The sequence below is a fragment of the Vanessa atalanta genome, chromosome 17, assembly GCF_905147765.1.
Source record: "Vanessa atalanta chromosome 17, ilVanAtal1.2, whole genome shotgun sequence".
NCBI classification, from domain to species: Eukaryota; Metazoa; Arthropoda; class Insecta; order Lepidoptera; family Nymphalidae; genus Vanessa; species Vanessa atalanta.
In genome coordinates this window covers 10,182,721-10,325,903 of record NC_061887.1, presented here as the reverse complement: position 1 = coordinate 10,325,903, position 143,183 = coordinate 10,182,721, and the positions used below count along the sequence as shown (strand labels likewise).

The window sequence follows — 143,183 nt, the reverse complement described above, 5'->3', positions numbered from 1 at the left end:
CAATTTGGGCCTTATATTAAGTAACTACAACTATACTAATTTTAGTATAAAAATACCAACGTACTAACTAATAACATATATGTGTTCCTATCATATATAATTATGTATTTAAATACAGATTAGAACAAAATACATTTGTTTTATTGGAACAAAGTTCTTTAAAGCGGCTTACAGAAGAGTGAAAAAAGTTGTTAGTGTTCTTCACACAGATTTTTAATAACATATTTATTTCGTGACATTTAATTATTAATTAATTTAATTGTGTATGTTATAAATAACATATATTATGTCTCTATCTATTGAAACGCGATGGGGTGTCATGAAACAACTATTTTTGTATTTGTAATTAATTTCAGTGATGTCGAACAAGAGCGTGACTTAACTTAAGTCAGTTTTGTTTCAGAAAGCAAAAACTGACGGTCTCGTGTCTAGCTTATGATGCTATAGATCCTGAGTAAACATAAGCAGTAAAGCAAGTAAAGCCGTTGGTCCTGCGTCTGAATTCCCTCCAGTCAAATCGGATTTGTCACATCGTGTTATGGGAGTAAGCTCTTGACTATTAATCATTATTAACCCCCAGTTTGAAATTATTAACTTTTTCGATTACAGTTATTAATTTTTGTCGTATTTATTTATTGAAAAATAATAATATTATGATTATTCGAATTCGATTCTCATAAATTTAACAGAGGAGAAACTACGCGAACATCTAGTGTAATAGAGTTATTATTTTGTTTTAAGAATATTTAAACACATTTTCAACATAATTATATATATACGGTAATTATGTTAAATTACGTTAAATATCCAACGCACTAATTTCAATGGATGTTTGACATAATTATTTGCAATCAAGAATTGTGTGATAAAAGTAGAGTCAAAATAATTTTTTTGTCAAGATCAAAATCTTTAAGTTTTTCTTAATAATTAATACGGGTTAAATTTACCAAAAGGCGATATATATTTTTTTATCTTAAAGTAAGAGTCCAAATGCCAATACTCTATGACTCTATCTTCAGAACTAACGAAAGTAACTTTTTTTGTTACCTCTGTGATAAAATATTAAAGAAATCCTATGATACTTACGAAATTATAAAAATACGATTTTATAATTACGGCTTTCTCAATAGAATGGCGTGGCTAAGTGTTAAGGAATCTGTCAAGCAATTCAACACTATATATTTAATTAGTTTACTTGATTGTAACTAGATGGCGCTGTACGTAGTTAAATCGCGCTAACGTTGTGTTTTTCTGAGAGAATAAGAACTTGCGCTACTCAAAATTAACAATGTCTATGTGGCTTGGTGACCACTTATCATCAGAAATTTTTGTGGCGCGTTATTTAAAATAAGCGCCGTATTAAGAGTATAATGTAGACAAATGCTTAAGGCATTACCTGAAATCTAATTTAATCTTATAATGCTAATAGCTAATCCCGATTGTCGTCCCAATGATTATAACTTATAAGACGATAACTGCACATAAAAAGTCGGTTATAGTCTCATTTTGAAGAGCTCCAGATGTAGATGACTAGATGTGCACAAAATTAAAATGGATTCTTGATAGCAATAATTGCTAAATTGTTACAATTTAACAAATAATTAATTTTAGAGAGCGGTACTACGGCTGTATAAGAAACAATTATGAAATTCGTAAACAAAATTAAAGTAAATAGTTTTCGACCAACTCCAATTCTAACTGAACCAATGTTTCATTTAAATAAGGTGTCATTATTTTGGCTTCAAATGTAGATAAGTGACTTGCAGTTTACAAAGAAAATAAATCAAAACAAAACCTGTCACAGGCTTATCATTTGAATAAAAGCGAAGATTCGCGGTAAACCCACTAGATAATAATAAGTATCCTGAACTACGATTAAGTAGTGAAAGTAGGAATCAACATAAATATTCATTATTGGATTAGATTAGATGAGAAAATAATTATCAAGGCTTGATCAAATCTTGTATATTGAATCATGATATAAATCAATGTGTATAATTTCTTTTATTACTTTTAGGGATTAATAGTGGCGCCTATAATTAAATTCTATTAAATCTTAAAAAGCGAATTAAAAGAAAGTATACAGAGAGTCCTACGATCTGATATTTAGATATCCAGGTATTTAAATAATATAAATAATTGTTAATTAATTTCACATGTCTACGATACAGTCGTAGTTTATGTTCTATTAAAAGATATTTTTGTTTATCTCATTGTTTAAAAAAGGTTTGGTTTAATAATTAATGTTAAATAAATCATAAAACCATCTGTTTCGTTCAAAACTTAATCTAATAAGTTTTCATAATTACTGTTTTATTCGTTTCGTTTTTAAACTGTTCTCAATTTTTTTTTTCTTCTAATTATATACTAAGCGAATTAATAAATAATAATAAAACTAAACTGTTATGTAACCGTACCGCCTAAAAATGTTTTTTAGTTCTTATTAGTAAGCGTTACTTTAAAATTTTAATACAAAATACTATTATCATAGGTGGCGGAAATTTGAGCATTTTCATAAGAACGATTGTGCCCAAATAAGTATGTAGATTCATACGGATAATTACTTTGAATGAAATAAGTTTAATTTAGATACAATTATCCTAGAAAGGCTTCGAGTTGAGTCAAACAGCTGATTAAATACAAGTGTAAAAATAAAATGTAATATTTTTTTATTCAAAATAAATTGAAAGATTACTTAGTATTCTTATGTTCCCGTTTGTTATGAGTGAGCCATTATAAAAGTCATCTAAGTTTCCAAGGTTGGTGGTGGTTTGGTTTTATGCCAATGGGCGGTGTGGAACACTTACCACCAGGTGGCCCATTCTTGATAAAATTCGAACCCAATCTTACGTCAGTGTTGATTTTTTAAATAACCCTGAAATGTTTTATTCTTTAGTTAAAAAAGTAAGCAATGTTAATTCTCTACCTTCAAACAAACACTTCCATAAGAACTTTTACTCCCTTTTCACCTTTCTGGGAACGGAATACCAGAAAAACCTTTTTCGTAATAGTTTTTAACATCTAATGAATGTAATTGAAAGAAGATTTCATATTTTCAGTTTTTTAGGTTCAGTCATTTAATAAAGGTAAGTTAGTTCTAATAAGTCAGTGGAGGCTCGTGCCATTTTAAATAAATAGTTTAATCATCGGTAACTAGATGGCGTTGTACGTAGTTAAATCGCGCTAACATTGTGCTTTCTTGGGAAAGTAACACCTTATACAACAATTTTTCATTGCCAGTGTCTATGTGGCTTGGTGACCACTTATCATCAGAACTTTTTGTGGCGCGTTAATTTATCAAGCGCCGTATCAAAAACACTAACCGTACTATTTGAAATTTGGTGTTACTTTGTGATAATTCGAATTCGGATTTCGGCTACTATAATTACATATACAATATGCATTTCTTACCGCCAAATGCATCGATACCTTGTAGCTGTGTTGCAGAACTATCGATAGTTTGTACATCCCGTTGCTTATATATTATGGAGCCGAGATGGCGTGTGGTTAGTTATCTTAACCAATGATTGCGGGTTCAAACCCAGGCAAGCACCACTGAATTTTCATGTGCTTAATTTGTGTTTATAGTTTATCTCGTGCTCAGCGGTGAGGAATCCTGCGTGTGTCTAATTTCAATGAAATTCTGCCACATTTGTATTCCACCAACCCGCATTGGAGCAGCGCGGTGGAATTTTACAGGCTGGTAAAGTAAATGCAAAAATAAAACTATTCGTGCAATCTTTAACCTGGGCCCAAAAAATTCGTTTAGATGTAACGACAGGCGCTTCTTTATGTAGTATGTGTATTTTTGATAATGTTATGTATGTACGCAAAAACATAAACGACTTTTCCAGAAATTGTGACGTAGAGACTTCAATTACCCGATTACACTGGGCCAGAAACTCTTTTGTGTGACAATGTAGACGTATTTAGAACAGCGTCCCAGAAAACGTTCAAAAATATTAAAGAGGGTTTATTTACTGAAGAATATTACAAAACTAATGACCTCTTAGTTTATTGCACATCTCGAAAATGAGATGATCGCATCTAGACTGTTTCAAATAGCGGAATTATATTATAATTGTATGAAAACTATAATTGTAAAACATGACATAAAAAATTAGAAATTCCGCTGAGATTCATTCGCCGATTCTTCTCAGGTCCGAGGTGTTTATGTCCGAACCGGTGGTATTTTTTAATAATAAATAAGCAAGTGTAACGCTTCAATATTGAATAAAGAATTTTTACTTTGTCTTTTTAGCATAATATCCAGTTTAATAGGTGAGTCAGCTAGTGTTACAAGGGACATGGCTGATAGGTTAATAGTAATATATATACATAAAATATATATTTCTTAATAAAAATAATTCCTCAAGTTTTAGGTCACATTCACTAATTTTATTATATATCACTTGATACGGCGCCTGTTACAAGTAACGCGCCACAAAAATTTCTGATGAAAAGTGGTCACCAAGCCACATAGACAAAGATACGTAGTCGTCGCAGCGTTTTACTATTTCAAGAGAGCACAACGTTAGCGCGATCTAACTACGTACAGCGCCATCTAGTGATGAGAAGTATTATCCTGTATAAAATTTACATATTTTCACTAATTCGTCAACACCAGCTGAATTTTAACATTGCAATTATTTCTTAATTGACATAGAAAATTCAATGGTTTTTATATATTCACAGTGAAAATGGAAAATTGTAATAGGGCTTCTGTAAAGTTAGAAAATGCACACATTATTCTTGATGCAAATAATGAAAATTTATTCAATTTTCTTATTTATATAAGAAGTCATCCCTTTCTAGGAAGATTTGTAAGGATGATAAAATTAAGAAAATGTATACCTTTGGCCAAGTAGCCTGAAACATAGGATAAATATTCTCTAAAACTAATAACTATATTTCTTTCTCACAGAATTCTAATTCCAAATTCGTTTAGATGTGAAACGGATTACGAAGCATTAAAGTTTACAAGAATAATAGTTTCCATGTTTATTCGATAGATGGCGTTATCTTGGTTTTCTGACTCGCGCTACAATTTCGTTAGCATTTTAATTGAGATTTTCACCATTGCGAGCTAGCGCTTATGTAGAGGTGTCCTATGAAAAGAATTAGTGAAATTTTAGTTTTAAACTTTAGTGTAACGCCTCACTCAACCTTCAAACACAGATTATTTAGTTTTATTACCTGAGAGGCTAAACAAAATTCGTTGGCAACAAACATAATATTGTATTGTTTGCTGATGATACCTCCTTAGTTTTTAAAATTAATAGAAAGCAGGTACACTATGACGATGTAATCAATGCTATCTCTGATATAGTACACTGGTTTAGCGTAAATAATCTTAGGCTGATTAATAAAAAAACAAAAATTGTAAAATTTAGTGCATTAAATGTGCAAAATATAAAAGCTGATGTACTTATCAATGGGGAATCGATGGATCCAGTTGAGTCAGCTGAATTTCTTGGCTATCAACAGTAATGATGCCAAGTTGCAATGGGTTCCCCATATTGTCGGATTGGCGAGTAGACTGAGTTCTGCGACATTTGCGGTCAAAAAAATTAGATTATTTACCAATGTATATACGGCTCGCTAAGTATATTTCATTTACTTCCACACTATAATGTCCTACGGTATTGTGCTTTGGGATAACGCAGCCGCTATTCACGCAATCTTTAACCCAGGAGCTAAAGAATCATTAAGGCATCAATTTAAAGAAATCAAGATATTAATTGTTGCTCCTCATTATATATTCTGTAATGCTATATATGTACGGAAAAACATTTATGATTTTATGAAAATATGTGATACTCATTGCATTGGTATAAGGAACAAACACAAACTTGTTACTCCTGTTACTCGACTGCATAGAGTCAGTACCTAACTCTTTTGGGAGGCAATGTATGGTTCTACAATAGGATCCCAGAAAGCGTTCAAAATGCGTCTGTTCTGTTGTCTAATGTAAAAAAAACTGTTAAGGAACGCTTTGAACAATTAGTGAGTTTATGATTGATAGCACACCTTGGGAATGAAACGATCGCCTCCTGGCAATTTCTATTCATATTCAATGTATGTAAATAATAAAATTGACAAAAAAAGACCCGCTGAGTTTCTTTCGCTGGTTCTTCTCAGGTCAGGGTATTTTTTTTTCCGAACGGTGGTAGTGTTTAATTTAACTATCACTAAGTGTAATGCTTCTATATTGAATAAAGGAATTTGAGATTGAGTTTGAGTGTTATAATAAGCAAATGTCGAAATCTTTATCCAAGTCACGTAGGAAAGATAATATTAAATTTAACAATGTTTTCATCAAACAAGAACGTCAATCGCTCTAGGATTTGTTTAATCATCATTTTTTATCACTTTTGTTCTGCCTTAATATACTATATTTACTTTAAATTCCTTACCACCACAATAAACGATACAATATAGCCTATTCCAATAGAAGTAGGAAAAAAGATAAAAATTTGCTAATAACTCAGCTATATTGTGAACTTCAAATAGTTTATTATATAATATATTGGAATAAAGTATATACACATGTATATACTTTATTGTACATACATATGTACATGTATATTGACGCTACGTCGGAACAATGTTACATTTCAAAACCTCATACAAATTTTATATTCCGTTTTGCTGACATCGAACTTATTTTATTATAATATTGTTTTATGATCATTGAAATTTTTATTAAAATATCTGAACTCTATTTGATTATAAGCTAGTTTTTATCAAATTTGATTAAATAACCAAAATTCGCGAACCAAATTGAATCTAAATAAACTACGGCGATGTATCTTGTAGTAATTATAATTAATTTGCCAAACATTTTGTTTGATGTAGACACTTTTTTTTAAGTTAATACACTCTAGTTTATTAGCCCATTTACCGTTCCTTCAGATCGCACAATTATTATTCTCTAAAACTCTATAACACACAACTTCGTACGGAAATCCTGCACAGTTACTGTGCACTGTCTGACTTAACAATGGGTGTATTATTCGAGTGGTTAAAAACTTGATTTGATAAGGTCCCATCGAAATGCCCGATAATGTTGCAGTTTTTAAAAGGTGTTTGATTTCGTAATCAATGTCGCTGTCATACTTCATAAAGTTTAAATAAAAGGTAACAAATGTATACTTATTCATAATCTTACATAATATTTTAATATGTACCATTCAACGTTTATTATAAATCGTTATAATTCCATTAGGTAATTTATTTTATATTTTTTTGTATAGTAAATATAGAAAAGCATCGTAAGGTAAAATATTTGAGTACCTATCACACTTGAAATTAATAATAGGAATAAATAGAAAACAAATGAATAAAGCCTTTTAATTGCAACCAAAATACCGGTAAAAAAACTTTAAATATAATATATAATGCCAGATGAAATAGATCGTCCCATTAAAATTTCTATAGTGACCAATAGGTAAGCTAAAATTTTAATCGCGATTCTGGACATAAGAACATGTACATCAAAAATAACGAAAATGATTTGATAGATTGATACAAAAAACATATTTTTACAACATTAAATCTTTTGTTTCTTTTTTCCACGGGTATATTTGAGCACATTCCACGTAAATGCTTCTCAGTTAAGACCAACAGATGCACCTTTATAATCTTTTCAGACTAAGAATCCTTATAAACATCAGTTTAAAATTTATTTTCAAATTATACTTCCCGAACATTCCTATTTGTTTCGCGCAGACATTTTAATTTCAGCGTAAAAAAAATTGGACCTATTAATTACTGTTTTATTGCGAGTTCCGCGACTGCGGGGGAATTAAATACGGTTCAGTAGCGAATAATTATTGTGTTTTTTTCTCTCTTAATTTGGCTTTGACCAGCACCGCTTTTTTCAGCGACGAAATATATACATTTATTTGTTATATATGTATGTTTAAGCTAATGACGTACTTGACGACGTTACGCCCTAGAAGGCAATTATTATATACAAGCCTGTGTACTGCTTCATGTAAGTATTAAAGACTAATATCTTCTCCGAAACGAGCCGTATCTTCTGAAATAAATGTTTATGTATAGTCTAGTAATTTATTTAGTTAGACATTGCATAAAACGTATTTTTATATTGTCGTATAGATTTCCTAGGTTTTTCTTCCTTATAAGAAACGAACCACCACTACGGGTATACTTAATTACTTTATTTTCTCAAGTCATGATTAATACGTTTAAGTACCAAAATCTCAAACTGCTTGGAACTTCTTTTTAACATACCTTTTCAAACAATGTTACAGAGTTTGTCTGGTCTGTCTCGTTGATATCTAGCTTTTAATGCTTCAACCTACATTCAACCTTGGAGTCGAGCCAGTAAAAAGTTATCAGTATTTATGTCGAGAATATCTCCGAAAGATGCCTGAGTTTCCACTCCTATGCTACGGAGATATATTAAACTTGTTGGTCCATCAACATCTGATCAACATTTAATTTTTTGAGGGAATAGAGAATGCACACTACGCACACACTTGTGCACAATAAATTGCTGTTCAGTTGACTAGTATCCCTAGAATGGTCGCCGTGGCAAAACAAAAGACCATCACTATGTTGTGACACTGAATGTAAACATACGTAAGTGAGTATGTTTTTCATAGACTCGGTAAGTGGACGGTGGCCACCTGATAGTAAAGGTGATCCACACCAGGGCCTAATCTGCCATATGGCTTTTTGGGCTTCATTCCGGGGCGCCGTGGATTCAAGGTCCCAGCTAAGTCAAGTCAAAGTCAAAAATAGACGATAATGCGAATGAATTCATAACTTTATTAAATTAATCGTAAAGCGTATGGTTTGCAGCCCTCCGAGTCCTGCAATTAATCAAACCCATTCAATTAATTTAATTCAAGTCTACGTTCAGGTATGTTTTAGGTGGGCCCCTAAGTAGTGTTAGCCTAGGGCCCCTAAACTTACGGTCCGGTGCTGATCCACACATAGAATATGTTGAAGTAAGAAACACTAACCATCGCTTACATCCTCGCGAAACAGACTGCTGCCAACCTTGAGAAGTAAGATGTTGTGTCCCTTGTGCCTGTAGTGGTTCATTCAACCTTCAACCCGAAACACTATAATACTTAGTATTGCTGCTTCATGATATGTTTAATTTTAAGGCCGAATGTATAATCTTTTTGTTTTAAGGCCGGTTAAAGATAAACATCGTTAGTCCCAATTAAACCCTGGCCCAAACCTTTCTAATAGCTTTAATGTATACAAACGTTTTTCAGTAAAATGAAAGTTATTTCTACTTATATATGGCATATAGCTTTTATCGTATTTTGTTTCGTAAATAAGTTTTGAATATTCTTATCGTAAATGGGCAAAACGTATCCAGGGCTATCGGTGACCAGAAAAGAACGGTATTAAGCAATACTTTTAGTCCAAATTAGTCAATTAAAATACATCCGAACTGCCAATTTCATTACACATATTTTACACACAAGTCGGAAAAAAATGCGTGCGTTTAGTACGCGAACTCACACAAATAATTATAGTATACATGCCACGCACACATAAGAAGGTAGAGAGCGGCATCAGAGAGAGGGCATGACGGCAAATGAGAACGTCATCAAGTCTTTTGCTGACACAGCAAAATTAGTCATCTCCCAAGGGGCGCCAATATACATTTTACATGAGAAACAAATTTACAATGCAACAGCGTCATCAGTTAAATGTTGTTTAATTTATTACTTACTTAAACTAATAGTAAATAATAAGTTCTTGTGTCTATAATACATCTATATTGAGTTAGAAGCGACGACCGCGACTAGTGACCAAAGTTACCTTGGTTGAAAAGGTGGTTGCTCCCTGTGGCGGCCGGACTCAAGTCGGTAATATATTCAAGAAAAACCGACCCTATTTGTAGTATGGATAACAACATGGCACAATAAATTTTAATCGTATTGTATAATAAATAATCAGTTTATGACGTTTCAAATGTGCACAAATTCTACCCGTGGAACGTATTACGTTAGCGAAATACGAAAATCATAATAAAAAATACCACATAACTCGTGCAGAGATGACTAGATGTGATGTATGTGTCGGATGAAAATGCAAAAACATGCCACGTCTGTATTGAACACCTCGCATTCGTTAAGCATGGCAGAAAAAGCGACAAACCTCCTCATCAAGATGAGCTCCTTAGGCCCTTAGACTACTTAGAAATTTACAGTCGGTTAATTATCATTTTAATGGCATAAATATTCACTCTTTTTTTTTTAAATTAAAATGTAACATTATTGTTTTATTATGTTTCTAATAATAATGATCCTACACATGACCAATTTTCGGTAAAAACGATACTAAGCGCAGACTTTGTTTATAATATTTTTTAAACAAAAATAAATGTCTGACAACCCTAGAAACCGTAGGCGAAGAGAAAATTGGTTTCTCAATATTTTCTCAAAGAGAATTTTTCACCTCAATATACAAGAGGTTTTTTGGGAAAATAGCTCATAAATATATAACGCTAGTTTTATTCTACGAGAATAAATGAAGACAAGATTTATTATGATACGAATTGTTATATTTCAACTACATTTTAATTTTATTTGAATCTATATCGATAGATTTTTATTGAATTATCGTTCTATCGAAACTCGCAATGTCATTATCAACAAACAATATAAATTAATATGTAATTACTCTGGATCGCTAAACTATTAGATACCATATAATATACCAACGATGACTGACTCCAACTCCATAAACAAATCAACATCTAAATCAAACTGCACTTCCTAAATTAATTAAATACATTTTATTTTTTTTAGATTAAAAAAAATATTGCAAACGTCAAATACGATTTAAAAAATAAAAATACCGATTAATCTAATTTTAGTTTCAAATTTCACTTAATTGATAAAAACAATAAAATAATTTAAATGAACAATTCTAACAAAAGAAAAGACGAAGAAAAATATATACATTTCAGTTTTTTTTACGTGTATAAAAACTAAAATAACAAGAGCTCTTGAATAACGAATATTATTTAGATTTCACGTATACTTCATTTTAATTATATAAAATAATGTCAAAAACGTTTTTAAGTTATTCTATAAACTAGAAATTCTATGTTCATCGTCATCCAAATTCCCAATACTAAATCCAATCGACACTTTTTCGGCGATATATTTTTACTCGTTCAGGCGATCCCATAAATATTCTATTTTCTCTTGTACGTCATATTTACTGAGTAAGCTTTATGGCATCAGTAGGTATATATTTATTTATTTCAATCTAAACACTGACGTTTATTCTCTAATAAAATATAAGCTTTAAATTGATTTTTTTGTCAATTCGTTTAAATTGCTCGTTCCACTAATACCTATATTATTGATAAATGATGACGTGTTGTCTAGTACTTACCAGCGACTTCTCCTATGTAACTTATATAAAATATTAATATGTTTTAAATGGTACTGTAAAGGTACGTTTATGATATACGTTGCCTTTGAATATAGCTTATATTTTTTCCTTTTTAAATATAACAAAATCCATTATTTAATTTAAGTAATGTAATTAATTTCTAACTAATTTAAAAGTAAATAAAAAAGTAATAACATTTTCTTTTAATTGTAATATTTTACATACTAAATTTAAATGAATCTTACAATACAATGTTGCTAGATTAGTAAATCTAATTCTTGACTTTACCATTTTCAGAATACTTATAGATGTCAAATGCAATCTTGCCAATAGGAATAGCGTAAGTTTTTTTTTCATGGCGGTGCCAAAGTCTTCCAATCACAGCATCAAAACTCAAAAACATCCTTAAATTTTTCACATATTGTGTCCATAATGAATAAATTATTTCCAAACTGTAGAAGGTTGGAGATAAGAATGCATGTTAAAACGTTACGCCATCGCAAACTTGAAAAAAGAAAAATATTAAATGATAAAGTTACCATTAAAAAAGTATATTAATCCTTCATTAAATAATAGTGCCAAGACTGAAAAAATACATTAACCTCGCCGCTATAAGGATTACAGATAATCTAGAGTTTCGATAATCGCCCCCCGAGGCCGAATGAGACTGACCGTGCCATAAATTATACAGGATGGCAATAATAGCCGTAATAAAAGCAATCTTAGCGCTTTCACCGCTAATTCACTATTTCAATAGCCCGTGAAATCTCCACCGTTTTGACTTACCTTCTTAATGTCCATATACAAATATTACTTAGTGAGTTAGAGGCGTAACGTCTTAGAGCTCATGTTTTGCAGTTTATTTCCTGTGTATTTGACTTGCAGTACCAATGTCTTTTGGCGGATATGACCATTCAAAATGGAACCCGTCGATCATCCTAGATATAAAAAATATCTGAAATGCTTTTATAATATCTCTTAAATATTAAATAAAAAATATCCCCTTAAATAAAATTAAATAGTAACAAACTAATAAAAGGCACTAAATTCATCGATAGAAGGAACGCGGCCGATGTTTAATTAACGACATGATTCCAACGGTTGGAATGTTTATTACAATGAACATGTTACGGACGCAGGGATCTATAAATTTTCTCTTACTTTCCCCGAAATTCCGGAATCCTTAAAGAGATTTTTCACATACCGAAATTGTTTCTATAGAAATGACATTTTCCTTTTCCACGTACCCTAAAAAGGTTGTAATATTTGGAAGACGAATAGAACACATACCTACTTATTTAAAATACATATATTATTTGAGGTACAGGATTAAGATAAACATTTATTTTATTAATATCATTTTTAACAAAAATAATTCTCCTCAAAACTTTCACTTACTTTAAAGTCGGCGATCGTATCTAAATAAATTGACTTTGTTTTGGCTAATACTGACTGTGAAAATAAGAAAGGCAATTAATTATCCTCGATGTAATTATCGAATAAAAAAATAATCATCAAAATCGGTTTAGATACATTACGTTCTTAAAAAATCGTATTCGTTTTAAAATAGGAATTAAGGGTTCCCTAATGTTTGACGAATGATCATTTCACAAAAAACGCTTTAGAACTAAGTATTCAGATGACAAATGTTCTCTCAATGATTTGTCTATAGATATTTTATGAAATGAAGCTCTGTTTGGTAATTATTTATCAAAGGCATTCGATTAACTTTATATAAACTAGTAGTTTATTTAATTTAAAATTAACATTATTGTTTTTTAAACCAAAAATTAAAGCTCATTAAATCATGTAATCAATCATTATAAAATATGTATATAATAGATTTTTCTCGCTTAAGAAGCGAATGTAATGTTTCTATGACGAATAAAAATTTCGACTTGGACTATAACATTGAGCTGAATCTTATATCTGAAGATATTTTAATCGTGTTTTAGTCGATTTTTTTATTATAGAAATAATTTTTAAATTTTACGTTTAAAAAAAAATATAATTTTAATTATTATTATTAATAAATAATAATTCAGGGGGAATGTAATAAACAATCGAGATTGATTGTAGCTTTTATTATAGCATCCCTACAAAACGTAATTGCACAAACTCTCTTACTAACGGGAACAGAGTGGAGCATGTCGACATGGTCGAGCCAATTTGCCATGAAACAGTTTGATTAACCATGCCATGTATACAATTATATCTGACACCGGCTGCTGTAGTTAATTTATGGGAAAACTTTGCTTAAACCGGTCCCAAAGTGTTACACGGTATGTCATACAAGTGTTAAATTAAAACCGGATATCATGTGGATACATTGTTTTTAATAAATATAAATGTACCATCACTATTGTTGGAATCTATACTGATAAATAAGATTTTTTTGTTATACCTAACTGAAAACTACTAATGAAATATATATTCAATTTATACCAGCGAAGGTATATGATATTATTATATGTTTATATCTACTCCAATGGAAAACAAATAAAGATAAACAAAACTTAGATTTAACATGCCACGCGATTTGCTAATAGACCAATGTATTGTGCACTACTAACAGTTCTGGACTAATATATCTTTATTTATATACATCACTATTCCACTAAACTAATTATTTTACTTCCAAAGTCCCGATAACAGATTCGCCGACGTTTAAAACGCCATTTTTGTGCAAATCCATAATTATATCGTGTCGAATTCGATGTCAAACGTTTATTTAGTTTTTGTCCTGTTGTGGTTGCAACAGATTATTGAGACTATTAACACGACAAACATGAATATCTAAATTCTTTGCTCAAGCTATGTTTATACATATGTATATTCATAGCAAGTACAATTTTAAACTATCCCATCCAAAAGGTTTTATTATCGAAGTAAAGTTCTGTAACTATAACCTACTATTAAGGTATCAATCATATTCCTATTTACTAATATACTACTACGATATTCGTTTCTATAATAAGATACAACATTTATTTTTAATTTGGCCTATTAAAATATTTAACGCACATGTCAAAAAAAAACATCGATAAAAAAGGCATATGACGCAATACAATTATATTAAAGAAAAATAAGCGTGGTCTTAGTGTTTAATGATTTCTAAGCAAGGTATAAAAAAATGTAATTATACTTTACTGACACACTCTGTCATTAAAATGGTTAAATAAATTGTAACTACTTGAATAAAAAATATTTTGTTTTGTTTATTCAGTTTCGAGAACTAAAGATAAACTTATAAACAGCCTTCCTATGGCTGAGTAATCGATTCCATAAAAATACTTTACATCTGCCTATAGCTAAAGTTATAACTTATGTTTGAAAAAAAAAAGTATATAACACGAAACATATGTAGAACATGATTTTTATAAATGATAGAAGAGCATGTATATAATGTTTTTTATAATATGCTTAGGTATTACATGAAAATTATAATTGAAATAAGTAACTACTGAGTTTGTTAAGTGTTCGTCTCCAGTAGAATCAACATTCCGAACCGTTGGAGCTTACTTTAATAAAGCATATTTTCATTTTGAGTTATAATATAAAATGTGTAATATTTTTTTACGTTTTTACGAGACAAATACTTATTTTTATGTTTGATTGTGCTTAACAAACTCAATTACTGCTATTTTATAACGCAAATAAAAGTACGACGACAAAAAACATTATTAAAATAATGAAGATCATTTAGAATTCTGTAGTAAAAGAAAATTCGGCTCCTATATCAAGCGCCCTAGGCCATTACCTAATTTGCCTGTACAGCCAACTTGACTTCAAACATCCAAACAACGAAAGTTATAATAAAAAAAAAGATTTCGTCATTGTTAACAGTGAAAACACGATAATATTAAAAAAATACAATTAATTCAAGAAATAGTACAAACTACATTCCGTTTAAAAAAAGTAAGTCCTCTCCTTTTAAGGTTACTTACTGTTCTAATGCGTGTTCTCGTATGACTGATTTTCATACTAGACATTATAATCACAAAAAGTCATTCTTGTCTGGATTTGAACCCGCAATCATTAGTTAAAATTAACGTATTCTAGCCACTACGCCATCTCATCGAATTCTAAATAAGTTTTACTCCAGTATTTGTGTAATATGTATTAACATTATTAATATTAACAATGTTATACACATATTATTAATGTATTAAAATTTGTTGTCAAATAAGTCTTAAAAATACTTACATAATATATAATAAGCTTTGTAATTGTGATGAAAAAAAGAGGTGAGTGAACTACGTACACATGTGAAAATTTCTATTTCTTCGGTATAATGAAAATTATATATTAATATTATTACTGCACATTAGAACTTATTAATAAAATAATAATTATTATTATGATAAATGAAAATAATTCTTCAGAAGTTAAATTTGTAATAAAACAAACATTTTAAAATAAGATAGTAAAAAAAAGTTGTCTGTTTTGACAAATTAACACATAATTGGTAGTTTAGCCAGCAACTTCAAATTGGAATTTTCACCCTGTGATGATTAGAGTTAATTTTTATATGGCATTATAAAAATTCACTATATACTAATAACTATATTTTTGTATTTGGTTAAATATATAACAACATTCAATTATATACCAATTTATTAGTGTACATAATGCAAGTTCAATACATATTATTTGTTTAGAGTGACAAAATAAAAGCAATATTGATATATAAGAAAACTTAATTTATTTACATCTTAACATATTACAGTTTCCTGCTGTAAAAATATAATTCATTGTGTCTATTTATGACGATGACCTGCAACAAAGAAAAAATATCAAATTAATATCTATTAATCAATGAACAGACGTTTTTTTTATTCCTTACTGAAAAAAAAATTATAAGCCTTATTCCACTAAGTTATACAAAATGGATAATTAATTGTACTGTAGTGTATCTGATAGAATTGCGATATTATTACAGTCAAGAGAAATAACATCACAGTTCCAACAGCTCTTTTCGGTGTGAATATCTATGGTCACATAAATAAATTAGTTCATTTGACTGTCTAACCTCTTATAAATTACGAATAGGCTCCTGCACCGTTTGTACTGAGACCATTACAAAATGATTCTTAATTATTTTGAAAGGAATTGCATTCACATTTTTGTTTATGAACTCCTACCAAATTCTGACAGACTTGTTCCTATATATATTATTTTAAGCCATTGGTCCTGAGCCTGAAACCTTTCCACTCATGTCTGTTTTGATGTTCCATCGAATTATGAGAATAAAGGAATAGGGTGAACTTGTGTTTGTTTGTGTATGTAGGTTGCACTAATGAACATTACATAGCTATTTAGAACTTAATTATGTTTACTAGTTCGTTTAAAAATCTTACCATTCATTTTGAGCTATTTGCACTGATATAGTGGTAGAGGATAACCAATAAAAAGATGGAAACTCCTAGAATGTTCGAGAAAACTGCCAACTGAATGTCTGTAATCATTGTGATCTATTTTTCTTCTAACAATTCTGCGTGGAGATCTTGAGGCGAAATAACCTGAAACAGTGACGGATTTGTTTTGAGATACGACCGGCAAGTATCAATAACTAATTTTCACAGTTTACAAGGAAATTGCTGAAACTCCAATATACAATTAAAATAACTACATACGTCAAGTATATAAATTTCATAAATGAATGCATCTAGCATTACGATATTACTTAATTAAATGAAATAACAGAGCCTTACCTCGAAATTTATCAACAATTACACGTCACACAATAAAATGACAGTTTGCTGTTTGGTGTCTCTCTGTACGCCTAGTCAACAGATTACAAAGCTGGCATAATATTGATAAAAAATATGGGGTATTCGAAAATTAAGCCTAGAATACTCACTATCAATAGATGTGAACACTTATGGAAACAATAATTAATTTTATTTATATGATAATATACTATTAAATTAATTATTTTGTGTAATTGTCAGGGAATAGGGAAAATACCAAAACGCCACTAGCCACTAAAATGTCAAATGTCGTTGTCAACAATTCAAAACGTCAAAATTTAACGTAAAAGTTTCATTTGCAATCATTTATTGTGATGAATTCGATGAAATTCTGGCGAAGTATACCGCATAAACAAACCGGTTAAGTAATATTAATATTGAAAAAATATTCCCATTGTATGTTTGTTATAAGTAAAATATAAATACAATGTATTTATCCTCTATTAGTTCACGATTATTACTTTATGATACGATCAGTTGGGATTTAAAAAAAACTTATGGATGTTATGATGGTGTTATGAGAGATATTTCATGGAGCGATGATAGTAAATACATATTACAGGTAACCGAGTGTTTTAACTTAAAGTAAATCATTGTCCTCACGAAATAAAATAATATTTATCTATAATTGTTTAAAGGTCGATTTGATTCTAAGGCGTGCCAAATTACGCATTGTTCAGAAGCGGCGATGCAGTACGTTTTTTTTATAGCCATGCAATGATTTGTTATCTAATTTTTCAATCCGAATTTCAGGTAAATTCAATTGGTCTTATAGAAATATTAAGTCCTGCAGATCATGATGTTAGAAGCTTACAGCACATTCCAATAAAAGACACTTGGTCCGCCAGCTTTCATAGGGATGGTCACCGTAATATAGCTGTGGGAACCAAAAGTGGAATTGTAAAAATTTGGGACACAAAAAATAAAACCATTACAAAAACATTCCCCACCCCATCACAGCCATCTTGTGTAAGCTTCTTAAGTTACAATGCCAAGAACACAAGCTTAGCAGCAACAATGTTGAATGGTGACACTGTCATATATGGCCTTGTATCAAATATTCCAGTATTAACGGTTAAGCTCACTTGTTCTAATAGTATTTCGGCAATGAAGTTTCATCATGAATCGAGATCTTTATTAGGTCTTGCAACAGATGAAGGCCATGTTGTTTTGAGAGATATAACAACAAATAAAGACAAAGCATTTTTTGAAAATATTCATGCTTCGCCTGTAAGTGATATTTCATTTTCACTCATCAATAAAGATGTAATGTTATCGAGTGGTTATGATAAAATTATTCAAGTATATGATATAAGATTACATAATGTAGTTTCCACAGTAAGAACATCATATACATTGTCATCTCTTGCTATAAATGCAGACAATCAAGTAGCTCTCGGTACTAAAAATGGTCATGTGCTTATTTATGACTTGCGGGATTTAACTAGCCCTTTCAAAGTCTTAAAAGGGCATGAAGATGAAATCAGCAAAGTGGCATTCCAACCAACTAGGAGGAAGACTATGTCGGCTGAACTGAGCCTTAGAGAAGAAGTTGAAATAAATTCTCCATTAAAAGTGCAGTCACCTGTTCGGACAAGAACTTCTGACATGTTTTTCGTCAATGACACTCCTCCAAGGCATAATCTAGATGTGTCTGCTTTAGGTCCAGAGAACAAAGCTGATTCATTTCTCGTTATGTTAGGTCTTGATAAATCAAATGTTGAGTTTGATGATGACCAAAACAAATCAAATGAGGAAAGAAAAAGCGACAAGCATGAATTAAGATATCGCCAATTAGATGCAGAGAAGAATATAAGCAAAGTATCAACACCTCTTAATAGCAGAACTGTTGAAAATTTTGGATTCCCCTCACCACTGTGTATACCGAATGGAGTTTCTGACGACAAGAAAGGATCAAATAGTAATTTATCGAATATAAAACTGAATAATAACAATGTACAAAGCACAACAAGTACCATAGATACAAAAGCTACAGATGAACTTAAGGATTTTATAAAAATGACACTTTCAGATGTCTCTGATGATAATAGAAACTACTTTCTCCATATTATGATGGCTTTAACTAAACAAAAATTGTATCTTGAAAAACAATTATCCTGTATGAATCAGCAAGTCCAAAACTTGGTTCAAAACCAAAATGCCCTTGTCGAAGCAAACAGAAAATTAGCACTACAGATAGATCAGCTAAAATTACAGAATAACTTTTAATGATATTAATGATTGAATCTCAAAATGCTTAGTGCTATGAATTATGCCGTAACTAATATTTAATTAAGCTTTAAAATGATATTGCCTAATATAATGAAATTTACTAGTAAATATTAATGCATATTTTATTGTGTATATTTTACTATCTCACAAGTTATCAAATTGTTAATTATAAAAATCTGTTAGGTATATGAATGTGTTATTGTGCCATGTTAACTATTAAAATATTTGTAGTTGAATTTCTGTTTAGACAATATGTCCATATTATGTAACCTAGTGTTGTGACTATTTGCAATTGTTTTAGTTAATTATTGTCAGAAATAAAACAATACATATAATAGTATTGGGTTTTTTTATTGATATGTAAAACATAAAAGATAGTAAACTAACAATTCAGTTTATAAAACCAAATAAATCTGGAGTATAGATATTTGTTAAAATAACAGTAATTAAAACAAAAAAAGAAAAAATCAATTTCTAAAGTGTTTGTTTTATTAAAGATAATTATTAGGATTTCGCGAAAAAAAAATTCCATGAAATTGTTTACAAAATACTATTCAACTTCCTCGTCGGCGAAGTTAGAAAAAGATTTAATAACAAATTTATTGACGGTGATATTAAAAGCCAAAATAACTAGTTCATTATTTAAAAAGCTAAATGGAGGATTAGTCTTATAGTCTTAGGGTAGGCCAAGATTGGCAATTAGTGATACACGTAGTCACCACTGAAAATAGACATTGGTACTGCAAGAAATATTAATCATTCATCATATGTACTAACGCGTCACCAACCATGGGTACTAAGATGTTATATCACTATTCACTAGAGCCTGTACAAACATTGGCTCATTCAGCCTTCTAATCGAAACAAAACAATACGAAGTATTGCTATTTAGCTGTAGAATATTTGGATCATACTATTTAAAAAATGGCCAAATCGATCCATTCATTCTTGGGTTTAGTATGTATTTTAGTTATATAAATGATTATAATTTCTGCTATAGAGGCGTAGGAAAGTATGAGCTCGTTCTGCAAGTGGTACGCAGAAAAACTATTTAGGTACGACTGGGCTAAACAATGCTGCAGATATTTATATCATAATTAGTGATAAAGATTTATGAAATATTGATTTAAGAATTATTTGAGAATAGAAGATACTCCTTGAAAGACATACCTTTAAAATAATGTATATGATATGCTATGCTATGTAATAATTATTTAATTTAAAAGTACGCTTGCAGTAGGTTTGCCATAGATTTTTTTTGTAACCTTATTTGATTATCCTATATGTTATGTGTTATAAAAAATATATAACTATTTACTAAAAGCCATAAATTATGTGAAGATTTGTTTTATTCTAAAAATGAATACTACCGACACAGTTTATTAAATATGAACGCACAATAGTCATTATTATTTTTAATACTATATACGTCAAAGTCAATGTCAATTCATCCGTTATCATTAATCAGCACTCGTTATTTTAAAGTCTCCTTTTTTGTTATTATAAAATGAGTGAATTAGCAACTACTAATTTATTTGAATCTCAAACTATTATTGCTGATCATAAAGATCTTATTCACGATGTGGCTTATGACTTCTATGGTGAGAGAATGGCCACTTGTTCGAGTGATCAGTACGTGAAGGTAGGTTATGTTGTTATTATCAAAAACACTTAACATAATGGTAATACTTATTGAATTAGTTTTTTTTTTAAATTGTGATCTTTAACGTTGTCTTCATAAATTATAGAATATTTACCAATCGTTAATGATAATTTAGTAAAAATCCAATATACTTATTTGACAATAAATAATTTGATATTATTATTTTTTCGAGATATCAGAGTTTGGTATGTTTAAAACCTTTGTATTCATTGTAGATATAAATACTTAGTTAAATATTATATTATCATTTCTTAGCAAATAAAAATAATGTTTTAAAATGGAGGCAAAGCTCAAACTCCTTTGAAATACATTTACAGGTGTGGGATACTGATGGCCAAGGAGGCTGGCGTCTAACAGCTAGTTGGAAAGCTCATCATGGTTCAGTGTGGAAAGTTACTTGGGCACATCCTGAATTTGGACAAGTACTGGCTACCTGCTCCTTTGACAGAACAGCTGCTATATGGGAAGAAGTTGGTGAGGTTTATTAATTTATTTATAAATGTCCACTATATTAAAGCATACTCTAACCACAGCAGTTTTTAACTTTATTGAATAGACTCATCCTTATTATATCCTTGGTTGAAATCTTGAATAAATAATCAAATAGTATGTTATTAAGTATATGTTATTTTAAGTATAGTGATATAAATAGTAAACAGACAATTGTTGAGTGTAAATTTAAATTTTTTTGTTCCATTAATAGAAAAAAAGAAATTTAAAAAAGGTGTTGCTATACTATTTAACACTATTTTTTTGTAAATACTTTGTTGAGTTATACAATTAATTTTACTTTTTTAGGTGACACTTCAGCATCAGGTTCAGAGAAAGGCCTACGGACATGGGTTAAACGATCCAACTTAGTAGATTCCAGAACTTCAGTCACTGATGTAAAATTTGGCCCAAAACATTTAGGCCTACTACTTGTAACTTGTTCTGCAGATGGTATTATAAGGTGATCAATCATGCTACAAAAACCTTTTGCTCATTTGTATATAAAAGACGTATTTTCAGTTTCTGTAACCTAAATCAAAGTCTGAATAACTAAATTTCCTTATCTGAATGGTGATTGGTTAATCATGACACTATCAGCAACCAATAAATGTGCGGTATTTAATAGTTCAAATTAGACTAACTAATCTGACTTTCCTCTAGTAACTGATATAAGCATATTGCAATTTTGGCTTGAAAAGATATTTAAAAGTTCACTGAGCAGGAATGAAAATGATCTTGAGCACTGAATTTTTTTGTTGTTTATAATTAGTATAATGGTTGGTGTTGATGGAACATTGTGAGGAATTGAATTAATGAAAATTTGATCTTTCCAATTAAACTAAAAGACTTTGTATTTCTATTTTTTATTAAATGAGTACATGTATATTTTATTATATATTGTATTTATTTTAGGATATATGAAGCACCAGATGTTATGAATTTAGCACAATGGACATTGCAACATGAAATACCAACAAAAGTCTCAATTAGTTGCCTTTCATGGAATCCATCATTATCTAGGTGAGTTCGGAATTGTGTTACAGCTAAAACTGTATTCCAGAGATGTAGGATTCATGCCAACTAAGTCAGCAATCAGAAATATATTTTTAAAACAATGATGATTTTTGATTAGTTATTCGAATGTTATAATTACTTCTGTATTAAGTTTCGAGTTTGTTCCAACAGAATTTATTTACATTAACATTTACATTAGTTTTTTTTTTTTTTAATTAATTTTAATGTCTAACAGAATAGCCCTGCAGATTTTAATATTAAATTAAATAGTGCATTTTTAGGCATTTTATTCAGTCCTTAAAAACAAAAGCCTACTTGTAAATATATATATATATTGAAACTTTCCTTTCACAGAAGTAATTCAAATCCTCCAATGCTGGCTGTTGGAAGTGACGAACCTAATAATGTTAATACAACAGGAACCCAAAGTGATAAGATTGCAAATAATGAGAAAGTATTTATATATGAGTGAGTATCATCTTTGAATTATAAAATATATTAAACAAAAAACTTGTAAAAGTAGGCAAGACGTGATGTATCAGTATCAGGTATATGTGAACAAACACATTATCACACCAATGTCTGTGGTTGGTAATTTGTCGTAAGCTTACAATCTGGTTAGATTTTTTGGGTAACTAATGGCCCTTACAATTATCCCATAACATATATTCTCTTAATGACTTTTCAATGTATGGTGCTAACAATCAGGTTCAAATATCCTTATAGGCCATTGAAATGTTATAATTTGAGGGTCAAACTGAATATTTCTTAAGCCGAAAATCCACCGCCGGCTAAACTAAGTTAGTTTAGCTTAGCTCGCATAGTTGAGCGAGTTTTTCATACATGTGCGTCCACCGCAAACTATGCCAGCTAAGCTACGTGAAATGCCCCAGCTAAGTGGAACTAACTTAGTTGTGCGGCTGATCCGTAACTGAGCTAAACTAAGCGCCTCTCACCCCCTTGCCTTACCCCTCTGACGCCTGTCGATTGTGTTGTTCGAACGTGTTTGTACAGTGAGCGTTCGTGCGCTGTTGGTAAAACACGTATATAACAGCATCATTAAACAAAGTGTTAAATTCGCTGCTTGTTTTCCAGGACTAAATTTGTTGACTTATCCAGTATGTATGTTTCCGTTTTTTCTTAATCAATCTTCTTCTTCTATGACGATAGTCCTCCTCTAAAGTCTCGTCATTGCTCGTGTCGTCTTTCATATCGCGTTCGGTTAACTCTACGTTCTAGCACAAACTGACCATCACTAACGTAGTTTTAGCTTTTTTTTTGGTGGACGGACAACGTAGTTCTAATTTAGCTTAACTTAGTTCACAGAGTTTAGTTTTCATTTAGTTTAGCCGGCGGCGGATGTTCGGCTATAGAGGACGTAATTTTATTTATGGAACAGGTATATGGTCAATACAAGCTTAACCCCAAGTTTATGGGGTTGCCGCCCTTTTATCGCGAAAAACGTGTTTTCACCACTTTTTTCATGGATGGATGGCGGCCGGGGGACAAGGGCTGCAATCCCACAAACTTGAGGTTAAGCTTGTATTGACTCTCCCATATGTTCCATAAAATTGCGTCCTTTAAAAAATATTCAGCCCGTGTGACATTTCAATGGGCTATTAGAAATGCTTAGGATATTTTTTTAATCTCATCATAACGACTGAACAACAGATCTAAATGAAATTTGTCATAGAGATAGATTATGGTCATAGGATACTCAACTTTTTCCCCGGAAAAATTAGTATTCCTAACACTTGCATCTCAAAAGCCGCGCGCGAAAACTAGTAGTTTCATCTACATCTCATATACAATTTCAGGTACAGCGAATCGTCCCGTCGATGGACGAGAACTGAATGTTTATCTTCTGTAGTTGAACCAGTTAACGATTTGGCCTTTGCGCCAAACTTGGGACGCTCCTTCCACCTATTAGCGGTTGCTACCAAAGACGTTAGAATCATCAAGATTGAACCACTATCGTAAGTCTTTAATAGTAAAGTCTGTTAAACTCGGGCAGAAGCCTCTTCAAAGTGAAATGTCCCAAATGTATTTTTAACTTTTCTTCTGCTAAGCCACGGGCAGCACGAGTACACATATGAGAAAGTATGTTGTTGGTTTAGTAAAGACTAGTAAACAAAAAACGTATTAACATATCATCCTATCCGATCAAAATATTGCAGGGAATCATCGAGCACAACCAACGGTGGTGGAGTGCGGTTCAAGACGGAAGTGATGGCCGCTTTCGAAGATCACAACTCGTGCGTGTGGCGCGTCTCCTGGAACGTGACGGGAACGCTACTGGCATCGTCCGGCGACGACTGCTGCGTCAGACTATGGAAAAGTAAATTCATCGACCTCGTCAATTATTTTGGATCCTCTATTTTAATATAATGTATACGAAAATCTCAAATATGTTTTTGTCGCCCTACAGTGCAATACATGAACCAGTGGAAAGGCGTGGCCGTGTTCAAGAGCGACGCGGCGAGCAGCGAGGCGGCGGCGCCGGCGCGCGCGCACACCACCTACACGCGCCTCGCCGCCATGGCCAACCCCGCGCACATGCCCTACCACTGACACCGGTCCGTACCGCACCGGTATCAGACCGGCGCGCGCACACCACCTACACGCGCCTCGCCGCCATGGCCAACCCCGCGCACATGCCCTACCACTGACACCGGTCCGTACCGCACCGGTATCAGACCGGCGCGCGCACACCACCTACACGCGCCTCGCCGCCATGGCCAACCCCGCGCACATGCCCTACCACTGACACCGGTCCGTACCGCACCGGTATCAGACCGGCGCGCGCACACCACCTACACGCGCCTCGCCGCCATGGCCAACCCCGCGCACATGCCCTACCACTGACACCGTTCCGTACCGCTCCGATATCAGACCGGCGCGCGCACACCACCTACACGCGCCTCGCCGCCATGGCCAAGCCCGCGCACATGCCCTACCACTGACACCGGTCCGTACCGCACCGGTATCAGACCGGCGCGCGCACACCACCTACACGGGCCAACCCCGCTAAAATTAAAAAGACTGTTTGCCCACAAATAAAATGCCGTTTTCGTAACTAATATTGCGGTCTATTTAGCAAAATAGCAGTGAAACAAAATTTATACTATAATTTTTAACACTAACACTTGTCAAAATATAATAAATTTATTCACTTAAAATTACAGTAAACGTGACATGAATGGAATTTTAATAGATTAAAAAAAATAAGTCGTTCGAAAAAATATATTATATAGATCGATAATTTAGTCATTTCATGAGCGCGGTCCGACGCAGCCGCTGCGAGTGAGACTCTTTGCTGAGAGGTCTAGTTGAGAACCATCCAACCTAAAAAAACGTTATTAAATATAAATAAACGATTTCATACCGTTACTAAAAAAATATATTTGTCTTGACTATAATATCAAATCCATGTCGTTAAAAAACAAACTATAACATTCAGATAATTTGAGAAGGGATTATTGTATTGGATTAATAAAAAAGCATTATTTTTCTTAGTCAAGATTAACGAGTTAAACCGGTTAATTCGTTCCAAGTTCGTTCCAAGTCTACTTAGTAGTCGTTTGGACTATCCATTGCTCATGAACTATCCCATAGTGACAAATAGTTTAAAGATATGCTGTTCAAATGTACTTAACTTGATTTGACTCGGGATAAACAAAAATACTAAAATTTTCAATTAATCTTTTTATGTATATCTATAGAACTCAAATTATTAATAACGTATTGTTCTCACCGGCATCGCTCGTTCACTTTTACAGTGACTGTTCGACGATGAATGTGGACTGATAATATTTCTGAAAATAAAAAGTACTTTTTAACTATGTCATATTTATCAAAAATATATTCGTAAGGTGATTCATTTTCCCCAAGTTTACATAAAATTAACTGACTTGACTACCTCTTTGATATAATCGGCGGAACCAGACGTTTTGGGTTAAAAAACGGTTTATCCATTGAAAAAAAATCATTCTGGATATGTCTGATTGGCAATTTAAAATAGAGAGCGCACTTGTATTTGTACGCACCTATATGCACTATAATATCCCCTGAGAAGTGTACCTTAGCTAATTTATATTAAATGAAACTTTCATAAAAAAGGAAGAGGAGAGATAAACGAGGGAGAGAGAGAGAGAGAGAGAGAGAACGAGAACGAGAACGAGAACTAGAGAGAGGGAGAGAAAATATAAAGAACTAGAGAGCGATATACATAAAAAATATATATAATATAAGATATGCATAAAAAAATAATCACCCTAATGAACCTCGCTTAATCGTTGTCGCGGTGCTTTGTAGAAGTATTCGAGTCGATGGACTTGTGACGTTATTTCGCCAACTGAAAACATAAAAATACCATCACACATTTTTTTAACTTTTCTCTCTCAAAATAATAATTACTAAGAAATAAAGCAAACTATTTTTATATGATGATATAGAGAGTAGATAATAATATTTGTAATTTTGCCCCGGACTTGTTGAACACAGATTTATTAATCCCATATATCCTCGTTATCTAAAGGCTCGTTAATGTCATTATTACGCTTACTTCCCAAATTTTGCGGATGCGCATTGTCGATGTAAGGGATGGTTCATATTTCTTACAGTACCAATTTCCTTAAGCGGTGATGATCACTTACAATCAGGTGGTCCTTTGCTAGCCTTCCAAGCATTAAAAAAAAATGATGAACAATTTACCTTTGTAATCCATCGCCAACTCGTTTATAAACCGAATCTCTTTTTACGTCCCCAGATCTATTCGGACAACTATTGAGTCTTAGAGGTTCATCCAAATCAGGTCTTCTAACACTTTGGTTTCTATTCTGCCAAGAAGTCTTTTTAGCGTCTGCCACGTCCAAGTTGGAATGTTCGTTGATACAGGGCAATCTTCTGTCCAATCCGTCTCCATTTTCATACACCTTGAAAACTGGCTTTTTCAATCCATACACGCCCAATGGTCTGGTTAATCTTGTACTTTTATTTGATTCTGTGACTACAGTAGTAGTCGGTATTTGATTGACTTTCTGAGAAGTGTTTGGAAGGACCGAGGAATTGAAATTGCTCACATTTAAAGTTCTGCTATTCACCATTTTGGGAATAGTCGGTTTTATCATTTCAGATTTTTGTATTCCAAATTGACTAACTCTTGCCGGTTTTGTAATAAGGTCAGGAATGGAAAGAGTCTTTTGACTGCTACTAGGTGTATCGAGTTCATATTTAGCGCGATATTCAGGCGGAGTTTGTGGTCTAGATTCTTGTGGGTTGGCAGACCAGAGTAAGTCCACTATGGATGTTGCATGGAGTTGATGAAGATGTGTTTTAATATTGTAAATGCCAGCTATTGCGCCGAATGGATCAGCTTTAATATGGGCCACCACGTCCATTAAAGTTTGTCCGGACAATTCTGATATCTGTCTATATATCTGAAATATAAAAAATAAATATCAATTAATGACTTTAAGTAACCTTTCGTGTTATTGTTATATACATATAAAAACTTCTATCTTAAACAGCAAATATTTATCCCAAAACATTGTCAATATCGGAAGTGAAGTTATAACGCATATATTATGACAAAAATGTGAACATCAAAATATTGCTTTAGTTTGTCTGACAAAATTTATTTCGAATAATCATACCTTCACAGACAACTTGTCTAAACATGTAAAGATAAGATTATTTGAGAAAAAAGAGGCAGTTAATGCAGTTCCACAAACTGGATACCTCTCTATTAGCTTTGGAATCGAGGGCTCCAAGCGGGTGAGTTTTCATTCTCATGCCTGACTTTTTGACCCAACGATGTCTCGCCGCTTCCTCTATCTTCATCCGGAGCTCCACTTTCGGTTCAAGGAGCTGCTGGATGAAGTTTTTACATTCTGAAAACATTTCAATTTATCAACAGCATATGTTAGACCAATTCAAATTAACCGAAAGTTTTTGTACTTATTCTTATTTTAATTTTGTCGATAACTTGGTAACGTGGTCCAAGCATGACAGCAAATGCAGACAGGGTAGAATTTAAATCGATCTAATATTAAATAGTATTTAATTATTTTAAAAAAAAAGCTATTATAAATATTATCCATTAAATTATTATTTAACGTTTTTATTAAAAATCCTTCTAAAATATATTTCATTGTATATTGTATGTGTACATATGTATGTCAGTCTACACAATCTTTTCATTACACTGCACTACATACGTGGTATTATTTCATATTCCTAAAATAAAATGTATTTGTTTCAGGCATCCCACGGGGGAACCGTCATCACGAAGAAAAAACGTGAGAATGTTTATCAGCATAGACTGAAATGGACTTAATAAGTACTGAAGTTCTTGTGTTAATATACATCATTTAAAATTGATTAATTTTGTTGTGTGTGTGAAAGAAATAATTATTACAATTTGATCCTGTACGGAAGATAAATCATATTAAATTTGAATGTGAACTCTTGTCCTATTGCAGTGATAAAAAATATTAATAAATAATGTGTATATATGTAGTGTATAATTAAAATAAATTTTTGATGGCATAGGCTTAATGTTTCATAAATAATAATAATAGTTGAATAAAGTACTCTATGTAACACGGAAATTTATTTAATGATATTATTAATAACATATCACCAAACTCAAAATACTCGATATAAAAAATTAAATGTAACTCAGCCAAGTGTATCATAATTGAAACTAAAAGACTACTAAACTACTTCCATTTCATAATTTTTAAACAGGACTGTAATTAAAAAAAAAATAGTCCAAGGAGATTGGGCAACAAAGCAGAAAAATAATTTACTAAATACTCTCCATATCACTAAATGCCGTAACACAAAATATACCTGAAATTAAAACGAAATATTAGTAAGTAGTAATCAGCACACGGCTGAAGGTAAAGAAAAATTGAATACAATGGCATCAATTGTTACAATTGGAATGAATAGGCAAAGAAGCACAAGAGAGTATTAGTTGACGATTCATGAACTATTTTGAAGCAAAAACTTGCTAATGGCAAACCAGCTGACTTTTATCGACATAATTACCTTGTTTGACTTTTGCTACGACCGTCACATACCGTGTGACCCACATCATCTGCTCTGCTCGTCCAAAAAATGGAGTTGGCTACACCAAGTGAAATAAAAAATTACGCCATCAAAATGGCAATATGAGGCGGAGACTGGAGCTGGACGAGTGATTTTGAATGTAAAATCCCTTAAGTAACGGTCAGCATTTTAACCGAAAATCAGATCGATAAAAGAGAGAGATGTGTTTACCCCGCATTTGGTCAGGTTGAATTAGCTGCAAACCTTCTGGTCAAAAGATGAGTTATGGACTACTATATTGAAACGCTATCCTAAGGAGACTTGTAAGGCCTAGTGAGGGTATAATTATGAGCAAGCCTTATTACTCCGAGGCATTTGCGGTCGGTATTAATAGGGGATTTCGTCTCCGTTGACAGGGATGTTGTGTGTTATTTGAATTACATATATCTATATCAAAGGTACTGAAGTTCTTATGCAATTTTAAGTTGCCATTTTACTATCAATATTGTTAACCTCACCCGTGGAGACGCAAACGAGCGCTGCTCGTTGTCGACGAGTAACGCCGCGTGCGATGGCGGCTCGTAATTGCGAACGCGAGCCGCTCCCTCCTCCCGTCGCCGACGAAAACGGTAACCCACCCGTCACCATGCCGTACACTATGACACCGCTGGGGAAATGATCACATTAATGGCACCGCATAGTATTGTGATCGTAATGACAAATACGTCCGATGTAATATAAATAAATTCATTTAAATGCCATATCGCAATGAAGCGCTCATTTATTAACAAGAGATTTTACCGAAAAAGATCCTCAACTCATAAGTATTATCAAATTCAACTTCGCCAAAAAGACGATTAAAATCGTGAATAAATCTTGTGATTACTTAAAAACAGGGCTCGATCATATTAGTGTGTTTAAAATACCACTGACATGCTCCACAGATCGACTTCCGGTCCGTAGCGACGTCCGTCCTCGAACAGCTCCGGCGCGGCGTACTCAAGCGAACCGCACGGAGTTGCGAGCGCGCCGCCCGCACGCCACAAATTAGACAGACCGAAATCTAGACATATCACTTACTAGTATTTGCTCTAAACACGACAGAAGGACACGTTACGCGAGATTTGATTAAATGACCCGCGACAATTTTTACTACATTCGAAAAGTACAACCAAAATAAAAGTACTCCAATACTGTTTGTCGATCAATTAATGTTGATTATCTCAGGATAGAGCTTTTTAGTAAAACCTAATTGATAGATTTACTACGGCGAATAGATATTTGAAAATCACGTTATACAAAGTATTTTATTTCTATTTTTTCGAGTTATTTTCACGATTCTTTTAGTTGCTTTTAAATATGGATGACAAATACGCTGAAGACGGTATATTTAATGAATAATCTATTTAAGGTCTTTTCAAACCTACCAACAATCTTGATGTACTGCTTTGTGCTATCCAACATGATGTTTTCCATCTTCAAATCCCTGTCAAATAATTGTATTCAAATTAAAACAAAAACAATTAGATTTAATTGATTCATGATTGACATGACATGAATTCATGATTTCATGAATTGATTTATGGTATTTTTGAATAAGGTTTTCCCAGAAAGAATCATTGCCTATTTAGTCCTAGTCATTTACCGATGTACAACTCCACGTGAGTGCATGTGCCGCACAGCGGACACTAACTGAGCCCCAAGCGAGCGCGCGCGAGGCTCGGGGAGCCCCCGAGCAGAGCCGCGCGCTTGCAGCACATGCGCGCATAGATCGCCGCCACACGCCGCTTCCATTACCACGTACAGGCGGGGACCGTGCTGGAAAATCGTTCTTTTATGCAAATATGCTACATAGAATAAATAAACATTATTTCAATAAATTTAGAATTAAATAGATACATTTTTCAATGTCAATTTAGGATTTTTGTAAATTGTTGATAATGTTAGTGAAAAGGTTCAGCCTTTCGAGACGAGATATAAGCATTATATATACTCTGATAGCTACTAAGATTTATTTTTTACGTGGGGATGCCGAAACATTTGTAAGTTTTTCTTTTCGGACTACCTTAGTTGACTCGCAGCATAAAATACCGTACGTAAATAGTAAAAGGTTTGTTAATAAATTTACCATCATTGTCTCGTACAATGCGGCAATACAAGGGTGTCGAAGCTTGGCCATCACTCTCGGTTCACGGTGCAAGTTCCGACGCGCGTACTCTTCCTTGATGCAAGTTAGATCGATGATTTTGATAGCTACCTGATTGCAATTTAAAAAATATAATAACAAAAATAGTTGCTGAAATGAGACGAAACATTTTTTTTCGACCGTATAGGACTCTACGTGGCAGTGCTTTGAGTCGTACAAAATACACTACGGTACGAAGCTATATTATTATTTTAATTCAGTATAGAAGTAATACACCAGCTTATTGGTCAAAAATCTGCCACCGACACCGTCACAAGACAGAGAGACCCCTTTTGAAGTTATTTTTCTTTAGGAGCATTTGAAAAAAATGATATAAGTAAATTTTGGTATTTTTTTTTTATTTGGCACAAGGTGATTTGAGAAATACATGATGAAGATGCCCGCTAATCCGCCAATTAAATGTCAAATCGTTGTCTAATGCTGATAGCATCGTGTTCATCTCTAATATTATATTTACCATACTATTTTTAATTACGCGAAAGAAGTAAAACTTCTCCCGCGCTTAAATAAGTATATGCACCTTTTTAGTATATGTACACCACCTGATGGTAAGTAGTCACAGCCAACTGTAGACACTAACACTATGAAACACCCCATACCCTTCCTTATGTCAGCGACGCACCAGCAACCTTGGGAACTAAGAGATTATCTCCCTTGTACCTGTAGCTGCACTGGCTGACACATCCTTCAAACCGGAACACAAAAACACTAAGAAAGTACTTATTGCTGTTTGGCGGTAGAATAGATAATGTTATGATAAAGTCTATTTCAAATTACTTTGTGACCATAGCTTATAAATTCATAATAACAAACTCAAACATTAAAATTCAAAAGAATAAAAATATTTGGACCTTCTTTCCAATGATCCTATGCGTTGCTTCTTCCACTCTTGCAAAATGCCCTTTTCCCAAGACCTTACCGGTCATCAGGTAATTTCCAACACTATAAACTTGGCCCCTGCTTCGAGTCATACTGGCCATCTTCATATTCAACTATACCTACCCCTAATTTCGAAGCATGTTTCACTTAAAAAAATCACTTTCCGTGATCATAAATATAATAAAATTACTACAAAATAGATACGTTACAAACGTCATGAGCTCTATCGTTTGTTTGGTCTTCAAAATTGGAACGATAAAGTGGCATTTGACATTTAGTATAACTATTTTTAACATCTGATAGTGACCAGTATGCAGGGTATGAATTTAGCGCCATGTCAAACCTAACTGCTATTAAGTTCTATACTTCTATTATTTGAGTGTCGCGATTTAAATAATTTTTAGTATGGCTTCGGCGGAATATAGTAGAACCACACAATTTAAACTCGTAGGTGTTACTCCGTGGCTGCCGATAAGGGAATGTTTGAGAGCATTCATCGATCAAGCGTAAAAATGCGTATGGTGGCGGAAATTAATCCACCGGCAAAAGGCTTTACATCAGGTAAATAACCAAATGTAAAAGTTTGCCTAAACCTTTTTTCATGCAAATCAAACTGTAAAAAAATTCCAAGTAGTGACCCTAGAGGAACTCCCATACCCACTTTTTTCTTTCTACGTTATCCATTTATTTAGATTTATAATTGGAGATCAAAGAACTATGAGATTTATATATTGAAATTACTATATTTCATTAGGTCAGGAAATTACGACCTAATATAGTTGAACACGAGCTATTAGACGAAATTAATATATAATGATATTAATAGATACGTTTAAGACTCAAACTCAAGTCAATTGATTACAATGTTGAAATTATTTAAGTTTGCACTACCATCTCATACATTATTTTCTTACTTTTATGAATTCCTAAAAACGTCTGACTATTACATTTTAAATAAAGTTGGTGTGATCTGTAATGATTTTTTATTTATTTATAATAATGACGCTTATAACAACAGAAGTTTACATTTTTGTCGCTAAATACCTGCAAATTAGTTACTGGTTTAAAAACTGTTATAATAATACGATGCAATTTTCGTTGAATGATAAATATAAGAGATTAACCATAAAGTGGGTAATAAGTAGTAAAAGTATAGTTGAATAGTCTATTTGCTATTGTTCCAGTATTTTATTTTGATTCAGTACCACTTTTAATTTTCTAAGTTTCCAAGTTTTAATATATCCTTTAAAAAACATAATATTTACCATATAGAAATGAATATAGGAAAAATAAGTTTTATTTTGATCGTCTATCAAGGCTGTAATTATAAATGTCTTAAATTTAATTATCGATATTCGATATTGAAAAGCAATTATGACGAACGTAAAACGTTTGTAAGTAAAGATTTGAAGTGAATAGTGATAAATTCTTTTCAACTACCACGTTAGATTAATTTTATTGACTACAAAAAAACTGATAACATTTGGAATCGTTATCAAGATATACATAAACATATTATGTCATCACATAACGTGATAGTATTATCGCAGGCCGTAACTCACAAGCATTGACACTTGTCAAGTTTGATGTACACTTAAAAACTTTAAAACTATTCATAAACATTCTTTTAACTTTAGGAAATCACTGCAATTTCTCAGAATGACATCTACAACTGATCTGAGACTCGACGAGGAAATAATTAACGTTAGTTTGGCTGAAGTAAGTTTTAAGTGTTTATATTCTACTTATATTTCAAAGAAATAACTTTATCAAAACTAATTGTCATTTAAATAAACTTAATAGGTACATATAAATTATTCAATAATTAAGAGAGTTCTCTTTTTAGGAGTACTTAAAGGAAAATTCGGTATTCCATTCAAAGGGTTATGGTGATAATGGAGATGTTGAATATGATATATGCAAAAACCAAATATATCTTTCTGATTATACAAGACAAATACCGACACTTAATACCCCATCAACTTCTTTGGATAAGAATTCAGTGAAATATTTGGACTTGGCAGAGAAGTTAACAAAAAATATAGATTTATTCTGTCAGCTTGAGTATCTTTTAAGAAAGAAACCCATTGCAGAAGTTAAAAATTTCGATATGAAATTGCTAGAACAGAATCTTATTTACCAAAGTTCATTTACAACAGCGGAGAAATCTTACAGTAAGTATAAAAAAAATAATTTTATGTTTTTAACAATTTGACTTGTTTATTTTTTATTGTTTTTACATGTCAGCTTGCAATATCCCACAAGCACACAACTGAAGTCTGAATTGACACACATGTGTCTTATTAATTTTCTTTAATTTTAGAGATGAGATAAAGTATTTTCCAAATTTTAGTCCGATATCTTAAGTTAGAATCTATGTATATCCGTGTCATATAGTTCTTCAAATGTAAAATTTTGTCAAAAATTATTTGAGTGTTTAATATTTATATAAATACAGACATTTTAACTCTATTGTTCTCTAAGTTGGTCAGAATGTTTTTAATAATTTTTCATAATGAAAAAGTACTTGTGACAGTATAAATGCATTTATTTGAATGAATAATTCAATATACAGTATATACCATAATGCAAAACTAGAACAGTTAGTGTACAAACACAATTCATTAAAATAATAGAGATGCTTTTGTTAATTATTAGAAAAGTAGTGTGAATGTATGCCATTTGTCTTTATTGTCTAATTAATATAAAAAATATATTTTATTCCATAGTCCATAACATATTAAATTTAGTTTCAGAAATAATAATGACTGCAGATGCGACCCTGGCTAGCCTTGGTTACATTGCTCAGTCATCAGCTCCAACAATTACTATATTGTCTACCAAGGAAATCGCTGTGATATGTTCACTGTTTGTCAAACTTTGTCATGAAGCTGGGTGATTATTTTTTCTTATAATTCATATCATGGCAACACTTAATCGTAAGTAATGTTGCATTATATCATATACACCATTTTACCCTTGTCTGAATTGGGTCACTCATCTAAAATGCCCTTGTGGTGTGTGCTGTCCCTACCGTGTGTAAAATTTAATAAAATAAAAGAATAATATATTTTTTATTTTCAGGCTTAATAATATTAATTTAATATTCATGTCTAATCCTGCACCTGACACACCTTTGCAATGTATAAATTTTTCAAATATGAAAGGTAGTTTATTATTTTTTTTTTATTTTAAAAGAAATAATTTAGGGTGAAATATTTTGTCTAATGCAGACTAAAATAATCAAAAGTCCATTAAAGTGATAACGAAAGTTTTTGTTAAGTTAATTTATGAATTGTTAACAAAAAATTGACATGACAAGTAATCATTTTTAGTTACTTTATTGCTTTGTTGATAATATTACCGAAATAAATCCTGTATTTTTTTTCAGAACTTCGTACGGGTTGTGTGGGCATTGTAACAGAAAAATCCGATATTGACTCAGCTGTAGACACCTTCCTCTATGCTACCAGTCAAGTTAGTTGCAATTTAAACATAAGTTAAGATAGGAATTTATTATAATTGTCACTGTAGAATACAAAAGCGATCCCGTGGCGCCCGCCGAAGATACAGAGAGGGTACCGTTGGTTTTTTAGTGGATGTTCTGGTGTACTGGGGTGCACGCGGCGTCCTGGGCCCGATGCCCAGGACGCCGAGTCACACATACCCCTCAACTTCCACGTGGGAAAAACGCGTAACGCATTTTTCCAGCGAGATAATAAAAACGAAAAGAATTAATGATAGCATTATATATATATATATAATGCTATATAATATATATATATATACAAAAAGGCTTAAATGGAGTAGAATTAGCACCAAACCTAGAGTAGTGGGACATATTAAACAGACTGTAATTGAATGTGTAATGGGTTTGTAGGTAAAATAAAGTTTAAAAGTAGCTCCTATGACAATAAAATAAAAAAGGTAACACCATGATTTAGTGTAAATGAAGTAATATATATTTAATTTTATGATGTATATAAATTTATATATTTGCACTTACTCACACATACATATATGCAGATTTACACGATGTTTGCCTTCACCGCATAGCTCAATGCGAATTATAAGCAACGAACAAAGCACTTGTTAATTCAGTCGTTCTGAAAAAAGCGTAAACACGCTTATAACATATACTATAACAAGTACAGGGGATAAACCATCAAAAATCTCATCTAATCAGCGAAATGACCGTAGTATATATATGTATATGTATGAGCCATTTCTTTCAATAACTGTGTCGATAATCTGCTTTTCCTCCATGAGACATAAGTTTTAATAAGAAATTTTACTTTGCAGTCTCCTTGGCATTTCAAAAAGATTTTCGTACAAGAATGTGCGCTGACTCGGTTTAAGAAAGCCCTCGAGTGGAAGACTAAAAAGCCATCCGGTGATGTTGAAGAAAAACTCGTCAAGGCTTGTACGTCGGTACACGTTTATGAGGACAAGCTGTACCTCTTCGAGTTTGCAGGCGACGTCAACAACGTCAGTCCTAACTCGATTATAATAGACGCCTACAGAACCAACAAGGAACTAATGTCAATAATGGCAGCGATTAAACCATTTTGTGTCTCACTTTGGTCGAGTCACGTCGCTGAATCCAACGAAATCGCCTTTGGCCTTGAAACGAATATCGTATGGATTAACGATTACGGTTGCTTCGAAGGACCGCCCATTACATCGCAGGCTTTCTATTCCCTCTTACATCGGCACATGGACAAATCAAGGATGTCTATAGTCCCGGACGTTTTGAAAGTCAGAGAAAAGTGGCTGAAATCACAAATGACGACGCGATTGCTAAAAATGTCCAAAGTTGCCGATAAATTTAAAACTAATTTGAAGGACGAAAAGTGTTTCAGAATAAACTCTAATAATAGCAATATTAGTGTTGGAAATAAACTTTGCATAGCGATACGAGAACCAGTGAATGTTATAGCCGTGAACATAACGACATGTCGAAATGTTTACGAGCTCATGGACTTTGTTGTAAACGGCGGCGCCGTGATGCTTATCCTAAAAACGAAAACGCCAGAAAGAAATGAAATTGTTAAACTTTGCCAGGCACTGAAAGATATCGAAGCACCTGTAGTTTTGGTCGATGACAAAGATTATAACCTGGACGAAATGTTTCAGGACCAACTCAGATATAACACAAAAGTCGTTTGGTCCAGTATTGGAACTATATTTGCGAATTAATTTTATAGTCCGGCAGCTTAGAAGGTGTCAGTTGATCATGATGACATTCTACAAAAATAAACAGTGTAAAATAACGATAGATTTAAAAAATAAAATCTTTAAATGTTGTTATATAAATTATAAATATGTATATTTTTTTATTTGTCATATCTTACAACTAAAAATTTCCATTTAACATTATATAATTTAAAATATACAAAATTATATATCAAATCAAATTGAGATTTTTTTTTAGAGAATTTACATAAAATGTTACACAATAAATGTTTTAATTTTAAATATGTTATTTTATTTTTAACGCTGAAAGTGCAGTAATAGTCCATGCCCTCAACTTGCCCTGTTAATAAATTTAACTCTTATGTCCAAAATCGCATGTATAAATTGAACTATATTTTTAATTCTGAATTGTCGAAATAAATAAAGCCGATACATACTATATAAAAAAATTATATTAGTAAAAATATATTAATATATAGAACGGTGACGGGCATGTATGAAGCAGGTAATTTTTACGATATTTTATATAATAAATAATGCTCTCAAAAAAAATATGTATTAACACTTTTCAATAATTAGAACAGATTTACTATAAATAAAATATATTTTTATTTGTTTTCTGTTCGTACTTACTTTGAAAAATTTTGTGTGTCTGATTTTTTATATAGATGGCGCTTAACAGTTTGTAAGTTCGCGTTGTATAATAAATAAATAATAAAAGAGAATCTACGTGCCTGACTAGTATAGGTATTGGGTATAGTATAGTTCCTGTGTGACGTTGTCGAGCTGTTTGTAATCATGTATTCTAATACAAACTCTGAAGCATGTCATTTTTTATTAATTATTTCTGTATTGAAACAGTAAATTCTAATAAGAAAGTTATAATTAAGTGATTATGGATGGAAAAAAAGTTAAAAATAAACAAAGATCTGTAGGTTGTTGTTTTATATTATGTTCTAATTCTTACAGTATAACTCATTCAAACATAAATTGTATTTGTTTCCATTGAAACAGCGTTCAAATCACATTTGATTTGAATATTATAGATGTATTTTTTTCTATTGTGGCATTCCACAATAGAAAAAAATACATATATAATATATTTAAATACGTCACCATCCTACAACCTGTCAAATCTATAGGGACGACATATTGTTACAGTTAGAGAATATAATCCCGATATACCGGGTTAAAAAATTTGCGGGATTTTGCGAGACTTCAGGCAGACAGGATAAATGATTACAGAGAAGCTTAGATTGTTCGTGTTGCCCCTTTGCAATTATCATAATATCATCTGAGGAATATTGATATGATTAGAAAATATAATTTATTCGGTTCAAAATAGCAGTCATTACAATTTTTTGTTCTAAATTTACGTCCGCGTAAATACCACTCTTTACTCATAGCCGTCCTCATAATTTATAAATTCCAGCTACCGCTAAAGCTGCTGGTAATAGAGAGGATAAGCAGACTCTAATTAAATGAGATTAAGTGTCAAAAACTAACAGTTCAAAAAGGGATAGTTTCATATTAAAAAAAGGAAAAAATATAAAATTTAAAGAGAGTAACTACGCACTCACATATCCTTTCCGGACAGATGCTTTCATGGTCTTAATTTATATATCTGAAAGGATTAATAAGTCACTTAAGATGTACCAGCTGGTTATAATGAAAACGTATTATTGATAAACGTTTAATATATATTGTACGAGATATTATAAACAATTACTCTCCCCGTGCAAAATAAAAAAAATAAAAATATTTATAAAGTACTTAAATAAAATAATAGCAGCATACTAATGTCGGCTAGTTTATCTTATTGCTATAGATTTAACTTTGTAAGACTAGAATCTAATGGTAGTTAATAATGTTTTGTTTTAATTATATGACACTGATTACAGTCAGTGTCACTGTGTGTGTTCTTATTTAATTTTTATACAGAAACTTATGATTTAACGGTAAAATACTATTGTATCCTATTTTTTTTTATTTTTTTTTTTCCTTTATATAAATAAATATCTACTATGTCTATAACTAAATATTTTTTTAATGAAAAGAAAAAACATATGTTTATTACATTTCAATTACGTACGCCATTTATTTGCGTATGATAATTATAATTCAAGATATTGTTTATACTGATTCAGCGCTACAAAGTCCAAGTTTAAAAAAAAGTGTTTAATATTAAAAAAAAAATTGCATAATCAGAATCAATGGAGTAAGCTAAACATGTTTCAAAACTGCTGACTTTTATTTACGTTTAGTAATGACAGTCTTACTAAAAGAAACAGTTTCAGTAACTTTATATAATATATCGCCAAGTGGAAGGAAATGCTAAACCGCTAAACTTTTGGGAAGTGTGGTTTAAAGTTTAGTTAGTAAACCACTGGCGATATATACAAATGTTTAGCTATATGTATGTTTGCAGGGCTTCTTCTACCGTTTACATCGGTAGTTAAACGTTATTACACCGCACCGATTTTTCAAATCGAACTGATAAAACCTAAGATTAGTGCTTTCAAATAAACAATCGTACTTCTTAGCTTTATAATATTAGTATAGATTGACAGGTATGGGATAGATTCGAGATCGGGATGGGTGGCGTTCTATGGCGGAGGCTTTCGCCCAGCAGTGGATGGCAATAGGCTGGAAAAAAAAATATATTATTGGTCCTTATCATTTAAAAAATGGAAATCATTTTATTGATCGTACTAATATTGAAAGTAGTTGCTAAAGATATACAGCGAACTAATCTCTACTAAATGGCTAAACCGATTGTTATGAAATCTGACATAAAAGTATCCCGGGACCTTGCATGCAGATTATGGTATTCGAGGGTTATTAAGACGCAGATTGAGTTTCAAGGAACAGTTATCTCAATTATAAGCTTAGTAGGAAAATAATATAATTGTTATTTGTAAGCTTATATAACAATTCACATTGTGGGCTTTAATAAATATATACAAGATTAATTAAAAATAGTTACTGAGCATTAATGAACGCTTGGAATGTTGGCAAGAATGTCGCAGCATTTTCATAGTGAATCGAAAATCTGATATATTTTAAGGCATCGAACAACGTGAAAATTGTATTTGTTATTTAATTGAAATAACTTAAAACATATATATGTATATAAGTACGCAATGTAGGTTCCCTGTGAATTTGTTATTATTTGCTTTTTATAAGTTAAGTAGCACTATACTAAGTGAATTTTGGCTTATTTTTACGATTCATGTAATTAAATGGAGACAACATTTAAGAACATTTTTATGACACATATATTATAAGTATATAAATGCTTATATACAATCCCAAGGGTATTAAACGTCAAATGATCTGCGGTCTCTCAATCCTGGCGATTCAAGAGATCAATTTACCCTCGAAACAGATAATAATGGTATTTTCCATGCATATAGGTATTGGGTGTTTTCCATTCATCATTGTTTTTAAGTTTCTTATACCGAAAATAATGAAAAACAAGAATGCGAGGTCGTTTATTCCGGTAATTTAGTCACAGATTTGTTAGATCTATCCTACATCTTATTTATGTTAGCTATAAAGTATTGAATCTGACATTTTATACAATTCCTAAAATAGATGGGAAATCTGTGATATATTTGTAGTATACATGTTTCTTAGAAACTTATACAACTCGTAATAAGTACAGCGAGGAGAGCGGGGAAATAAAAGAACGATCTTATAATCCATTATCATCCAAGATTTCAAAACTCGGTGGAATTCGAAGCTACGGTATGTGTTGCATCTTCAGCTTAAAAAGCAAGTTTTAAATAAGTTTCTTTAAAAACATCATAGGGGTAAGAACACGTGATCACATAGAGTTAAAGTCACTTTGGTTTAGTGTTTATATATTTCCTGATATCATCTCAAAATTGCATACCATTCCTAAGAAGGACATATATTTTTTTATCATGACATGTATTTGTATGCTTAAAGGCAAATGGATACCTCATGGTGACCACCATTGCCTATAAATATTGGCAGCGTTAGAAATATTAACCGTCCCACATCGTCAATGCCCCACTAACCTTGGGAACTAAGACGTTACGTTCCTCGTGCCGTTAGTTACACTGGCTCAGTCACCCTTCAAAAGAGAACACAACAATACTAATTAGTGTGGGCAGTACCTACCAAGATTAACTTGCATAAAGCTCTACCAAAAAGTAAATATTTAATATTTTACAGGAAATGTATAAAATAATCTTTGAAACATTATCTCAGAAAAGTCCTGACCTGGTTCCGAATTGCATCTATTTCCTAGGAATTGTGTACAATTCCTAGATTTCATACATTTCCGGTAACACATATACAAATTGATGTTGATAAATCTGTTTGAAATTAATAGACTTCGACACCGCGATATGACAGATCACTGTAATTATAAAACATACCGAACTTATAGAACTTTATTCGCTACACCTCACTTTTTAGAAACATTTATTTATTTACATAAGAATTATTAACAAGTCCTTAAATATATACAAATATGAATTAAAAATAGTTACTGAGCATTAATGAACGCTTGGAATGTTGGCAAGAATGTCGCAGCATTTTCATAGTGAACCGTAAATCCGATCCTTTGGGGAAAAAACCAACCAGCCCTCCTGATATTTGGATCGCTTTTTTACATCAAGTTGTATAATAATTAGATTCATCATCAGATCATCATAAAAAGAATGAACATAAATTTCCTCTTTCAAATATTAGTATGATTTTTTTGACATTGTGACGAACAGCCTCGGCACAAATTACTTACATATAATATCTACTAACATAGATCTATTCACTCACGAAGGTGCGCTCCGTGAAATTATTATATACGGCGTGCATTAGCATGAATGAGTTGAGTGACGCTCGTGCATACAAGTACAAAATGTCTCAGAGTGCATGAGAAATAAAAAAAAAATCAAATTCTTAATTGATTATATTTGTTAAGTTTACTTTATTAAAACGCCGGTTATTTAATGAGGACGTACCTTTGCTAGTGCCTAGATCATTTCAGTATCGTATATATTTTTATGACTTATTTATTAATTAAATAAGTTTATAGAAAAACTGAAATCATTCGATAAAAACATTATATGACTTTTTAGACAACACAAAGACATATAGATAGAAGATAATAAGAGATAATAAGATTATAATAATATGATAAAAAGAGCGTGGACTTCGTATTCGTTGATTTACATAATATAGGATTATCTATTATTTAGTAGACTATATCACTATTTCTTTAATTTGAATAAAATAATACCTAACTATCAAGTTTCTTGTCAGTGTTAATTGGTGGTAGAGCTTTGTGCCCATCACAGGTACCACACACTCATCAGATATTCTACCGCCAAGTAGCAATATTCAGTACTGTTGTATTGCAGTTTGAAGGTTGAGTGAGCCAGTATGACTACAGGCACAATGGACAAAACAAGATAATAATACTTGTAAGTAATATTAACCATTCCAGTGCTGTGTTCCAGTGCGCCATTGTCTACGGGCGGTGGTAAACACCTACCATCAAATGGCCCATTCGCCCGCCGCCTTAATCATAAATAAAGTTCTCGGAGAGATCCACATTCCGTAACGGTGGTAGCTCTCCATTAAATTTGATTTTGTAAGATGATTCAAGAGTAAAATCGTATTCTAATGATTTTGATTTAATTTTTTTTAATATTTATTAAATAAAAAAAAAATGTGAATGGTATTTCTCAATGGCATAATCATAATAGTAATCGATTTGCTAATATCACGCGGACAAAGCCGCAATCCTATTAACTTAAATAACACAAACAAATATTACTTCAAAGTCCGCAGCTGTTTGCGAAATATATTCCGGCTTTAAAACTAATAACTAAGAAGGTTAGAATGGTGTTTATGCGATATGCAAATATATAAAACCTCTTTATTTAAAGTTATCCTACATTATGCTTAACTAATTTCGTCATAAAAAAATGCTTCCAATAGAGTTAGGAAGTTGGTAGAGCTAGTCCGATGCGTCGAAAACCACGTAAAGTGATGGTCCAGCATCTATTTCTCTCCAGTTGTGTATAATGATTGCCGTCCCATCACGTCCCAACGGATTATAAGAGTGAGAGGTTAAAGTATGAATCGTCATTTCAAAATAAATTAAGCGCTAATACTATTAATACTATTGTGTATAGAAGACATAGCCATGGTCTAATTATCATTTTCAATATTGCTTTTACATTTGCTACCTAATGTTTAAAGCTTACCCGTGTTAATGTTAAAAGTGTTGTAAGTGTTAAGTGTTAAAAGACAAAGTAAAATTGTTATTAACTTTACGTTATTGGATAAATTTCCATCACACCTTCGGTAATGTTCCCGGCGACGTTCAGCACCTGGCTCATTGTTTTTAATCTGAATAAGTAATTGTCACTCAAAGGTCGTCTGCAGATTTGTTCATAGCAATATTGAAAATGATAATTTGACCATGGCTATGTCTTCTATACAAAATAGTATTAGAGACAGTTATGACAAAAAAAATAAAAAAAACAAAAGCAGACAAAAATTAAAGATTACTTTCATTATAATTTGAAAAATATAGTACATACATACATGTTTCGTACGTACTTATTACGTACAAAATATATATGTATATATATACTATTTTTTTTTTCACAAAATGCTTTGTATGACGTCTGGTTATTATGACGTGTTTGTCAATTCCCTTCGATGCCATTATAAACGGATTCCTCTGTATATAGATATATACTTGTTGATAGTTCTATGCATAATAAGTTTGCATGAAATTATCTTTTTAACACCGTCAAAAGTTGTTTAACAAAAACATAACAAACTAATAAATTCGATGGAAATATTTAAAGTTAATTATGTAGAACTGTAACGGTACTTAATATACATCCTTAACGTCGAGTACGTTCTTACTTAATACTTACTTAACACTTATTTAGAAGCATTATTTTATTATATTTTTAGAAAATCTGTGTTCATTTTAACTTAAACAATAACAGAAACTAAAAACTACCAAGGTTCAATCTATTATTTTGTAGCTAAATAAATCATGAATTGTATGAGTTATTTTCAAGGTTCATCCGATCTTGATACTTTTAACTCTGTCTGCATTCTGCAACGTTACACACGTCAGTCTTAATATTTGTTAGGAATATGTCTAACTAGTTAAAAAATCGTAATTGCCTATTTGATCATCTTAATGTCTTTGTTTAGTATAATATTTGACAGTGCTTTCAGAGGCAATATAGGAATAGTACCTGTGCCGGATAGTAACAGTTCATACGCCTACTATAAAGTCCTTTAAGAGATAAGCAAGACTAAAGAATATTAGTAATTATAATACAATATTAAACGTATCTTGATTTAATATATATCAACTTTCGAACTAATAAATAAGTCACATCGAAAAACAGGTGTTTAACATGATCAATTAGGTTCCAATTTGTAACATTTTTATTACTAAAATAGTTTCAATACAATATAACATACTTTAATATAAAATTATTATTAATATACATCAATCATTCATTGGGCTTTATTTAAATTCTAATGCCATAACTCTAATACCGCATTAGGTATCGCTACTGTATTATTTAAAAAAACGAATAAGCATACATCAAGGTTATACTCGCGAGATGAGCTCAGTTGTGTCACCATCGTTAACGTCAGTTGATCGTGTATCATGATCGCCAGCGGTTTTATATTCACAGTTCTAATAATATCATGCAACAGTCAATTAAATTCATTTACCTCCTTGTTTACAGACGTGTGGACAAAAAATCCTATTGTACAATTTACAGCTCGAGCATCCAGTGAAGTCATAACAAACACCGTAGATACTATTACAAAATTTCCTCTCGCAGTGGCCGGAGCGCTAACCCAAGGATACAACTTTCCCACCCTCATCAGCCCTACTAATATTATAGATTTAACAGATAAATTTGTCACTGAATTCAATTCTAATTTAAATAACGAAGATGCTAACTTAAATATCGGAGATCTCATAATTAAATATGGATTTACAGTGGAAAAACACAACGTTCAAACCGAAGATGGATACATTCTTAGCATGTATAGAATACCGAATAACGGATCAGTAATATTCTTGATGCATGGATTATTGGGCAGTGCTGATGATTACGTAATAGCGGGCCCGGAGAGCGGACTCGCTTACCTATTAGCGAATGAAGGCTACGACGTCTGGATGGGAAATGCCCGTGGAAATAAACATTCAAGACATCACGTCAAATTAAATCCATCAGAGTCAGTTTTTTGGGATTTTACCTGGCACGAAATCGGATTTTACGACTTACCAGCTATGATTGACTATGCTCTTGAAACGAGTAACACTGAAACACTGAAATATATTGGTCACTCTCAAGGGACCACAGCCTTCTTCGTAATGGCTTCTGAGAAAACTCACTACAACAATAAAATTAATTTAATGGTTGCATTGTCACCGGTAGCCTTTATGGCAAATGCAAAGTCGCCTGTAGTCCGCCTTTTAGCACCAGGAGGTCCACTTATTCACAGCGTGACCAAAACTTTAGGCATCTATGAATTTCTTCCAGACAATGCAATGATAAGAATTCTAAAACGCTTGATGTGCGGCAATGGAGCGATAGCAGAAATTTTGTGTAATAATATAATATTTTTAGCCGCTGGCTTTGATTTAGGCCAGCTTAATGTAACTAATCTTCCTGTGATGTTCGGTCACACGCCTTCTGGAGCGTCAGCAAAACAGATTGCGCATTACGGACAAAACGTTGTATCAAACGAATTCAGAAAATTCGATTATGGTTTATCGGAGAACTTGCTACGTTATGGTAAATCGCCCCCTCCAAGTTATACGTTAGAACAAATAAGTGCCCCCGTGTCATTATTTTACAGTGAAGCTGATTGGTTGGCACATCCCGATGACGTCGATAAGTTGTTCAACGAGTTAGGTAACGCTGTAGATATTTACAAAATACCTTACGACCAGTTTAATCATATAGATTTCTTGTTCGCGAAAGATTTTAAGAAATTAATTTATAAGAGATTACGAAAACTCCTGCTATTATTTTAATAACGATTATTTGTCACTCCACAATAAACAGATAATTTATCTTTAGAGTTATTTTTTTAATACCCTACTAAAATCTTGCTTATACGACATCACAACGAAAGTACATATGATTATGTACATAATATAAACACATATAATCTTCTATTATGTACTGCATACTGCCAACATTAAGTTAAATATATAAAAAAATGCGTTGGTCTCCATGCATTATTTAACAAATCAGATTGTGAAAATCAATTTGCAAGAGTATTTGACACAAAAAAAAGTATTGTGTCTTTGTATGTCTGGTTTACAATATAAAAAAATCAATTACAACCTTATTCTACCAACAAAAATAGTATATAGTAAACAATTATTTACTTTCATATGTATAACCATATATAGGGTATATCCTCTGTCAAAATCTAATCGTATATAAAGTTAATTTACATAAATATTATTAAAATTTTAGTAAAAATATATTGAAACCTCAATATCAATTCATAGCAGCAACTAATTGCTTTATGAACGATCGAGTATTGAAGTATTATTTCCTTTCCAATTATTGTTAGTTATCTTTGATATTGTTAACGTATACTTCGTTAACAATATCAAAGATAACATCCAAAAATATTCAATTAAAAAAATATATTTAAAAAACATTTTTGGAACCGGACGCTTTGTGTGATAAGTGATACTACAAAAGTAGCTATTTTTTACAAGTAATAAACCACAATTTAAAGAACGCTTTTAGACAAGTTCAAGTAACATAATATAGGTATTTTATTATGTAAGTATTATTCATTTTACCTATCATAATTATATTGATGAGAAATAAAATTAATCTAAGTTCTACTAAGTTGTTCTTAATTATTTATGTTTAATATGGTTTTTCGCTGCGCTTAAAGAAAATCAAATGTTATGATAACGAGATAATCTTATATATATATTTTAAAAATAAGAGCAATTGAAAAATCAAAGGATAGCAGATTTTTTTTTTCGTACCTTTACTATTTGAGAAAATAAATAGTTGAAATCTGCTTTTCTTAAAAAGATTTCTGTATTTTTAGATGTAATATGCTGCATGCATACACCTACATTATTTAAGCGGAAGTGTCTATGTTAAAGTCGCGTTTCACAATTACGCGTGTACGTAGGAAGGACATTAAAAACCTAATTAAATTTTCTTTTAATAAACGTAAACTAATAAAAATGAACGAAGAAGATTTTTTTGCTAGAATAGATATTAATTTATATGGTGGTAGGGCTTTGTTTAACAACAAACATACTTAGTATGGTCGTGTCACGGTTTGAAGGGTGTGAGCCAGTGTAACTATACAGGCACAACCGTACAAGGAACATGAAATCTTAGCTCACAAGGTTGGCGTCGCATTAGCGTTGTTAGGAATGGGTAATCTTTATTACATCACTAATGTCTATGGTGGTGGTGACCACATACCATTAGGTATCCCATTATATACCAAAGAAAAATATATGATGATGTGATTATAACTAAACATATAATAACTGCAACACGAGCAAGGTTGTAATTTGTTTATGCAGAGATGAAATCATTCATACTTTGATAAAATAGTAGGTATTAAAGATAAATGAATTATGAGGAAAATATCAACGAAAGTTAGGACATAGTTACACGTCCTCTTCGAGATGCTTTGATAATATAATTATAAATAATGTACCTATCTATAAATATTATTATATTATGTTTATTATTGTGCAAAATTAAAATTTAAACTTTTAATTTTGTATACAATTATACAAGACAACCAGTTTTACAAACTGGTTGTCTTGTATAATGATATGATGACAATATTATACACTTTTTATGTCCAATTATACGATCTGGCAGTCTTGATCTAATAACACAAACAATGAATTAAGATGAATCGCAAATACACTTTTAAAATAACTTCGCTAATTGCTTTCTTAGCGGTGCTCTGCATACGAAATAGAAAAAAACGAAGGCCTCTTCCAAATGTTAAGCCTCTCTGTTTTTCTTCAGGACGTACGTTAATAAAATCAGTCAGGAAATTGATTTTAAAATTATATAAAAGTCAATTTCCTGACTTATTATTGTGTATAAAATATACTGATTATAATATTATATACAGACGTAATACGCTTTGCTTTTATTAGTTACTAGTTCTTTTTTAATACAGCACGAGTTAGCTGGTTGCGGGGTGATTTTGTAGGTTTTGTTTATGTTACCTGATATGGTTAGGAATATATCAAATCATTAAAAAGTTCTACGATTGTCTGTTTTTTTATTGCTATGGGATTGATACGAGAAGGAGGCTAACCCGATGAAAAGTGACCACCTCCCATGGACTTTTGCAACACTGGGAGCTTACAAGTGTTGTTTAGCATCTTTTATATTTAACAGTAGGGCAGGCTAAGCAGGAGGACTATGTTATAATAAAATTAGTATATAACAAATAAACAGTTCAAAACAAAATTTCGCCTATATTATATATATATAACAAACTTAAAATGAAAAAAAAAAACTTGCTTTTGCTAGCTAGTTGAAATTCTTGTTTTTCCTCAACTATAATATGTAGTATTATAAAAAAAGAAAAACCATTGTCTTGAATCACTCTGTTTATTGTGAAATAACATAAACCGCATTAAAAACATTTACGTAGTTTTAAAGATTTAAGCGTACAGACAGCAGGAAGCGACTTCGTTTTATACTATGTACAGTTGAATCAAAATAGTTGAATAATTTAGGTGGAATTCATTCTAACTCGTTGCTTATTTATTAAAAAACGTATAGTGTTTTGATGGCGAAGCTCATATAAGGATTAACTCAACCCTATTACACACACTTAATACAAATAGAAATTGGGTGGGAATTTGCAGCTTTTTCTTCTGGATGTTTCCGTTATCTCGTGCTCGGAGGTTAAATGCATTTACAAATGCACATTTAGCATCTGAAAATTCAATGACTCATAATGGTTCAAATTTCTGGTTGAAATCTGTGAATGGAAAACTTCAATTACGATTCACGTGTTATAGTTCCTCTATACAGGCCATCTTGACTTTAAAATATTTACATATGTAGATGTCTAGTAATATAGAAATAAATGTAATACTACGATAAAAAAAATTATGTTCTGAGGTGAATTCTGTACTAGGTAAAATGATGATTTAATAAACGATGACTGTAAGTCAATGATAGAGCGAAAATGAAATCAAGGAACTGCATTAAATGAGAGGTGCAAGAAAAGTGAATATGTGCCGAAAAACAAGTGAAAGAGAAATACAACCTCAATCCATAAATGAAATGTTAGTTCCTTTTTTTACCTCATCAAATAATTTCATGTAAAAAATACTGATTCCAATACATTCCTTATTTTATCTTACTTATGTATGTGTATGTATTATAACCATTGCTGTGATGGATATTCTGAATAAATAAATACTCTCAATATTTTATTCATTTGCAATGTTAATTAAGTACATGCTTTTTTTATACGTATCATTAAAAAAAAATAGGTAAATGAGAAATTAAGAAATCTACATAATATTCTGTATCATTAATATTTTTTTATCACCTATATCCGCTATTGGGTCGGCGAACGAACAAATGACCGATCTTATGGTAAGTGGTCACCACCGCCGATATTATCGCTGTAAGAAATATTAAACATTCCTTATTACACCAATGCGCCGTCAACCTTGGGGGCTAAGATGTTATGTCCCTTGTGCCTGTAGTTTCACTGGCTCGCCCTAAGTATCTATTGCTGTTTAGCTTCTGAATATATAATGAGGGAGTGGTAGCCAGACGGGCTTGAACAAATGAAAAATCCTAAAGAACAATTTCATAATGTGTACATATAATGTATACATAAGTACATACATACATTATACACACCACGAAAAATATAGTATAAAAGATAGAAAGCGTTTCAATAAATTTATAAAAGCATAGTAAAATAAAATGTTAAATATAATGCCTAATCAGTAAATCGTGTTTGTAAAATAATTACATATTAATAAAATAATGCTTACGCTAAATGTGAAACAGTTACTGCTAAAATGTTATTATAGGCGTTTCGATTATTATCTAAATCTAATTTTTAATAAATACACTTATGCGTTATTATATCTTATTTATGCGTATTATATCATCGTGGCTAATATTCATATATTATTATTTTTATATACTTCCCGGCTATAAAATATAGCTTAGTATTCTTGTTTCTAAAAAATCTCTAAACTAAATAAAAGTCAACGAGGCGAGTTCTTTGGAAAGAAACTTTGTTATTTAATTTTATCTAAGTAACTATATAAAATTGATCATTAATTATAACTATTTTATCGGATTTACTGTGTCATATTTTATCCCCTATGTTACAAGTTCTATGTCATTCGACGTAAATAATTAAATAAAAAAATACATACTATATAATGTAAAATAGTGTATTAACCTTCCTCGACGTTTAAGAGAAATACCAATATTTTGTATAAGCTGGAACATTAAACTTGATTGAAAAGATTACACGAGTTGTATCTATATGTATGTATAAAGTATTAGAAAATCCGTTCATTGAAAATAATTATTTTCTAAAAAAATTAAATCTGCACTTAAGTGCTTCATACAAAATTATACTACATACTAGAATTTTATCAGATGTTATATAATAATTTTAAAAAGATTAATTAAAAAGTTTCTTGCCCTATAAGTAGATACCTTAATTTTGTAAATGAAATTGTGGAAAATAGTAAATACTGAATTTCTCGCTGGCTCTAACTATCGAACCGGTTCGAATTTAATATTACTCCATAAAATGCCATTTCAAAAGCCTATTTGAATAAAATATAATTTTGATTGATAGGTATATTGCCTATCTAATTTAAATTTGTAATTTAAATTCTTGACTAGATACTTGAATGAAAAATATATCCTTTTTAATAATAATTAGTTCATTTACGCATTAGCCGTTTAGAAAAAAGAGCAACGTTAAGTGTATTAACATTTATAGAATGAATAATTAATAGTATTTAAATAACTAGCTAACTTTATAAAAGGTAAAGTTAAGGAAATATATTTTGTTATTTTTGAAAAAAAAATGTACACAATAGATATTCCCAATTATTCAATGTTTTATTATAAATTCTGGCTTACCTAAAACAGCACAGTGGCATGTATCTTAGTAGATCTGATAATAGAAAATCGAAATATATTAAACAAAGTCAGATCCAAAAAGTAGATGATGAAAATGACGAATTAGCAATTAATAACGTCACGTTATACATAGTCACGAGAACGTCACGAGCAATTACAAAACAGTAACCTAAATTAATAGTAGTTTATACAGGTTGTATAAAAATACCTAAATAAATTTATTAAGCGTAGCTAAAAAAAATCGTTATATATAAATATGGGAATAGGAACATACCATGAACATTCTCACTTGACTGATACATGTGTATATAATTAAAACGCTAATTACATTTTACTTTCAAAATTATAGTCATAAAATTTTACGTAGACAAATAGTAATTTGATAAATTGTGTGTCCTTTTGATTGAGTGACGACTAAATCACTTAATAAATTTACTAAAAATATTTATCGAATAAATATAGATAACATTTAAATACTTACTAAAATGTTTAACATACACAATGTATGTACACAAACAGCCTGTATAGACAAGATGCTGAACACACACATTTTTCAATATAAAATTGCCTGTAATGTTTCAATCTGCACAGTCAACGAGCACCATGAAGGCTGTCTACTTCCTCCTTTGCCTCGCTCTGGCCCGCGATTCCGCGGCTAACATTGTTAGACAGCAGCTCCGACCTCAGATGGACACACTCTTCGTCCAACCTCTTGTCAACCAATTTCAACAAACATATCAGGAGACAAAGCAACAACATCAGTCAGAATCTACCTCGTATGAAAGCAAGGAGAGCAAAGAGCATCTCAGCTTCGATGACATCAGCGACTATCCTTCCTTATTTCGGTCAGGAAACAGAAATTGGAACTCGCCAATATTCTCCTCGTTCATAACAAAGGGTGACCAAATCCCATATGGCGACGCGATCGAATGGCAGGGTGTTCAAATTGCAGCTGGACCTAGATCACTAGTCAAGAGCAAGAAGGATGTCGAAAGGATTTTTAAAGATGCCTATAAAAGCATGCAGCACGTTAGCGAGGATGAAAAGAGAATGATTCACAAGACTTTTGAAGAAATTGATCAAACTACACAAGAAGAAGTACACTACAACGCAACTCAACTACTCAAGCACCACGGATATGGAGTAGAAGAACATATCGTGAAAACTGATGACGGCTATCTACTCACCGTGTTCCGTGTTCTGCCCAAAGAAAGTAACGAGATCCTTGGCGAGAATAAACGCCCTGTCGTATTACTCATGCACGGAATCCTTGGAAGCGCAGATGACTGGTTATTAATGGGCCCTAAAAAATCTCTTGCCTATATACTTTCCGATGCCGGTTACGATGTATGGCTTGGCAACACCCGTGGTAACAAATATGCCCGCCACCATGCCAGCAAGCATGAATCTCATCCCGATTTCTGGCAGTTCAGCATGGATGAAATCGCTCTGCACGATTTACCCGCCATGATTGACTTCGCTCTTCAAACTTCAGAACAAGAGAAGCTGTATTACGTCGGTCACTCCCAAGGAAATACAATATTCTTTGCTTTAGCTGCTACACTACCCGAATACAGAGAAAAGGTCGCTATGATGTACGCATTATCTCCTATGGTGTACATGACCCACGTACGAAGTCCGCTTATAAAAATGATTGCACCAAATAGTCAATTTTATGAACGTCTTCACGAACAACTCGGTCACAGCGAATTCAAACCGAGCAAGGAGGTCATACATACAGTCGGAGGGAACATGTGTGAAAAGGAAATCGGCTGCAAGCACGTGTGTTCCAACATCAACTTCGTAATGTCTGGCGTCGATACAGCTGATATGGACTTCGACCTGATACCCAGCATCGTTGCTCATTTACCAGCTGGCACATCAACAAGGGTGATCAAGCAGCTTGGACAGGCCGTTGTGTCGCATGAGTTCAGAAAGTACGACTACGGATTCAAGATCAACAAAAAGATATACGGTATGCGCCAGCCAACGAAATACGACATGACTGAAGTGAAAGTTCCGGTAGCCCTTTACTACAGTGAAGAGGATTGGTTGGCACACCCAGAGGATGTTGAGAGATTACACAAAGAGTTGCCTGATGTGAAGGACTTCTACAAAGTACCCGAGAAGCATTTCAACCACATGGACTTCCAGTTCTCCAAAAAGGCTCCCGAGGTAGTCTACAAGCGACTTGTCGAATCTATGCAGAATAACTAAATTTAATATATCATGATTATTTAATTCCTAGAATAATAATTTATGTTTTTGTAGCATTCTTTTTGTAAGCACTATTTTATACTTCATGGTTGCATAATCCGTCCAAAAAATAAAAAAAATAATTTCAATTAAACGTTATTTTATTTACTCATGGATATAATTAGGTAAAATTAAATAATCAAGTCTTACTTATCATTCAGAATAGCTATTTTCAATTATGTGATCTAATAAATATACATATATGACCGCTAGTAGTTATATAGAGGTATTCCCCTCTTCGTTTAGATGCAATAACAATTTAATTTATTTCAATTTATTTACTTAAAACCCAATTGCAGCGAAGACACAAAAAACCATAAAAATTGGTCCAGTCGCTTGGGAAGAGTGTGGTTAGTCACACACATAATAAAATATTCTTTGAGTTACTACTGTTATATTTATTTATAATAAAACACTATTTCATTTTACTACTTATATTCTTTACATTCATTCATTCATTATTTACTTCCAAAGTCGCGATAACAACGTCATCGACATTAAAGACTCATTTTCTTCGTGAATCCATATACATTCGATAGTATGGGTACCCATCATATATTCTAACGCTAAGCAAAAAACTTTTGTAATGTTATATTCTGATATGAAGCCTGTGTAGCTACAGGTACAAGGGACATAACAACTTAGTTCCCAAGGTTGATGTCGCATTGAAGATGTAAGAATTAGTTAAAATTTCTTACGACGCCAATGTCTATGGGCGGTGGTGACCACTGCCGACCATCAGGTGGCCCAATAGCCGGTCCGCCTACCTATGTCATAAAACATATGTATTATGTGAACCCGGAAGAACTAAATTAACAATAACATTCTTTAATAAAATCGATATGATGTTATGAGTTAACCACATTCATTCATTATGTAAATGTCTTTGAAGCGAAATTTTTCAACCGATTGATAAAATAACCGTGATAGCGCAGTCGTTAGAAAACGTTAATCTTAACCGAATATTGGGACTTCAAACCCGAGCACCATTGAATTAAATGAGCTAAATTTGTATTTATAATTCATCACGTGCTCGGCGGTGAACTATTCTTTAATATATTTTTCTTTAGAAAATATTGCATTTGTTGTACATGAATATAATTAAAAATCATCAGCGAGGTCACTGGTTCTCAATATTATTCTGACTAGTAAAATTAAAACAATCTAATAATAGTAAGTCTATTGTATTTTAAACATAATTAATAAGAAATTCTGTTCTTTTAGCCTTTAGGTTCGCTAGAACTTTAATATTGAATTAGATACCTACTATTTTTACTTTACCTACTATTAATATTGAATTAGATAATTTTACTCCATTTGGTGATAAAGTATTTTAATCTAATCTTTACTTAAATGTCAACAACCTTTACGTAAATTATTTATTCAATGAAGCAAGCAAGCTCGTACACATAATATGATATTATTAACTTTAATCTTTATATATTTTAGATTGAAATGCAATTTTAGACAATAGCCAGCTTGTAAAGAGGATATTGTTCAATATAATTTATAATTACGCACTTAAATTATTTTTTTAACATATAATTATGATTTTTCTTTACTGTTACTATCGCAAAGTACAGGTTTAACATAATAATATGTAGTGACACTTTACACCATTCATTCTTTGTTTGTTTTCTTCCATTCAACTTTTCAAAAGACTTGTCCTAATTTCTACAATAATTACATAAAAATAAACTAGATGGCACTTCTATATTTGTAAACGTTGATTGTTTGACATTTGAATAATATTTCCTTGCCAAACCCACGCTTTGTTTTGACAGTACTCCTATTCTGACATCGAAGCGTTGTGCGCAAAAAAGAGATGTAAACATATGTAATGCATTAGAGAGAAAGAGCAAGCGGTGCGACGGCGCTGTAGCGTATCTTCCCGCCGTCCCCCCAAACGACCATCGGTCGACACAGTCGCGTTTTGGTTCGGTTTGCTATACGTAGTTCGCTTGTGTTTTATTGTTTTTTATTTAAAGTGTTGTTTACTATACTGATTGTGGGACGGAAAACTGTGTAATAGTTACGTGTTATATAAGTGACTCAATGAAATTATATTTTTCGAATGGATTGAGTTACGATGTTACCTCCTACGGCCGGAATAGCGCAAGTTCAACGTGACCGGCCCGAAATGGCATACCAGCAACGACGTGACGTGCGAGAAATAACAAGGGACATTATTAGAGAAGCCCGCATTTCAAACAGACAATCCATGTCGCCTGGAGGTAAGCAAGCCGGCCCAAAACGACGCCACGTTTCCGCCATGCTTGTCACATTGACATACGTCAAGGTGACATTTATATAAAAACAACTAATTTTCGTATTTAAAATACTCAAAAATCCAAACTAATAATGTCCCGGGTCGCTTCAGAATCATTTAGGATAGAAACTAGGTCCGTTACGTCATCTAGAAACTCGATCGCGCGAAAGTAAAATGGCGCCAATGCGCCACATTGAGCGCTTCTGTCCGCTTATCATTATCTAAACAGTTAGTCTGACGAAGAAAAATCAAGTTACACTTGGTGTGATTACTTTAATATCTTACAAATTGCTTAAAATCTTCATGTTTCAGTGCAAAGGTAAGATTTTCTGAGTTTTGGCACGTGCTTTAGTTATTTTTAGCTCGCTCCCATAATGTCGCCTTGTAACCTAAGGTTACGACTGCATTACGCGTAGAATTTGTATAAAGTGTTCAAAGTATTAAATTTACGACGCGAAAACAATCTGGTTGTAATGAATATTTCGTATGTTTATTATTATTAGTGGAATTTGACTTTGTCGTATTGACAGTAAAATGACAGCGGTCAACCAGCACAAGATGGCGGCTTTAAACTCGAATCTTAACAATCACGCGGCAAACTAGACGGCGCTACGGTAGCTTTGTTGATGTATTATCACTGTTATTATTGATTACAAAATGCTTCATCTTACATTTTATGTTATGATAACTTGATTCCAATTAAAGTTCACTAAGGAGTCTACTATTATTATAAGATTGTTGACTATATTTCAAATTCCTAACTAAGATAACTGCATTCTTATCTCTTAAATTAGGTTACTGATATGAGATTTTTATTTCAACATGGGTACTTTAGTTTGTTTTAAAACTTTTTTAGAATATATCTTATTAAACGTTTTTATATATACAAAAAAAAATAAAGTTTTTATTAAAATGTACCTAATTTTTATATATATCTTCGGTACATGTGTATGTAAATGAACTTATCTTAAATGGCTATACTAATTGCAATGAAATTTTTATATGTATCTGACAGGTCCTTAAATGGCTTAGATTGGACCTAGTAGGTCACACTGCAAAGAGGAAATGAATAAACTTCTTATTTCACCTGAACTTTCTTTTACTTGGTGGTAGGGCTTTGTACAAGCCCGACTGAGTAGGTACGACCCACTCATCAGATATTCTACCGCCAAATAACAGTACTCTGTATTGTTGTGTTCCAGCTAGAAAGGTGAGTGAGCCAGTGTAATCACAGGCACAAGGGACATAACATCTTAGTTCCCAGTTTGGTGGTGCATAGGTGATGTAAGGAATGGTAAATATTTCTTTATCTATGGGTGGTTGTGACCACTTACCATCAGGTGGCCCATATGCTCGTCCGCTAACCAATGCCATAAAACAAAAAAAAAACAATCAGGTGGTATACCATATAAAATAATGACAATATTTTTATTCTTCTATTACATTAATCCATATCAAAAATATAATTATTTAAGTAATTGCACTAAGTTATAGTGTTTTTAAAGAATACTTTACATTTTACACTGGATTATTATACATCTTGAATAGACAACTGGCCTTTATTTGTGTTAATGTGTATACAAAATTATTTCTGTTATGTGTATTTCAATTCAAGAGTCAAGAGTTGAAATGTTAAAGATCAAATAAACAGAATTATTCATTGTTTATCTGATAGGCGATAACATGAGGGTGGTAGCATTTTATCCTGAAAAAAAAGTTTAGAAAACTAGTTGACTTGTTACTTGCTTTGTGTTTATTTGCAAAATATATTTGTTTATTGTATATTGTATTAAATTTATTCTGATAAATCAGTTTTTAAAATAAATTTTAGATTGAGATATTATATTCTCATAGGGAAGTATATTAGTAAAAATAAAAAAAGTTGTCATTTGTTGTTTGTATTTTATTCAATGTCTTTGCTGATTGCAATTTATTTTTAATGATATCTCATCGCATTATGCAGTGTTTGTTGAACTTATTTACCATTCAAAGTTGAAAAACTAACTTAAAAAAGTATTTAACTGTGCAGACAGGAGTATTTACTAAGTAAATTTTTTTTCTATTAAATTTTTGATGTCAATTAACAATTAAATATTTACTAAAAAAATACTAGTAAGAATGAAGAAAGCAAGAACCTTCTATTAAGAAAAAAAATATGTCAAGTATGGCAGAATAAGGTCACGCAAGCTTCCGAGCTGAGTGTCCTTGGCTCCGTTGCGTCATATGCGGTCGTTCAACCCGATCGATCGCACCCCGCATCCCCGCTAAGGTCCTTATAGGGCTGGACATTTAAAGAAACTGATGTTTGGCGGAACTTATATTATACTAAATCAATCGTATATTGTTCCGTACACAACTGCTTAATATTAGTGAGGTTCGAAATAAAAAGAAAAAAGTTTCTCTGTAATCTGTATAAAGAACATTATCAAACAAAAGCGAAAGGCAGCCCTATCACTAAAGCTTTGTTATGACGGCCGCGGCCGTAGCGTTTTAAATGTGTTTGGGTTTAATGTTATCAAAATCTGGGATATAAACAATTTAACATCCCATGAGAAAGTTTCTGCGTTGGTTTGACTTTTAACGCATAAACGAAGTTACGGATCGACATTAATACAGTTATATTAAAGTTACATTGCTAGTCATTTATGTTCTTGTCTCAGTAAAATGCCAATAGTGAAGCCGCGCTTAATAGCTAGTTAACTAATAAATGAGTTTATTTATAATGCCTAACTGAAAAATAATCACAGGTTCAGCCGTTTTAAAATGAGACTATTAATCGACAACAATAACAATCTTTTATTTGCATAATTATAATGTGCTATGTCCGCGACGTCGTATTCGTTCGCTTAAAAATAAAATTTATTTATTTTAGGTAATACATATTTAAATAAAAACGTAAAAGAAACACAGTGTAAGAAAATAATAATAAATTTAAAGAAATAATTACGATGTACATACATCAAACCAGTATAATATTCTCTTCATTATAATATTCTCAGAGCACTCGGAAAATACCCTTAGGATCTCATTTGAGGTGCTCGTAACAGTGCAACCCGCGAAATAATTAGGGCCCTTGGCGTCATGAAACGTGCTCGCCAATTTAACATAATGTTTCCCTTGTACAGATTCTTATTAACTAATTAGAAAGAGATATCAATAATTTTCGTCCTGATAAATTTGCTTAGAACTTTGTGTACAACAGAATAGATCATCCCAAATAAATTTATAAATGGTAAAGTGATTGAACGTTTTCCTTCTTAACTACCGAACCGTTCATCATGAAATTTTGCATACACCTACGTAATACCCGCTTGTTAAAATTAATTATATTTTAAATAAGAAACTAAACTTGGAATAATGACAAGTATTTTTCTTTTTTACACTCTATTATTATATATATATATATATATATATATATATATATATAAATATGAATGCTACTGAAAAAAGGACTAATTTTAATGATTACATTTGCCAAGCATAGAGTATTTAGTGAATTATTCGGTTTCGAATTAAGGGTACGCCTGATAAGAAAAAAGTATAAATAAATAATTGGCCTACGAAAATGTAATTCGAACTATTAAACGCTTATATAACATAGACAATTGATGTGCTGTCAAAATATTTTTAGCAATTTACGCAATAGTGCCTAATGTGACTGCTAAACATGTACGTGAGTTTAGAGCAGATGCACACTATATCTTTTAAAGGTTAACTTATGAGCTTATCTCAAAGCGAAGACGAAAAAATAAAATATTGGTTTAGAAATAGTTTTAATATATTACAAACAACAAGTCCTCATTCTATATTTAAAATAATTAAAAATATGTCGAACTGCATGTTTGAATTGAAATTATTTTTAAAAAACACACTTCTTAATTTATACTTATAAATTGTTCGTCCATTACACATTCCAAGTCAATATAGTAGATACAAATTTAAGATACACGTAAGGCGCGGACAACATGTCTCTGGAGATGTAAAATATCTTATCAAAAAAATAGTTTGTCCTGACTATAAATGCGAAAGTAGATTCCTCTTATTTTCTGTTGTTCTTTCACGGCAAAATCACTGCACCGAATTTGATGAAATTTAGAGGCAAGCTTCAATATTAAATAAAATAAAAAAATTAACAATTGGCTACGGACCCCTAAAACGCAAGCGAAGCCGCGGTCGATAACTAGTGTTTAATATAGGTTTATAATATAAGTAACCGCTAATCAATGGTTTTTGGAAATTTCGTCTGTAAGAAATGTAAATGACGCACAAAATAAATTTGAATGACTGGTATAAATTAATATATTTTTAGTATGAATTAATTTCTACCAAATTATTTAATTATCAAAAAAGTCAAGCTGACATCGTTATACAACTTTGCCACTAATAATAATTAAAAAAGAAACAAGTATATTTGGGAAACCATTTAAAAAAAATTGGTATTTGTTTGTAACAAACATTAATGAATGAAAAGGTTAATTTTGATTCTTTATTTACATTTGCCGTACCATGCAGCGCCATCTCTGTTCCTTATTTGCCTATGTATCATGTATTGTTAAATATATTTAACAATACTAGTTTACGACCGCGTGTTTGTTGTGGTCGTAGGTTTTTGATATAAATAAGTACCCTATTTTATGTTATGGAGTTTAAGTTTGCTTCAAAGAAATTGTTTCATTTTGCTTTAAATTTCAACAATTTCGATTCAGTAGTTTAACTTTTAAAACATAAAAGACAGACGGACAGAGTCACTTTCGTATTTACAATATTAGTACTTATATTGTGCATTTAGCTTGACGCCGCGTCGATGTTTTGAATTCAAAACATCGACGCGACGTTAACACGCGCGACCTGCCGATTGTTGACGTAGATAGTTTCAATAGCTAACATCTTCACGAGCCTAAATGTACATAATTTATATAACTATTTTGTACCGTAATATTGATAAAATTGACTACAATATTACCTTATTTTATTTAAGTATTGTTTATTGACAATGTTGTCTTGGCATTCCGTTCTTGCGTTGTCGTCAAAACATTATGCAAATTAGGAAATAATCGTTTCGAATGTCGGTAAACGATAAATTAAATGTATTGCTCAGTATTTCGTTGGTAACGAATTATACTGAATTAAATACTTTGCTATAATGAACTTAAACGTCACAAAATAACTAGTTTATAATATGTCTAACAGCTGTTTGATATTTATGTTTCAATATGTACTTACATATGTTAAATATTCAAATTCAAATGTTAAATATCTATGATTGTACATTCAAACCCAGGCACCACTGAATTTTCATGTGCTTAATTTATGTTTATAATTAATCTTGTGCTCGGCGGTGAAGGAAAACATCGTGTGAAATCCTACATGTGTCTAATTTCAACTCAATTCTGCCACATATGTATCCACCAACCCGCATTGGAGCGGCTTGGTGGAATATGCTCCAAACCTTCAACCTCAATGGGAGAGGAGGATTTAGCCCAGCAGTGGGAAATTTACAGGCTGTTACTGTTTTCTTTATCTTAAATATGGTCAGTAAAATTATATCAAAAGTCACTTCATCTCACTTTTATACGCGTATCTATCACTACTGTCAAATAATAAAGCACCTCAACCATCCTATGGTGGTTACCAAACCACCTATAACTTTCCAAAAAACCGCGAAAGACTATTTCCCGAAGAGTAAGTAATTAACCATTTCGACTCCAAATAAAGTGAAGCGGCTGATGACAATATTTAAACTCAAACCTGTAGACTTATATTTATTAAAAATCTTAAAAAAACACGAATAAAATCGTAATAGTTTTAAAAGTAGCAATTGGTAAAAATATAACTCTCGGGCTGTTTATTAGTGTATCTGTTCTGTGTCTGTACATCATGCAAATATTAAATTGGTATTATAATGAAATTTAATATTTAATAAATTAGATGTTAATATAATATAATAACAATTTTGAGCGATATAATTTTTTGCCAAATGTATTAAATAAATTTAACCCTTTCCCTGTCCTATGATTCCCATACAGGTCATGGTTATTGTTTAACTATTGTGTCTGCTGTTTGAAAAGGGAGTGAGTTAAGAACACAAAATAATGCCAACGACGAAGTTATTTCATCTATTTGAATAATATATCTCGTACGATCTCATTCCTCTGTACATCTTAGACAATATATTAAAATAACAATACCATCGAAACCTATAGAATACACTTGGAATAACAATTTTATTTATATTAGAAATAAATTCGCAGGATTATTTTATTGTTAGATATGTAATGCAATAACTCACTTAATAAAATATTTTCCATCTCGCCCACACAAAATCCAAATATATGTTTCCAAAAAAATTAAGTCATGAATTAAACATCAACAATCATTAAGAAAAATCATTACTTGATATATGTTTATGTTTTCTATACTCTATAAAATATTTTATTTCTTTAATTTGTAATTATATTTTATTTTTAATATAATGTTTTTTACAATTTTGTTTTTTTTTTTTAATTCCAGCTCGAGACAGATTTCCATCGACGTCATCGACGGACGACAATGAGTCCGGCACAGACGGTGAGGCGGACCGATCCCGACGTGCGGGACTATCGCACGTACACCCTGGACCGCCGCCGGTAAAGTATACACCAAATACTACGTCCACACAAATCAATATTAGTCAATTATCTGCTATTCCCTTCCTAGTAATTTGAAACAACAAATAATTACCTTTTTTAGTTTTACATCCCTCGGAAGACTGGCAAAAAGGTCACATTAAATTCATCATCACCACACATAGACAATTACTAGAACTAATATGTTATGTCTCGTGTGCCTTTAGCTAAATTGCCTCACTCACCCTTTAAACCGAAACAAAACAATACTAAGTGCTATTTGTGATATTCCTATTTCCCCTCTAATGAAGTATACATTAGCCTAAAGCGTCAAATAGAACCTGCTTCTCTTACATCGCTAGTTGGGCCCGTATAAGTTAGCTATTGACGCCTTTAACGCGTGTTTGATTGATGTGTTTTGTGATATTCATGACTAGATTGATGTGTGTAACTGTTATTATAAAATGTCGCCGAGAACCGTAATAAAGCGTACTGACAGTAATATGTAGAACAATATTAATGATAATGAGGTATGCTGGGTGGAAATTCGAATCCGGGCAGCAAGCTGTACCAAAGACAAAAGATAAATAAAATTATTAAATAAATTTAATTCGTCCAGATGGATGAATTATAATTATATATCCTACATACATATCACATACACACAATACAGTACAAAAATGTGGTACTTGAAACTTTTTTTTTATACTATTCTATTTCATATTTCTTCTATTCTTATAAAATTTTAAAATAACAAGTTTCCAAAATATTGCGTAAACAGTTTTGCATTTTCTAATTATTTAAACGTTTTCTGTGTTCATATACAGGGTGGTATAATAGTGCGCAAGCGACGCGGGAATCTGCCGAAGCATTCTGTGAAGATCCTCAAGCGCTGGCTGTACGAGCATCGCTACAACGCGTATCCGAGCGACGCGGAGAAACTCACGCTAAGTCTAGAGGCTAATCTGACCGTTTTGCAGGTACACCTACATTATACTGAGCGAAATATCACATTCAATCATAAGATTATTTATTAAAAATTATGGTTATTATACTACAATATTAAATACATACTATGTTAAGTATATTAGTGTACTGCATTGAGAGGAATTGGCAAGAAACTCAGTAATGTACAGTCAGAGTAAGAAACCCTTCGTCAGTTTTCAAATTCATTCCTTTATCAAGTCGTAAACTCTTAGTACATTTTGAAACTAAAGCATTAAACTGAAAACTGCACATAAATTTAAACTACCACAATATGATAACTAGGTTCAAAATAGTGTACATTGCGACGCTATATGTCATACTCAATCGGTAAAGCAGATTATCGCGCATAAGCACACGAAAATAGACGTTAAGGTGACGAACCTTTTCTTACCCTGACTGTACATTACAATAACATTTAGTGAATGTATATTCTGCAATTCTGCATAAATATAAAATAAATACATATATTATTTTTATCTTATTTTATTTTTAATATTTCATTATCTATTTTTTATTATGATCCAACTTCAATGTTTCTCCCATATCATTTGCTTAAATTACAACCTGTATACAATGTAATGTGACAATAGTCACACGTCATACAATGTTGCTCAGCGATGTGTGTGTGCGCAACTGGTAGGTATGCAACTGGTTCATAAACGCGCGGCGGCGCATCCTGCCGGAGATGATCCGGCGCGAGGGCCACGACCCGCTGCACTACACCATCTCGCGGCGCGGTCGCAAGCAGCTGGGCTCGGGCGGCGCGGGCTCCAGCGCCGGCGTCGTGGTGTCGTCGTGGGACGGCGAGGGGGAGGGCGAGGGCGAGGGCGAGCGCGAGCGCGGCCGCGACCACGACTACGGCGACGGGCTGCTCGTGTACCGCAGCGACGGCGACGAGCTGGCCGACGGCGAGGAGGGCTACTCGTCCAGCGCCGTCAGCGAGGAGGAGGTCAAGTACGACCCGTCCGTGTGGCAGTCCGTCATCCGCTACGGGCCCGAGGACCGCGACCTGCACCCCGCCGCCCGCGGGTACGTTACGTGCTGTTTGATTAATAACTCGATAACTGACACTAACTAGCTGACTCACGCCAGCCCCGGTGATTAGTTGTCACGTCGCTACATTAGACGTTTCGTATAATGCCAATGCAGCCTAAAACTAAATCCTTCATACATCCCAAGTAACGTGCATGCAATTTCGACCTTGAAATTTTGTTCTAGTTGTGTCAAAAGAAGTTTTATTTTAAAATTATTAAATTTAAATCCAATACGAAACCTACTCGAATACCATTTCTGTAGAGCTATTCTGTGAGCACTAACGCGAACTCTAAAATACGATCGCAATGTGCCATGCGACATTGATTGTAATAATTATCACATTTAAAATAAACTCGCACCAAAATAGCATTTCACTGTAAGTCATTTTCATTTTCAACATTTTATCATTGGGAGTTTTTACAGAATAGTACTGCTGAGATGTTCAGTCATTGATATATCCGCTTGTTTTCATTGTTTGTCACACTTGCGCACACTATTAAGGTGGAATCGTGTATACACCCTGAGTCTGAAGAAGACAATAGTTGTGTGGCGCGAGTGTGCTCGAGCTGTGTGTGTGTGTGGTGTGGTGTAGTGGGAGTGTAATGCGAAGGCGCGGTGGCGGCAGGTCCGCGGCCGTGGTGACGGTGCGCACGGCGGAGGAGGGCGAGGGGGAGGGGGAGGGCGAGGCGGGCGCGGGCGGCTGGCATCCGCAGCTCGCGCATCTGCCGCAGTTGCCGCACCCGCTGCGTCGCAAGCTGCAGGTAAACATACGTCTATATAATCGCTATAATTCACATTAAATATGCGATGTCTCTGCTCGTGATAATTGTATTTGAATTTTTTTATTTCTGCAATGGAATCGAGCCATCTAACAATAACTTTAATTTATATTTTTTGTTTTAAAAACAAATTAACATATACTTTATTCAAGTAGATTTTTTTACAAACAATTTTGACTAATTATTTAACTACTTATTTTTTTAATGAGAACAGCCAGCAAGTAACTAAGTATATCTTTTTCAACATTTAAAATACAATGTTATGTCGCATAAAAATACCTGCCTTAAAGTCAACATGTACTAATTCCACGCTTGTTTTTTTTAATTAACGTCTTGAGTTTGTGTATAAATAATTGTAATGTACACAAATAAAAAAGGACCTAAGTACCCCACAGGAGTACGAAGAATAAGCGATCCAAGTATCGAGGGAATACGAAGTGCTATGTCCGCAGGCGGCGGGCGGCGCGGGCGGCGCGGGCGCGGAGGGCGAGCGCGACAAGTTCAAGTGCCTGTACCTGCTGGTGGAGACCGCCGTGGCCGTGCGCCAGCGCGAGAAGGAGCAGGAGGAGGTGCCCGTCTAGCGCCGGTAACCGCGCCCCATTAGGGTTGAATTCTATACTCACATTAAATCTTACTTCAGACTGTCAGTCTAGGGGCGAGCTTATAAGACGGGGTCGGATCTGTAATGGAAATTACTAGAGTTAGAATGTTGGCTGTATTCCAGTCTCATGCCTCGGAACGTAACCGTCGTTTCTATACCTAAACTCTCCGGGAGTGTGAAAATGAGACTGCATCTGTATTTCTATCGTCCCAGTTAGAACAGTGCAATATAGTTGTTATAATAGTTCGGAGTGCACAAGTTAAACTACTTATAAGTTTGAAGTACTTTAACTATTGAAATTACAGTATAACTTTGACGACTCTAACCGGCCTCTTTCATTTTACACAGTGTCTTTAAATGCGCTTAAAATAAAAATGTAGCGACGCTTTGTCTCGAAAAGCTATCGTGCAATTGAAATCCAACAAAAAATATAAGTATACAGTACAGTAATAGACTACAGTATTAACACATACAATACCGGCACTGAATAATCTCTTAAACGTTGATGAATATTCTTGATTAGTTATGCTTGATAAGACTTAAAAATGTTCCACTGTGACAAATAATGTGTGAAGGATTTTATTAATTATCAAATATAATTTACAGGAGAACGGCTGCAAAAACAGTTGGACGTGTTCATCTCGCAGGAATTGTATGGTACGGCTATGTTTAACCTAACTTCCATTAATGTAGGCCCACATAACTTAGACATTGTAGAAATTTCTATTTAATTTCATATACGGATGTGGAGGACACATTTATATAATATATAAATATATAATAAAACATCTCAATTGTTCATTTAAATTTATACAGTTTGAAAGATATGTAGTTTTATATGCTTTTAAAGTCCCATCCGTAATTAAATGTAACACACTTAGCACTATATATATCTAGTAAATAATATCGTGTAGCTCTATATGAAGAACCATTCAATAAACTGGGAAAGTTTCGCTTGAATACATTTACAATTAAATATATCTTTGTAACGGCATAATTGTAGTGTTAAATTATGTAATGATATTCTTAAATTAAAAAACACGCCCAAAAATCGAACTAAAAAAAGTATAGCTGGTGTAATTCGGGATTGTGGAAGGATACTAAAGTACCGTATACATCCTAATATGGTCAGGCAATAAAAGGTTATGGCGGAGTAGGGTAAAGTCATTCGTCGATTATAAAAGTAATGGAATAAATAATGCATCTGTCTTGCGCACACACTCGAGCTCTATAACAGTGCGTAATTGTGAGTTCGGGAGAAAATCACCATCATTGTTATATTATAACACAATATATGCAGTTATGTACAAGATATTTAATGTTAAAAACATTGTACTTACAATATACGTTTCCTTGCCTTTAACCAAAAAAAAAAAAAGAATAGTCAGAATTTATCAGTTATAATAAATAAAAAAATAATCTTAGTAAGATCCGAATTAGTTTGAGTTATAGGTATTTAAGGTAATTTTCATGGTAAACGGTCAATCGGTGTCCTAGTTTATTATTATCAAAATAATCAATAACATAATTAAATCCATTTCAAGAAATATGGATATGTTTTTCACTTATATAAAATCTCTTAACTAAAATAAATCAATAGGACCAAAAATCTTAAAATCCCATGTAACAGTTTACATCCGTTACATGAGTAACATCGGTAACCCGTAGATCCGCTTTAAGAGTTCCGCCAAGTAATTAAGTACGCAATTGAAACCAAGCGAGTTGTTTTATATCTGCATGAATCGTGCATTAATATATCAAAGTTAAATATTTAAACTTAAATATCAATTAGATCCAGTTTTTTATATTCTTCACACTTGAGTTTTCCTATGCTTTTCGAATGACTAGGACATTACTCTTACACATTTCCAAACAGTTTGCTCATTGAATGAAAACGTAAATTTGTCAAAATAAGTTAACGCCGTAATGATTGAATTGAATAAATGAATACCTATAACCTCTTATTTACTAATTTCATAACCTCACTGTACTTCATACAACTTTCCTGTTTTATTATCTGGTTCCATAATAAATACTGCCCTGTATAATACGGTATTATAGTCTCGTATAACCGAATGTACTATACAATAATCCAAGGAAATGGTGTATGCGAATATCTACTGATTTACAATGTTATTGATAAATTAAAACGTTAATCAAAAGCCATTGTAATGCAGTCTATATTATCTCGTATGTAACTGGATAAATTAGCAATGATGTAGGTCAAAGGTTCGTTTATATTGTCAAAATGCAATCGATAATATAAATGCTACTAATATAAAAATGACGGTATAGCGATCCTTTGGAGATAGATTTGCAAATAGTTTCGACTATAATATATATATTTGAAATTGTATAAACATACAATATGTAATACATATAATTAAAAAAATAATACTTAAACATATTTTATAATATGAACGATTGAAAATATATCGTCTCAAATTTGTACGAACTGTTTTAAGTTACTGTATAATTAATGTATATTTATTATTTTGTGGTACATTTTGATACGATTATAAATTTCACACTCCCAGTAGTCGACACATATAATAAGATAACTATTAAATTAATAAAACAAATAATTAGCCAGATATAACAACTATTTATATACTGATAATGTTACATTTATGAAACAAACAAACTATCATCGAAATGATTGATTCGTAAAATAAAACAATCATTTTGTTTTATTTAAAAAGAGAACATTTTAAATAATTTTTTTTTGTCATTGAAGCATTCTAATACCCCATTAGCCTTTGTTGGCAAATTAATTGCTTTTTAATACTGTTAATGAATACATGCAAAGGACCATATATCAAAAGATATGTTTAATTTAAAAAAAAAAACATGTTAATGTAAATACATCTTCGCCGCAATCGATTTAAAAAAAAACATTGGATGTTAATACAGTCTATTTATGTATGTCTCCTTTGCCTAAAAATGTTATTCCTGTAACCGTCAATGTGGGTACTACTAAACGCATTAACGTCCTAGAATTGGAGATTTTCTTGTTTTTTGTTTAAAATTGACTTTAATAATTCTAAACACAAAACGATTAAAGTAAATTATATGAATCGGATGCTTGTAAAGGTTTATAAGGCCATATGTTTTAATGCAATAAAGTTATAAATACTTTTGATAAATATCCACAATTTAAATTAATCTAAGAATCCTAGAACTTACTGACAATGAATTACAGATTTTCTTGTACACATATTCTAAATAATTTGACAGGTTGTACATGAGGATAGCAATCCTCTACAAGCTTTTATTTAACCTGTTTGTATGTGTGAATTTTTTCACACACTTATATTGAAAATACAATATAATTAACTAAATTGTGATCGCTTAAATACATTGAATAAAAACTTGTCTATACAGAGGTTTTTAACTTAATAAGTTATTAAATTAACTTAGTCCTGTCAAGTGAACTTGGAGGTAATGTATAAAACAAGAATTTGCCTATCGATACTGTTAGAACAAAAGGTTATATGTCAAAACTATGTTTCAATTTAAAGTATTAAAAAGTCATATGATACTGATTTCATATAATTTTAATTGTATAGAATTCATATTATATATGAAGAAAATATATCAGTGCTTATGTTCTCATATAAAGTTGAAATCATAGTAAATACGCCCTTTTTCACTAGCAGTTACGATATGCGTCTTCAACAAGAATATATCTGGAATACAGATAAGCATTTATAGTTATAAAAACACTTTATTTACGTTTAAACATTGACCACCTTTTAAAGCATCCCTTGTATATAATCTTCATTGAACATCTTAAACCTTTAATAAATATAGCATTGATTATTTCGTGTTTTTTTGTAAAACCGTCATCATCATCGTATAATTAAGTGTGCAAATATTACCCTAATTTTATATAATTAACTACGTATATAACGAAAAGCTTTAAATGCGCAATAATAAAAAAATATTTTAATTTTATACTATACAATAATATATGACTAAGTATTCAGACTATGTCACATAATTATTTGTAGGTATGAAACAAAAAATGGATGCGATTTAATTTTTTATATGTGGAAAGTAAAAGATGTGATCAACGTAAAGAGTTTGCTTTTATTTTTCTGGAATAAAAAGAAATAATTTTAAATGTATGTTAAATATAAAATAGGTTTTATTTGAAAGGAGAATTACAATTATTTTAGACCTTATGGTTCCTCCGTTTTGATGCTTCTCTGTTGTATTTAATTTCCAGCGAGATATGGAATATCAAAGATGTCTATAATTTAGTATTTTCCCGACGATTTTCTAAGGAATTTTGATCGGTTTTGAATGTGTATTTGATAAATGTTAGTTCTTAAGTTCTTGTGGTAAGGTAACTTTTCGTTATTTTTTTTTTTTATCGTAAGCGAGTCGTCTTTTTCGTTTCTTACCTGAGTACAATAACCTGAGGTTAGGCTTATCTTAGTGTCTGTATATAAATACATGTAAGTTCGTAATTTGTTAGTGATTTTAATTAAATATGATTTCGCATATCGATGTTTTATTTTCTTCACCTTTTCCAGTAATATTACATAAATTTTATTTCATATATTTTAATATGGTAGCATCAAATCTTAGGACTGAAAGATAAGTGCAAGTCGTGGAATAGGTTTGCAATGAAATACTTACAAATAACTTTGAACGAGTACTAGAATGGTAATTAAAGGAAACAATAATTTTGAAGGGAAACGTGTAATAAAATCTTCGATAATACAACAAATTATTATATATTTATTGTTATAAAGTAAATATGATGTTTCGACTAAGTTACAAAGTATCCAAGAGCCCAAATCTTTTTTCCTCTCAACTTTAAGTAAATACACTTAATACTGGCCGAATGTCAATGTATGTCTTTAACCTTATGACCTGCACAAACTAGTAGACATCGACAATTAAATATTAATTGTTGTACATAGGGTACAGATGTAGTCTGCTTTGATAAACTTCCCGAGTTTTTACTCGATCACTATTTTGCAAGGTATTCTTATACAGACAATTTGAAAATTAATAATACAATCATTATTGTAGCATTAATTATATGAATATGACGTCCCTAAAACAGATTTAGAACAAGACGGTGTCTGCACATTGTATGTATAACCACATAATACAAGTATAGAAAAAATAATATATCAACTATTTGTCTATATTAAGTGTATTTAAAACATTTCGACGTTTGTTGCTGCCATCGGACATGGGTGATTTTCTTTTTCCGTCTACAGTTTTCCCAGTCTCCTCTAAAACGATATCTTGACTCGGTATTGCCATCAATAAAGTATCGAGACTGCAATTTTTATTGATCTCTTGATTTTCATCTGAAGTAAAAGTTTTATTTCATTATTCAATCTATTTTATAGCTTCCATCTAATGTGAAAATAATAGTCTGGGATAATAATTGATTCTACTGATAATAGTTGAAAAACTGAATTTATTTATAAAAGCGTACAAATAAAATACAAAATAATGGAATCCCTTGAAAGCAATATGATTAAATTGTTTAAAACATATTGAAATAGCTTGAAATCAATTAAAATAATACAAAACAAAATAATTAAATTCAATTAACCACATAAAATCCTAGCTGTAAATCCTAATCCTTAATATTTGCCCCATGACTCGTTTTATCGGAATAATTTAATATTAACAGGTTCAAAGCTACAATTGCCAACATCTCCAATTATAATTTTTTACAATGTTTATAAAAAGGAAGGATTATTTTCATTGTATCAAAAAAAGTTTATAAAACCTTACAAAAGTTCATTTTTCAAGGTTGAATAGTATTGAATACATTATCAAAACAATACATATATATTATTTTTTGAAATTCGATCTTTAGTGTTATAAAATGTCGCTAACCGGTGTCTTTCTGCTTCAACAAATGTTTTAAGCGGAACTCCTCCTGAGCTAACTTTTGTCGTCGCTTGCGTTCTGCGCGAGCCTCCTCTTCCGCGAGCGCCTCCAACTTCACCTCCTGTCATTAATTTTATTGCTTTGTGAAAGAGGTACAGACTAAATATGAACATATTTTTGTCTTTCATAGGAATAATCATGGTCTCCGTACATTATTATTGGAGATAACCATAGTATTACAAAAATAAGTTGATTAAAACGCTAATTTATTTCTGGTCTGGTTGTATCCCTTATTGCTTGCTCAAAGCAAAGTATTCGCCTGATGACTAAACCACTAATAAAAAAGGACTGTTAGATTGTGTAAACATTTTATGAGTGTCCGATACATTGATTACAATATTATAACTGAAAAAAAAATCTCTAGTGTTTTTTATCTTTGAGATATATGAAACCTTTATAGCTGTATTCGATCCACAGTGTACCTAATAAAAAAAAAGAAAATAATAAAAGACAAACAGCTACAATCAAACTACGCATAGTTTCAAATGTTTTATTTTGATAAAAACATATAATGAAATACCACACAAAGTCTTACCTTAGACTATAAATATTATACATCTGCAATTCCATTAATTTTACATTGTGATAAAAACATCACATTAAAAAATTATAAATCTAATACAGGTAAGATTAGAGTGCAAAAATGCATAAACATTCTCATTTACTCTAATAACTACACGGTACACCACACTCGGTATCATATAGTATTTAATAGTATCCTTAGAGGATTAAAAATCGCAAGTCGCGTCGTGCCAAGTGTACAAGAATTATCAAAACTTTTGCAACACGTGATTGGGCTATAGTATAGTTATCTTTAGTAGTAACTAAAACAATACTACACTGACGAAACTCCTTAAGAATGAGATTCCCTACGTGTCTCTGTGAACACATCTCGATGTATGAAAGTCAACCTTTCTACTTAATACTCTACAGAGTGGAACGAGAACGCAACCTAGGTCTGGACATTTTCAAGATTAAATCTAAATCTACGCCTAGAGACATCCAAAAATTCGATATAAAATAGTGTCCGCTCCCGAGGCGAGACCGTCGAATACTCACTCCCCGCTCACGGCTTGGAGGCCGGCGGGCCCGGCGACGACGTCTTGTGCGCGTCCTCCGGGAACTGCTTCTCGACCTGCTCCGCGACCCACCTCTTCACCTTCTGCTCCGTCCAGAAGCCGTCGTAGAAGATGGTCGGCTTGATCCAGCAGCCCTGCGGGGGAGGCGCGAAGTGCTCCTCGCGCGCCTTGCACTCGCGGCCCACCAGCAGGTTGCGCGGCGGGAAGTTCAGGTTCACGTTGGCCGGCGCGCGCTCCAGCGGCTCGTAGGCGAAGTGCCACGGGCCCGCGTACTCGTAGTAGTTGGGGAACAGCGGCGGCGCGGCCGGCGGCGCCAGGCGCGGCGGGGCGCCGAACAGCGGCGCGCACGGCACCGGCTGCAGCACGAAACTTACGTTGGAGCCGGGCCGCTGCGGCGCCGGCACGGGCGGCACGGAGGGCGCGGGAGGCGCGGGCGGCGCGGGGGGCGCGGGCGGCGCTCGCGGCGCGTTGGCGGCCGGCGCGCGGTTGGCGGCCGGCGGCAGGTTGGCGGGCATCGGGTGCGCCTTGGCCACGGGCGGGATGGTGGCGCTCTTCACGTTGACGCAGGGCGGCACGGGTTCCTTGCGAGCGCTGGGCTTGGGCGAGTTCCTCGGCTCGGCGAGCCTATTGAGCGCGTTGGGGTTATTCTCGGGGAGTGGCTCGACGGGCTCCAGCCGATGCGCGTCGAGCAACTCGGCGAGCTCGGTCGCGACGGCGCCGCCGAAGGAGAGCAATGTCTCGCGGAGCGCATTGGTGACGGCGCACTGTATTAAAAAGTTTAAATAGGGAAAATTAATTATTATTATATTTATTCATGAGATCATGAAATATCATTGTTAATTATAATTATTCTAATAAACTGTGTATTGTTGTAAATGTGTACAAACCTTCCTAGCCCTATGGATGGCAGCTCCTTTGTTTGGTGCAAGAGAGGTTGCATAGCCAATGTTTTCCCTGTGTATGTCGACAGTCTTAACTTTGACTGACACGAAAGCTACTACCCCAGCTGTGTATTTGCCATTTGACAACTCCACAAAATCTACAAGGTAAATATATTAATTACAGAAATATTTTTAATTACTTTTATAAAATACAATATAATAATTTAAAAAAAATTAAATTAGCTCAAATAGAAAAATCTCGACAAACCTAAATCTTGCTTGGTGACAGACCAGCTCCAGTTATTGAAGCCCCACTGTGCATGGCCAAAATTGATAAGCTGTTGCCGCCGTTGCAATGGCTCCTCGTCTTCCAATAATCCCTCAATAGGCATGCCATTGCTGTCCGGCTGTTACAAAATATGACTTACTAATGTGCAATCTTGTGAAAATAAAATTTAAGATGTTACTCTATGTACCCATGTGTTACTTATAGGAGTACACAACATGCATAAGTGTACAGTTAACCACAACAAATACAGACAAAGATTTAGAACAATTTAAAGGTAATGTAATAAAAAACAAAACTGAATAAAGTAGCATTGTAATAATTCTCACAAATATGTTTTATCCTGAATCTATCAAAATATTGTGGAAATATCTTAGAACCCATTGTTGTTATTGCGGTATCAAAGTGAAGATATAATTTTAAAAGTAATGTAAATATTATATTACAGTATCACACTATATAGTACATTATATGACTAAATTACAAAAGAATAAACATGTATTAATATGGTTGATATTAATGTATTAATTTGTAATTTTGTTTTGTTTTGCTTAACATTATAGGCCTTTTATATTATTATTTTATTTCTTAAGCCATCGCTATACTAAATTTAAAAAAAAGCTGTTAAAGATGTTCTAGTAACAAGAAAACCGGCAATATTTTTGTAAACAAATTATGAAAAGTTCTTGAGGATATATAATTTAATTAAGAACAAAGTGATAATAGGTTTTCATGCAAAACAGTTTTTTTTTATTTATTTTAACTAAAAGAACCTTACCATTTTTATGCTGCAGTTCGCAACGGGAAAGCCCTGTTTTCTCTGCATCCTTGTGGAAGAATAAAATGAAAATAATATGCCGGATTCAGAATGTAATTGTAACAAATATCTTTTCACTATCACAAATATTTATAAAAGTATCAAAAAGAATAATTGCAGACAATATTACAATTTAAACTTCAAGTCTCTTTAGAGATTCCAATTCGCAAAATATACTCAACATTCCTAACAAAACAATTATTGGCATTTTGCGCGGAGCAGGGAAATTGTACTTGACACTCTGTTTCAGGGTTTTCATTTCAATTCTATCGCAATCTTTATTTTATTGTTGCTTCGTCCTGGTCATGATTATAGCTTATGGGTAGGTATTAAGTTATATTAAATAAAATAAATAAAAAAACTAGTAAATTTAACTAAAACGTTTTATCTTTATTTAATATATTAATAAATCTTTTGGTTTGATGTACCTTTTTTCTTCCTTAATTTAAGAATTATGCTATAAAGCTTGTAACATTGCTTTAAAATTATGAATTGCCGTCTTAAACTTAATACTATTATGGAGTTATAAGATAGTAAATAATCTAATAAAAGTTAAATAATAACAGATATTTTGTTATTATTATAAACATTTTTTAAATAGCTAACAATAATAATAAATTAAATTTCAAATGCTTTCCTAAACATAAGCTGTCAATGTCTAATATCCATGTTCATTACGGACAATTTGGATATCGGTACAGTTTCTTCCGTACTGAGTTTATAATTTAAATTATACTCTTTGGGTACATTTTTGTAATAGGTCAGGTACTTTTCGCCGGCTAGACTAAATTATATTCTCAATATATTTTAAAACAAAAGGAAGGTATTTTATCAACAAAAAATGTCCCAAACATTAGATATAGATGGAAGTGTATTAGAAGGGGTAATATATAGCATAGGTGAATTAAATATAACGTAATAAAATATATACTTAGTAATGTTAAACATTTATTACAGGGAGGCCAAATTCTTCGTATATCAATTTCACTGAGTGCTATCCTCGGTATTCCAGTAAGAGTAACCAATATTCGTGCAGGTCGTAGTAAGCCAGGTTTAGCTGCACAACATTTAAAAGGTAAAATAACTTTCGTTTAAAATTATTAATAAAAACTTAAATTTATTTTTATTAATATTAACTTAAATAAAAAATAATATATAATAGATCAAATTTTTTTTAGGTATTCAATTAGTAGCCACAATGTGTCAAGCAAAGATGAAAGGTGCCAACATTGGGTCTACAGAAATTGAATTCATTCCTGGTAAACTCAGAGGAGGACACTATCTGGCTGATACACAGACAGCAGGGTTAGTATTCTTATTGCTCTTGACCTTCGTTGTTATATACTTTTCTAGTATATTTTGGGTCTCTTGTAAATAATTGTTTATGAATGAATGGATGGATTAATATAATATTATGCTTAATTTTTACATGAATAGAGGGCAAACATAATTACTTTTATATTTATACTAATATATTTATAAAGAGGTCAAAATTTTTGTGCATATATAGGAGTAATATTTGGAACAAATGATACAATCCTAAAAAAAAATTCAAACTGTCTGAGTAAAGCCTGTTTGGGTTGCTATTTAAATATAAAAACTCTTCATTGATTTATATACATTAGGCTGCTCAGCTTTATTATGAATGCTGTGGTCTCATGGAATTGAAGGCACAAAGCAGACTTTCTGTATTTCTATAATATTATTTATACATTTTATATTTTGAATATTGATCCCTTCCTTATATTTAGTATACTAAGGAAGGGCTGGGGGTTCCACTTACATCTTTTAATGTTACGCACTAGTCTACTAAAAGTGAAGTAAATTTCAAGTGCATTATTTAATTTTTCTTGCATAATCACATTACACACACTTACTGTCAAGATCAACAATATCCAAGATTCAAAACACTGATGAGTGCTTCAGTGTTAGAATCTTGGATTTTTTAATCTGTAATTGACTAGTCTCCCTTGAGAATGAGCATGAAGTGGACAACTTCGGCATTGCATGTTCTTTTCTCTACTATTATGTCATAAAGTGATTTTGAAGTGTCCTTTGTGTGTGTGTTGTAATTGTTCATTACATAATATAGTGCAACGGGTAAATTTAAGAATAATATTATGAATATGATAAGTTATTTGTTACTAAGTACCTGTATTTATATTTTCAGATCAATAAGTTTGCTGCTCCAGGTAGCTCTGCCATGTGCACTGTTTGCAGATTCCGGTGTAACACTAGATTTGAGGGGAGGTACCAATGCTGATATGGCACCACAGATAGATTACATGGAAAGAGTTTTCCGGAATATTCTAAAACGATTTAATGCTGATTTCAACATGAATATACTACGGAGGGGGTGAGGTATTATATGTGAAGCTTCAGTAGCTTCAGTAGTAGAAGAGTTGATCATTGCAAAATCAATATATAATAGATCACTTGTATTGATTATAAGTATATCTGGCATTATATCTGGTATATTAATATTAAATCTTAAAGCAAATATTTTTCTTGTGGTTTGGCTGATAAAAGATATAATTTCAAAGTTGCATTAGAGAGATTTTATTAATAATTAGATATAAATAATAATAATAATAAATAATCTTTATTCACATAAAAAGTTACAAAGTATAATAAAGTCCCTGATTTCTGAGCTAGGCTCAAAGACCTGTATTACAGAAATCAGTGTCCTCTCTCATATTTTAGTGTCATATCGTTCTATGTAAATAAAAATAAATGATAAATAACTATTTCTTACTGTACACTATAGTAGAGTGTGTATGTGTGTGTATGTGTCTGTGTGTGTGTGTGTGTGTGTGTGTGTGTGTGTGTGTGTGTGTGTGTGTGTGTGTGTGTGTGTGTATGTGTATGTGTAAATTGTTTCACAAAATATTATAGCAACAACAGCTCAGTTTGTTCATAATCTAGTCCTAGTAGCCAATTTTTAATATATACTTTAGCTTCACGATTACATAAGGGATGGATATTTTTTATTTTATTTATTTTGTTATACAAATAAACTGCTTTATAATCATGTTGTCGTTTGGCTGAAGCTGTTCGACATATAACAGATAGTCTCCACAATATGTTTTTTTTCTATTGCAAATGCGAATATCAAGAGTATATTGTCTCTATTACAATATAGGACTTATTGGAATATAGATGATAGTATAGATATGGTATGCCATTATATAAAACCTATAAGCAAACTTGAACTGTTATTCGTTTTTGCTTTATTTTAATTTCTAACTAAACTTGATGGAATGAGTTGTAAAAGACTATAATGAGTTGTCAAGGTGAAAATGCTTATGAGAGTTAACTGTCCGACAGTTAAAAGGAAAGAGATAGTGCTATGGTATTATTTTATCCGTTTTAGGCTTATTTGCTGGTCCAACTACCTACATAAAAAAATAATCTTCTCTGGTTTGAAGTGTAACTCATTATGAGTGTATTGCAAGATTAGAAAAAACTTCAGTAATTAATTGATGATTTGTATTGCAGATATTTCCCTAAGGGTGGTGGACATGTACGTGTGAAAATTAATCCAGTCCGAAGTATAAGTGGAGTTTGTCTGACAGAAAGAGGACACATTCTAGAGATTACAGGGACCAGTTTTGTTGCTGGAACCTTACCTATCAAGGTATATTTGATTGCTCCTCACTAGTAATATATTTTATTATATTCATAATCTTTTAGTCAATTATAAGATAATCGATTATTTGATTTGCATATAAATAATAATGGTTAAATAAATCTCACAGCATGCAGCTAATTCAAAATACAATTTAAAATTAAATGTTATTTTTCTTTGAATTTCCACAGCTCGCGTATTTGATGGCTGACGGGGCAAAGCGAGAACTCACTACGGAGCACAATGTAAACATACACAGTTACAAGGAAGACAGGCACATGGCGCCCGATAACTGCAATGGGATTATGTGAGACATCATATTTTATAAATATAATATAATAAAATATTTATAAATCTTTAATGGGTTAATAGTTGTATGTTAAAAAATTATGGATTTCAGTTTTGCTTGGATTAATATCGTATAATTTAGATCAGGGTCGCTCTAAAATTGTAACTCGTGTTGAGCTTTTTTGGGGCTTGGGAGGTACTACTACCTAAATCATCTTTTTAGGTATATTTTGTGATTTAACTAATGCCTTTGGTTGCTTGCAACATGAACTACTGGTCAGACAGCTACATTACTATGACATAAAGAATTTGCTCAGATTTCGTAAACGCTTGGAATGGGAGGATTGATGTAAAAAAAGATATAAGATATCTCTCGGGGCTGCAATAAATGGAGGGTTCTACAGGGACTTTTTGTCGGTCCATTTCTCTTCCTCATTTATATAAATGTCTTGACGTATCTGGGAGGTAATAAATATAAATATGTAATGCTTCTAATTTTGAATAAAGTATTTGTATTAAATTTGAACAGACAAGAGTTTTACTGCATTACATACAATATAAACGCGTGTCTGCGCAGCCTGTCGTGCTCGTCGTCGTCGGGCTGCGCGCTGGGCGCGGACGCGCTGGGCCGGCGCGGCACGGACGCGGCCGACGTGGGCCGCCTCGCCGCGCACGCGCTGCGCACCACGCTGCGCAGCGGCGCCTGCCTCGACCCGCACGCGCAGGTACTCGCCGTGACCGGGACGGCCATCGGACGCTCTGGTCGCCCCAATGCTGCTTCCATCGTAGAAAGTGACATCACAAACACCTGCTCTAAACTTGTCCTTGCCTTTTATTTTTTAGTAACAATGTAAACTAATTAGCTGTTTGATGCTTTGTAGTGATAAGAGTATACCAAACATACTGCTTCGCCCGCTTACTGTTTCTAAATATAGGGGCGTCGCATATAAGCGTCACAAAAAAATATAAAATTAATATTTACATGACACCTTTACAATGAGATGAACGTCAAAGTGTATCATCATCATCGTTCCAGGACCAAGTGATATTGTACATGGCGCTGGCGGAGGGGCGCTCGTGTGTGCGCGCGGGTGAGGTCACCCTGCACACACGCACCGCTATCCATATCTGCGAGATGATCGCAAAGGTAACAATCACCAGAATTACAAATTACTTTTCGATTAGAATGAAGTATGAAGAAGAATTGTTTCCTTACAGGTGAAATTTAACATACAACAGGAGGGTGAACAGAATTTGATCGAGTGTACCGGCTTAGGACTCATTAATAAATTTATTTTAGGCGAATAAAGTCAATAACTTTAGATATTGTATCTGCATTTGTAACTTAATAACATTTATTGGTGTGTTATTAAAATGTATCCCCATTTTTGTAAAAAAAAAAAACGAATTGCCATAAGAATCATATCAAGTATCGACGCAGCATCTTGGAACCCTAATAATTCGCACTATACGGTTGTATGTTGTGATGTAACTTTATGGATTCCAGATTACAATTTAAGTGAAAAATTCCGTTTTAAATAAACACGTGTCACTCTTATTTCATAGGAATTTTAAGGAGATTAATTATAATTAATGCCAAAAATGTGTGTCGTTAAATCAGTATACTATATAATCTGTGAAATGTATTATGACGTAACTATTATCGAGTATAATTCTCTATGGTGTAATTGTATAAAATGATTTATTTATTTGCTGAATGAGTTTCAGTTGTACCAAGTGATTGTGTTAAGTTTATAAAATTATTTATTTTAGGATTAATTTACACAGTAACAGTCCAGTGTAGCAGACGAAATGTATATCGTAATTAAATAAAAAAAATATATATATTTATAATTATTTCAGTCAGACTGAGTTTTTTATATATTAGTACATAATTTTGTATTTTTGTTTCCATGTAAAATAAATATTATGAAATACATTCGGTTTTTTAATACCTCGAAGAAAGATGAAGAAGGAATGCAGCTTTTAACAACTGACCGTCTTTGTTACTGTTCCTGATACTATATTGCGTCTTCATTATTCTTGTTGTTATAAAACCTCCGGTATATCGTTTGACGGAATGGAACTTGCGCTTTCTAACTACAAACATTATTTTATAAATAACGTTATACAATTGAATTTAAATATATACAAATAATAACGAAATTTTTATTATACATTAGTCATGACTCACTTCGGCTCTAAGGCGATTAATTTTTTTTTTCTAGCACGGTTCTTCATCGTTTAAGAAAAGCTTGTTTCAGTTTTAGTTTTATTTATTTTTCGGTTTTTCACTTGGATATCCTAACTTAATTTATGACTTTTCAATTCACTAGGGGATTTTAATGTAATTTAGAATATATAAAAAAAAAAAAAATTTTTTTTTAGACCTAATAAAGTCGCTTATGTCGTCGTAGTAACCTAGTAAGCCTAGTCAAACAGCAGCGCGTTCGGCTTTGTGTCTCACATTTACATTTCTTTGTCCACCCACTTTCTTACCACACCATATAAATCCAAACAAGTAAGCGTTTTAAAATAACAGCATATGATAACAAAAAAATGGTGTGCCACGAGGCATGAAGTGTAATAAATAAAACATATTTATCGACATATTTATTTAATTGTTTTTTATCCCAACATTTGCGTTGTCTACAGTAATTAATTCGGTACACAATTCCTAGTTACAACCGTACAAAATGAAAACAAGACGCCGCATTACGAGACGTATTACGGCCCGCATATTATATAATACGTTATACTAATTTATCTAACACTATTCGAAATTGTAAAAAAAGCGAAGACATATTGATATATGTATGAAAGAAATGCTCAGAGAACTCTCAGGTATTAGTATTGACAAACTTATAAACATCACGTATGTTATATTTGTATAAAATCGGTATTTCTATGTGTAAATGTCCAGATGAATCGTTTATTTTAATCGGTAAACTATTACCTAAATATTATTTTACATCTAAGTTATCACCTTCCTTAGATAATAATTTAATTTAAAGTTTTTATCTAAAACCAAATAAAAAACAAAGGTATAGTAACGTTTACGTAGTAACGTATTTATTAAAATAAAAAATTACAGACCCAATTTTGTAAACGTTGTTTATCGGATGTTTAGTTAAACACTCATATCTCTCTTTCCATCATCATTGATTAGACATTCGAAAGAAAAAGAAACAATTGTTTAATTAAAAAAAAACTCCCTGAATATCATTTATATGTAAGCCTTTTTACTTTACTTTTATTAAAGAATTTGCATGTTTTTCGACAATCTATCTAGGATTTGTTAAAAATATGTATTATTATTGATTTTGAAAATATTGTGACAAAATGATTCAATTTATGAATATAAAACAGTTATTTCGATTGTTACTTAAAAGTAGAATTATATATAAACCCACGTTTTAATTGCGTACGCGGTAAGATAGATCTAATTTTCTTTACGACAATATTTTGTAAATTGGTAACATTAAATACAAAAATATTTTAGTATCGTTTTAAACAAAAAAATAAACTTATTCATCTAACACTCACATCAGTCACAAAATATATTTATATATTGATTCCATTTTTTAACACCATTATGTGAGGAATAACCAAAAAGTATTTTATGTACATCATTTAAAGGTATAAATGACTATTTAAAGATAAAAAAAATTAAATATATAAAAAATTACACAATTTCGCCTTACTCATCAATATATTATGCAATTTCAAATAAATAATGGAAGATTATACAAGGAAGTCACATCAATAAAAAACAAATTATTATTTTCCGTCCTCATTGGACATTTGTTTTCCATATCAGCCATGGTCCCTCACCATCGTCATGGAGATAAAAAATATTTTTCCGTAATGTTATCTAATTCACAATGTGCCGCTTATTTGTGCTTCGAATTTGGCGGGATGATGGTCTAGTCTGATTTCTTTGTTTTACTGCTGTCAACGGGGGATTCAACAATTGCTGGTTGATCTTCATAGCTGAGGAAAAATTAGATATAATATTAATATTAAATATTTTAATTTGAAATATTAAAAAACAAAATTTTTAAGAATAATTAAAGTATTTTTACTTACTTAAATAAGGCATTTATGTCTCCTCTAAGTAGAGCAAGAGTCAAAGGTGTTCCTAGACAAGCTGGTACCAGGTACAACAAGGCAGGTTGAGCATGTTTGAATATGTGCATCACTAGGATGGTGGCCAACAGTCCCAGGATGTAAGCAGTAAAGGTAGCTCTGAAGTAGAACTCAGAACCACGTTTCAAGCTCTTGTCGAATCTCAGCAGGAGAGCGATGAAGATGCCAGGTACTACAATGTCTCCAAGTCCAAGCATAGCAAAGTTACTAGCATTCAAACCATTTACCAGCAAGTCTTGAGGGAATACCACTGTGGATAAATTAGATTTATCAATAAATTAACCAAGACAGTTATTACTAATTAAAACATATAGCTGATGTTTCATTATGTAGACAAAATTACTTAAACTAATACAATACATTCAATGCATCCTTGTTTATTTGCAAATCTAGGGCTCGGTTATGCATCTATTTGATGTATGACTCAATGCCACCCCAAAAAAGCCCTTTTACACCAATGTATATAGAGCATGAATCCTTCATGGTTATTTGAGTCATGGTAATAACCCCCATAAATATGACATGTGGTTTAAAAGAAGTAAGCATACTCGAAACAAGACTTAAATTTATTTCAGTATTTTGTTATTAGATATTTATATTTAATAATTTTATAAATACGAAAGTTAATATATCTGTCTATTAATATGTATTACGCTTTCTCGGCGGATCGGAAACAAATTTGATAAAATTTGGAAGGAAGGAAGGTACTTTTTTTACTAAAACTTACGAGCGCCTAATACGCAGGCGAAGCCTAGGGTGAAAACTAGTTACTTTATATAAACAGCTTACATTTAATAGGCGCTTCAAAGGACTTAGCAACGGTGACCATGACGTTAGTTCCGAAGACCCAGAAGATGTCGTAAAGAAATAGTCCACAGAGCAGGATGCAGCCAGTCACTACGTTGTTGAGGTGAAGCAGCTCCACGCCGTTAATGGCGAAGGCGATACCGAAAAGGTTGTTGGCGATCCAGTGCTGCAATAAATCGTATTAACTTACTAAATGTTTTTGCATTTTTCTGTACTTCATGTGTGTAAAATTGATCTCATCGCGAAGAGATTTGTGTGTATTGTGTATCTGCCACACGCGTTTCCACCAACACGTATTGAGACAGCATTTTGGAATAAGCTTCAACACTTTACATGACTTTTAATTAGTTTTCATATGATCAATTTTTGCTTATATATAAAAATCTACCACATATGTATTGTATGTATTCTATTTTGCTATGTAATTTAATAAACACTATGTAATTTAATAAGACTCACCTTCTTGAGAAGATACCATGCTCCAAGACACAAGGATATGACAAGACATATGACATCGTAGGAGGTAAACTTGTAGTTGACGATGTCTGAGCGGGAGTCGCGCTCCCCACGCGTGAACAGAATGTGGTATGGCAAGTTGGGAACTGATGCTGGCACAATCAACGATATTATTGGGCTGAAATAGAATAGAATATAGAAGTTCGTAATTTCATTTAAGATTCTTCTTATGATTTAAGAAAAACGTGTAAGAAACTCAGTAGTTACTGTTTTATTCAGATTATACTTGAATAAATAATTTACAATTTTTAAAGGTATTTTTGTATGAAAATAAATATAAGTTTCTACAGTCTTTGTATCATAAACATATAATTTATACTAAAAATAATGTTTCATCTAACCTATTATTTCTTATTTTAATCTTTATTGAAATGCAAACTTAAGCATTCATATAAAACAAATCTATTATTTTACAATGTATGTAGTGAACTGGTTCACTCACCCATGAAACCAGAAACAATAATACTAAGTATCTATTACTGTTTGGTGGCAGAATGTACAAGTTGGAGGTTACCCAGACAGGCTTGTACAAAACCCTATGACCAAGTATATAATTACCAAATTTATTTAAGAAACCGTAAAAATATTCTGACTTACAACGGGCTATGTCATGGATTACTAACAAAGTGTGTGTGTCCTTAACATAATTTTTTTTGCTTTTTTATTATATTATAATTATATTTTTGTACTCTATATAAACAGTTTGAGAAATACATAATTGAGGTTTGAGAATAAATTTACAGTTATTTAAATAATTAAGATTACAGGTATTGATATTACAATTATACAGAAACACAATACATAATTTAGTTATAAAAATCACACAAGTTTTTATGTATATTTTTCTTGTAAATACATAGTTAGTTTTTATTTACCTTATACTGGTTTATCATTCACCTTTGGACTGGTTCTGTTTAATTTGGTATTAATCTTATATCATTTATAGACAATATATATATAGTATACTAAATCATATTTTGTCTCAGCTTAACATGGCCATCAATTGAGATCAGATAATATTTAATTGACAATAAAATAAGATACATCATACACACCTTAACAGATGGCTCAGTGCAAGAACACCAAGGAAGAAGAAATATCCAGTAAGAAGAAGGTTGATGTACTCCTTAGAGAAGAATTGGAAAAATATATAGAGGGCAAACAGCGCACAGGATGCAATCAGAGGGAACATCAAGGCATCCTTATTTGACATTGTCTCTGGTCTCTCCCCAGATTCCTGAAATTAAATTATCTTACTTAGAGTATATACATAATGTTTTTCATTAGGTTATATTTAGATAAATATTTCATGTCAGTTTTAACTATATACGACTGCCATCTAATAATATTACAACAAATAGAATTTGGTATAGGCAACAGCCTGCAAAATATTTTTTAACATACTACCTAATGTCATCTTAATCAGTTAATTATAAAACATTAATATTAAAATGTAATTTTATTTATGTAAGTGCCTAATAAATGATAATGCTTTTTTTAATTAATTACTTCAATCAATAAAAAACATTTTTAGTTTATGACAGATAAATTTATTGTTTGTCAATATTTTGAAGTCATCACAATCAGAAGTTTATTTATTTCATCATATTATTAATCAATATGTATACAATATAAAAATGGATAGTTTATAAATTTATAAAAATATATATTTTTCAAAATATTACACTTATTATATTTGTAGATATAACTTCTGAAATAACTTAAAGGCTGATTTAAGGAAATAGAGTCATTGTTACATTGAGTTCAAGATTGAGGAGAGATAAAAATATGTTCAAGTAAAAAAAAAAACTAATTGTATGTAATCACTATTCTGTTGTTGAAGTAGCGAACAAAATATGCCACGGTGACATTACGTGCACATTTCTGATTGGAAGCTCCGAATACAAAATTCAAACTAAAAAATTGTTGTTTATATGAGTTGAATAGATTCACTTACTTTTTGTTCCTTTAAATATTTCACAGAGCGAAAGGCACCGAAGAATATGGGTAAAATAGCCATTATCACTAAACTTAAGTAGGCGATCGCGACTCCTTCAATACTCGATGTTGGCTTATCAGTAACATTTTGTACAGTTTCTCTCACAGTTTCTTCTATGTTTATAGGAATTTCAGTTACTGATTCTGCCATTGTAATTAATTTTATTGAAATATATGCACTGCCTGGCTTCTCTCACGTCGAGTAAGGTTTGACAGAAAATTGACAAGTGTACACTTGTACAGTGTACAGTTAGAATTAATAAGTTGGCAATCCTTCGATATGGTCTAAGAACAAGATTATTATTTAATTATTCTATAACATTATAATATTGGTAGTGGATTCCTAAGCCTAAATCATTAGTTAGGACAAAAGCTAAAACTAGTAAATTATTATATGCCAACTATTATATTTATTATAATATTCGTACTTAAATTAAAGTAATAAACTAATTGATTAAAACTAAAAGTGCATTTAAAATAACACAAGTTTAAATATGTATGTTTTAGTATGACAAATAGAAAAAACATAACAGCTGTAACCCGTCATTTAAAAAAATAAAATAAATATTACTTTGAAAATAAAATATATGAAAAGCAAATTACATTGGTAATGTAATTTTTTTATCACAGATAAAATATAAAACAATTAATTATAAATGATAGAGTGGACAGTAGAAATGTCTAAGTAATTTTAGTGATTGGTCCAATAATGATTTTGTGACAGTACACGTTAGTCTGAAAGCCAATAATAATTGATAAAAATCCTAAATGCACAACGTCAAAACGGGCTGTTCGCCACAGAGTACGTTGTTTATAAGATCAGAAGTCTGAAAGTTGAAAGTTTAAACTGTTCATAAAAAATATATACAATGAAGTCATGATTCCACCACTGAAAAGGGACTTTCCTTATTTTTTGTGCTATTTTAAGTAAGCGAAGATGGAAGTAACTAGCGGTGCCGAAGAAGGTTTCGTAAGAGAATGGACACCGTGTTCACATATTCTGAACTTGATTCCTCCTAGAATTCAGACTGGATTATTTTCGAATGAATTGTGTTTGACTTGTGTGGATGCAGTAAGCGAATATATTGCTCTCGGTACAAATGTTGGCCTAGTCTACTGGTATGATAGGAAAAAAGGGAACATTCAGCGACTAAGATGCGAGGTAAGTGCTTTCCCATATGTTTACTTGGCTTTCCTTCACCTTGTAACACTTTGCATACAGTTTTCGAAAGATTTCACAATTCTATTTAATTTATAAAGTATCGATCTAAAATATTTATTGTCCCTTATCTCAAGGAATCTACCTAATTAATTTCTGAAAGCTTTCGTGGATAAATATTTACAGACATAATTTTTGTATTAGTATTTTCATTATTAAATAACGTTTTTTACACAATATGTACAATTTATGCAGTATAGTAGAAATTGTTGAGGTAAATAGCCCTGGAAATCAAATAGTTAAATGATAAATTTAGCTTAAGTTTAAGTCAACATAAGCAGATAACAGACATAAAGCATTTATGTGAAGACAATTGGCATTAACATCAACTGGAATTATTCCTTGTATCTGTTATCTATTTGGGTTAAAATCGTTAAGTTTAATTACATACAAGTCTAATAAAATACATTATTTTCTTAGTGTCTTTTTTTTTTAATTTCTTTCAACTTTATTTTTATAATCTATTTTATTTTTTAAATTTAAATACTTTTTGCTTATGACATCCTTCATTTACAAAAAATATTTTTAAATGCTGTGGTTAGTCTTAAATAATTTGTTACAATACTGCTTTAAATTTTCAATTTATTTATTTTGTTCTCTTTATTACCGTTGTCTAGACTAGATACTAGTCTTATAATATTATAAATGGTCTTTTTATCATTATTAACTTTGTTAAAAACCAAATGGCCAGTATGACATTGAATATATGAATCTTAATCAAAGATGATGAGTTTGATCTCTGCAAGCATGCAACGTGTAATTCATATTTCATGTGGTGATCTGTAAAGAAGAATATATAAAGGAATAGATGTTTTATGTTGTGTCAGATACAATTGTTCTTTATGTACATAGTTTAATGTGCAGTGGAATCGCGGAGAGAAATAGGCAGCAAACTTTATTCCTTGGGAAATTTTTGCTCTACTGTAACTACCTACTACTGTACTACTGTACTGTAAATTTGTAAGCTACCAATATACGAGTAGCTTTAAGTTTAGCATAAAGATATGTTTATAAAAAAGAAATTTCATACTGTTGATTGCAATTTAATAATATTATTGTGACTACAGGCCTCAACATCTCCTATTACTTATGTCAAGATTGTCAGCACTGTGGATTATATGGTAGGAGCTGGAAATGCCGCAGGACAAGTGACAGTGTTTCAGATCCCAAAGGAACATCCTGAAAATTTACCTGACACTTTCAAACCGAAAGTCGAACCCAAAGTAGAAAGGTGAGTTTAACTAAAATCTAGAAATCAGAATCAGTAAAACAAAATTAACAATGATTTCTTTGGTTATATGTTATTCTTTATTTTGGCTTCTTTTGTACATGTTCACTCTGTAAGAAATGCCATCAAATTCTTACACTGTTGATGCTCCAACAATAGGTCTTAGACTCTAAGATGTAATGTGCCTTGTGCCTGTAATGACACTGGATCACATACTTACTGACACTCACTAGAAATAGAATAGTGGTTCGAAAAAACCCAATGCTCACACACACACACATTCAGTTATAATAGGTACCATCCAATTATTAAACTTTTGTAAATAACATAAGAAATACATAATTACTGTGTGCAAAAAATATTTACAATACCTAATCAAAGCAAATTAAAGTACCAGCGACCCACCCTGGCTTTGCATGGGTGCAATACTATAATTAAAATATATATATATAAATTCCTTAAAATATATGATGTAACAATGATTTGTAATTTATAGCACTCAAGAATATTGTACCTTTCTATTAGTGAAATTTTTTAGGATTCAGTAGAAGAAGTTTCGGAGAATACCCTACAGAAAAACAAACAAATTTTGCCTCCTTAGAATATTAGTAAGAGCCGAGATGGCCCAGTGGTTAGAACGCGTGCATCTTAACCGATGATTCCGGGTTCAAACCCAGGCAGGCACCACTGAATTTTCTTGTGCTTAATTTGTGTTTATAATTCATCTTGTGCTCGGCGGTGAAGGAAAACATCGTGAGGAAACTTGCATGTGTCTAATTTCAACTAAATTCTGCCACATGTGTATTCCGCCAACCCGCATTGGAGCAGCGTGCTGGAATATGCTCTAAACCCTCTCCTCAAAGGGAGAGGAGGCCTTTAGCCCAGCAGTGGGAAAATTTACAGGCTGCTAATGCTAATGCTAGAATATTAGTATAGATAAAAATATCTCAGTGAAAGTCTTGTTTTCCTGAAGTAATGTGGAATTAATGCGTATTCCCAAAGACGAAAAAATAACTTGACGGAGTGAAAGCTTTTAGTTTGATGTCTGTATACTAAGGAACAGGGAACCGGTCGGTTACCGTCGTGTTTCCATTCGCCGCCGAACCCGTGTCGCCTGTTTATTACGTAACGCATCATATCTTTTTCGAATCACGTTTAAGTAGATCTGGAGATTAGCGCATCTAATCATACAAACCTCCATATTATTTTATACACATTAAATAAAAAAAAAAACAATATTCTTACTTATTGAAAATCGTGAGTTATTATAATGTTATTTACACCAGTGGCAGATTTACCAGCAGGTTAAGTTAGCTTGGCAGATTTAAATTTAATTTATTATTGTTTGTCCAATTTTAAGTAAATTGCTGCGTTACAAAAACAAACTCAGGCACTGACATTAAAATTGTAAACATAATGACGGTCATAGTTACGTAGTTAACGTATTTTCATGCATAATACCAGAATAAATTGTATTATCCACACGTCGTTATTTAGCTTTACTAATTAAATCAAACAAAAGACATGTGAAAATTACGATTTAAAGAAATTACTTAAATAAAGTATTTCGTAAAATCGTAATTGATTTCAGATGTTCTTTAAAGTTTAACTTCAGTTTACTCTTTTTTTTTTAATATTAGCCTCTTATTTCAATAAACTTAAAGTTTAAAATAATAATTAAAAAATGTTTACGGAATCAATTAAAACTGCGATTTAATTAAACTTTATTATTGAAATTCGAAAACAAAATTAATTTATTTTACGATTGTAAAGATTACATCTGCCATGTAATGGCGTGGCGCAAATGTATATAATTGTTATAGAAAGTTTTGACATTAGGTATATGTTTTATAAATATATATATAAAAAAACATTGATACTAACTTAATTTTTTGTTCAGGTACACAATAGGCGACTTGCACAAAAGCAAAATAACGGCGATAGAATGGTCGAAGAATGGAATGCGATTGTTTTCCGGGGACAAGAACGGAGTGATCATTATGACTGAAATCGACTTCTACATGGTAAGATTTTGATAATTTATTCTAGGGTTACATCTTCACTCTGCCGAATTACATCGTAACACTAAGCCGGGTTAGCTTTTCAGGTTATAAAATTCTCTTTCTTAGGCAAATATTTTTTGTTAACCAAAGGCTAGGTAACCAAAGGAGGTGCCTAAATAAGCTCGAGTTAGAATTTTCGCATTCAGCTAGAGATAAGTTACATGATTTGGTGGCTCAATGTACGTATTAAAAATTAACGCAGACTGATTGACAGACAACGCACGGTCTAAACCAGTAGATTTCGAAATAATAAATGTTACACAAATAACTTCTAGAAGATACGATGATGTCATACTCGCTGGTCGGTCACGGCCGATTTCAAGGGAGATCAGCCGACTACGCAGGAATTATAGAGCACAAGTGTGTGCGCACATACAGATGGACTCTCTATTCCCTTATTCTCTCAATCCGATGGGATGGCAGATCCAGAGACCGGAATGAGTTCAGGCCCAGGGCCTAATTCTTTATTTGTTCTCCGAGGCTCGATAGTGTACAAACGTCCAACGATCAGTTGATCGTTGGACGTTTGTAGGGTTATTGAGTTCAATAACCCTTTATAGGAAACCTGGAGTTCAAACCCAAAATCATTCCGGGGTTCTGGGTTCAAACCCTCTGTGGCCCTATATCTAACCGGTAGGCCAACGAGTCAATTAAGTTCTAGAAGATATATAAAGATAATAAGCACGCCGAGTTGCTATATGATGCTTTATTCAGTTAACAATGGCCGCAATGCCAATAGTGCATTGCCCTCTTATACATAAGTAACAGTGATGCAACTTTATACGATACGCTATTGTTCGTATATCTAAATACATAAATTACAGAAAATATGTAATTGGTGGTTTGTTTATGTTGTTTATATTGATACCACCACCCCATTACATTTTCTACCACCAAACAGTAACATTACAGTATTGTTGTGCTGTTGAAGGTGAGTGAGCAAGTGTAACTACACGCTCAAGGTAGATAACACCATAGTTACCAAGGTTGGTGGCGCACTAAGAAATTGTGTGTTATATATTACGGCGTCAATATATATGGACGACCTAGATTTTATTAAAAAAAAATGATCAAGATTATTTGTAAAATATTTAGGTTTTGGAAAATTTGACGATTATGTTAACCCATAGTAAAAATATATATTTAAAAACACAAAAGCCAAGCGGCTCCGAGTTTGACCTCGTCTAATACTTACAAAGTCAACGATTCGTTTTATCACAACAGTTTAATAAACTAGCATTTTTTTTATCGTTTTCCGCCTCTCATTATACGCTAAGCGTAAACAATTGATTTTGATAACGTTATCAAATGTCGTAATATTAATATTTAATTGAATTGTGAAACAAATTATTTTTAATTAATAATAAGTTGATAACCGTTACTGTCGAACTGTGTATGCTTACTAGTAACTGTCAAACAAGATTGTTTCTTGTTGTTGTGATGAGCTAACAACCACCGATAAACAACAAAGACAATAATAAAACAACAACAATATACATTTTTACAAAACCAAAATCAATTCATTTATTTAAGCAAGAAACTCAGTAATTACTCTTTTTCAACATTTGAAATACAAAATTATTTCAGTTAAATACAAAAATTATACATAATATATTCTGCCTGAAAGTCATCAAGTATTAGCTAATCTCTTTTTTAGCTTCTGTTGAGTAGTATATTTTACCTATTAAAGATTTTTTAACAAACGACTTGAACTGATGTATCGGCAAAGTTAAGAATATCTGCGGAATTTTATTGTAGAAACGAATACCTGCCCCAAAGAACGATTTAACGCGGACACGGATACTTCGTGTTAGAAGTTTATATTTCCGTCTTGTATTCATACAATGATTCCAACGAAGTGAGCAATGTTACTGTGAATATACATAACATTGTTGTAAAAATATTGTAGCGCTAGAGCTAGAGACTTCCTTCGAGATGTTTTTAACAAAGTAGGAATACACACAGGAGTATTCCTACTCTCTCGGCTCTAGCTCTAAGATCATAGATAGACCGAACGGACAAAAATACAGTAAAATGAAAACAGTAGACAGTAGACTCTTTAAGTTTGTATTTTGTATTACAATGGAGCGTATATTTTTCTCTAATATCTATACCCTATAGTCGCTAGTATATACAAGCAAAACTGTCGGCAGAAGTTGTTCTACTCCGAAACGCGGTTAGTCTTCTGGTATAAGTTTTATTTAAATTGGTTTAGTATTTTTTTATTTATTAATATAGATCAATAAAAGAACTACTTGCATTATTATATTATTGCGTATTGTAAACTAATAGGATGTGTATAGGTAGCCAATGAATCATGACCACGTAGAATGTTGGCAAGAATGTTATGTGACAAAAATATGACAAAGTTATGGTGTTTATCGTATACCACATTAATCCCCAGAGGAGGGCTCCGTCCATTTAATCCGATTACCCCAAGTAGGCTTGAATCCGGAAGCGTATATTCGCCCGTGCCCGTAACAACGTGGAGTCGGTGGTCCTGCTTCTGAACTCATTCCGATCGTTTCGGAGTTTTCATCCCGACGGATAATGAGAGTGTTTAACATTGTAAGTTGACTTCTTATTAAAACTATCTTTCCAGCATTTATGCAAGTCTATGGAGATAGTGAACGAACAGCACGAGATAGTCCAAATGAGCTACTACCAGAACACACTGCTCGTGTCGAGCGTCTACCGGAGCATCGTGTGCGAGCGACGCGACAACCGCTGGCACGTCACGCAGCTGGGCAAGAAGGAGCGGAAGAGGTAAGACGAGGCCGACGGTACTACCCCCCACGGAGGTGTGAAGGGTTGTACGACTGTGACATTGTTGCAAATGTGTGCTTGCAGCCTGTGCGCGCTGGGCGCCGTGTTCCAGTACTCGTACGCGTGCGGCGGCGCGGCGGCGGCCTACTGCGCGCGGCCCGGCCTGCGCCTGTGGCGCGCCGACCTCGCGGGCCACGTGCAGCAGACGCTGCTGTTCAAGGTACGCACCGCCGCCCGTTGAGAGTCCGGCGACACTACAAACGATACCTAGGCTCGACCTTTGGTTAACGGCAGGTGAAAATAAATGCAGTATTAAAAATTTACAGGAGGCGATATCGAATCCTCTCACGGTGGCCGAGTTACTCAACCCGTCTCAGAAGAAGCATTCGCACGCAGAGCGGGAATACAACTTCGGGCCCCTGTTCGTGTTTCGCGAGCACTTCCTCGTGTCGCACAACGAGCACGTGCTCTACATCCTGGACCCGCGCTCTCTGACCGCCGTGGCGGTCGTGGACGACCTCCGCAGGTGAGCTCACGTGGAATTGGTCAGATTCGTTTGAACCGTAGAATTCGCAGTTTCACTTAAGTATATTATGCTAGTTTCCGTACGAAGGGCTGGCATCGTTATTATAAGACTCGCGTGGCGCAGGATCCTGTCGGTGTCGGTGAGCAAGGACGAGATCTTCGTGCTGGAGGGCGAGCGCTCGCTGCTGCGGCTGGCGCACGCGCCGGAGCCCGCCGCGCTCGCCACAGGTCTGTTCGCGAGGCACGGCGCCTGAGCCCCACCACCCACTCCACCACCCACTCCACCACCTCACCGTACTACCGCACTCCCTCCCACCATATCGACACATATGAACACTGCGAACATATCGCGCTATCGCCATGAACACGTTAAATCCTCAATTATACAGACAGGCTTTTTTTATTTAAGTGACTTAGATCAGAACTTAATATTCAAGTCGTCAAATCAAACAAAACATTAAAAATTTTAATAAAATATCGGAACTACGATTTATTGTTACGCTTAATTAAAACTCTGAAGTACTAGTATAGGGTTTGTACACATCAAAAGATTTTTTTATATATTAACTAAATTTGGCGTTAGTTGTTACGGGGACATGTTCATTTTCAAATATCTATTGTATTTAATAAATACAAAAGATATTTGAAGTAAATAATCAACATTTATATTTAACAGACTCTTTTAAAAATAACCAAAAAAAAAAGACCAAGTACTTAATGTGTTATTGTGTAATAAAATGTACTTAAGACATTCCAGGCTTAGAAATACATTAAAATATATTTTTTAGACGTTTTTTAAAAATAGAACGTTCTATATTCAAACATACATTATGAAGCGAATTTAAATATATAAATTCGTTTTTATAGATAGTTTTATTGACATGACTTCAGTATTTTTATGATATATAAAATAAAAAGTACTTTAGTAAGTCGTATGTGTGTTTTGGCGCGAAACTATTACCTATTTCCCTCGGTTTTGTTCGCGTACATTCAGCTTTTTTTACTAACAATCTTGCACAGCCTAAAGAGATTAATATAAATATTGGTTCCGACTCAGATGTACACAATTGTAAACGAATTTAACAGGATTATAATATCTCCTATGCATTTTAAACATATATGTGAGAATGAGATAGAGATATTTTTTTTGTCCTTTCTAGATTATAACCGAATGTGTACAATCTTTTGTCGATTCTTACCGATACTAATATTAAATTACTTATGTTTGTAGATTTATAGTCAGCAAAGTTTGCCCATAGTTTAATTATTTAGTTCCTTAGATTTTAAATGTAGATTTTTATGTTATTTGTAGTTATATTTTTGTTGTATATGCATGAGTATTTTATGTAAATAGTATTATTGTATGATATATAAGCGTTTCTACGAATCGAACACGGCGTAGCCAGATACGAGTGACACTAATAAATTATGTCTTATCCCGGTGATCGGTGTTATTTACAAAATCACCTGTCTCTCTCTTTCATATATACAAAAAAGTCTAACTTAAGATATATCTCAAATATCCCCTTTCCCCTTTGCGAGCTTAAACCTGGCTACGCCAACGTTAACGCTAAACGCGCTTAAGGATAACCAAAAAATACAATTGTTACCGACTACGCAAAGATAAAGTGGTATTCAGATTCTTGGTTACCCGTTAGATGATAAATATAATATTGTCTTTTCTCTTTCAAGTTTCTGTCTTGTTCTAGATTGAATTCGTTTCGTTGTCTTTATGGCAATGACAGTTTGACATTTCAAGTACAGTTAGAAGCAAAAGTGTTTTTACTATTGACTTATTGTTAGTATTTAAATACTAGTTAGGTACTTATTAAGAGCCGAGATGGCCCAGTGGTTAGAACACGTGCATCTTAACCGATGATTTCGGGTTCAAACCCAGGCAGGCATCACTGAATTTTCATGTGCTTAATTTGTGTTTATAATTCATCTCGTGCTCGGCGGTGAAGGAAAACATCGTGAGGAAACCTGCATGTGTCTAATTTTAACGAAATTCTGCCACATGTGTATTCCGCCAACCCGCATTGGAGCAGCGTGGTGGAATATGTTCCAAACCTTCTCCTCAAAGGGAGAGGAGGCCTTTAGCCCAGGAGTGGGAAAATTTACAGGCTGCTAATGCTAATAATGCTAATGCTAGGTACTTATTATATATATTTATTTTTGCTTCTAACTGTAAATAAGTTTAATATTTCGACGTATGGTTGTGCGTTCGTTTTGACGTAAGTATTATTTTGTCATTCCGTCCGTGAATTTTAACAGGCTCGTATTTAACATTTTCGAGAAGTCGGGGTCTTTTTATAAATTTTAAGATCAAATTAAATTAGAAATTTTCAATAAATATATATAAAATTTCATGTTGTGTTTAAATTTATCAGCAACAAGTGCGATTTTTTAAAGGTCAATAATACAAATACTAACTGTAATGTAAAAAATAAAATAATAATGAGTAAGATGTTACTTCATTGTACTGTTATAGGTTTAAATATATATTCTACATAATTACGTGCCATAAGTATTCAGACATCGAACTCATATGTGCCTTAATAGATAGTAAATAAGGAAAGATTAGGCTTGGAATCTATACAGTTGTGTCAAAAATTTCTATCCCGCTCGCGCCAATCAAAATTACTTAAGTAAGACAGGGATGACAATATTCATTAGATATAACATAACAATTACATTATTGGTAACTGTGTCATTTTTAAATTTAAATTATCGTCAATCAATGATCGTTTTCGTTTCATTTCATCAATAACTAAAATTAAATTATATATATTATTCATGATCTAGTCTAACGAAAATATATATTTAAATATAAACATTTCCGCCATTAGTTTGCATGGAGACATCATTCTTTTCTCTTTCTGTTATTAGTTTGTATGAAGGAGACAGAAATGTTTACGTAATCACCACTTAATTTATAGGTGAACGCGTTAATCTTTCACTAATCCAAATATATAAATATATTTTTTTAATGAGTATACAAATAAAATTAGGTGCTACACAATTAGGTACTCTTTGTAATTTTAGGGATTTGACACGGCTCTTTCGGTTGTGATATAAAATAATTTGATAATATTGACGACTGCACGAATTTATTTTAATACTATTTTTAATCTTTGGTGTTGGTTTGTGCTACAAAATCTCTAGAGTAATCCAACGTGACTAAAAAACTTGCTATGCTTTTCAGTCCCACAAGTGAGAAAGAGTGGGCGATATTTATTGGTCCCTGTTTTTTTGTATTCCGTAGAAACTACACGTTTTGTTACATGTTACATAATTGTAAATAAGTTTAGAGAATTTGTAAAAACGAATCAACGCCATTATTATATTTACTGATAATTTTATTAAATTAGTAATAAGTCTTCCAATGAAATTAAAATTCCAAGGAAATAAGAATAAAAGAATTAATAAACGTTGTAGATTTTTGTAATCATTATTGAATGTACTCGATTAATGAAGTAATGATTTAATGACATTTTCGTTTAGTCATTGTCATAGTTTTATCGTCCTTTAGACTCTAAAAAAAATAACATTTCTTGTCTATGACTATTTTAATAAACATTTTATTACATTCGATATTTAAACTGTTTGTACATACATGGGGTTTTAATTGATCACAGTTATATATTTTTTTTATATTTTTACATACTTTTGTATATTTATCACAGACTCGATAGCCGTCCTTAGTCTATCAAAACGATCGTGTATAATTTTACATTTATTGATGTTTATTTAAGGAATCATTAGAAATTATTTGGCAGAATTACTTACATTATACGTTCGTGTTAACAAACAATAGCATTTCACCACACACTTGCTTGAATGATTGAGATCATTTGCGTTCGAAATTGACATAACACACTTAAAAAAAAATTAGTTATTAGATAGTATTTGGAGGTCTAATTTTTTTTCTTAGTTTGAAGTGAAACTTTTTTGAAACGTGAATTTGCAACATTTCTGTAAGTAATGTTTGTGAAACAAAAAAGGTTTTACTTCTGGCAAGCGTACACAGTTGTACGCGCTTTATTTTATGTATAAGTAACTGATTTAGATTTATACAAAACTGTATCACATGAATCGATGTCAACACGGCCATTGTACTTTTTGAATATATATATATTTTTACATTATTTTTTTGCATTTTTATTTTCTTACCTCTTTCTAAGTAATATTTTTTTGTTTATTTTGCTTTTATTTTAAATGTAGAATTACTTATATTCTTATTCATATATTATTTTTTACGAGCAATGGCTCTGTTAGATATCGCTTTTGCATACTTAAAATGTTTAATGTTTATGGTATGTTATGTAATATGTAATTATGATATAAATTAAGTAAATAATTAAGTTTTATTATAATTGTGATTTTAATAGCTAATTTAATCTCTATATTATTTTATATATAATTATATATTATATTATTTTATAATATAAGATTAATTAGAAAGAATTTTAGCAGTTCGGTTTTAAAGTGTTAGTTGCCAGTGGGGAAAATTAATCGATAGTAGAAAGTCAGTTGAAATATTCAACGTCATTTTAACATAAAATATTATTATAAATATCATACTAAATGATGATAAATACTGAATTAACTTGGTATATGTAAATAAAATACTTTAACAGATTTAATGTCAGATTAAACTAAACAACAAGATACGCGACTAGTGTCAAAGGCTGTTCCAAATAATATGCTTTTAGGTACCAGTCACATGTGATTGTGGTCCAGGGTAATATGTGGATTGATTAAAAAGTCTAAAACAATTCGCGTGCTCTCGGCAAGCATACATAAAGCGTGTTTTATTTATGTGAATGTAGCCTTATAAAATCGAAAAATGAGTACAGAAAAACAAACCTTAGATTTACTTTTACATATTTTATCAAAGTTTCGTCAATAACTTCACAGTCATCAAAAATGATAATGACAAATACGCGATCCATAAAGAAACGAATACCATAGATTACTTTAGTGTATTTCCGGCCCGGCGCGTCGAGCTAATCATAAACCTGTGTTATAAAAGTCTGAGTGGGCCTATGGAATGATGTTTTCGATTATTTGGTTTGATGAATTATTTTCTCTGGGACGTTTCTCTTCCCCCAGACGAACCGACGAACCTCATGACGAAGTCGCTCACGACGTCGCTGCAGCACGCCGTCAACACCGTGCGCGACCTCACGCACCTCGACCAGACCGTCCCCTACATCAGCAGCGTGCTGGAGCAACCCATCTCCATGTTCACGCGCAACGAGACCCTCGACGCCGGCCTCGTCGCCCCCGGGGAGGAGTGCTTCGAGCTGCCCCCCATCAAGCACCTCCCGCTCGACATATCGGACAACGTGCTGGAATCCATTATTAACGAGTTCAAGGTAGGACCGATGAAAACATATCGATATTTCCAGACAAAAATGTTATAGTATATCAACTGATAACATCGACGGTGACATTTGTTATAGCCGTGTCAACTCCTTTATTCCACTGACTGATCTAGGCCATTTGACTTTATGTTTAAAATACGACATATCAATAATTTTATGATTGGAATCTATAAAATAGTGTCACAATTTATTCATAATTTTATTTAAGTAATAATAAATTGTAAGATTTTTTCGATATTTCTCTAAGATACTTTCCGCCTTTTTAACATCTCTACATGTCTGAATTTCAAGGACGTGTCAAGCGACGCGGAGGAGATCCGACGGGTGAAGTCCGAGGAGCTGCAGAAGAAGCTCAAACTGTACAACAGCATCATGGAGAAGAAATATGACGAGGAGCTCATACACAGCAGTCGCCGGAGCCGCAGGAAGGAGTCCGGCTCGGGACCGACCACCCCGCGAGTGGCCACGCCGGTCCGGAAACCGGACTGCGTCAGCTACACCAGCCCTTGTGTCATGAATATCTCTGTTTATGGGTAATTAAAACGAATTACACCCTTTCATTTTTACTTTGATTCTGAATATAATCAAGCTTTTAAACATTATCTTACCTTACATTAATAATGAACTGCGAGTCAATGCATTGTGTATGTTTTTATTATTTTTTTATTATTTTGCAGTAACATACCACAGCAAAATGACGATCTTTTGGAGCAACAGATTGAAGAGAAGGAGAAAATTCTCGCAAAAATGCTGAATTTAGAATCTCTAAGTATTAAAAGTCCTGTCGTGAAAGACGTTAAAAGTGACTTCATTACAAACCCGAAAAAGCAAGACTTTGATAAACCAGTACAGCCTCCGCGTGAATTTTCAACGCAACCAACAGAAAAACCGATAGCCGACAAACCAGTGTCGAAAATCGAACCAGCCCAGAAGAAAATCGAACCTGGAGAATTAGTTCCTAAAGTTGTAAAAATGCCCAATAACTGGAATTTAGAAAATATTGAATTAAAATTAGACATAAAGAACGGCGTTAAAGACGCAACTAGTCTCATATCACCTGACGACCATTTGGACAGCGAATGGGAAGTCATATGATACTTTAATACATTCGCTAAGGATTCAAAGCCACGCGATGCTTAAACACGCTTTAACATGCAGTTCATTTCAAGGGAAGTTGGAAAATAAAAATTATAGAAAACAATAAAAATCCACAATTGCACGCAATAATCGCTCACTGTAAAAGGAATTAGATAAATTGAAAATCAGTGAGAAAACACTTACGTGTACATATTAGGTTTCGAATTTTTATTTTAATATTATTAAACGGAATGGATGTAGAAATAGATTAATAATCGGATCATTTCACTTAGATACTAGAAAATATAAAAAAAAAAGATTTAGTTATGGTTTTCGAAAGTTTTGGAGTATCACTTTTAATCAGAGAAATCAACGTGTTAGATGCTTTGGTAATTTTTTAATAATGTAATGATGTATCAAGTCAATGTGATCTATACGTTTGAATGAAAGAAAAGAGAGCCATGAACGAACAAAAGAACGAAGTGAGAAAGTGTTTTGTTGACTGTACTGTAAAGTTCTAACACTTTATCGATTTAGGTGTGCAATTAATGGTTTTTTTTTATTTATATTTTATAATTGCTGGCAAATACTTTTGCGATAAGTCATAAAAAATCTTTAATAACCTTCCCAGGATTTGTGTACAAATTCCAATAAATTGAACATGCAAACGATACGTACTATATTAGTCTATAATTAAAAGCACGGAATACATCACAGATAGCTTACACACGCAAAGTTCCCAAAATTATGAAAGCATTTTGCTCTTCAAGTAAATGATCAAATAAACAGTACAAAGTATTCACGAGAAGCTAATAAATGGTTGATGTTGATCATCTCGAAGACCATATTCGTTTTAAGTTGATTAGTATTTATTTTATAGTTATTAATAAAGCTATATTTATTTTTGATTACACAATGCCATTCAAGTATTACCGGTGTTCGAGCATTTTGTTATATATATAACTATAGTTACATAAGTGGCAACATTCAAATATTTCATTTGATGCTTACGAAATTTATTTTTCTATTAAAACACTCGCCTAGTGTTTTTATGTCTTTTTTATATTTTATGTATGGTTATTTATCTTATTGTATGAACATAGTATGTGCTTATAAATAAATGAGTCGTTGTCCAAATTATTTGTTATTTGTTCATGCAGCACGTTTTACATCAAGTATAGAAAGTAAATTGTTTAATAACAGTAGTGCCTGTTATAATTATTTATATTTAAACTCAAGTTGGTCACATAGAGGGCGACAATAGATGCTGTTCTGTAACGGCCTCTTCGTTTGTACGCTACGAAACGATCGCTGCCTTATTTATAATAACAGATTAAAATAAATTAATGTCATTATATCTGTCAACTTTTTACTGTCACGAAGATGAACGTACGGTACGTTGGTCAAATTTTTACGTGGCGCCATCTGTATCCATCTTAAGTAATTGATTTCTAGAAATATTTGTGTATGAAATAATTATCTCTTTTCAAGTGTCACATAAAAATGTTATGAAGTATCAATCACCTGCATTTTATATCAAATATTGTTGTATGGATAAATTATTTGTGAAACTGACTCTTAGGTATTTTTCAATGGGCGCTACCCATCCGGTTCAAACGTTTAATGTAAATCTTGAATCTCCAAAGAGGTGTAATTCTTTTCTGTCATTTATGAACATTCCATACTGATATTTTTACTTATCTACAATTGTGTCTTATAACCATCCAAATAATATAATTCTGTATGTGTAGATATAAAATGACCTTTTTATGTATGCAAAAATAGGTTTTTATAAATACAACATTGTTATAAATCCCTTTGATATTTTATTTTAAAAACATTTATTTTTACAGGAAAGATTGTCGGTACCAAACCTAACCTGGGCAAGCATCGAGAATTTTATGTGCTTTGTGTTTATAGTTTTGCGTTCGGCGTGGATTAGCATCTAAACTTCTCAAACGTTAGCCCAGGATTGAAACATTTACAGCCTTTTTGTTTTTACACACTAACTCTTTATCTGGTTATACTCAAACTACAGATACACGAGTGCCAAACATATGATTGGTGATCGGTATCGGCACAATTGCTATGAATACTGTCATTACAAAAAAAATACCTGATGAATATACTGACTTTAAATAGATAACTTGATGCTTGCCTGGAACGATAAAATATTGTAATTATTTCAAATTAAGGAAAGCGTACGAACCCCCTCCCCCAAAAAAACTCAACAACAGGCTTAGTAGTGGTAGCACACTAATTATTGTTTTTAGATATTCATTGCGATAAATTTACGTATGAACAATCAACCGAATGTTCTTATTAGGTAAAATCAATATGCAGTCTATGAGAAAAAAATATTGTATTTAAAGGAATTTCTCAAAAAAAAAAAAAACTATACACGTACAAACTTTATTTAAACAACACAATGTAATTCTTTATTGAAGATCTTAAAGCAAAATAAATAGAAAATTATAAACGAGATTTTGGTCCATCGAATATACAGATACATAATATAATTAAGTAACATCTGTATAATCTCAAATTGACTAATATTCACAAGTTATCAACGAAGGGTGTGTTCCATGTGAAACGAGAATATTCAAATTCAGATCAGCGGAATTAAATAAATAAGCTTAAATAAAAAAGTTATTAATATACTGTTTCCACATAAGGTACAAAATATTGTCTCAGTATATTACACCATAAATATACAAATATAAAACAAGCGCTACTTACTTGGCACACAACAAAAAAAAAAACAGTAAAAACAACAGTACAGCTTACATAACGGTCTTATGAAAGATATGTAAATGAAATTCAAACTACAGTTTCGTAATTATCGTGTCAAATTCGTTACAGATAATTATGTTTATAATTAAGTCATTATCCATGTTGTGAATATAATAAAATATCACATATTCGTTATTAGTATAATGAGACACGTAAGGCGGTATAAACTATAACTATCTTATCCTGAATCCTTTTAAAACGCATTATAACTAAAATATATCTCAATTAGTCAGAAAATACTCTACAGTAAAAAATCGCAGCAATGCTGGTCGCGGAGCAAGAATTTCGGACATTGACCTTCGGAACAATTCTACTAAATAATTCTCACTTAATCGGACAGAAAATAATCATTGCTGATTAGCTGGTTATCTATTGTAGTAACACAACGATCCAGTTGCGGATCCCTCGAAGATGAAGCGGAGCTGTTATAAATTAGTAGAATTGGTTATAGATATGTGTTATTGCCAGTGGCTAAAACATTTAAAAATATTGCAAAATAGTAGAGGAAGAAACCAAAATCTACATTATATCGTTATTCTGCTGTGAGTATGTAATTAGTGTGTTTGTCGAACTATCCACTAACATAAATTGTAGACAAACCAAAGAATACGTGCACATGAATAAATAACATTGTTTAACAATGACAAAGGTTTAAAATTTCAGGTGACGGCTTGGCTGCACGTGTGCGAATGCGATGGCAATATATTCAAGTGGAAGAAACAACTTATGTCCTTTCAACATACGAAATTGTTCTTGCTCCGCAACCGCTGTATGGCAACAACATACATTATTAAAAGATATAAAAGTATACAATAGAATATGTTATTACACTGTTTTCCTGGCAACATTTGGCCATAATGATATAGTTTGAAAAAAAGAAAAACATTTATAATACGTTTAATTAAAGCCATTTGAGCCGATGTAATTGAATAATGTTTTTATTTAAATTAGGCAAACGACTCATTTAACTCTCAACGCTCGTCGCTTTACTCAAAATCGCATTCAAATTGAAAGTGATTTTATTGAATTAGAGAACTAATTATGTAAGATTTCATTAATCTTTTAATCAACATTGCTTTACCTTTTTATAAAACAAATAAACAAAAGCATATGATATGTTTGTATCACAAACAAAATTTGATTACTGATTTCATTCGGTTTTCGATTCAAATATAGAATATGGTGTACGTGTGTGTGTAGAACACACACACTTGTACACACTGGGTACACACACGAACCTTAGACCATACAATAAAATACAATTGCAAAATAAACGGCGTATCACTTAATGCTTATATAAATACTGTCTACAAGTTTCAGAGATCGTTTTATTTTATTAGGTGATAAAACATCTTAATTATCATAATATTAAGTACTTACAAGCTATCATAATGTATGTATGTTGGTCAGAATTTGAATAGCGAAAAGCGACCTTAAACTTTAATAATTGCTATACAAATTAAGCTACTTGCCTTTATTATTTGGGCACATAAACTTCACCGACGCAAACGCAAAACGAACGTCCAAAAATTTTCAATATTTTCCAACATTTCAGTCTAATACATGTCAAAATCAACAAAAGCCTTTAAGCCCGATATAACAAGATAATACATAATATCACAACACATCAGCGCAAATAAATCCGTTCCCTTCAAAATGAAGCTCTATTAACTACATTTTATCTAAATTCAAACAAATTCTTTTCCATGGCATACCTCACGACGTTTTTATACTAGCTCAGACTACGTACGATAAAAATAATTTAACTTTGCCGCTCTGAAATTGCAGCGAGTCGCGTTTCGTCGGTGTTTAGATACTTGTCTATTTGATATACTTACTTTGAATCTTAAATTATAACGATTACTTTTCGTGTTTTAAATTATCGTTTGAACATAAAGCTAGTATATCGTCTAAACTGTTTTCTTATCACCGATGTTTCTTAATTACATAATTTCAGAGCCGTAACGTTAAAGTATGTTCATATAAAGCTTTCTCCTTCAGTCTTTTTTCATCGACCTTCCTTTACTAATAATTAGGCAGATTAAAAATAAATAAAAAATCCGTCACGAACGTTTCCTATACAATCCAACAATTTCCTACACATTTATTTATCAACATCGGAGTTTTGGAGGAGTTAATTCCTTGTCTATTATCAATAGTCAAACTTCGTAAACCGTCTTTGTCATGTATTTTATAAATGATCTATCTATTGGCTAGTCTCCCATGGGATCAGTAACCGTGGACGAAATCGGTCAAGAGGAGGATATTATCACATAGAAACAATAGAAAATTTATGCAAAATATCAACTTACATAAATATGCATACGAGATTTAATAATCACGAAATATGATCTAAACTATTTGTATAAAAAAAGAACATCACAATAACTAACTTAAAAAAAAAAAACTTGTAATGCAAAAATAAACCTGACTGATTTTGATAATTTATATTGTTTTTGTACAACAAGAATTGACATTTATTGATGTTGATAAATGTAAATTTAAAACGTGTGATACCCTCGTCATTCAAGTACCAAAACCAAAGTGAACTCCTGTACTTTGGTAAGATCGAAAGTTTGTTTTACTAATGATGTTGAACACTGTTTGTAATAAATACTTATCTGAAAATAAAGTAAAATTTGTCCTTTTGGTCACACGACTCTGTTATTTATTCTTTATAAAAATATATGTAAATTGTCTGTAATACTGTGTTTTTTACTACTTTTTTGCTATTAAATTTAGTAACTAGTATGTATTCTGTTATGATATTTTCTGAAGAGACTTTGGTATTTTTCACTAAATTTCACCCCACCGTTCAACTCTACGGTCCATTCTGGACGGATAAAAGTAATACTAAAATTTCTGACGACAGCCAAGTCAATCGAACTAGCGTTACTCGGACGCCAACTAAGCAACTCAACCATCAAACAATATCACAGCCGGGGGCTCAGGCCAGCTTGGTGCGCGGCGACATGACCATGTAGTGGTGCTCGGCGGCCGGCGCGATGGGCGACATGGGCATGTACTCGCTCTCCGCCAGCTCGGGCGCGCGCAGGATGAGCTGCACCAGCGCCGGCGGCACGAGCGCCAGCGGCCCGCCGAACTCGTCGAAGCCGTCGCCGCCGTCCAGGCACTCCACGGACTTGGAGCAGCGGTTGGCCGTCACGTGCTGCGTCTCGTCGAGGAACTCGCAGCTCTTCGTCTCGCCTTTCGTGAGGCCGCCCGAGGTGATTTTGAGGTTCTTCATCTTCCGACTCACTTTGAAGCTCTTGAATATATCCCGCGTGGGCGTGAAGTCGAACTTTTTCTTTTTCGTCTCGACGTCCTTATCCTTGGCGGTTTCGGATTTCGGTGATGTTGCTATTCGGGAGTCGCTTTTGAGTCTTTTTCTAAAAAAATATATTACACTTATAATAGTCCACTATTTATAACACAAATTCGCTTTATTTATAACTGATCATCGCATACTCTCTGATTATCATAAAAAGTATAAATTTTTCTTCTATAATGGTTCTGACAAACTAATTATAAGCTGTACCTGAACACGCTGAAGGGTTTGGCGGGCCGAGTGGGTTTGTGGTGCAGCGAGCCCAGCGACGAGTGCCGCGTGACACCGTCGCCGGCGCAGCCCCACGCCTCGCCCAGCTTCATAGTGCTGAAATTTACCACAGGTAATCAGATTATTGTCGCTTGTTCTAATTATTAGCTTGTAGGACTGCTGATAGTGAGATTACAGGTTCGGATCCCGAATCAGACAATGAAACGTAGTACGGTAGCAGATTTTTTTTTGTAGCAGCCAGATGTAAAAAAATTAGTAGTATTATACTCTCATATGCTCTGGCACCCAAATCCGTTGGTCTGCCACTCACAGGGCGGTCGTGCGCAGCTGCAGGGGGAGCGTGCGCGGCGGCAGGGAGGGGCGTGCGAGTCTCGCACGTGTACTCACAGAGCGGGCGTGCGCGGCGGCAGGGGGGGCGGGTGTCGCTTGCCGGTGCGGCGCCACGTGGCGTACACGCAGTCCGCCACCGATTCGTACGTGTGCTCCTCCCGCGGCGCCGCCTCCTCCGTGATCTCCTCGTACACTCCGGACGACACGGACGCCAGCGAGCGGCGGTCGGCCGCGCTGCGGTCAACCGACAGACTCATCAAGTCGCATTCATTTTAAACTATGATAACTACGGAATATATAACTTTATCTCAAGAGAACCATTTCTAAAACAAACATAATTAATGTACGACAAAAATCTCAAGAAGTGTTCATAATAGAGAGAACAAGTCGACGTACCCGTCGTCGAAGGAGACGAGCTCGGCCAGCGAGGCGCGCAGCAGGCGGCGGGCGCGCGTGCGGGACAGCTGCCCGCTCGGGATGCGGCGCGCCTCCTGCGGGGGACGGTTCTCTCAGTGCTGTTCAACTATACAACTACTAGATTGTTTGGTGGTGACTTATTATAATGGCTTATCATTACAAGCAAATCACATGCCATATTAAAAACAGAAATAAACATTATCCTGACCTTGGACATAATGAGATCAGTGTCATCGAGGGACACTTCGGATGGCCCGCTGTACCAGCTGCTGCGACGTAATTCGCCTGAGATAAAACAATACATATGAGAAGAGATCTAAAATAGACCGCATTTCAACTCAAAGTCCTTTGCTCTAAGATCACTTACAGATAGTGTTTGAACAATGCCTAAAATAAAAATATTATTCGACAAGTATTTATGAAGAAACGAAATAGTTAATCATAGTAAGAATGGATAATATGCCCAAGAGATTGAGAAAAATGTTTCTTAACAATTTCTTGATAATGTAAAATTGCATAAACAATTTAATGCATAATAAATTATAAGTAATGACATCGTACCCATTTCATGACACACTGCTGTCAGATCGGGTTGACTGCGGCTCAGTGGCGGAGCCCGAGCGCGCTCCCGCAGCGCCTGCCGCACCGCACCCGCCAGCTCGCCAGCCAGCTCCCCCGAGAGTGCGCTGCTGAATTTCATCTCCCCGCCACCGTTGAAACCACTACAAAAATCCATCTTTATTCCAACTGCATATATGAACAATAATTATTGTTGGTTAAATCAATCTTTCTCTGGTTTTAAATAAATGTATTCATCAAATTTAATAATTTTATAAATTATATGTACCTGTTAAAATAAATTAAAAACAATTAGTATACTAATTACAAACACTCTAATAATTCAGTTTTAAAGCATTTCACAGCAACACCTTTGATTAAACTCACAACTCAAATGGTTATAACATTTTGTCCATTAATTGATGAAAAAATGAATTTGGATGATAACAAGAAAGTGTGATTTGCTGTTAAAGGTTCCAAGAAAGTGATTATATAAAATTATGAGCAAGATTCAAATACAGCATGCAGTCTAATGAAAATTACTATTAAGATGAGTTTTCTTCAGAATATAACATGGGATATTTTTATTGATTCATACTAACGAGACATGAATGATTCCTTGAAATTGAAATTAAAAACATATTATTCATACGTTAAAAATAAACTGTATCAAAATAACTCATTAGTAAGCATAACAGATGCATCGATGCCTGTGTAATTAAAATAATTGCACACAAACTTGTTAATGATTTCATCAACACTAACACCTACCTACCTGTTATTATTAAAAAAAATATACAGGCAATTAAGCCTCTTTTTTTTTAATAATTGTTTCATCAAAAATTGCTTGATAATAATATCAAATATGTGTGATGTAAGCTTATGTGCAAAAACTATTTTCGATAAACTCAGAACAATGTTATAAATATAATTTAAAACTGTATAGTTAATAGAAAAGCTTGGATATAAGTAATCATTGACTTTCATACATTAAATTATTATTTGTGATTATTACATGTATATGATTGATGAAAAAGAGTACTAACCGAGTTTCTTGTTGGTTCTTTTTGTTAGAATCTACATCCAAACTGGTCATAGCATTGAAATATTCAAGTTCACTCAAATTGTGTTTATATAGTGCATTAGGTGCCATTTTCAAGCAGATTGAATTATAAAAATTAACAAACCTATCAATACTGAGCACACATATTTTGCTCTTATCTCCACTCTCTCTGGTCTGGAGAACATCAGTAATGTGTTGCCAACGTATCATCATGCCTGTGGTTTGTGGACGAGAAACCATCAGACCGGTCGACGATAATGTTACATTGTTGTCACCACTTATAACACATTTTTGTGACAATTCAGTAGGTATGATCGTCACTGAATAAGAATCTTTAAGCAATGATTCTGTGCCTGAAAGTGAGATGATCAAGCATGACATGAGCTAGCTTTAATTTCAAAGACATATATATAAAACTTTGAAATCAAATAGCTGCTCTTACATTAAACAGCCACATTTAAATGTTTTTAAGATAATGTGTTAAACACGGACACTATGAAATGAAAATGATCAATGAATTTTAAGCATGAGTGATTATTATTAGTTTTAATGATATCACTTATATATGTTTAATTTGAGTTTTACTTGAAATGAGTTCAAAAAATAAAAAAAAACATTATTTGGATTTGTTTTGAAAATATTGTAAAATCAAAATTAATTTATTTTTGAAAATGATTTTTACATAAGGCATGTCTACTAAACACAAAGTACTATTAAAAAAAGTTGCAGTAATGGTTTGTACACATTACAATAACAAATGCTCTAGATATTTGCATTGAATGTACTGACGTCAATGGTCTCATTTCAATTTTAGGCCATGGACATGTTTGTAATAAGGAAAGATTTTTCTTTATAATGCTGCTTTATAGCTTTATTGAGAAATAATAAATATTAAAACCATAAAAAAATATCTTTAGTGATTTAAAATATGAATAAAGAAAAACATTTTTTTTAATGTTATGTGTAAAAGAAAAAAATACATAAATAGTTTAAATCTTTCAAAAATATTTTACTCGTAGATTTCAGTAGAATATAGCTGGAATAATTTTTTTTTAAACATATTTAATTTGAACTTGTATTTAACATAAAAAAAATAAATAAATTAAAAACCATCGATCATAGACTGGTCGAAATATTTTATAACGCAAAAATGAAGGTAGAATAAGTTAGATACCTAGAAGCTTGTCGCCGTTTAATAAGTCTCGGATTTTATCCATCCAATGCTGCGCTTCTTGGAGGCTCTGTGCCGCCAATAAGATCCGAGGCTTGCACGGCTCCTCGATGGAGAACACGGCGAATGCATGAGGTCGCGTACGAGATTTCGCACGTTTTACGATACAACCAGAACGTAATTCAACCGTCCCTGCAGGAGACCCCGCCTCACTGCAGTAAACAGCTAGCGAACCACCACCAGCACTCATCGGACTCGGCCGAAGAATACACCATTGTCTTTTCCACGACTGACAATTAAAAAATAAACAATAGTACAAATGTATGATTATCGACCATACACGAAAGGAAACAAAACTTACCTTGAAAGGATTCAATCCGAGATTCGATTTAAAGGGATACTTCACCTCCAAATAACCAGACATTTTATGACTGCTACAATTATTAATTTAATATCATATCGCAGTTCAATTATTTAAAATAAACTCTTTTATTTGCACGAGGTGCACATGTATTCAAACAATTTGTTTAATGTTTACACAAAACTATCACAGATAAAAAATTAACTTAAGTGAAAATCGATATTTGTAATCGGTTCATCTACTACCATGATACTCATTGTATTAAAGAAAACTTCATAGATAAAAATTTCATGTGCAAAAAGTTGTGTTACATTAAGTCAAAAACAATGTTTAAAATACTGCTGGACTCTTATGATGGTAGCATCTGTAGCCATTGAGGCTGTTTTCTTATATCATTGCAAAAAAGGTACCTTCACACATGCGGTGAATTCGAGCATCACCGTTCCGATTATTTAGTGGCGCCCACTATATGGAATGGCCTTACTAATATATGGTATATGGTAGTACATGTATTGTTATTCCTAATGAGCTTTTATCTTATTTAACTACTAATTACACTTTATACTGATTATAACTACAGAGCCTCCATCACATAGACACTACTCGGACAGTCTTCTGGCGTCCTGAATTCTGATAAATATGATACATAGTCGAACTTGAACTACTCAAAGACAGTGTGATTTAGTCATAGATATTTTCACTACTTTTTACTCATGTTAATATTCCTAACAGTATTGTGCGACAAGGATTTTATGGAAATCTAATCACAATGACATGAACGTTGTTTATAGTTTAAGGGCCACCAGTTTAATAAAACTTCTTACATTAAGGTAATACATAACGCTTATTCAATAATAAGCGTTATGTATTCCGATTTCCATCAATTGGACAAAACCCAATGGTTTTGTCCAATTGATGGAAATCGGAAACAGAGTCCATGTATAAGAGGCAACATAACTTATCATAATTCTTATAATTATTGAATTTCTTCCAATAAATTATAAAACTCTTCTTTTATTGTGATATAGAAAGTTGAATGTTACGAAAGTTACAATCATGTAAAAGGTTCATTTCATATCCCAAACTCAAGAATAAAATAAAAAATGTAAGTATTTTAGATGATTTTGTCTTATGATAGTAATATATCTATAATCTAATCTAAAAAATATAACCGTCATGAGATGCTCGGCGGATGTGACAATATCATTGACCTCTTCTTTTGAAGAGTTGCCTGATTCCAGCACGTGACTCCAATAAGGATTGATGCACATGCAGATTTTCTGAAGATATATAAAATACAACCTTACAATTGCGTGCAGAGTGTCAATGCGAATACAAATAAAATACTAAATTCTTACTCAAGTTTTACTCAGAAAGACAATCATTTCATCATTTATTAAAATCATTCAAATTTCTTATTTATATTAGTATGAACACAACACTTATACTACACAAAATCCAGGACCCGAAGGTGGCTGGGCGTCAATGCCTCGTCGTATCATGCGGCACGTGTGTTCCTCTATTCGGTGGTAGGCTTCGATGGGAATAGAAGATTTTGATATTATATGGTAGGTTGGAGCACTCCAAAGTCTTTCAGCAACAGCACTAGCTCGTGGCCATACCCTAGGAACATATGTCAGACATTTTGATACACAAATATAAATAATTAACTTCTATTTTTTATTTCAACATTTCTAGTCCTCATGACGTTTTACTCTGCCGATGATCACGAGGCGAATTATACATAAAAAAACTCGAGAGATGCAGCGCTTATCCCAATTTGAAACCCCAGTTTTCGATTGGCTACGTTTACATGTATATAAATCATACAATTTTAAATATAATTATAAGAATAACTATGTAGTAGAAGTAGAATATGTTTTGTTTGTTTTATTTAAATCAAAAAATTGTTCGGAAAATTGTACCTATTTAACACATTTCTATCGTCCACCATTTCACCCCACATGCAAGCTTCACCCCCGACAATGCCCTCCAGCAAAGTCTGGTTTTGCATTACGTCGTACACCATTTTGCGAGGATCAAATACATAAAAGTCAGTCCATTGCGAGGTAATGGAGTCAAGATACCATGTTGAAGAGAATAGAAGCTTTTGTCCAGAATAAAGAATCTGCAAAATAACGAACTTACGTTATACTTAGCCGAATTTACAGCAATATTTCAATTAAATATGTGTCGTCTTCTAAAATAAATAACATATCTTTAGGTTGTATCAAATAAAGCTTCGTAGTAGAAGAATCTGTCGGCTCCTTATGATTGGACTTTGAAAAATGTTTGTAATTCACATATTTTAAACCACGTACCGATATCATTTCACTGATCCAGTTATATTTCCAGACTTGTATAAGGGTATCTTTCGATAGAGTTACTCCTTCGTCAAATACTTCCTATATAATAATAAAAAAAAAAACAATTATAATTCTATTATTTTTTAGCAAGGAAACATAGTTCAGTAATCATTGAGAAATATGAACCTGCCAAACGATTGGTTTTGAATTTTCTGCCAAGAGTGGAATCACATTCCTCATAAACAATGTATGCAAATCCGCCGCTGTCAAGTTGTTTCTTTTCATATATTGTCTGAGTTCTGGATTAGATTTCCTGTAATATAAAATTACTTTTATCAATAATTGTAATGAAGATTTGTTAGCATAGACAAATCTTGCTTAATTATTTAATAAACTTAGATATGTCTATGATTTTTAGAATTTAGGATAAAAAGGTTATACGTTTGAATATCTACTAAAATTGATATTTAAATAAATAAGATATTTACCAACAATCTAGTTGAACCTCATCACCACCCACGTGGAAGTATTTGTCTGGAAACCATGTTTGAACTTCTTGGAAGAGATCTCGTAAAAGTTTATACGTTGTATTTTTAGTGGGATCCATAGGACCCATACCGATTACTTCTTCTCCCTCGTAACACTCTGTGAGTAAGCTGGGATGCGAATTACCCCAAGAAGTTGTATGTCCTAATAATTATAATGATCAAGTATTACATTTCAGTAATAATCTATAGTAATAAAAAATAACACGTTTTTTTTGTAATGACTGGCTAAAAAAAATTAATATACATAAATTATACAAGATGGCATGGAAAGGGCGGTAAGTACAGTAGAGTCTTTCTGACTGTACTGGCCGTCTTAGCGTTTGGACTCCACTACCACTTACCATCAGGTGGAGTGGAGTCATATGCCTACGCGGTAAATATTTAGAAGATGCAGTGCGTTTCTGAGAAGATTTAAGTAGTATACGATATTAGTATACAAGCAGTACTTCTTCGCAGTTTATCCGATTTAAATTTAGTTTTATGACGTATTAAGTCGAATTTCATGATCTTGTAAAATATAATGAACTAATATGTAATAATTTTTATTCACCAGGAACGTCAAACTCTGGTATCACTCGAATGCCCCGTTCCCTTGCATATTGAACTATCCTTTCTATGTCTTCTTTCGTATACACCATCGACGAGTCATAAGCACCCTTTTCGCTACAAAATATAGAGAATAATTAACAAACATCTCTGGTTAAATATAATAAGTAAACAATTGAATATAAAATGTGTACAGCAGTGTTTAGTTAAATACTGATTTATCTCTTATTCTGACATTATTGACTTCTCAGTCAAAAGAGGACGCAGTTTTGTTTAATAAGTGTCCCCTTTAACAACATTTATGAGTAACGTTTAATTAATGTCGTAGACATGAGATATTATAAATAATGTAAACCAAAGTATTTCTATTCAGGTATATAAAAAAATTAAAATATTCGATATACATATTAAGTATACTTTTTATATTTACCGAAATACAACTCCAAATAACTACCTACCTACTTGATTGATTGTTATTGTGTAATTAAAAATATGTATGTTAAAATTAAATAAAAACTTACCTTAATTCGGGAAATCTTTCACTTTGATAAGGAAAACTTTGGTCATCAACGATGTGCCAATGGAAAACATTCATTTTATTCATCGTCATCGCATCCAAAGTCTTGAGTATATTGGATATCGTAATATAGTGTCGAGATGTATCTAATAATAAGCCCCTGTGTTTGTATCGAGGAAAATCACTGATTTGAGTAGTATTTATGCGTATTTCCTAAAACGAAACAACAAACGGATTTCATTATAAATCTAACTTAGAAATATTTAAATTTATATCTATTATTTTTGCAATATAGTCATATATTATTTTTTCATATGTACTTACATTTCGATCGTCCGATAAATAAAAAAGCTGCGCAAAAGTTTCAAGACCCCGAAGTACACCCCATATTGATGAACTGTAGAGTCTTGACGTCGCCGAAACGGTAAGATTATCTTTAAATAAAATATACACACAACTTATTAATCAAACAAAACCTATGATCGTTCTACAACTCAACAATAACCGACATAACGCATAGTCCAAGCGTCTCAATATAGTGAGACCTTTGTATAAAACCTTTATATTTATGGTGTTATTTCATTCATAGTGGAACTTCATTTTGATTTAAAAGGTAAATGGTTTATTTTTTGTGGTTTCACGCATTTTAGTTTATAATTTCAGATCACATATAGGCATGTTTATATTTTTTTAGGATATAGAGCTTAATTTGTAGAGAAAGTCTGAGAGAAAATGGTCGGTGCTTTCTAAGCGAACGCTGCCCACCTAACTCTGATCGTTTAAAACTATGTAATATCTAGGATTTCACAAAAGAGAGTATGGCTGCATATACGTGAGTACCTATCATGTTTGGTTTATAACTCAATAAGAGAGCTACAAAGTCGGGACCATTAGTTAGGTATACCAAATTGTAGGTATATAAAACGATTACAAGAATGAGTGTTTAGATTAATGAATTATTGATTAAAATACAATTATATGCCGAATGAGACAGTGGAGGGAGAGAACATTGATTTTAAAAGCTAAGATATAAACTATTGGATTTTTGATAATGTAATAAGTATTTGTTAAGATAATAAAACACAAATGTACAAAGTGTTATTCAAACAACAGCTAGAATTATGATCACAAGTCATCAAAAGGTCAATATGCTTTTCAAAGTTATCATTTAATCGTTACATTTTGACATATATACATATTTATGTATAATTTATATTATGCCTTAACTACGATGTTTTTATAGTAAAGTATTGTTGTTATTTTTATATCAGTCTGTTTAATTTAAAAAAAGAATACTACATTTTTCGGCACCTACATTGTTATCGAAACTTGTTTTTTATAAATAAGATTTTCCAGATATTTAAATCGCACATTTCTAAGAGAACCTCTCTGTGTCTGTCTGTCTATTGCTCATTAACAGCAAAAACACAAAACTGAATTTTATGAAATTTGGTATGGAGCTAGCTTGAACTCCAAGGAAGCATATTATACTTTTCTATGTCTAACATCCGACAATCCACCCCTAAAGCGCAAACGGGCGACAAACAGTGTTAATATATATACCAACGGATAAACGCCTGCATCACAAGGTGAAAATTAAATGTATCATGTTTTATGTCTCAATTATTTTATTACGTGCGCGACCAAAAAATAATATTAATAGATTTGTTTGATATACATGTTATTCATACGGTTATTATTATTATTCATCGAAACAAATTGTAAACATACATTATTGGTCGCGACATTGATTTTCGTCTTGCCGATAAAATTAATATAAATCCACAAAACGTATAAAATCAGAAACGCTATAATAAAAGCGGTATGTTGTATAAATACAACAACATAATATAGAGAACACAATATACCTACATTATACGACAAAACTTTTTTAGATATATCTAATTATTTAAATGACTTATAAGACAATAAAATAATTATATCATTACGTAATGATGCAATAAGTGTTGAGAGTTATTAAGAGACAATCATGAAAAGAATGTTTGATGTAAACAATAAATATGTCATCTATATGCTAGATAACATTATATATATATATATATATATATATATATATATATATATATATATATATATATATATATATATATATATTTATATATATATATATATATATATATATATATTAATTTGTAGCAGAAATGCAATCAAATGGACCACTCTCTAACCACTCATAGACATTATAGCTGTAGAAATAAGCAAACCGTCGATGTGATGATAAATAAGTCAAAAAATCTAAATATACTTTATTCAAGTAGAGTTTTACAAACGCTTTTAAATCATCAGCTTACACAACGGTACTAAACGTAAAGCTACCGCCGAGACGTAGATTCTACCGAGAAGAACCGGCAAGAAACTCGGTAACTACTCTTTTCTAACATTCGATATCTTTTAAGATGACTGTTAGTTTGCAGCTGAGACACTTCCACCTCGGTGTAAGTAAAAATACAAAAACTTTTAAAAAACGTATGATTGTTACCACTGGTGGCAGGACTGGTTCATTTTATGCCAATAAAATTGCCAATAGGGAAATGTAAGTAGCATTCTTATCACCATTCCACGGACATGGTTTGTACCGAATTTGGATTTACATATACTTATTACGCTACATAAATTCACAATTTAATTATTTATAATAATACATAAAATTACATAAGCAAGCATATATGTACATTAATAATATATGCGTCAATGTATTTCACAATACTTTCATTTCATTTTCACAATACGCCACCAACCTAGGACACTAGGGTGTTATGTCTCTTGTGTTGGCAGTTACAGTGGCACAGTCATCTTCGAACCGGAAATAAATTAATACTTATGAAATTATTGCTGTTTGGCGGTAGAACACCAGATAAGTCTCAAATCAGCACACGTCACTTTTTTGTATAAAAAGTGCTTACATTGTTGTCGTGTTTAGTACTTACAACTTTCATCCATGTCCAGGTAAGGATATTCCTCGCAAGGCGCTGACAAAGTAATATCCAGCTCACTCAACATCCCTCTGTGCAACTCATTGTGTTTCCGGTGAGAGCGTATTTTAATATTACGATTTCTTCCACCGATTTTACTTTTTACAATATACGAGTACCTCTCGATTGCATTTGTTAAAATATCGCAGGTCTGATCTAAATTCTGTATAACAAACGTTTATAATTAAATTATCTTTAATACAATATTATAATTGAAAATAAATATGTTCTTTAAAAATAAAAAATATATTTTAACAATCGAAATTTTACTTAAATAAACAAAATATTACTTAAATAAACAAAATATTACTTAAATAACAAAAGAAAACTACACACTGTACGGAGATCGATAATTTCTCCAATACACCTTGAAATAATACAATTATGAACCACCCACCTTAACTTTAAAATGTGAAGGGTTGAATGTATAAAATGTGTTTTCCTTAGTTTCATATTGTGGTTTTGGCCAGACCTCACCCTTTGTAGGAGGATACTTCGGGCCAGGCTTGACCACCCAAAAACTGTCTACAAAAATACTTCCAAAACACACCGCAGTGATAATCCATTTTAACATTATTCTACAGAATTCACGTAGATCGTTTTTATGCTATGAGCACAACAGGACCGACAGCCTGAAATGCTCTATCGACACTGACTCGAGCGGTTTTTTTTCCATCGTTTATAGATGGTGATAAGAAAAGTCTAGGGTTACCATAAATGCGATGCATATTGAGACGATTCAGCAAAATAATTATAAATAAAATGATCATTTTTAATCTAATTATTATTTTATATAAATAAAGTTAATAATGTATTCATCTAGAAGTTAAGAAAATAATCTTGTCAAATAATTACGACATCTTTCAAATGTAGAATATGACGTAAAATACAAAAAAAACTAGCGGTCTTCGTTCAATAGTAGATTTTACATAAGGTATATAATAAACATTCAGTAATATTTTGCGAATTATGATGTAAATATGTCTTGCGAATTATTGTAATACTTTAGAGATACTACAAAAAGTTGCAAGTTTGATCCTAACCTCTTAGATGGTGAAAATATATAGTATAATATAGATATAGCCTAACGAATATGATAAATGCGAAATGTTAGATACGATTTCACGTCTTAACTATTGAATCAACAGCATTCAATTTTTGATAACAAACTGTCGGTGGTACAGAAAACGATATAGGTTGCCCAACACTTGGCTATCTCCCTCCTAACCTAACTTTAAACGCGGCCAAAGCCGCGGAATAAAACTACTTACTACTATTTTAAAGATATTTCTTTGTCTTTAAAATAACAACTGTTGATATAACGACGGTATTATTGGTTGCCGCTGAAAATATCCCAAAATAAAAGAAAGAATTTGGTCACCTGATTATTGCATGTTAGTAACATTTATTTGCTAAAAATGTAAACGACGATCTTCAATTTTGCTCACGTGTAATTTATATTATTTGTTTAATTATCCGTGTAATAAAAAATCTTTTGATTTAGCGTTTTGCAACTAATTTATAGTGTATTTGATATTTTTTATAAATTATATTTCTAATACATAACATGAGATAAAAATCCTCTGTAATACGTTAAATATATTTGCAATCCAATCATTTCATTGATCGTTGATTGACCATGCTATAGTTATAAAGCTGATATTTAAAATCCTTAGATAAAATAGTTCCTAGGGAATTATTTTTTCTATAAATGATGGTGGTTTTGATTTTTTTAATGATAGGAATATATCAAATAATTAATAAGTAGTAATATTGTCTATGTATAAATATCATTGTCATTGTTTAGTTGATTTCTAGGCCAGAAGCAGATATTAATAATACACTCAAGTACTTATTACATCAATTGGTATATACTTTGTTACGATTGTGATTAGCCCATAAAATGCAACTGTTGTAACCTAAAAATTAAGCTTGATGAAAAAAATTATATGTAATTGAACTTCATATCATAGTTTTAATATATCCTATCCTATCCTATCCTTTGACCTTTGTAAGTTTATAAGTTTGATTTAGTAGATACAAGGCCGAATTATCCCATTAGGCAGTGTATGCAACTACCCGGGGGAGCCGCATTGGCAAGAAGATAAACATTAACTAACTATTAAAATTTGAAAAGGTGTAGCTTCATAATATATTTAGAAACATCCTAGTTTATAACAAAATTGATTGTAGTAAAAAAATATATTTTAGGTAGTTAGAACGGTAAAACGCCTAGCGATTATATAAAAAATAGCGACAGAATAATTTTCAATATGTTTAATTATTAAAATATGGTGTAGATAATAATATAATAACTATATTACGTAGCGAGAATTAATAAAATAACACCGCTCACATGGTGGTGATCAAAATCAATAGGCAGGGCTTTATTGTGCAAACCCGGCTAGGTGTACAAATATTCTAACTAAAAAGAGCAATAATTATTATTAGTCTTGTGCTCCGGATTGAAGGGTGAGTGAGCCAGCGTATCTATAGGTATGATGTAGGGAATACATAATATTTCTTACATCGCAAATGTCTATGGGCGGTGGCGACCACTACACCTACTTATTTTATAAACAAAAAGGTATAAATTGAATATCAATTTTAATGCCTGACCTAAAGATTCATATTTGCTGAAATATTATTCATTATTTTAAATGATAGTAAGTAGATAAGCCCTATCATAGTAGCGCGTAAATATATGACTCCTGGATTTCCAACAGAACACGATATTAATATTATAAACAACAAACTCAAAAATCACGGTTTTAAAACCATTCCGAATACTCGTGACCTTTACTTTAAAACAAAATACTCATTATGATAATTTTTGTTTACTTTAACTGTATGTATGTATGTATGTATATATCGTGAGTGGTACTCATCTACGTACCTATTGGTTATATTTTTTTATGCGCTAAATATAAATTTACTGCCATTGAGGTGGAATTATTAAAGTAAAAATATATTATTATTATATCGTGATAAAACAACTGCACTGTTATAATATCATACAAATTAAAATAAAACATACTGTTTATGATAATTTCAATTAATTAATTAATATTACTCGATATCAGGCTTTGTAAATTCTATTCGAATAAAGCATTTTTTTTAAGTTGATTGTGATTTTTTACTCTGTGCCCAATGATTAAAACGACAGGTGACTTTTGATTATGACATCAGCATGACAGCTTTGATTATTGATACGAATTGCGATTGAATTACAGAGAAAGAACACCAAGTAAATTTCAATTAATGATTTTTATGTTATTCTTTTCATAGAATTTTTACTGAATTAGTTAAAAATGCTCCGATTTGAAAGCTCAATAGCTATTTTTGTGTGTATTATTGCCAATGTTTTCTGTGCATTAAATTCTGTTGAAGAAGATGTTGGGACTGGAAGGTACGTTATCGAAGGACGAGTGTTCCCAGCTGACGACCAAGACTTATCAACTTGGCAAGTGGATACTAGAATTCACGTAAATGGAGGCGAATACATTGGCTTCATTAAAGACGATGGTTCTTTCACAATATACAATGTCCCAACAGGGTCTTATGTGGTTGAAATCGTAAATCCAGATTACATGTATGAGCCAGTTAGAGTCGAAATTAACTCAAAAGGCAAATATAGAGCTCGTAAAGTGAATTACATACAGACCTCACAAGTTATTCAAGTGCCATACCCATTGAGAATGAAAGCAATAACTAAATTTCGTTATTTCCAAATGCGTGAACAATGGAGATTAACTGACTTTTTATTCAACCCAATGGTGATCATGATGGTGTTACCTTTACTATTAATCATGATTCTGCCTAAAATGATGAATGATCCAGAAACCAAAGAAGACTTAAAGCAAATTAGTAATATGGCTAAGATGTCCGAGTTACCTGAGATGTCAGAGATGTTTACTTCTCTGTTCAGTGGAGGAGCTGCCACTAAAGCCAATGTCAAAGCTAAACAAATTAAGAAGAGACAGTAGTATAATACAAATAAATAATAGTTAATTTACAAAGGTGTATTATGTTATTTAGGAATAATGGTCATCAATAAATTATTGAAAATATTATTGTATTTTATTACTTTAATCTGTAATTTTTAACTTTAAAACAGTTTTGGAGATTTTACATTTTTTATATATTAAAGATAACTGTGTGAAATCTCTGCAAAATATTGCCCTTATCTTAACTAAAAACTATTTAATGTGACTACTAAAAAAACAAACTCAAACTGAAATTACTTATTAAATGTATTTAATACTCATTGATGATACTAATTACTAACACTAAACTATAAATAAGTCATAGTAATTATAATATAATTTATGATCATTTACTATTATTAGAATGTATTGCCTTCATTTAATTCGCAAATAAAAAAACAATGCTAAGGATTTAAAACAGACATTTGTTCCAATCAATTTGTATCAAATTGAGAAATTCAGAATGAATATCATGGCAAAACTCTCATATTTACAATTAAATGATAATTCTAATGAGCTTTATAACAATTTTTTTAAATCAATTAAAACAGAATTTAATGCCATATTTACTTCCACGACAGTCAATTCTAGGAATTTTCTTAAATTTAATGATTGGGCGACTGTCGGAATTCACAAGAGTAGGCAGAGGTTGTATGAACTTTATAGTGAAATATCATACAACCGGTCTTTTTCATTTATCAGTTATGTTAGTGCCAACTCTAAACTATTCAACGTGTGTCATACAGCTAAATCATTGCATATAAAAAAATTAATTATAGAAGCACCTGATAAATCCATTTTCGACTACTAACTCATTAAGTTCCTCTCCTACCGTTGATGAATCATTATTAAAACACAATGTGGAAGAATGTAATATTAGCTTTAAATTTAATAAAGTAAGTGTAAGTGATGTAATAAGTTCCTTCAGATCACTAGATATTAAGAAAACGGCCGAGCTGTGGGGGATCTCTGTTAAGGTAGTCAATTCAATAATTGATGTAATCGCACCCTACCTTGTCACTATATTTAATAATTGTGTCCTTAGTGGCGTGTTTCCTGACCTCATGAAACATAGTAGAGTATTACCAATATTTAAGTCAGGTAGTACATCAGACCCCAACAACTATAGGCCCATCTCTGTACTACCAACTCTTAGCAAGATCTTTGAAAAGTTATTACTAAATCAAATGCTAGCATTTTAACAATAACAAGTTGCTACACAAGAAACAATTTGGATTTACAAGGGGTCGCTCGACAACTGACGCTGGTGTTGAGCTCGTTAAAAATATTTACAAGGCCTGGGAGGAGTCACAGGATGCCTTAGGGATATTTTGTGATTTATCTAAGGCCTTTGATTGTGTGCAACACGAAACTTTGGTCAGGAAGCTACGTCATTATGGAATTAGGGACACTGCACTCAGTCTTCTGATTTCGTATCTGAGCAATCGGATTCAGAGGGTTGATATAAATGAAAAGAGATCTCCCGGGTCTCTAGTTAATGTGGGGGTCCCTCAAGGATCAATTCTTGGACCATTTCTCTTCCTTGTTTATATAAATGACCTGCCACATCTCCTAGGTGATAAACTCGTGATAGTATTTTTTGCTGATGATACTTCTTTAATTTTTAAAATAAAAAGACTTCTTTCAATATATGACGATGTGAACAATACTCTCTCTGAAATACTAAATTGGTTTAGTGTTAATAATTTAATGTTAAATAGTAAAAAGACAAAATGTATTAAATTCACTACTCCCAATGTAAGACCTGTCAAAACGAGTGTACTTTTAAACGGGGAAGAATTAGATGTTTTAGAATCAACAGAGTTCCTTGGTATGACAATAGACTCTAAGCTCCAATGGGGCCCATATCAATAAATTGGCAAATAGACAGCTCTGCAGCCTATGCGGTAAAAAAAATTAGACTTTTGACTGATGTGTTTTGCAGGCTGTTTCAAATAACTAAAATATAATTATTATTGTACATGCAAAATAGAAAAAAAAACAAAAAAAAAATATCCCGCTGAGGTTCTTCTCAGGTCCGAGGTGTTAAATTCCGAACCGGTGGTAGATTTTTGACTATCATAAGCAAGTGTAAACACTTCTATATTGAATAAAGATTTTTGACTTTGACTATTTTTGCTTTCATCCATACCACATTTCTCAAATTATGTACAGTTGTTTAGAAATTATGAGAGAACAGATGGACATATCTATATACCAGTCAAAATCATAATCCTCCTTTTTTCTTAGATAACCGGGTAATCAAACACCCATTAATCCAACCTATCCAGTATTATAGTATATCCTGGAACAGGTATTTTTTTTGGAATATGTCTGCTTTTCTATATTAAATTTAAAAAAAAAGAAGTTTTTTTTAAAGAACCACAAATAAAAAATTTGGAAATAATACATAAGTACATTAATAAAATATCCAATTGTTAAATGATATATAAAAAAGAAAAGCACTTATTTTTTGAAGGTTTTTATTGAAATAAATCTATGTAGAGACAATATTTTCATTCTACACTAATTACACTTAAGTTGGGTTAAAACTTATGATACACACAAGAACATACATAGAAAAGTAAAAATAAAAATCAGTCATTGGTAATTTTGGACGGAAACTAATTAAGTAATGAAACTTATAATGTCTACGAGATTCATAAATACAGCATTTGTTTTTATAATCATATACTCTGGACGGTAATTTTAAATTTGTACATTCAAGAAAGGCAATGGCCAAACAAATTTATGTATTGCCAAATTGTCATACTTTAAATATATATGAGATTCTTATAAGCAAAAATACATTAAAAAAGTATATAAAATGGTTCTATTTAAAGTATCCACTTCTGTATTGTCTTTGACGAATAAGGCATTCTGATTGACATTGTTGTAAGCTTTGCAGTGATTCAATAATCAATTTATATAACAAAAAATATACAAAATTCAGAATAGCTTGTCTTAATCTAGATGAAAAATATATTTCTATTATATATACACATATTATTTGATTGCATTTTGCCTTAATATATAAATTTGTAGATATTTTAGGGCAAGGCTGCATTTAATGCAATTGAACTTGATTTAAAAGCTTTTATTTTAACTTGCAATGTTCGTTTGTCAGTTAGTTTGTTTCATTTGCGAGATAAAAATATTGATTAGAAGCTGCACATATGTGATAAGTTAATAATCTCAGCTTCCAAAAGTTAAATTTTATATAAAGAAGTTACAATTTTATTATTTAAACTTTGCACTGGGTGATATGTCTGACATGATCGATTTATCATCAGTGATATGTATATAATATGAAGAAATAAGTATTACAATCGACTAAAGGTTTTTAAGAATTAGTACATTATTTGGTTGTTAATTAATAGCACAAAATTATATTTATTTACAAGATATGTATCTATTAATAGACAAAATAAAAAATAAATATAATATGAATATTGTCTTTCGTTACTCAATATATTTTATTTAGCAAAGTACTGTCAGATAAGAAAAGTCAAACATAAAGTGAAGTGAATAATAAATCATTCTTCGAGAAAAATATGAACACCCTGAAAATAAAATCTACTGTAATTAGGTTCCATGTTTATAAATCAAAGAACTATTAAATAGGTTTAACAGTACATTACTCCACAAACGATATATTTTAGTCATTATTAAAAAAAAACCTAATATAAATGCCAAAATATGGTTATAATATTGGTACAGACCGTACAAATAATCATAAACTTAGTGAACACTCCATTATACTACATAACTAAGTTGGAATGGATTAAGGAATATATCTTCATAGAAGTTTCTAACATATCTTCTATGAACTGTACACGGAGACGGCGTATAAAATAATGTGGTTAAACATCACTAGAAGTAGGGATAGATTAAAATAATAGGCAGATAACTATCAAAACAATTCTAAATTCAAATATAATACGAGCTACCATTTACTATAAAGTAATTATAAATAATATACTTATTAAACGGTGGTTATTGACAATTTCATAATAATTGTTTTGTATGCATGAAATAATAACATTTTACTTTTTGAAAATTACAATGTTACTAATGTGATTTCAATTGGACATTGATAACTTATAAATAGACAAGTCAACTTTCAAATTGAATGGTCTATTTTTGGCCATAATGAACTTATAACTAATACTAATAGATCTTTTGAGCTTTATTTTAATTGAATGTTTTCATTCTTCAAATATTTATTATAGCTAATTTTCAAAACTACAGTTTCAGATCATTGTATGTAATTTTTTTTATTTACTTTAACAAAAAACACTAATTTTGCTTTAATAATTAGAATTACGATTCCATTATTCGGTGTCGTCAAAATTTCACTGATCGAATATGCATTCGATATGATTCATATCTCTTTAGTAAAATTATTAAAAGTACTTGGTACTTCTTATCGGAATATTTTAAAGTTGAATATATTTTCATCAGATAAGACTCTTCCGATTTGATATTGTTATGTCGTATAATATTCATTAGTCAATGCGTGATTTTTAGAACTACTGTAGCAGCCATTGTTACCCGAATATCCGAAACAGCAAAATGATTCTCGTTACTGAAACAGTAGAATTTCTATTTCGTTTAAGTACGAATACAAATCAAGTAAAGTCAGGTATTATATATGATTACGATACTATGACATGTTTAATTATTATGAGCTCAGTTCAAGCCTAGAAAAATGTTGTAATTTTGAACTACGCTGAAAATGCATCTGCATTCAATCGGTTTTTATTAATTTCTTCACTAAAGGATTCTTGACACGAATTCCATTCCATAAACGTGGCAGGTGTTGCAGCTTGTTACATACAACACCATACATTTGTTTTCAAAATACTTGACATATCATAACCGTTAATCATATTGTAATATAATATTGTAACCGAAATGTTAGGTTAGTATTTTTATCACGATGAGATATTCAAATAAAGCTTTAAATTTTCAATTATTGCCTAGTAAACACATATCATTTCATTTGAAGTTGCACAAAATGTAGACGAAACAAACGACAACTGCTCATATGAGAGTAAATTTGAATTATTAATAAACTTTAATTCAATAACTTTAGAATATCAAAAATAGAAATAATATCACATAACATTTCCTTTTCGTCATTTTGTTTTGTACACATTTTGCTCTAAATCTATTTGTATAGATTACATTTTTGTGACACTAACCGATTATTCATCAATGCTACGTAGTTAAACGTACATTTCTTACTAAGATCACGAGTGTCAGTAGTAACAGTATGGGTATCCCCAAGATGTGTGATGCAGCGTTGTAGATGGCGCAGTATGGGCACTGGGATGAGCCGCACACTTCACAAATGTTTAGAAGGTATGTGGGCAGCGCATCGAATATTGTCTCGTTGAAACGCTCTGAGAATAATTTATGTCAGGTTTAGATAGCTTTTTTAGAATTCGAAAATTATATTTTAACTTAGCGGTTTTTTTACATTATTCTTATTATTCTATTTCTATTATGGTAAAACTTTAAGAATTTTTGTAGAGTTCGGGCGATAATGTAGGATATCTTACCGGGAGCGTAGTAGTCATATACACGTATGGGCAGGTAACGCGACATATTAGCGACGGGGTACCAGCGCTCTATCGTGAAGTTCACGCAGGTCGTTTCTTGATCGAACTAAAAAAAATTAAAAGTTATAGTAACTACTATGTAATAAGCGTTTGATTAATTTTATAATTTAAAAGAGAGTACAAATATGTACACGTGATATGTACACATTAAATATTTTTTTCTCGTTCGACTGAAGTTGTTCTCATTTAATCCAAAAATATGTTCACTATTTCGATAAAAGTGATACTCACATAGTCAAAGTAAAATAGCAGCTTGTCGGGGCGGTACTTGGCGCGCTGCAGCGTGCGCACCGCGCGGGACAGCACGTATGAGTCGAGCCGCTGCTGCTGCACCATGTACCCCGTGGGGATGCCCACCTCCAGCACCGCCATACCCGAGCGCGGGGACTCTGACGTCAAGGTCCAACTGGGAGGGAATACCACTCAAGTGACTTATTTTGCACATCGCATGGCAATCGATAGTTCATGAATCGTGAAGAGTAGTCAGTTTCGAATAATTAAAAAATAGTAAATGTCTATGTCAAATTATTATTCTTAATATTTCCTGCTGATGCCTCACAAAAGTATTCACCTGGCACACGTCTGGTACTCTATGTGCGACTGGTTCCGGCCGTGGTAGTGCGCGTGCGCCAGCAGAGAGAAGGAGCGTTCGGGCGGCATGGTCTGGAAGCGCTCGATGTCCACATTGTACTGCACCGACATCTGCAGGATGGCGTACCCCGCGCCGCGCGCCGTCACCTTCACAGTGCCCCACGCCTCCGGGATCTGTGGCGGTCGACAATAACAAACTTACTTACTTCAGATATTCATTTTGAGTTTACTTTGGAAAACTGCAATAAACTTCATATTATAAATTTTTAATAACTCAGTTACGACACTTACATCGATAGTTTGCATGGTGGCGAGGTTGTCGTTACGCACGCGAAGCGTCCGCGTGTCTCCGTGCAGCGCCACCGCGTCCACGCTCACGTGCAGCGAGCTCACGTCACGCAGACGTTTGCGGTTCGTGTATTCAATCAGTGCACGGAGAGCTATGTACGTGTCCTGAGGAAAGTTGTTTATTACCATTAAACAATAATTTAATAAATATATTGGTTTACCGATATATTTCTTATAAAATAATTCTTATATAGAAAGTCTAATGAGCCTTAGCTCAATGACCAAAACATACCTGTGTAGAAGCCCAGCCACCATCTCTAAGTCGTTGAGAATTGAGCCACATAACGATCGGCTCATTGTTATCCTGAAAATACGAATATAATTTAAATTAAAGGTATGTAAGTTCGTATTTTATGTATATATATATTATTTTTTTCAATTAAAGTATTCCAACCTGGTGGTCCATACAAGCTAAAAGGGCGTAGGCTGTAGCTGCAATATTGTTCGAGTCGTACTTGTAAGGCAAACGTGGCAACAGGAACGGTTTCTGATTCTCCATCTTATATGGCGGTTGGGGGACTGGCTCCTTGCCCCAGTAAACTAGCCCACCTACATCAAATATTAAAGTTAAAATAAAAGATCGATACATCTACTCGTACGCGCACCGGCAACGATAGACAATGTACCTGAAGGTGCACTGCTGTTTTTGTGGTTAGTGTAGTGCATAATTTAATTTATGCAAAATAGACATGAATGATGTAAAATCTATCGATTAATTTTATTCGAGAATACAGCGCTCGTGCGCTCGTTTCGTGCCGGTGCGAAACGGCAGTCAGTCGTGGTGCGGCTCACCCTCGGTGCGCTGGTGGCGCTTGAGCAGGCGGAAGGCGTGCTCGGAGCTGGGCGCCTTGGCGGCGGTGAGCGCGTAGGCCACGAGCGCCAGCGCCAGCGGCTCCCCGCACTCGTGCAGCAGCTGCAGGTGGCGCTCCAGCCACGCCACGCCGCGCTGCTGCGCCGTCGACACGAGCGCGCTCAGCCCCTGCCGCGCACACCGATTCACATTTCATTCGAATTGAAACATGTATGTATATAGTAGGTAGGTAATGTATAAGTAGAATTACCCGTAAACGTGATCGATGATGCTGTCAGCACATTTTTACTAATATATTTTTAAATATAAGTATATATATGTTACACATCTATTCGTGTTACTTTTAAAATATTGTATCACAAACGATATTTTAAAACGCTGCATAAGTTATAAATACTATTTTTTTATAGCCTTTATAGTTTGTCTGACTCACCTCTCGCACACCTATGTCTTTAAGGTTTTTGACTGACTCCAGAGTGATAACCACTTGAGCGGTGAGTGTAAGGTTCCGTTGCAGTATTATCGAATTGTTGACCTGTTATATTACAGTAATTAACTTTACATGCATAAAGTATTTAATTAGGCAAAAATTAAATATCAGTACATCATGATTGACATACAACATGACAGTGCAATATTTTGAAATTGTTTGAAATAATTAATTTCACATTGGCAATATTATATTATATTAAATTCTGTAATTTAATTATTATCACAGATTTTTAGAACTATCTTCGGTCAAAATACTAATGTACCTTTAGGCCTTTCAGCTGATGCCCGGCATCGCGGTAAAGCTGCGAGTCGAGCGGCACGTTGATAGTGCTGTTGGCGTTGCGATCTGGCAACCATGTCACCTCGTAGAAGGCCCCCTCAGGCCGCTGGTGCTCCAACACCCACGATACCGCCATTGAGATTACCTATGTATTCATTATATCATTACATTATTGTCGAACATCGAATGGTGGATCATATAGAGCCCCACGAAAAGGAACAAGGGATATAATATCAGTGATTAATGATATATATATATTAAATCCATTACTTTAGTAATTTAAAACTAAACGATAAGGAGCCTTTCGGGTAATTTTTTATTGGATTTAATTAATTGAAAATTGATAAGACTTTTTCTATGTTGACTTCAAACAAGCAAACATCTTTAATAGTTCAGTCTGACATGTTTGTTTGTACTAAAAAAAACATATAAAATAAGTAACGTTGCAACTAAACGCACTAATTTTATAAGTAATAAACCACGTCATACCATACATATACATATTTAGGACAAAAAATTTGCAAAATGTTTCGGAGTGTTTCCCTATTACGCTTTATTTAACTTTGTGTCTGTCTTCATAAGATGTCGTGGATACTTGTTTGTTAGGTCTGTTGTGTCAAATATTTAAGCTTTCGATATTAAGTAAACGGCAACATACATCAGGATCAATATAGATGAAGTTCTCCCACTCATTGAATGATGCGTCTTGGAATATTTTAGCGCAGAAAGAAGTCAGCCACACACTCGATGCCGATTGGTTCCTGTACAAAGATATATTTTAAATATTATTTGAGTCAGATGTTACTTTGAACTTCATTAATTCAAGATTGTATATATATATATACAATATACGCCAGAGGCATGCGTGGCTTTCTATATATATATATATATATATATATATATATATATATATCTATATATATATATAGAAAGCCACGCATGCCTCTGGCTTAACCAGTATCAATAGTAGTAGTCTAGAGCCTCCGTCGTAAAGTTTTTTCAGTAATGCTGAGTGAGTAGCAGTCGCGACATCACTCAGTAGCTTCCGAGAACAATGCCGAAAGTACATACCAGTCGCTACGAAACAGGCTGAAGGAGCCATCTGGCTTCATGAAGGAAAGCTGTCTCTGATACAGGATGTTCATGTGGTAGAAGGCGTCGCGCTCGAGCGTGCGGTTGCGTTGGTTGATGAGTCGCATGTATAGTGTCAAGTACATATTCGCCGCGAAGCTGAACATGTTCTGTTCTGCTGAATCCTGTCAAACATTTGCTTGATAGTATACACTTACAACAAACACCAACGGTTTCAAACATTCCAACATAAGATATATACATACATTTGGTTTAAATATTATTCAACATGAATTCGAGTAGTAACTTCATTTTATTTTATATAACTTTTCTTCCTTTCTATCACCGGTTGTTTTCTGGTCTAAGGAATTTATTTTCGAAGTGATGATAGATATAAGACGATCAACAGCAAGTGAGTGTTGTACTTTTATACTAAACTGGTGGGTCTCCTCCATATCTTTATTCAAAAGATTTTTGTGGACATTCGAACCTTTTTTCCTCTTTTTAGAACTAAATATTTGTTAAATTGTAACAATTGAGTAAATTCGTATCAAAAATCCTCTTAAATTTTTTACACATATACAATTGGAGCTCTTAATAATGAGACCATAACCGAATTTTTATGAGCAGCTATCGTCCCATAATCACTGGGACAAAAGTCGGCTTACGCTATTTAATATAAAAGATATAGATTTTGAATGAATCTCACCATAGGTAGATCGAGGAGACTAGTCGCGTTAACAGGCATGGTAGGGAAGAGCGGTCCAACCACGTCACCAACTATAGATATTCTCGCTTTGTTCGACCCGAACACATAGTAACGGTCTACTTCGTACGGGATAATGGGTGTCTCTGTCACATTGACGTGCATGTACTGGAATACGTAGGCGCGATTCGACAGATCCAATAGTATAGATTGGTGTCGATATTGCGGGATACCGTCAGCCTGCAAAGGTTAGTCAGTTCATTGTATTCTATAATAATAAATTAATTATCGTGTTCTAAAAATAAATCATAAATCATATTGATTTTTGTTTCTTGATTTAAATAATAAAAAAGGTATTAACATTTTTAAGCAAAAAGTAATGTACTAGTTTTTAATGTAATATAGCGTCTACTTAAAATAAATATAAAAAAGTAAATAACTGCCTCTAAATGTCCCACAGCTGGTTTTGAAGCTAACGCTGCCCTAATGCTGGTCGATGTATATACATCGAGGACGAGATGAATTACAAAATCAAATAAGCACATGGAAAATCAGCGATGCTTGCTCGGGTTTGAACCCGGAATCATCGTTTTAACCACTGCATGCGTACATAAGAGACGGGAGCGTAAGCAGGAGGGTACCTCGACGTCGATGTACTTGGAGGCGCGGTGCGTGCCCTGCAGCGTGGCGGCCAGCACGTCCACGCGCACGCGGCCCAGGCGCGCCGCCACCACGGGCACGTGCACCACGGCCGCGTCGCCCGCCAGGATGTACACGAAGAACTGGTGCTCGCCGAACGACGTGCGCGGGTTGTACGACCGCACCTGCGCACGCGCGCCTTAGTGAGGGGTGAGTTTACGGAAGAATAACCGATGCGTCGATCTGCTCTGCCGACCGACCCATCTGTGGTTACCCATAATAATAAATGAAATTCCATTCGCTCACAATTCCGTTCTCCTCCACGTGCACGAATTTGTAGTCCGGCGACGAGGCGAGCACGACGACGGCTTCGATGTTCTGCGGCTGGTAGTTGAACACGGCAACGCGCAGGCCGAGCTGCTCCCCCTGTTTGCAGCGATCTGGTCCCTCCACTTTTATGAAGAACGGCAAAATGCCTACATACTGTGAAAGACATTTCATTTAACTTTTTGTTGTTTGGTTTGCAGAATTTCCTAATAGTCTCAGGTGTAGAGAATTTTAAAAGTACATATTTTACGAAGATCGTCCATATACTAATTAAAAAACCAATGTTTACAGTTTATTTCCTAAACAAATTCTGAGATTGAGATCTGTCAATTCTGGGCACAACAGCCATTCTCGAGGGAGACCAACCAACTGCACTGGAAATATTATACGTCACAGTATTTAAATTTTATATGCAAATCCAAACGAAGAGTTGAGGCGCAGAAAACTTTTTGTGCTTTCCGGAGCAAAGGGGAATTTCTTGGCGGAAACATAACAAATCTTTTTACTAGCTCGACACGGAGATTTTAGCTACGACATTGGGATCTAATAATAATACTTGAAGTCCATATTAGGCTAATGATCAAGGTCTCATTCTCCAGCTCTGACAAGTTCCACGTTGACTTATAAATGCGACTCAACGACTCACGGTGAGCGGGCGCGCCAGCATGCCGAGGCCGGCGCCGGGCGACATGGCGAAGGCGGACAGCGTCCAGTGCGCGGGCGCGGCCGGCACGTCCAGCGTGAACACGTAGCGCCCGTGCGGCCCGATGTTCACGTCGCGCCACAGCCACACGTTCTCGTACTGCCGCAGGATGCGGTTGAAGCGGAACTTGCGGAAGTGCGCCAGCTCGAACGAGTCGTCGTGCTTGCCTGCGGTGCGACACGTTCGATTACTGAGATGTAATGGAGTCACAAAAGAACGTATCGAAAACTACGCGTCGCGAACACGACTACTGATTGAAAAACTCTGTGACGATAGCTTTTTCGCCTTATTGAAATCAATATCCAGCGAAATGAAGAGAATTACTTTGCGACATTGCGACGCAAAGGTAACAAATTAAGCAAAGTTTAAATGCAACATAGAAACACTTACAGTTAGCCTCATCGGTCCTGTCAGCGCAGTCGGGCGTCCCGTCGCAGTGCTTGTCGAAGGGGTAGCAGGCGCCGTCCAGGCACTCCGCGTAGCCCATGGTCGCGTTGCACAGGCTGGGCCGGCGCCACACCGCCACGTCGCTCATCACTATCAAACCGGCGAATCTGCGCACACGCAATATTGTGGATTACATTTACTTATCCATCAGTTCTTAAATACATAAAGAGAAAAAATATTTAATCTATTTTTATATATTATTTCGTATTAAAATAAGATTAACGGGACAAACTGGTAATGCACTTTCTCGCTCACACTCTGGCGGGCACGTAGCATAGCAGAGTATGTTTGCAATTGGTGTGATCCAACCATAGTTGAAAAAAAAGCGGCAAGCAAAGCATGTGCTACTTACTCAAAGGTGCGGTTAGCGTCGATACCGAAACTCGGCGAGGGGAAGTACACGAGTTCGTCAGCGTCGCCGAAGTGCGAGCGCCAAGTGTATGCAAACGTGCCGTTCGTTGCCTCATCGAAGTGAGACATCTTAGATATCACCTGCGCATATGTGTTTAAGATTAATACACATATCTATTTAGCATATCTTTGAAGCAGATGTACATATGTTAAAGTAGAAGCGTTAAAGAAGAATCCGGATGATCCATTGGATAAAACACGTGTAAGGTACGTGTACCTTAGCGTAGGTGAGCTCGTTGCCGGCCTGCATGGTATAGAAGGCGTGGTCGATGCCGGACAGCCCCACGTACGCGCCGGGCTCGCCGTAGATGGCCACCTCGACGCGCTCGCCCGTGCGATGCTTGCGGTTGTTCACGTGCACCGTGAACTGGAATCACATGTCGTTGTTATCATTCGTCATTGGAATATATTTTAAACTTTACATTATTGTTTGTTTATACTCATAATGTTCTTCGAATTGAAGTAATATGATATATATTGATAATATATTTCATTATTATTTTTATAATTAATCCATATATATGTTATATACATGTGAAACAGATTATAAATATTTGTCACCGAGTTTATTTTGGTATTCCTCATGAAACCGGTGTTAGATTGTTGGTAACGAACAGCGACACGCGGCACACTCACGTTGTTGGTGGACACGCCGTTGACGGGGAAGGTGAGCGAGTCGGCCAGCACGAGCGCGCGGCGGCGGTGCGCCCACACCAGCAGCGTGGCCACCGGCGACATCTCCGCCGACACGCTCACGGCGAACGTGCGCACGCCCTCCTGCGGACACGCGCGGACAATTGACATATGTCTACTACGCAGTTCTTATGTACCCAAAACATCTATACTAATATTATATATTTCAAAGTAACTCTGTCTGTTTGTTGCTCTTTCATGACCAAAACCATTAAATTAAATTTGATGACACTGCATAAGTATGCATCGAACTTGAATGCCAAGGAAGAACATCGGCTACTTTTTTTATAAATAACACCTGACGAACGACTCCTTAAACGCGAACAACAGCCAACAACCATGTCTTCCATATAATAAAAATACAAATGTATTGAAAACGTAAAATATAATTATGTATTAATTTAAGTAAACTCTACCTGCATGACCTCTTGGCCGCTAGTTATGATGATGCCTTTCGACATAAGCACGTAGTTAAACGTCTCCATATAAAAATTACTCTGCACGTGGAAAATGACGTACTCTCCAACCTGACCAAGAAAAATTTAACGAATTAAAATTACTGACATTATTTTGTCGTCCGTCCGTCTCGTGGAACCCATTGCCATATTATTATTTACTTTGTGTACTAATTAGGATTATCTGTAATGAAAAAGAGTACCTTGGCGTCGGTGGTGGACGTAGAGACGCGTATGTGGTGGTGGTCGGGGCTGACGTGCGCCAGCAACCGCACGTCGGCCGCCGCGCGCCCGCCCAGCGCGTCCGTCAGCGTCGCGCTCAGCCGGATGCCCGTCACGCTGTTCAACACCTCGCGGTAGTTGGGATCCTTCTCCAGACCTACGAGGACGAGTAGGGGGGGACGTTACTTTTGAGTACTCGTTAAACAGGCAATATTATATTGCTGTTATTTTTTTACGAAAATAGATTATAACAATTAATGGAAGTATTATTTAGGTATTTTTCTAGCCTACCCAGGAGTGCCCTGTCTGATCCTATATTATTTAGGTTTTAGGCCAGCTTATATCGCTGGTAGTTTCATAGCTAGTAGTTGCATATATTACGTAGTATTTATGGACAACTTATTTAATCTGAACTAAGTATACTAAGTATGTATACAGAGTCGGGTACCAACCGAGCAGTTCGTATAGGTCGAGCCGCAGATGCCACACAGCGTCGTGTCCGGGCAGCAGCACAGGCCGGCGCGGCTGCAGCGCCCCCCCGCGCCCCTCCAGCGTGCCCGACACGTGCAGCGACACGCCGGCCGCCTGCCACGCCGGCAGCCGCGACCCGTCGTGGTACGACACCGCCATCTGGGGGTTTGATAGCACTTTGATAGCACTTACACTGGCGACACGGCAGAGGGACCATGTAGGCTAGATAAGAATACTTACATAAACGTCAAACGGCATAGCCGGCTTGAAAACTTGCAATTCACCTCCGAGGAAGGTGACCGACAGTGATGAGTTGAAGATCCTAGCTATACTGTAACCCTCGATCACCTCGTCCAGGAACGGATCACCGACAGATGCTGTGATAATTACTTCCACACCATCCAGGGTGGGCACCAACTGAGCTAGCTCAGACATTGGGTACTTGAAGTTATATGTGCCATTGAACTGAAATGTTATGTAAATTTATGAAGGCAAAGTTTACCTGAGAAGTATCTTGTAAATACATGATGAAATTATTAAAGAATAAGATATGTACAAATAATAGTATGATATTATATTAAGTCTCATAATTAGAAAAACTAGTAATATATTCATTATTAAAATGTAAAATAATATTATCATTAAAAAATTAACTCAATATGCTTTTTTTAAATACACTGTGGACCAATACGATGTTATACTTACAAATCTAAAATACGGCAGTTTATCATAGTCAGGGTTGTTGTAGTAGTTGTATGTAGTGGGGGTGTTGTACGGGGGATAATTTTGAATATTCAGATGAGCGAGCTCGATCGATTCCGGTCTCGGCATCCAGAATGGATATTTTTCATCCTGTATTAAATAAATTAGCATAACATATTGTTCATAATTCCTTAAATGTGTCAGGTACAATAACTTGACCAATCTTTACCTGATTAATGGAGTATTAATCAGGTAAAGATAACTCAAAGACAGTCGACTGAGTATTTTGTTGGTACTTAAAAATAATGTAAATAAAAAACGAAAAACGTACAAAATTGAACATTCTATGGGTGACCTTCTGCGGGTCGACCCACCAATCCGGTTGATCGATCTGATTAGGCTGTCCGGGCCGGTAGTTGACCGGCCGGCCGTACTCGTCCACCTGGCCCTCGTACTCGTACGGCGAACGACCGGACTCGTTGTAGAGGTACGGATTGTAGTTCGGGCGAACTAAAAAACAAATCATCCATAAGTCCGGAAGCCACTATGGTAACGAGCAGCGAGCAGCGAGCAGCGCGGCGGGAGGGCGGCACCTTGCGTGTACTGCGGGGAGGAGAGCGGCGCGCCGGGCCCGCGGTTGTTGAACTGTCCGCGGCGGAAGTGCAGCGGGCGGTACTGCGGGATGGGCCGCAGCGTGGCGCGCAGCGTGAGGTTGCCGCGCACCGGCGCGCCCGACGTGTAGTTGGCCATCACCCGCCCGTGGATGTACTGCTCCGTGTTGAAGAAGAACGCCGGCATCGTCACGTTCACCTGCCGATGGCGAATGTGTGTGAGATGAGATAATTTCAGATCTACCAGTAAGTGTATTTGGATACTAATTTCAAAAGCATAATTTATTATTTACAGTAAAATGAAGAGCAAAAATCTCACCTCGAATCTGGTCTGATAGTACTCCTCGACGAGGAACTGCGTTTCCTCCACTTGTCCCAGTGCCTCCACCCGTACCGTCCACTCGCCGAAAAGCGGCTGGTCCGACAGCTGATACTGCAGGCTCACCGTTCCGAAATTGCTCTATTGATCGAAACGATGTTTTAAATTTATAATTAAAAATAAAAATGTATTTATATAGGGATGTCACAGGAAAATGTCTTAATTCAATAACTTAACTCAATATAAATAAATATTATAGAGGCGATTGGTATACACAGATTAGTGTCAAGGGCGATTTTTATTTATTTAAAAAATTAAAATCACAAAAAACATTAAAATCTGTTGGCTATCGGCAAAATTAACGAGGAAGATTCACAGGCAAAAGAATGTCTGAATTCATAAGCCTTTTGTTTATTGAAGTCCATTAAAAAGAATAGACACTAATGTATTTTGTAGAAAGTATAAGACGAGTATAAAATAAACTTGATTTACTTTGAAACATTACTTTCTTTGTATAAAAAACTAACAAAAATGACCACCAAACAATGATGTTAATCGCCAACTATAAAAATTGAGTTAAACATTAGTGTCATCATCATTACTAGACAAGACTACAATTAAATATTTTGTTACAGTATTGTCTTTGGGAATTACGATAATTTGACCCAAAACTGTAATATCAGACACAATGGCACATGACTTTTGCAAAAAACATAACACACACAAGTTATGGGTTCATTGTTCAACTGACACTGCAGACATTTTATCTTTATCGAAAACAGTACTAATATTCAAACATTATTATAAAAATTGAGAGTAGGACCTAGAGTGAGAGTAGCAAGCAAGACATTATAAGGATAAAATATAATTATCTTTATGTAAAAAGAAATTATTTATGGTTAAAGTTGTTTAAGTAGGCTCAACAAGATGCACAATGAAAAACAATATGTTCACCTGTCTTGAAAGCCATCTTTTCATGATACGTCTGTTAGGATCGAGGATGAAAACGTCGATAGCTCGTCCAAACGCCTTCAGCTCTGTGTTTATCGGGATCACACGAAATCGTACTGAAATAAAATTTAATCCCACAATTATTAATTAAATAATAGATTAATTTTAACAATACATCTGGAATTAAGTATTTCTATAAGACTCTGACTTTAATGAGCAACATTTTTGATGGGTAAATTTTGCAATAGTCACTGTTGATTTTGCAAATCACCAATTGGGAATAATTTCAAAGGCATAATTAAAATGTATTTCTAGACCAATGGAATCTTTGTTTATAGTTTGAGTGAATATGATTTCGTGTTTTCGAAGTGCATTTATTATTAATATGTTAAGTCCATTTTTTTTTAAATCAATAATCATGTAATAATAAAATACAAGAGAAAAATATAGAAAGTATATGAAGATGTATTTCCTCAATTTAACCCACTTGGCTAGCTTACTTTCAGTTATACAACATCTTTTAACTCTCAGAGTCATTAGTTCCCAAAATAAACCTGGCACTTAACTATTAGTTGTTGGTTGAGAACCAAACTATTTAAAATAAACTGCTTAAATTTAGAACGAAAAATTACTATAGCAATAAAAATGTTTGCTTTTTCTTGAATGTAGTAGTTTAAAGATAAAAAAAGATTAATAGAATTACTAACAGTGACAACTGTATCATGAATAATTTACCTGTCTGACTCTGCATATAGACAGGCTTGTCCATCTGTATAAATATTGTCATGAATCTTTGTGAGAACGTCAATTTTGATTCATTTACAAATGCGCGTCCTCCAAATGGATCATCTAAATACAAGCCTTCAACACGTAATTTGTATTCACCTGGAACTGATGTGGCCGGTACCTAAATACATAAACCATTATCAATTATAAGGAGCAATTGATCTAAATTTGCAGAGTCAGAAACTTAGTATTGAAACATCCTTAAACAAGAAATTAGTTTTAATTCAGTAGATTATTACACTTAACCAAAACAGAAAAGCTATAATAGAGAATTATGTACTTACTCTCATATTAAGAATTTCGGGCACTCCTTCTTTTACTTTCTCAATAACATCTGTTATTTCCACCCCATTGCATGATATAGAAGCTCTGATAGTCATCTGGAGCCGAGCTCTCAGTATATTAGCTGATATTTTATATATTTGGCCTGGCCGAACCATTTGTGAGGCAACTATGAAGTAGGTGCTGCAATTAAATTGATTTTATTATATATTCTATTTTTAATAAATAATTTGATGTATTTTTTATTTCGAAAACATATAGACAGCTATAACAGTACCTTCCCATGATAGGTAACATGTTTAATTATTCATCAATCTTAAAACAATACTTAAGAATATAAACATAAACTATAATAAGTAGTAGAGTAAAGATAGTAAGATTAATTGAAATAATTATATATAAAATTCATTCATCATCAGAAGCTATATTAAGAAAGCATTTTTTGCCATAATTAGTTTTGAAGTGTTTGTTTATTGGTAGTAAGAGGTATTTTACTAATCTTACAATGTATTTATTATCTAGTATAAAAAATATAATCTATCACATAATTAAATTTCATAAGAAAAATAGGAAATCGACAAACAATTGTAAACTTATGAGTACAATTACTGGTACTACATTTATTACATTTAAAATATCAGAGTTCTGCTTATAGATATATAATAGTTCATATAAAATAAATCACTGATCTACATTTTACACTATAACATCTGTTAGATTATACAAAAATTGAGTACAGAGACAAAAGCTAGCTTACCAATCTTTGATTAACTTAATTACAGACAAAAGATTGACTTGAGAATATATCTCTGTTAATGTCAAAAGACATAAGTTTTCATTTTGTAATAATTTACTTTTTATAAAATACATTAATATTAAAAACAATATCATATTTTACTTACGCTTCATTGATGATAACACTTTCATGCTCTAATTCGGCACTTTTAAAAGAAGTGCTATAAGTACGACTGTTATCCCATGACGGTCTTGGTGTATTGTCAGCACTGAATGGATTTTTATTATATGTTGGATCATTCCGGGTATCATATTGGTTGTATCTCTGATCATTATTCTGATTTCGATTGGAATCATACTGGTTTATATCAAACTGATTTCTGTTGGAGTATCTTCTGTTTGTACTGTCATATTTTGGGTCATTTGTATTGTAGTCATTTGTAGGGTTCGACTGAATATCAGGATTGTATGTTGGTGAACCATAATCCTGGGCTAAGCATGATTGCAGAAGTAGTATTGGTATGATGTGTATAATCTTAAGATTCATAATTCAGTCTTATAATTTCATTAGTCTGCAAAAATATCTTACATAATTAAAAATTCTTCATTATGATGTGTTTGATAATCATTTAGATAATATATATTTTTTATTAATGCAATCCCAGGTACGCTTAATATTGTAAGTTTACTTGCAAAGATACTTTTAAAATAAACGAAGCATATTACGTTTTTGTAAAACTAACAACAACAATCGCGGCATGTCTGTTTTGTTTCAGTTTTCAGACAAGATATAAACAACGATCATAGTTTTTAATATTTATAAGTGATGTTTGAAATATGATTTTTAACTGAAAGCTATGGCTGGAGAATTTACTAAACAGCTCAAGACATGATCAACCCTAATTTTAATTCAATAATAACTTACAATTACTTAACCTGAAGTTAACGCCCATGGAAACGCCTGGCTTTTTGTTTTTGCACAATATACACTATAAAAACACAAACATTGCACATTAGAGGATTATCTTGGTATATACAATAATTGTATATTCGTAATTCTTATAATTCTTTTAAATGAAAGGGGAAAATCTGTTTACGATATATAAACAAGTTCGTTACACCGTCACATTACTCACTTCACGCTGAAAAGTATCCAACCAAAGCCAAAACCCGTTCGACGCAGCCGCACCACGCCCGGTTAATGACAATTTGAATTGACATCAACAAACTGTAGTTAAGAAACGGAAGTTTACTTAAAGTAAAGTCACTACTACACATACTAGTTAATAATTTAAAATTTAACCACCAGTACCTATGTATTGGTAGTGTTTGAATTACGTAATAATAGTTAATACTCAGCACTAAATGTTTCAATTACAGCAACGCCTCGTTCAAACATCACTTGAAATAGCTGAGCCCTCTGATGTTGTGCGCCCGTTATTTCAATATGATAACATAAAATGTAAAGGATATTTTGACACCATTAATAGATACCTAATTTCTAGCCGGTTATAATAATCCGTTGCAATAATCGTTTTTTTACAAAATGTGCATAATCAATAGGTCCCTCAACATTTGGTATATTTTATAGAGCCAAAAGCTTCACAAGTAATCGTTATGGTATTATCAATTCGTGGCCTTTCTATAATAGCACCCAATATTGTTAACATTCATATTACACGCTGAATTACTCGAAATCTTGATGAAATAGAAATATTAAATATGTAGGTACCATGAAAAATTAAAAAACGAATATCAGAACTAATTGGTGTGATTTCAAAATAATTAAATAAAAATTCATAATATGAACATTTAGTAGATATTTATTTTTAATAGGTACATACATTATTTAGCTATAATCGAAAATGTTCCTGGAATTGCATATCACTTACCACTTCACCAAGAATTAACTTAGTATTGCTAGATAATTTTCTACTCGCTGTTTAGTATTATTAAATATTGATTGAATGGCGCCAAAAACAATTCATTTATTTTTTGATTATCATAAGTATTTTTCATGAAAAAGCATTCAATTCAGTCAAATTGTTATTATCCAAAGAATTATTATCAATTTGTTAAGATTTTT

General features: G+C 33.0%; 16 protein-coding genes across 27 annotated transcripts; 9 read left to right on the top strand and 7 right to left on the bottom strand.

Moving 5' to 3' along the window:
• Positions 1-16,082: 16,082 nt before the first annotated feature.
• On the bottom strand, positions 16,083-17,262 carry LOC125070469 (dolichyl-diphosphooligosaccharide--protein glycosyltransferase subunit 4). 2 transcript variants are annotated; one of them, XM_047680358.1, is made up of 3 exons: positions 17,115-17,262; positions 16,761-16,922; positions 16,083-16,177 (listed from the first exon to the last, which is right to left on the bottom strand). In XM_047680358.1, the coding sequence occupies exon 2, from the start codon at positions 16,866-16,868 to the stop codon at positions 16,764-16,766; it is 105 nt and encodes a 34-aa protein (XP_047536314.1). In that variant the 5' UTR covers positions 16,869-16,922; positions 17,115-17,262; the 3' UTR covers positions 16,083-16,177; positions 16,761-16,763. The 2 variants fall into 2 exon arrangements, with proteins under 2 accessions (XP_047536314.1, XP_047536315.1); XM_047680359.1 differs by lacking the exon at positions 17,115-17,262 and adding an exon at positions 17,037-17,086.
• Positions 17,263-17,415: 153 nt separating this feature from the next.
• Positions 17,416-19,676, top strand: LOC125070310 (pre-rRNA-processing protein pro-1). The gene is made up of 2 exons (XM_047680119.1): positions 17,416-17,715; positions 17,907-19,676. The coding sequence occupies exons 1-2, from the start codon at positions 17,581-17,583 to the stop codon at positions 19,380-19,382; spliced, it is 1,611 nt and encodes a 536-aa protein (XP_047536075.1). The 5' UTR covers positions 17,416-17,580; the 3' UTR covers positions 19,383-19,676.
• A 1,156-nt stretch (positions 19,677-20,832) lies between these two features.
• On the top strand, positions 20,833-29,114 carry LOC125070518 (nucleoporin SEH1). Its single transcript, XM_047680416.1, has 9 exons — positions 20,833-21,027; positions 21,366-21,522; positions 21,847-22,000; positions 22,453-22,560; positions 22,909-23,022; positions 24,372-24,530; positions 24,732-24,892; positions 24,983-25,130; positions 28,817-29,114. Exons 1-8 carry the CDS (start codon positions 20,893-20,895, stop codon positions 25,123-25,125), a joined length of 1,131 nt encoding a protein of 376 aa, XP_047536372.1. The 5' UTR covers positions 20,833-20,892; the 3' UTR covers positions 25,126-25,130; positions 28,817-29,114.
• On the bottom strand, positions 25,675-32,916 carry LOC125070517 (serine/threonine-protein kinase SIK3-like). The gene is made up of 11 exons (XM_047680415.1): positions 32,668-32,916; positions 31,739-31,867; positions 31,256-31,428; positions 31,038-31,096; positions 30,544-30,673; positions 30,129-30,277; positions 28,294-28,445; positions 27,268-27,992; positions 26,828-26,908; positions 26,309-26,369; positions 25,675-25,899 (listed from the first exon to the last, which is right to left on the bottom strand). The coding sequence occupies exons 1-11, from the start codon at positions 32,800-32,802 to the stop codon at positions 25,822-25,824; spliced, it is 1,872 nt and encodes a 623-aa protein (XP_047536371.1). The 5' UTR covers positions 32,803-32,916; the 3' UTR covers positions 25,675-25,821.
• A 1,134-nt stretch (positions 32,917-34,050) lies between these two features.
• LOC125070331 lies at positions 34,051-38,013 on the top strand. Its single transcript, XM_047680150.1, has 7 exons — positions 34,051-34,089; positions 34,333-34,414; positions 34,542-34,869; positions 35,446-35,590; positions 35,780-35,862; positions 36,087-36,172; positions 36,998-38,013. Exons 1-7 carry the CDS (start codon positions 34,070-34,072, stop codon positions 37,892-37,894), a joined length of 1,641 nt encoding a protein of 546 aa, XP_047536106.1. The 5' UTR covers positions 34,051-34,069; the 3' UTR covers positions 37,895-38,013.
• A 7,552-nt stretch (positions 38,014-45,565) lies between these two features.
• Positions 45,566-47,011, top strand: LOC125070429 (lipase 3-like). The gene has a single exon (XM_047680305.1). It carries the CDS (start codon positions 45,579-45,581, stop codon positions 46,962-46,964), a length of 1,386 nt encoding a protein of 461 aa, XP_047536261.1. The 5' UTR covers positions 45,566-45,578; the 3' UTR covers positions 46,965-47,011.
• A 5,674-nt stretch (positions 47,012-52,685) lies between these two features.
• LOC125070371 (lipase 3-like) lies at positions 52,686-54,442 on the top strand. The gene has a single exon (XM_047680213.1). The coding sequence runs from the start codon at positions 52,696-52,698 to the stop codon at positions 54,307-54,309; it is 1,614 nt and encodes a 537-aa protein (XP_047536169.1). The 5' UTR covers positions 52,686-52,695; the 3' UTR covers positions 54,310-54,442.
• Positions 54,443-56,219: 1,777 nt separating this feature from the next.
• On the top strand, positions 56,220-68,066 carry LOC125070329 (homeobox protein Meis2-like). Of its 4 annotated transcripts, none has more exons than XM_047680146.1 (7): positions 56,220-56,582; positions 63,128-63,243; positions 64,050-64,202; positions 64,850-65,238; positions 65,870-66,005; positions 66,476-66,609; positions 67,231-68,066. In XM_047680146.1, exons 1-6 carry the CDS (start codon positions 56,438-56,440, stop codon positions 66,602-66,604), a joined length of 1,068 nt encoding a protein of 355 aa, XP_047536102.1. In that variant the 5' UTR covers positions 56,220-56,437; the 3' UTR covers positions 66,605-66,609; positions 67,231-68,066. The 4 variants fall into 4 exon arrangements, with proteins under 4 accessions (XP_047536102.1, XP_047536101.1, XP_047536100.1 ...); XM_047680145.1 differs by having other exon boundaries at positions 65,855-66,005; XM_047680144.1 differs by having other exon boundaries at positions 65,837-66,005.
• Positions 68,067-71,353: 3,287 nt separating this feature from the next.
• LOC125070326 (DNA repair protein RAD52 homolog) lies at positions 71,354-75,847 on the bottom strand. 3 transcript variants are annotated; one of them, XM_047680142.1, is made up of 6 exons: positions 75,577-75,847; positions 74,781-74,919; positions 74,519-74,670; positions 74,006-74,395; positions 72,499-72,613; positions 71,354-71,957 (listed from the first exon to the last, which is right to left on the bottom strand). In XM_047680142.1, exons 1-6 carry the CDS (start codon positions 75,622-75,624, stop codon positions 71,779-71,781), a joined length of 1,023 nt encoding a protein of 340 aa, XP_047536098.1. In that variant the 5' UTR covers positions 75,625-75,847; the 3' UTR covers positions 71,354-71,778. The 3 variants fall into 3 exon arrangements, with proteins under 3 accessions (XP_047536098.1, XP_047536097.1, XP_047536096.1); XM_047680141.1 differs by lacking the exon at positions 71,354-71,957 and having other exon boundaries at positions 73,612-74,395; XM_047680140.1 differs by lacking the exons at positions 71,354-71,957; positions 72,499-72,613 and having other exon boundaries at positions 73,032-74,395.
• Positions 75,848-76,276: 429 nt separating this feature from the next.
• Positions 76,277-80,935, top strand: LOC125070330 (RNA 3'-terminal phosphate cyclase). The gene is made up of 9 exons (XM_047680149.1): positions 76,277-76,498; positions 76,573-76,690; positions 76,794-76,920; positions 77,786-77,971; positions 79,114-79,252; positions 79,435-79,550; positions 80,109-80,256; positions 80,568-80,678; positions 80,750-80,935. The coding sequence occupies exons 1-9, from the start codon at positions 76,457-76,459 to the stop codon at positions 80,837-80,839; spliced, it is 1,077 nt and encodes a 358-aa protein (XP_047536105.1). The 5' UTR covers positions 76,277-76,456; the 3' UTR covers positions 80,840-80,935.
• A 1,196-nt stretch (positions 80,936-82,131) lies between these two features.
• Positions 82,132-87,230, bottom strand: LOC125070327 (minor histocompatibility antigen H13). The gene is made up of 6 exons (XM_047680143.1): positions 86,961-87,230; positions 86,059-86,240; positions 84,947-85,121; positions 84,470-84,653; positions 83,621-83,930; positions 82,132-83,524 (listed from the first exon to the last, which is right to left on the bottom strand). The coding sequence occupies exons 1-6, from the start codon at positions 87,150-87,152 to the stop codon at positions 83,458-83,460; spliced, it is 1,110 nt and encodes a 369-aa protein (XP_047536099.1). The 5' UTR covers positions 87,153-87,230; the 3' UTR covers positions 82,132-83,457.
• Positions 87,231-87,776: 546 nt separating this feature from the next.
• LOC125070325 (WD repeat-containing protein CG11141) lies at positions 87,777-103,058 on the top strand. Its single transcript, XM_047680139.1, has 10 exons — positions 87,777-88,163; positions 89,288-89,451; positions 91,349-91,472; positions 94,114-94,277; positions 94,362-94,497; positions 94,604-94,803; positions 94,927-95,030; positions 99,918-100,183; positions 100,484-100,725; positions 100,870-103,058. The coding sequence occupies exons 1-10, from the start codon at positions 87,939-87,941 to the stop codon at positions 101,285-101,287; spliced, it is 2,043 nt and encodes a 680-aa protein (XP_047536095.1). The 5' UTR covers positions 87,777-87,938; the 3' UTR covers positions 101,288-103,058.
• Positions 103,059-103,679: 621 nt separating this feature from the next.
• LOC125070264 lies at positions 103,680-112,853 on the bottom strand. Of its 2 annotated transcripts, none has more exons than XM_047680056.1 (9): positions 112,694-112,853; positions 111,164-111,449; positions 110,114-110,342; positions 108,930-109,090; positions 108,577-108,653; positions 108,348-108,442; positions 108,009-108,185; positions 107,601-107,717; positions 103,680-107,451 (listed from the first exon to the last, which is right to left on the bottom strand). In XM_047680056.1, the coding sequence occupies exons 1-9, from the start codon at positions 112,790-112,792 to the stop codon at positions 107,010-107,012; spliced, it is 1,683 nt and encodes a 560-aa protein (XP_047536012.1). In that variant the 5' UTR covers positions 112,793-112,853; the 3' UTR covers positions 103,680-107,009. The 2 variants fall into 2 exon arrangements, with proteins under 2 accessions (XP_047536012.1, XP_047536013.1); XM_047680057.1 differs by lacking the exon at positions 112,694-112,853 and adding an exon at positions 111,522-112,331.
• Positions 112,854-112,856: 3 nt separating this feature from the next.
• Positions 112,857-119,095, bottom strand: LOC125070265 (beta-hexosaminidase subunit beta-like). The gene is made up of 10 exons (XM_047680058.1): positions 118,829-119,095; positions 118,387-118,594; positions 115,763-115,872; positions 115,443-115,651; positions 114,926-115,038; positions 114,316-114,517; positions 114,014-114,140; positions 113,843-113,926; positions 113,447-113,649; positions 112,857-113,144 (listed from the first exon to the last, which is right to left on the bottom strand). Exons 1-10 carry the CDS (start codon positions 119,003-119,005, stop codon positions 112,964-112,966), a joined length of 1,614 nt encoding a protein of 537 aa, XP_047536014.1. The 5' UTR covers positions 119,006-119,095; the 3' UTR covers positions 112,857-112,963.
• A 2,521-nt stretch (positions 119,096-121,616) lies between these two features.
• On the top strand, positions 121,617-122,491 carry LOC125070366 (ER membrane protein complex subunit 7). Its single transcript, XM_047680204.1, has one exon. It carries the CDS (start codon positions 121,743-121,745, stop codon positions 122,415-122,417), a length of 675 nt encoding a protein of 224 aa, XP_047536160.1. The 5' UTR covers positions 121,617-121,742; the 3' UTR covers positions 122,418-122,491.
• A 2,406-nt stretch (positions 122,492-124,897) lies between these two features.
• On the bottom strand, positions 124,898-142,297 carry LOC125070217 (CD109 antigen). 5 transcript variants are annotated; one of them, XM_047679977.1, is made up of 34 exons: positions 142,234-142,297; positions 142,023-142,086; positions 141,265-141,669; positions 140,365-140,545; positions 140,030-140,201; positions 139,298-139,410; positions 138,344-138,484; positions 138,007-138,223; positions 137,745-137,923; positions 137,417-137,563; positions 136,952-137,176; positions 136,693-136,870; positions 136,222-136,397; positions 135,980-136,090; positions 135,507-135,647; positions 135,088-135,237; positions 134,812-134,951; positions 134,403-134,566; positions 133,956-134,179; positions 133,289-133,465; positions 132,985-133,167; positions 132,347-132,583; positions 131,638-131,822; positions 131,225-131,327; positions 130,550-130,711; positions 130,228-130,329; positions 129,776-129,962; positions 129,378-129,532; positions 129,216-129,287; positions 128,927-129,088; positions 128,616-128,809; positions 128,276-128,450; positions 127,985-128,090; positions 124,898-127,825 (listed from the first exon to the last, which is right to left on the bottom strand). In XM_047679977.1, exons 3-34 carry the CDS (start codon positions 141,642-141,644, stop codon positions 127,641-127,643), a joined length of 5,424 nt encoding a protein of 1,807 aa, XP_047535933.1. In that variant the 5' UTR covers positions 141,645-141,669; positions 142,023-142,086; positions 142,234-142,297; the 3' UTR covers positions 124,898-127,640. The 5 variants fall into 5 exon arrangements, with proteins under 5 accessions (XP_047535933.1, XP_047535935.1, XP_047535936.1 ...); XM_047679979.1 differs by having other exon boundaries at positions 142,034-142,086; positions 142,234-142,292; XM_047679980.1 differs by lacking the exon at positions 142,234-142,297 and having other exon boundaries at positions 124,898-127,005; positions 127,625-127,825; positions 142,023-142,214.
• Between the last annotated feature and the right edge of the window lie 886 nt (positions 142,298-143,183).

What these genes read in the sequence shown, in the direction of transcription:
- LOC125070469 (XM_047680358.1), bottom strand. Translation starts at nt 16,868, where the DNA reads ATGATTACAGACATTCAGTTGGCAGTTTTCTCGAACATTCTAGGAGTT.
- LOC125070310 (XM_047680119.1), top strand. Translation starts at nt 17,581, where the DNA reads ATGTATTTATCCTCTATTAGTTCACGATTATTACTTTATGATACGATC. An exon ending in ATAGTAAATACATATTACAG is followed by an intron (nt 17,716 to 17,906) that starts GTAACCGAGTGT and finishes TCCGAATTTCAG; the next exon opens with GTAAATTCAATTGGTCTTAT.
- LOC125070518 (XM_047680416.1), top strand. Translation starts at nt 20,893, where the DNA reads ATGAGTGAATTAGCAACTACTAATTTATTTGAATCTCAAACTATTATT. An exon ending in TGCTATATGGGAAGAAGTTG is followed by an intron (nt 21,523 to 21,846) that starts GTGAGGTTTATT and finishes TTACTTTTTTAG; the next exon opens with GTGACACTTCAGCATCAGGT. An exon ending in ATCAAGATTGAACCACTATC is followed by an intron (nt 24,531 to 24,731) that starts GTAAGTCTTTAA and finishes AAAATATTGCAG; the next exon opens with GGAATCATCGAGCACAACCA.
- LOC125070517 (XM_047680415.1), bottom strand. Translation starts at nt 32,802, where the DNA reads ATGAAGATGGCCAGTATGACTCGAAGCAGGGGCCAAGTTTATAGTGTT. An exon ending in ATAGGATCATTGGAAAGAAG is followed by an intron (nt 31,868 to 32,667) that starts GTCCAAATATTT and finishes AATTGCAATCAG; the next exon opens with GTAGCTATCAAAATCATCGA. An exon ending in ATTAAGCGAGGTTCATTAGG is followed by an intron (nt 26,370 to 26,827) that starts GTGATTATTTTT and finishes TTTTATTTTCAG; the next exon opens with AAATATTATCAGTCCACATT.
- LOC125070331 (XM_047680150.1), top strand. Translation starts at nt 34,070, where the DNA reads ATGACGAACGTAAAACGTTT. An exon ending in AAATTTTTCAAATATGAAAG is followed by an intron (nt 35,863 to 36,086) that starts GTAGTTTATTAT and finishes ATTTTTTTTCAG; the next exon opens with AACTTCGTACGGGTTGTGTG. An exon ending in TCCTCTATGCTACCAGTCAA is followed by an intron (nt 36,173 to 36,997) that starts GTTAGTTGCAAT and finishes TTTACTTTGCAG; the next exon opens with TCTCCTTGGCATTTCAAAAA.
- LOC125070429 (XM_047680305.1), top strand. Translation starts at nt 45,579, where the DNA reads ATGATCGCCAGCGGTTTTATATTCACAGTTCTAATAATATCATGCAAC.
- LOC125070371 (XM_047680213.1), top strand. Translation starts at nt 52,696, where the DNA reads ATGAAGGCTGTCTACTTCCTCCTTTGCCTCGCTCTGGCCCGCGATTCC.
- LOC125070329 (XM_047680144.1), top strand. Translation starts at nt 56,438, where the DNA reads ATGTTACCTCCTACGGCCGGAATAGCGCAAGTTCAACGTGACCGGCCC. An exon ending in TACACCCTGGACCGCCGCCG is followed by an intron (nt 63,244 to 64,049) that starts GTAAAGTATACA and finishes GTTCATATACAG; the next exon opens with GGTGGTATAATAGTGCGCAA. An exon ending in CGCTGCGTCGCAAGCTGCAG is followed by an intron (nt 66,006 to 66,475) that starts GTAAACATACGT and finishes CTATGTCCGCAG; the next exon opens with GCGGCGGGCGGCGCGGGCGG.
- LOC125070326 (XM_047680141.1), bottom strand. Translation starts at nt 75,624, where the DNA reads ATGCAGAGAAAACAGGGCTTTCCCGTTGCGAACTGCAGCATAAAAATG. An exon ending in CGAACTGCAGCATAAAAATG is followed by an intron (nt 74,920 to 75,576) that starts GTAAGGTTCTTT and finishes ATTTTGTAACAG; the next exon opens with CCGGACAGCAATGGCATGCC. An exon ending in CCATCCATAGGGCTAGGAAG is followed by an intron (nt 74,396 to 74,518) that starts GTTTGTACACAT and finishes TTTTTAATACAG; the next exon opens with TGCGCCGTCACCAATGCGCT.
- LOC125070330 (XM_047680149.1), top strand. Translation starts at nt 76,457, where the DNA reads ATGTCCCAAACATTAGATATAGATGGAAGTGTATTAGAAGGG. An exon ending in AGCTGCACAACATTTAAAAG is followed by an intron (nt 76,691 to 76,793) that starts GTAAAATAACTT and finishes AATTTTTTTTAG; the next exon opens with GTATTCAATTAGTAGCCACA. An exon ending in CTGGAACCTTACCTATCAAG is followed by an intron (nt 79,253 to 79,434) that starts GTATATTTGATT and finishes GAATTTCCACAG; the next exon opens with CTCGCGTATTTGATGGCTGA.
- LOC125070327 (XM_047680143.1), bottom strand. Translation starts at nt 87,152, where the DNA reads ATGGCAGAATCAGTAACTGAAATTCCTATAAACATAGAAGAAACTGTG. An exon ending in AATATTTAAAGGAACAAAAA is followed by an intron (nt 86,241 to 86,960) that starts GTAAGTGAATCT and finishes ATTTAATTTCAG; the next exon opens with GAATCTGGGGAGAGACCAGA. An exon ending in GACATAAATGCCTTATTTAA is followed by an intron (nt 83,525 to 83,620) that starts GTAAGTAAAAAT and finishes ATTTTTCCTCAG; the next exon opens with CTATGAAGATCAACCAGCAA.
- LOC125070325 (XM_047680139.1), top strand. Translation starts at nt 87,939, where the DNA reads ATGGAAGTAACTAGCGGTGCCGAAGAAGGTTTCGTAAGAGAATGGACA. An exon ending in CTGAAATCGACTTCTACATG is followed by an intron (nt 91,473 to 94,113) that starts GTAAGATTTTGA and finishes CTATCTTTCCAG; the next exon opens with CATTTATGCAAGTCTATGGA. An exon ending in CCATTATTAACGAGTTCAAG is followed by an intron (nt 100,184 to 100,483) that starts GTAGGACCGATG and finishes CTGAATTTCAAG; the next exon opens with GACGTGTCAAGCGACGCGGA.
- LOC125070264 (XM_047680056.1), bottom strand. Translation starts at nt 112,792, where the DNA reads ATGTGCATCAATCCTTATTGGAGTCACGTGCTGGAATCAGGCAACTCT. An exon ending in CCGCCGAGCATCTCATGACG is followed by an intron (nt 111,450 to 112,693) that starts GTTATATTTTTT and finishes TTTAATTGTCAG; the next exon opens with TCGTGGAAAAGACAATGGTG. An exon ending in CCGCCGCGCACGCCCGCTCT is followed by an intron (nt 107,718 to 108,008) that starts GTGAGTACACGT and finishes GGTAAATTTCAG; the next exon opens with CACTATGAAGCTGGGCGAGG.
- LOC125070265 (XM_047680058.1), bottom strand. Translation starts at nt 119,005, where the DNA reads ATGTTAAAATGGATTATCACTGCGGTGTGTTTTGGAAGTATTTTTGTA. An exon ending in GAAAGATTTCCCGAATTAAG is followed by an intron (nt 115,039 to 115,442) that starts GTAAGTTTTTAT and finishes TATATTTTGTAG; the next exon opens with CGAAAAGGGTGCTTATGACT. An exon ending in GGATCAGTGAAATGATATCG is followed by an intron (nt 113,650 to 113,842) that starts GTACGTGGTTTA and finishes GTTATTTTGCAG; the next exon opens with ATTCTTTATTCTGGACAAAA.
- LOC125070366 (XM_047680204.1), top strand. Translation starts at nt 121,743, where the DNA reads ATGCTCCGATTTGAAAGCTCAATAGCTATTTTTGTGTGTATTATTGCC.
- LOC125070217 (XM_047679977.1), bottom strand. Translation starts at nt 141,644, where the DNA reads ATGAATCTTAAGATTATACACATCATACCAATACTACTTCTGCAATCA. An exon ending in ATCAGCTGAAAGGCCTAAAG is followed by an intron (nt 130,330 to 130,549) that starts GTACATTAGTAT and finishes GTAATATAACAG; the next exon opens with GTCAACAATTCGATAATACT. An exon ending in GCGCCACCAGCGCACCGAGG is followed by an intron (nt 129,533 to 129,775) that starts GTGAGCCGCACC and finishes TATTTGATGTAG; the next exon opens with GTGGGCTAGTTTACTGGGGC.